The sequence below is a fragment of the Phalacrocorax carbo genome, chromosome 1, assembly GCF_963921805.1.
Source record: "Phalacrocorax carbo chromosome 1, bPhaCar2.1, whole genome shotgun sequence".
NCBI classification, from domain to species: domain Eukaryota; kingdom Metazoa; phylum Chordata; class Aves; order Suliformes; family Phalacrocoracidae; genus Phalacrocorax; species Phalacrocorax carbo.
This window is the reverse complement of record NC_087513.1, coordinates 28,154,508-28,294,891: the sequence shown is the minus strand read 5'-3', so window position 1 is coordinate 28,294,891 and position 140,384 is coordinate 28,154,508. Positions and strand designations below refer to the sequence as shown.

At 41.6% G+C, this 140,384-nt stretch overlaps 1 protein-coding gene and 3 long non-coding RNA genes across 17 annotated transcripts; 1 reads left to right on the top strand and 3 right to left on the bottom strand.

The window, feature by feature from the left end:
• Positions 1-32,532: 32,532 nt before the first annotated feature.
• LOC135312560 (uncharacterized) lies at positions 32,533-40,297 on the bottom strand. 9 transcript variants are annotated; one of them, XR_010372161.1, is made up of 7 exons: positions 39,772-40,297; positions 38,925-39,176; positions 37,334-37,392; positions 36,443-36,587; positions 36,008-36,102; positions 35,013-35,233; positions 32,533-33,522 (listed from the first exon to the last, which is right to left on the bottom strand). It is a non-coding gene; the product is annotated as an uncharacterized LOC135312560 (long non-coding RNA). The 9 variants fall into 9 exon arrangements; XR_010372157.1 differs by having other exon boundaries at positions 32,533-33,519; XR_010372165.1 differs by lacking the exon at positions 35,013-35,233 and having other exon boundaries at positions 32,533-33,519; positions 35,972-36,102; positions 39,772-40,294.
• A 3,779-nt stretch (positions 40,298-44,076) lies between these two features.
• MET (MET proto-oncogene, receptor tyrosine kinase) lies at positions 44,077-136,406 on the top strand. 5 transcript variants are annotated; one of them, XM_064446889.1, is made up of 22 exons: positions 44,089-44,175; positions 58,096-58,182; positions 64,220-65,434; positions 79,567-79,758; positions 91,226-91,360; positions 92,774-92,947; positions 98,439-98,599; positions 99,791-99,893; positions 100,086-100,222; positions 103,020-103,184; positions 104,042-104,141; positions 112,811-113,029; positions 118,840-118,986; positions 120,976-121,132; positions 122,447-122,587; positions 125,021-125,251; positions 127,627-127,707; positions 128,318-128,499; positions 130,076-130,185; positions 132,678-132,843; positions 133,747-133,883; positions 134,024-136,406. In XM_064446889.1, the coding sequence occupies exons 3-22, from the start codon at positions 64,235-64,237 to the stop codon at positions 134,232-134,234; spliced, it is 4,149 nt and encodes a 1,382-aa protein (XP_064302959.1). In that variant the 5' UTR covers positions 44,089-44,175; positions 58,096-58,182; positions 64,220-64,234; the 3' UTR covers positions 134,235-136,406. The 5 variants fall into 5 exon arrangements, with proteins under 5 accessions (XP_064302948.1, XP_064302959.1, XP_064302968.1 ...); XM_064446878.1 differs by lacking the exon at positions 58,096-58,182 and having other exon boundaries at positions 44,077-44,175; XM_064446898.1 differs by lacking the exons at positions 44,089-44,175; positions 58,096-58,182 and adding an exon at positions 44,321-44,405.
• Positions 75,766-89,114, bottom strand: LOC135312555 (uncharacterized). Of its 2 annotated transcripts, XR_010372143.1 has the most exons (5): positions 89,005-89,114; positions 83,210-83,389; positions 79,719-79,777; positions 76,612-76,726; positions 75,766-75,968 (listed from the first exon to the last, which is right to left on the bottom strand). It is a non-coding gene; the product is annotated as an uncharacterized LOC135312555 (long non-coding RNA). The 2 variants fall into 2 exon arrangements; XR_010372139.1 differs by lacking the exon at positions 79,719-79,777.
• Positions 108,986-119,245, bottom strand: LOC135312557 (uncharacterized). Its single transcript, XR_010372150.1, has 3 exons — positions 119,184-119,245; positions 116,524-116,751; positions 108,986-109,091 (listed from the first exon to the last, which is right to left on the bottom strand). It is a non-coding gene; the product is annotated as an uncharacterized LOC135312557 (long non-coding RNA).
• Positions 136,407-140,384: the final 3,978 nt, after the last annotated feature.

Genomic DNA, 140,384 nt, shown 5'->3' with positions numbered 1-140,384 from the left:
CAGGAACCTCAAAATGCCTCTGGCTCACTGATTAACCTCCATGGTGAAATGTAGTATAATTTAGGATGTATTTTTCTGGCTCCCATGACATCAGATCTCTTTTGCTGTTGTATATAATTATAAAAATGTCCCTCTGACTTCTTGTTGCTGAAAATACACGAGCAGTTTTGTTTTCAAAAAAACAACATGTTCTCTCCCTCTTGTTTTTCTATTTTTGGCAGGTTCTACCATGAAAACTGCAGCGATTACTACAGCTGAAAGCTGGAGTAAGGCTTAAGATGACACCCTCTAGCATGGAGCTTTATAAAGGTATCTAGCTTTTAGCTTCCCTCATAGGATTAATACTGGATCTTTTTAATTTATATAGTACTCCCAAGCAGAAGATGAAACACTCTACTTGTTTGCAACTAGTGCTGTCTAAGATCTTACTAGCTTTAACCACAGAGTAAACTATCACTGCAGAGGGAGATGCACAGCGGCAGAAAGGGAGTAGGCACTGAAATACACCATGCAGGAGCCTGAGTAATGGGCAAAAAATGGGAGTGTAACCCTATGACCATATTTAGTTTCCACATGTGAATCTTGGCTGGCTGAAGCCTACCCCGAATGCCAGTGAAGCCTGAGAAGCTGGAAATCTTTCGCTCTGTGCATACAAGCAGAGTCATGACTCACGCAGAAGAGAAACAGTTTTCTTTTGCGAGAGGAACATTTTTCCTTATTGACCAGGAAGACACCCGAAAATAGATTTGCTTTCTGAGTGACTCTGTCAATTCACAGCAATGCTGTGGAGGTATGAAAGCCAAACAAGTATTTACAGCTCCAGGAATTTGCTCATATGAAGCAGAAATCTCTGTTTAAAGACAGCCAGCCAAATTCACTATATATGTCAACTCCTTGAAGACATTGAATTAAACTGAGGGTAACTCAGACTATTCAGTAATTTCCAAATGTCAACCAGAGAAATTAAATGAAGGACCAAATAATATTAATGCAAGATATTTAAAATGCTGTGCAATTTAATCTCTTTGAGTAGGGAGCTCAATGTATAATCTCATTTGCTCTGGGCTTTATTTCTGATGCAATACATTTTCAGCATCAAAAGTGAAGCATTAAACTTCTGTGAAAGATAGAGCTCTCTCCATCACAGAAAGATGATGGTTCTTCGAAAGGAAGTACACTTCCGAGAATCCCAGATTATTGGAATTTGCTTCCACCAAAACTGTTGGAATTTTCCAAGTTGCTTCAATGGAAACTGAAGTAAGCCAAGGAAAATCCCACCCCATAGTGAGGGACATCATCATTAAAAGGTATTAGTAATCAGAGCAAGGCAAACAGGACTTTTTTTAACGGTGGGTTTTTATCTCTCCTGATTTGCTCCCGTGACCATTTCTTCCAACATTTATGGATGACACCAATCTAAACCGGGTGAAAATGAGGCCCTCGCCAACCAGAACGAGCTCACCAGGCCTAACAGCCTCCCATGCCCTTCACCTCGCTGGCACCCCGCTTTCTCCAGGGAGCCGCATTCGGCCCAGGAAAGAGGCCGCAGCGGCAGCTCGGGCAAGGCAAAGCCTCCCCCTGAAACCACCCCTTTGTCCGTTCTTTAAATCCGGGACAACACACGATACGCAATGTTTTATTGCTGATGCTTAAGGAGGCCGGGGGCGGGGGGGGGGGATTCCGTCCGGCGAACGCCCTAGAAAGCCGGGCCTAGCAAAGCGGCCGCGGTGCGCGGCATCGCAATGCCGAGGCTGCCACCTCCCGGCCGCCCCTCGGGCCCGCGGGGCTGCGGCCGGCCGCGCCACCGCCTCCTGGCAGCAGAAGGAGCGAGAAACCGCTCGCTTGGAGCTCGGCAAGGGAATTAACTCGATCCTGCTCAACCCCATCATTTATTTAGCAAAACACCCCAACGTACATCTAGCGACCGGGCTCTGCTGTGCTCCCTGTGACTTGCAGGAGGGTTAAGGATGCGTTTAAAATTATGCATCGTCTTACCTGATGTTTGGGATAAAAATGCTTCGGTGACTAAAGGCAATATTCTAACATGAGAAATCAAGTCTAAATATGAGAAATCAAAATAAACAGACTGTAACACGGCTCCAGGAACCAGCTTTGTAAAAGCACGTTAGTGAAGTTACTTCCACTTACATTTCATCTGGTGAAACAAACGTTTGTCGACCTTATCAGTGGAATTATACCCTCTGCTTTCATTCTGATAGAAGTGTTTTTAAAAGTCATCTATTACTGTAAGTGTGGTGGGGAGAGTAATTGAATAAAACCCTCCCCTGAGGACAGCAAAAACGGATCCAGCAGAATTCTGCTTTGACTGAAATCAGCACCAGGCTTTTCACACCAGGAAAGTGCAGTCAAAAAGAAAGCAGGGAAAGCACAAAATTAGACAAGCAGACCTCCCACCTACTAATCATTGACAGCAAAGGGAACAAGCCAGACCAAGCCTGAAAAGAGATTTTTTCCGCCCCCCCCCCCCCCCCCCCCCCTTCTTCCCTGGAAATTTTGGCTGGGATGGAGCTGAGCTCCAGAAACACCAGGTAGTGCTGCAGTAATGGCAATGCACCAGGTGAACCCGCTTTCATCCTGTGCTGTGCTTACCAGTGCAGCACAAAGCAGCCACCCTTATGAGTCCTATGCAGTGGAAAAAATCCTCCCTAAGGGAGATGATGGTTTTACCTGTAACTGCTACGTTTTTGCAAGAATATGTGATCCTGTAAGGGAACAAGAGTGTTTTGAGAAGCCCAGGCCTCTGCGTCAGAAGCAGCTGTACTGCTGGCAGGCGAGCTTAGGTAGCACCACAGTTGCTCGAGTCTGAGAGGAGTAACGGGCAGGATAACACCGAGCTTGAGTTGTTGCTGGTTAACATCTGGCTGTTCTGTGCTGCTTCCAATATGACGAAGCAGCCCTAGGCCTCAACTCGCTGGCTGTGTTAAATCAAGCAGGCAGATCCTCTGTTTTCAGAGCTGCACTAGGCATCAGGAGCAGATTGGTGACTCTGGCACAATATCTATTAATAAATAAAAGCATCAGGCTTTGCATTTGAATAGGCCCTGTTCTTTGGCAGATTTCAAAGTAATTTCTAAAGAAGGGCAAATGTTATTATCTCCATTATGGGGCTAGGTTATATGACAAGCTCACAGTCAGGGACTGGGCGAGATCTTGGCTCTACAATAAGGAACAGCTGCTCTCCTTGGTTAAATGCCACACAACAGCAGTCCCAAAAGTTGTCATGTCCTGGCCAAGCGCACAAAGCCCCTTAGCCAGATGGGCAAGAGCAAGCGCTGGAAAGCTGGTCCCATTACACAGTCGGTTCTTGAGGTAGCTAAAACTTCACAGAAGACTTGTCCAGGATCGCAAACGAGCAGCAGTAATTTTTAACATGACCTGCCTTTTATTTTGTTTCTCTTGCTTCCCCATAATCAGTTTTGAAATAGTCCTCTCTTTTCCTTAGGCAGGGATCCACACTTACCTGCTGCAAGGAAGACATACTCTTCTTTAGTTGAAAATGTCCAGTTGGGGAAAGTTTTGAAGCTGTTTCCATTTTGTGGATCTGCTACAGGCTTTTGGATACTTCTACAACTCTTGAAAAGCAGAAAGGCTACCCTGCAGGTGGCCTCCTTCACGTGCATGCTTCTTATGTAAACACCATATATAAACATCGTAGCTGATGTTTTAGGTATTGGGTCACGTTATATGTTAAATGAAGGACTTATTACAGTCATTTCTGATTCTTAGTCAAGGTGTCAAGCCTGCATCTCTCCCAGATCCCTTTGAAAAATATAAATAAAATGTATTTTTAGTTAATAGTTCATTAAATTGATTTGACGCATACACATTACCTTGGTCTTTTTACTAGTAAGCCTGAGCAATGCAGACTGTGGTTTGCAAACCACAGCACAGGGTAATATGCACCTTTACGTGAGCTGTTCTGTGCAAAGAGAAGAAAGCTGCTTCCTGGCACAGGGGTGGTTCAGAAGTTACACATGCACAACACAAACACGTACACACAACGAAAACAGGCCCCTGCCGTTGGATACTGGCATTCATTACCATCTGACAGCTGCTCTGAACCAGATGGGAAACAGCCATTCCAGGTCTGCTCTAAGCCACATCCCAACACCAGCATCACCACAGACTCCCAGGCTGGCACCTCAACTGAAAGGCAGCGGGGCAAGTGGGCAAAGGAGCCAAATCCCCCCTGCTGCCGATGCTATCCCTCCAGGAAAGGACTAAGGCATATTTGGTGTGGAGGGGAGAGAAACAGGGAGCAGTGAGCTTTCAGATGCTGTACTTGAAAAGCTGTGACCACATTCATTCTGTACACAGGGAATGTCTGGGTCCAGTGTTGACAATCTGGCAGCGACTGAAAGCTGTCGAGTTAGCTCAGATGTGATAAACGGAAGAAAAAAAAAGTAACAAGTCATCACCAAAAGCAGTAGTTCCCAACCCATGAGTCAAGCCTTCTTAGTGAGGCATGACAGCATTAAAGATAAGATATAGAAAAGAGAGCAGAGGTACTGCTGAGACTGAAGAACAGAAGAGAAAGGACTGTTCATTCTCTTCATTCTCTTTTTCACTCCCAGGTTTAAATCTCAAAGAAAAAGAACATGCTGTTTGGAGGTAAGGAAATATAGTGCTATAGATCTCTGAAGGCAGGGACCCTGAGGAGTCATGGGTTGTGGAGTGATGGAGGAGAGGAGGAAAAGAAAGGATAATGAAAGGCTACAGCTATGAGGCGTGCCTAAGACAGATTGGGTATTACTGCCCTAAAAAAAAAAGTATTAATCCAAACCATTTCCGTATTTAGAATAGTTAAAAGAGCCAAATCCAAAACATTCTTATTAAAACACAGAGCTGGATTCAGCTCCACCCAAAGTCCAGTGAAATTCTCACAAACAAAAAAGAATTCTCAGCCCTTAAAAATAAGTATTGGCAGTTATTTCCCTCAAATTGTATCATTCTGGTACCCTGCACAAGGATAAACTGTAAGTCCGTCATACGTAAAAAATCCAGCTTAAACAGAGAGGTTTAGAACATAGTAAGAGTCCACTACAATAAATGTTTATGTGTATCAGCAACTTGATACTCATAAAGAGCGTTTCTGTTCTATAAGTGTGATTCCCCAGATCCATCAAGTTACTGATTGTCTTAAATGTACTAAAGCCAAAAAAGGGAAAGCTTATCTCCCTCCCTTTTGTGCAAATTTTAGTGTCCTATTAGACTTCCGAGACCCTTTTGGCGAGGGTATCCTTTGGGGATAGCTGCTTTAAATTCCATGTCAGGCTTACCAGCACTGTAGCACTGATGTCCTGTTTGTCTGCCCAGCAGTTGAGCACAATACAAATGTTAGCTGTTGACCTTGCCCCGTACTAAAAATCAGATGATTTCGTCATTTGCAAGATAATCATCATTCACCTGTAGGATCAGATACAATCCCATAAATTCAAGGGAATTGTATTTCATTGGCTTTGGGTTTAGTCTTGTGTCCACAGTTCCTCTATTGAAGCTTTCCTCCAGGATCTGTGCTATTAAATGCCTGTGCTGTTTATAGTTCACATATTCTAGTCCACTCCCTTTAATGCCTTTCATCCAGTGCGGGCCATGTCTAGACTTGAAAAACTTGCTTGCAAGGAAAATTGTGGTTGTGAAACATATAAAAAGAAAGACTGCTAGGTTCAGTTCAGCTGTTTTTGCTTTTCTGGAGTCTCAGGACTCACCTCATCAGATAAAGAGGTGAGTAAAGCTCTCCTCTTGCAAGGAAAGCAAAAGCCAGCAAGCTTCAGTGGCCTACTACAAACCCCTGTCCTTAGACAGCTGTCCTCCCAACTGCTTTAAACATCTATCGTGGGATGGGTTTTCTATGGAGGGAGTCACTAGACCTGTATTTTTTTCACTGACTACAGAAAGAGCCAAGATGACAAGCTTGGGCTAGCCTGACTTTACGATGGCCAACAACAGGTGAGTTGGATCCCACCTACTGGATCCAGAGATGTTCTTCAGTGCACTGGGAGCATGACATTGCTCCCAGTCCGAAAATGTTCTCCACTGGGAAGCAGTGTCGCCTTCCTTACATAATGTAAGATTCAAACGGGAGGCTGCTGAGAAGTATTAACATGCAGATAGAGACATACTGCATGCAGAAGAACAAATCACAACATTAGCTCATCGTCATGTAACAGACAGGAACAGACCACATATATGAAGAGATGAATAAATTAACCTGTTTGCATGCACACAGACACACACATCTCATTTGTACAAAGATAAATGACATTACCCTCAATATGCAAATAAAAACTTAACATGTGGCCCAGACAGGAATGGACAATTAACATAAATGGCCTGAACGCGTACCTAGACACGCAGAACACACATACAAAAATAACAATCTATAATTTTTTCAATTGCTAATAAGTAAAAAACCTGTACTCAGATACAGAAAATAGCCAGTGAATTTTTCTGTGCCCTGGTGACCGATGTGGCAACAGTTTGGGTCCCAGCAGGTGGAATTAGAAAGGCGAAATCAACAAATGGCTTAGGAAAATGCAGCTGTCTAAGGTATCACTTTGATGTGTATCAGGCAAAATGAGACATGACAGCCAGGCACTGACCGAAAACCTTGGGAGGCGTCTTCTGCCTCAGAAGTTGTAAGAGCAAAAAGGGCGCTGGAATAGCAGCCCTGGCAGGGTGGAGGCACCGAGCAAGCTTCCCTGGGCTGCAGCCGGGTCACAGGGCTTGCAACAGGTATGCAAATTATTGCTTATACAGCTGGAACTGGCAGATACAAGGACTAGAGACATCAAGTATCAGGCAGAAAAACAAAACCAAAAAATCATTAGCTGTGATAATACACCCACAACTTCTAGGGCAGGGGCAGGTTTTAGGTCCCTCCGCACCGGTCCCCAATGCTGGGGAGAGTTCGGCTCTCACAGACCCAGGAGGGCAGGGGCGGGGTTGGTAAAATCAGGAGTGAGAAAATCAGAAAGTGAAGCTGTGCACAACAATCTCTGCTGCCAGCTGACTTTCCCCTGGAAAATATGCACATGTGGGGAGGCGCACACAGCGGAGCTGTGGTGCTCTCCAGGAGGATGCCTGCCCTGGGGCGGTGCTGTTGCAGGGAGCGCAGCGGGGTCCCTGAGGTGGGGTTGCCAAAGCTGCAGGAAAACACCACGTTGGTCTGAGAAGGGTGACCACAGTAAGCTGTATATGTGCAAAATTACTGTATTCAAAAGTTACATGTAGAGAAAGTGCTGCGAGCCAGGGCTAATTCAACTCCTTGAGGGTGGTGAAACATGGGAACAGGTTGACCAGAGAGGTGGTAGATGCCCCATCCCTGGAAACATTCAAGGTGAGGTTGGACGGGGCTCTGAGCAGCCTGATCGAGTTGAAGATGTCGCTGCTTACTGCAGGGGGGGGTCCTTTAAAGGACCCTTCCAACCCAAACTATTCTATGATTCTATATGGAAAACCACCTGGATCCCACAAAATAACCATCGATGGGATTCCTAGGCCCAGAACAAGGAATACTTAAGGGCAATTATCATGGAAAAATGACAGATGTTTGTGGACTGAAAAGCAATGGAGAAGTAATATTTTCCACATCAATAATAAAGACCTTTTACTTGGTGCTTTTACCTGAGCAGATCAATAAAGGTTACAAATGTTCCAGATAAAGCAATATATTCTAGCCTAAGTTCACTGTTCAAAATGCCAAGAGTTTAGGCAGAAAGCCAGGTTGAAAGAGAAGCCATGGTTTGCCTAAATCATTCTTCTGGATTTCTAGGCAACATTTTAAAGTATTAGTGGCTACAGTAAAGAGCACGTCGAGGGCATGATTCATGGCTATTTTACTCCAGTTGTACACTGGCTGAACACCCCTGGACTCAATAAACACTGCAGTGAATCAGACATGAAAGCTGTCAAGAGAAAGGAAACACAAAATGCAATGATCTTTATCACTAATCTGACTATTACCGTAGTACACAGATCCTGAAATCGTGATGAAGGATCTTTGTGCCAGGCACATTGCTACCAGCTTTGAGATTTGATTGCGATTTTTGTTTTCCTTGCCATTCTTCCTTAAGCTCCCTGGTCCTCAAGTTGTATGATTAAATAAAAAGTAGTGGTTTTGTGGCGGTGGTGTTTTATAAAAGGGACTCTCTGGCCCTCATAGCGCTGCTGGCAAAACCTGAATAATAAAGTTCAGAACTGCAAGAGACAAATAGAAAGAAATCATGGTTTTATTGCCACTGTTTTCAGATGCTTCTGTCTGTAAGCTACTGTAATCCTGGAAGACCTTGATACATCATTTTGTAAAGCCAGGAGCACTCACTGACCTGACATGTATGTGGTCAATATTTAATACCTCAGAGTTAGGTATCGCCTGTTAGACTCCAAAACAGTTAAAGTTAAGGGAGCATGACTTAAATAAAGGTAGCAGAGGTCAACAAGGAAAATAACAAGACAAACCAGTAGCACAGACCTACCTTGATGATTTAAAACCTCACTTTTCTGGATTTATTGCTGAGGCCATTAACTGCTATGCCCAACTACAAAAAATAATGAGACCATTAAGGGAAAAACTAAGGAAAAACAGAGACAACTTGGCCTTTTTTTTTTTTTTTTTTTTGTAACTTACTGCTTGCAGCTGGATTGTTAAATTGCTAACATTGCCATTTAGTACACATTTACTGGATTTAGGTAACCTCGTTGCCTGGACTTTGGAACTATTAATGCAATGTAATGGAGGGATCTCCTAGTTAACACAACAGCCAGCCCAGTCTACTGGGAAGAAATAAAAGCCTGATTCTCTCGATAAGAATTGTGCTAAAGGCCATGATTCCCATGTTGAAACAAATTATAGGAAATGTTTGGTTAATTAAATTCAGATCAGTGAGCTATCAACAGCCAGTTTTGGAAGTCGCTTGTTGTGAAGTGTAAATCACGTTTGACAAATAGTTGTCATCAGCACTGATTCATGATGTAGTCCACAGCTTGAGACCAGTCCTTTTGCTCATACCATCCTCATCTTCCCAAGGTATAAGATGTTCTGCAATATCCTGGAACAGTTCAGTGCAAATTGTAGTTTCCAGGATGGGTTCATGCTTAGTGGCTTTTCACTGATGTTGTCTGTAAAAGGTCTGCTTGGGACACCAGCAGCCTGGGGCCCTGAAGACTGTATGGAGATTCTGCAGGTGCTCCGAGGGCCTGGTGACCCTAAAAAAACTTGCAAAACAGATACCACAGACGGTAAATCCTGACCTAATGTTGACTCTGATCCTGAAGTTTTTCTTTTAATTGGTGCGTTCAGTTACACAGCCAGAGATTCGTTCAGTGCAAACACTGAACACTCAGTGCACACATTTCTAGGTGAGTGTGAATCAGGGCATCAGTATTCTGAGGCTAGATATCAGTTTTAATGTCTTCTTGTATATTTTTCAGATGAATTTTAAAGCCAATCTTCAGTCCAAAGCTATGCCTGTACATTTCAGATGAGATTCATTTCAGACTTGCTGGCAGTAAGAAGTGACAGTAAGTATTTCTGCACTGGGTTTGCTCTTCTGTTAATTAGTTAGCAGTAAGGTTTGGAAATGTTACAGTGGAGCTTCCAAATCATCAGGTATGCAATGGCTCTTTTTCACTAAGTGAAAATGGGGGCTTGTGCTAGAAAGACATAATCATCACAGAAGAACTTAACACAAAAATGTAGGTGTTAAAGAGTGAAGGAGCAGACATGGACCTGTGGTAAGCCTTCTTTAGCACATCCAAGTGTGCATCCTTGATCAGAAGACTGCAATTGGGGTGGCTACTTACCAGTGTAGCCAGCAGTCTTTGATAGCGCTGGGTGATGCTGAAAGCTGTGCAGTTGTGTTCCTCCATGAAGCTAAATCCATCAGTGCTATTCTGGTTGTTAAGGGAGTACAATGTGTTTAATAAAAACAAAATCTTGCCTGTACAATTTTAACCCCATATGGAACAGGCCTATTGCTTCGGCAGATCAGTTCTGATCTTGCTGGCAGAACTAGCCAGAAAAAACTTCCTCCCTGAGTTTATGGATTGCCAAAGGGAAAGCTGTTAGAAGTAATATCAGTTGGTGACTTTCCATGTTTGAGAAGAACAGATCCCTGCCCTTTTTAAGTATACCAGCAAGAAAGATCTAACACCTTCTAGCAGTGAATGCATCTGTCAGACATATTCACACAATGGCTCCCATTTTTTGAAGAAGTGAGTCCCAAATTCTTGTACCCTCTATGGTCTATAGGGAGAATAGCAATGAAATGGCCAGGCTCTGTCAGACACTGAGAAGACATCCTCCCCTGATCTTCCCTACAGTAAGCTTTTTAGTTTTGGTCCTTGAGCTGCAGAGAAGATAAGAGGTGACAGGAGCGTCTGTCACTTTCGGTTGACAGTGCTTTGCCAGGTCAGTGCCTTCCAGCTCACGGGGGAGTGCTCAGGCTTTGCGGGTGCCGTGGGCAAAGTTGAGGCTCTTCACTGTCTCATTCCATCTCTTCAGCAGAGCAGGATTCAGCTGCTCTGGTGGAGATTTTGCTGCATCTGGATCACCATTAACATACTTTTAAGGGTACTTCCACCTCCAGGTGTCAGTGGGAGCTGTAGACCTCCTGGAGCCAAAGGGAGTATGTTTCATTACAAGTGTGCCATGGCTGTGTTACAAGGGTCAACAATGTGATCATAGTTTCTGGAGCATGCACATCATATTTTTAACTGCTGGTGTACACAACCCAGTGTTGTTTTGCTGTTGATACAGTTGGCAGACCTTCAGAAAGTGTTGTGCAAAATGGAAAGGTTGCAAGAAAAGTTTCTTTCCATATTCACAAGGCTTCCAAATGAACATTCTCCTCCTGTGTTTCATTAAAAGTCAAAGGTCCAGAAAGTTGTCCATATAGCTGGGAAAAGCCTCATGTACTTTAGAGACAAGAGCAGGACATCTGAAAAGAAGGGCCACTCTGTGAGTTACTTACCAGCTGTATCACCATAGCTGACTGGGGAGGAATGAGCTGTTTGATCTTTAATGCCCCACAGTTTGTAAGTCTTATGGGCAGTTACCTTCTTCTGATCATTGTAGTAGAGATTCACAGCCTCCAATTTCTCCAGAAGAAAGGTATTTCTAGGCCAGCTCTGGCCCACATTTTTAAATTTCGTAGCATTCAATAAGTCAATAGCAAAGAAAGTGGCCTCCTTAGGGCCTTAACGCTTTTCAGAAAGCAGTAACGTCAATGTTACTTATTACCTTTAGGATTCTTGAAAGCTATTTCAGGTTAACAGGTAACAGACTTGTACGTTGAGTTAGAAAACCTACAGTTTCTCAGCAGTGCTCCACATATGGACTCCTGGCAAAAGTCGTCATTCTGGACAGGGTAACCTTTGATCAGCTCGCTTTCCATGGATAGCAAGCACCTGTGTTTAAAACCAATTTTTCACCTTTCAAGCACATATACCTTGTGGCTGTATGGCAACCCTGTAAATCTGGGCCTGCTTGCCTTCTTAAAGAGCCAAGATTTTTTTTTTCCAAGCAATTAATGAAGGAAACATCACTCAGCAGTCAAGATGTTCTTTCTGCTACACAATATCCTCTGCTACCTTGCTGATTATCTCCTTCCTACTGCAAAAAATCATTATATGGAGTTGAGAAAAATCCATAGTGAAATGTTACAACTAAACAGGAGCCTTGAAGCTCCTAAATTAGGTGCATGTGTTTGCAGGCGGTCTTTCCTAGGTACTCTGCCAGGGGGAGAAAGGCTCCACTGGAGGACAATGCAATGCACCCAAGCTGAACTTTCCCTCAGACTTGCTGGGTGCATTACCTGCACCCAACACAGCCTCCTCAAAAAAGGTATTTTTAAGAAAGGGCATTCAAAGTCAAATAGCCTCAAGAATCACCAACAGGATTCAGTATTCCAGTTGCCATTGTATTTTTCCATTGGAAGCAGAGTTTCAGATAAATCAAAATATTCTGCTGAAACTTTTTAATTTCATTGGAATTGTAAATTAAAGAGCTAGCTGCAAATTAATTTCTGCAGTGTTGAAACAATTCACAGTTATCATTTGAGCTTTTCTGCTTCATATAACATGCATTCTCAAATGTTTCACTCTGATCAGTTAACTAAAATTATAGGAATTCCTATAGAGCAGGACTTCCCTTTTTCAGCCTGCTTTAGAGCTGGCTCCAAAACTGCATAGGATAGAGAGGAAATCTTTGCACAGATCCCTCTCTCCAGAAGGCACTTCTTCAATTAACCTTGTGTAAAGAAAGCTATCATCTATTAGGCAGAATCACAGAATCACAGAACGGCAGGGTCTGGAAGGGACCTCTGGAGATCACTTTGTCCAACCCCTCTGCTTGAGCAGGGACACCTAGAGCAGGGGGCACAGGAACACATCCAGGTGGGTTTTGAACATCTCCAGGGAAGGAGACTCCACAGCCTCCCTGGGCAGCCTGTTCCACTGCTCTGCCACCCGCACAGGAAATAAGTTTTCTCTCATATTGAGGTGGAACTTGCTGTCTTCCGACTTGTGCCCATTGCCCCTTGTCCTGTCATTGGGCACCACTGAAAAGAGCCCAGTCCCATCGTCCTGACACCCACCCTTTAGATATTTATAAGCATTGATAAGATCCCCCCTCAGTCTTCTCTTCTCCAGGCTGAACAAACCCAAGTCTCTCAGCCTTTCCTCATAAGGCAGTTCCCAGAACTGAAAACAGAGAAAGAAGACTCAGAAGACAGTACATAATAATATGGTTTATGTGTTCATGGAATCTTGGTTGCCATAATTCCACCAACTTTGGCTGGAGCAGGTTTAAACTTTATCCGAGGGTATGCAGTCTGTACCTCACGCCCAGCTTTGGAGAACCGAGCATCCTCCACGAGGTGCCAAGGGCTACCTTCAGAGATCATTTTCAAGAGGAGTTGAGGGCATTCTGGAGAAAACACTTGGATCTGTCCGGAAGGAACTTCACCCTTCAAAGTGCAGGTATTTCTTTGGAAAGCTTTAATGCAGCAAATCTTTTAAAACTCCATGATTCAGAAGACGACAGACTCCAGGTCCTGTCTGTGTCTGTGCATTAGTGATTAGTAATTAGACTGACTTTCACTGCCTTGTGAGGGAGTTATTGTGTATCACAGCACATCTGCCACGCTGCACCCTGCCCTCACGCCTTCGCTGGAGGCACACTGCTGCCTGGTGTCCCATGCTCCCCCATCCCAGCCGAGCCACCCAGAGATGCTATGGGACGTGAGAATAAAGCCTCTGCTAAACTGCTTCAGGTCAACACCTGGCCCATACAGATGCATCTGGCCCATTTCAGAGGTCACTGGAAATAGGCAATAACCTTCTTAACTGAGGCTGAAAAGAGAAGAAAATCCAGGCTTTTTTGTTAGGAAGGGTTTATATGACGGGGGTGAGGAGGGTGGCTTATAAATGAATGGCTGCTCTCTCAGAAATTATTAAATTATTGTGGAAAGCTGCTGGCAGCGCTGTGTACTGAGATGGATAAAAATCAGAGTCAGAGCTGGGATGTGTCATAAAGAATTTAATTACAAAATCTCTGACTATCAGTGTCAGAATTTTGATTGGCTTGTCAATGGAAAAATTAATGTTATTGCTGTTTTAATTAGAAATAATGCTTTAATTAAAAATTATTATAAAATTTCTCATTGTAAAGGTGCCATGATTATTATACTTAATCAAAATATTTGTGTTTGAAAGTGAATAATATTATAATAATACCTGGTTTTTACCTTTTATCAGTAGATCTCATTAGTGTGACCCACTATGAATAGGTTGATCTTACAAAAGCATTTGAAAGTCTATGAAACATTAATGAGTTCTGTCCACAACCCTTGGGGGGGAAAAAGTGTTCTTGTAACAATTTAACGGTTGGATAAAGTAAGGCAGGTGCTTTATGTAAATTATTAGAGGACAACGCAGAAAAATAGCACCTCCTGCATCCAAATGTTCTTGCCCTAAATGAAAAGCTTCTGCACTCTCTGTGTATATTTATTTTATTTAATTACAGTTTAAAAGACTCTTCTAAAAGGCTGCTGCCATAGCTGCAGGCAAGGTAGGCTGTGCAAAAATATACAAAAATACCCTGATTAAATATGAATACATTCAAACAGGCAAAATACGAGGCAGGCATCACAACGCTGTAAGAAGTCCATCTTCAGAGGCACTGGAGGTGGGACGTAGGTTTTAAAGCGGAAAGGTGAATTAGCTGATGATAAACTTCAGTTCCACATCCACCTCCTTATTTTATCCCATATTCCTCCTTTTGTTGTTTGTATAAAAAAAAAATCAACATATTAATGGAAAAGAATAGTCTGTCACCTGAGCTTAGACGGGAGCGGGTTAGTGATAATCTGCTGTCCAATCTATTGCATCTGGAATCTGATTATACATCAGAGCCACGGGCATTTCGCTGTTGTACAACAATACGGGTAGAAAGGCTTTTCAGATTATTATTTTTTTAATAAATAGGAAGAGGCAGAGTGTGTGGATGCCTACGTATTTATCTAACTGGAAGAAACCCTCCCCGAGGAGCAGCTCATCACAGCGCTGTCACTCATGGCAGGGATGTGGAGGGGCTCGGTGGGGGAGTCACACAGGCTCCTCTCCTGAGCGGCACCGCTGCTCCTCCTGGTTTTTCTGAGAGCATCCCTGTGCCTGGTAGCTTTTTTAAATGGCTTGTAAAACCACCCTGACAGAAACATAAAGTCTCTTCTGATCTGTAAATACAGTTATATCTTCGGAACTGCTATTTAAGCTGAGCTAGCAAACCACGTTGCTATCGGCCGGTTTGTAAAAGTGTTGAACAGCTATTTGACAAGCAGGAGTGATGACATTTCTGAAAGATTGTCACAACATTAGTTATTTAATACTGTACTGAAGTCAAAGACACTTGCCTGTGTGGGGATGTGTTTCTATCACAGATCTAGCATACTAAATACTGAGTACTGGCTGGATTACTGGCAGCTGAAACTAAGAATTAATTTATGCTTTGGGCACTTAAGTAGGAGCCTAGTAAGAAAATCTTGCCAATATTTTGTTGAGTATTCCATTGTAGATGCTAAGCCTAGAACATAACCAGCAACCGAATAAAAAGATAAATACTGTTCAATTATAGTTTCAGTAGTTATGTTTTCTGATTATTTTATCTACCTTAGGAATAGAGATTCTTGTCATGATTTTTAAATCACAGTTTAGTTAAACATAAAATGATTCATTTTAATCTTCAAGAAGCTTTAGGTAATTGTTTGGAGAAGATGAAATAAACATGTACAATTCCTAGAGGTTTGCAATCACTGCGGTTGTCTTCTCTGGGAAGCAAGAATCAACATTCGTAGCTATGTTGGACAAAACAGACTAATAAATGAAAACCATCTGAAAGGTTTATTTGTTCTCCAAACTGCGTCTGCACAGCAGATACGGTTTTTATTCAGAAGGTGCCATGGTCCATTTAATAGATGAATACCTGCTTATTTTCTAATCACAGTACTCATTTACCATTCTTTACTCCATGTGGTTCTGCAGAGCCATTACAGGCACCAACAGGGACACCCAACTGCATCTGCTCCTGGTGATGCAGGAGCTGCAGCATTGCCAAGCAGGTTACACAGGCAGAATCCCTGAGCCAGGGAGAAGCAAACTTGACTTGCCCGTGCAGATGACACACCTCTAGGTCTTCAAAAAAAAGCATCTTTGAACCTGAGATTTGGTCATGTCACAAAGAGTTAGCAAATATGGGAGCTAATGCCGCAGTCCGGGTACTCACATTTCAGAGTAGGACTGCCAGTTTGGTTATCTCCCCTCAGCCAATTCAAGCTCTTTGAATCAAAGGTAGATCTTACATGATATACTCATGTATAACAAAGGAATCCAGACTGACTGTGTGATAGGTAAACTAACAGGTTTACCTATCAAATTAGCAATCAAAATGAATATTGTAGAAGAGCAGCCTCTAGAAATACCCTGAAGGCATGGCAGGATTATTTTTTTCCTGGGCACAATATAATTACATAATACCACTATAAGAAAGACAATTAAAATTATCCTGGCAGCTGTAGATTTGCTACAGTAGCTTTATTAAGGCAATCAGAAAATAATACACCAAGTCATCTTGAAAGCCCATAGCCCAATTTGGCTGTGGCTTTCATCCCGTTGACATCAAAGGAGTCAGCCAGTGAATTGTGTCTGCTTCATCGGTCTCACAGGAGCAGAAGGGAGAGACAAAAGACATAACGTATCTTGGAAGACACAATAGTTTGTTTTCCAGATAAAATCAGCCAACATGCCTAAATACCATCCATTTTCTGTTAATTCACCGTTCCTCAGTGCTTGTTACTTTTAAAATAGTACAAAAGTCCTTAATTGGCCTGAAACTCTGAAAATTTTGTGCTTGACTTCCACTAACCAAAGAACACCTTTTTTGCTGCTGTGTGGTTAAAAGGTGTGGGAGGAATGGGCGTAGAAAGAAATTAAGACAGCGAAGCTAGGAAATGAGAATATCTCACCAAGCAGTTTCGTTGACACAAAAAACACAAGTTTAACAGAGATCAGAAATGCATTAAGCATTTCAGACAAAGCCATAAGGCCCAGCAAACAATTTTATTATAGGTGGAAAAATCTTTGATTCTCACAAAGAAAGCAAAGTTTGCACTCAGCATACCATAAGCCAATGGATTTTAAATCCACAGTTTGGATAGAAGGAAACTTCTCCCCACCTTGTTCTTTTTAGCATTGCAAAGCCTGGCTGAGGTAGCCCATTGCAATAAAAAAAAGGAGAAATATCCCCAGAGGCGAACCCAGGCAATTCAGAGACCTGTGACAAAGTGCACAAAAGCATGAGAAAGCCCCACTTGTGCAAACAGCAACATGAGGGACCTGAAGAGACAGCTGAAACGGGGAGAGGAAGGTGTCTGAGAACACAACATGAGGGACCTGCTGCTGCCATAGGGCAGCCAAAACAATACGCCAGGTTCTGAGTTACAAAGGCAATATATTTATTTTTGTAAAAAATTCTGAGACCATATAGCAAGAATGAGAACAGAGGTGGGAAAATGGATGACATTCAAGGGGCAGTCATGTCAAGCCTCAACAAAATAGTACCCAAGCAAGTTAAAAAACAAACTCCCATGCAAGACCTTCCAGTCCCAATACCTTGAAAATCAGCCTGAAATTTTGTCTGAGAGCAGCTGTGGGTAATGTAAAATGCTCAGTATTTTCAGGCAGTAAAGTGCTTATCCTACAGGTTCGTTACACAGCAGGAGAGTTTGAAGACGGAAGTGGAGGCGGGCAGTTCATGTTTCCCAGTTTCCGTCGTGTTCAGTACTTTGTGTCTGTATATCTCAGGTGCAGCCATTTATAATTACATCCAGAGCAAGTCTTATAAACCTTCTTCTAGTGCAGCACAGACCAGCTCTCTGACAGAATTTGCATTATTCCTTAACAAAGAAAACCAGTTAAAGGTATGCAAACTCTTTTTATCACACTGTTTTCTGTCAAGTTTTCAGCTAAATTAGCATCTTGGTGAGAACTAGTCATTTACCAGACAAATTTTTCAAAAAGCAGATTACCAGAAATCTAAATCATGTTCTTATTTTTTTTTCCCTTAAAAACCCAGAACATTTCAGGATTGTCCCTGTGGTGGCTCATGAAAGCTGTAGCTGTCTCCAGTCCCTTCTGTTGCCCAAGTTTTCTAGCTGGCCTAGATATCGTATAACGAGTCCTACAGCCGGGAACTCATACAGCAGGTCAAGGGAGGAGCAGTTAGTTTAAGAAGCCCACACAGCTGAAGGCTTTGGAGTATGAAGCATGCAGACTACTGCTCCCGTGAGATGCTTGAGGTATCAAAACAAAACCATTTTTTAACTGAAAACATAAGCTTCATCTTTCATCAAAAGGCATAATTTTCATTAGGAAAAATAATTTCTGAGCAGCTCCAAAAACAACAGTTCAGTGGCACACACAGTTCGATGGCTTATTAAAACTGAAGTGTGGAATTTGCACGTTATGAAATTGAGGCATGGCCAGGATATTTTCTCGGAATAAAAGAACCAGGGGACCTTTGCTAATCATTAACAGTCACGGATGCCAGTGATAACACCTCATCCAAAACCTGTTACCTCCGAAGTCCTGCACCTCCGTAAGACCCCATGAAAGAGGTAATCAGGAAGGATTCAGGGGAAACTTAGCAACTAATAAATGTCTATTTTTGCCCAAGCTGAGTAAAACCCCTTTCTTTTGCAAACAAGCAAATGATGCAACACGTATACCTCTTTGTCTGTATTAAGATGGAACAGTCTTTCCAACATTTGGTTGCTGGTATTATTAGAAATACTGAATCAACAGACAAGATGCATATCAGCAAGAAAAGCATTGACGTTTTCAGCACAAACTGAAGTAACTTCCCCAAGTGCATGTTTGAAAACCCAGCTGAGTGTGGTACAGCAAGTCAAAGTACTTTAATGTTACTAAAACGCTCTTTTTCCCTCAATATCAGGGAGCTGGGGTTGTTTACCACTGTGGGATTTATTGGCAGCATGGACTTGTAAAGGCTCTCAGAAAGTGGGCACTACCGTAGTCATATTGCAGATTCTTAATTTTTTCCAGCAAAATATTTTCTGCCCAATGGCTCTAACAGTCAGGACCTTTCTTGTTTCTCAATGATTTTTCAGCACTCTCACAGACTATGTGAGAGGCAGGATAAAAAGAAATGGCACATCCCTGACGAGCATCACCAGAAAGTGAACAACTGTCTTGAGAGCAAATACACTGAGTTAGCTCCAGCCCCATGGGCTGGCACCCTGACCAAGGGCTGCCTTCAGCAGAGGGTTGCGAAGGACAGGTGACCAGCACGGACAGGCAGCCACAAAGCAGCCACAGAGACTGTCTGTAATTTCTGCAACAGTCCTAATGTTTCAGCATCCCTGGGATGGAGAAAGGCTGACTGAAGTACATTCAGGAAGGGTTAGATAACAAAGACAGGGGGCTTGCCAAGAGTAGGAGCCCAATCTGAAAAGGAAAGCCTATAAAAGCTGGTCAAATCTATATAATAAGTCAAAAATCCGCAAAGAAAATCCCCCATTAAAGGATTATAGTTGCAGAGCTGTCTAAAAGAGGGGAATATCTGAGCCTTCCTACATTGCTATTCACTACAAACTTCCTATTATTTTTTGTAGGCCCATTCAAACTTTCAAGGCAGATTTTTAATAGAAGTTCTGTACTTACAAAAAACAAAAAAGGCAAAAATCAAATGAGAAAAGTTGCAAAAAAAAAAGGTTAGAAAGATTAATTGTTCATTTCCAAGCTGTCTGGTGTTTGCTGACTAGCATTTTTAAAGCAGAATTTATAAAGAGATTAATATATTTATAGTTCATAGTACTTAGCTCTATCTTTCTATATTCCTTCTGCCTTGGACTCTAGAAGATCTGTTGGAGTCAGGCTCCCTTCCTAAAAATTGTATATCTTCATTGATTTACGTTTCCTGTGTTCCTTCAGGTAAGAGAAAGTCCTAAAATACAACCCTTTCTTCCCCAAAAGCTACATTTGAAAGTATATCTGCACACTATTCCCTAAATCCCACTTGTGAATGTTCAGTCCTTTAATTACTTGCTGATAGATGAGAAAAACATCAAGCCTCACACTGTTTTTGAATTCATAAACTAGTATTTGGCCTCTGCTTACACTGTGAGATTAAGTTGGGCTTGCAGACAAGCCTAAGGACACTGTGGCTCATGTCATGCTCTCCATCCATGCTTGCCATACATATCCCTGACTATTAGTTTCACTCGAAGCACCAGTGCTTAGGGCAACCCATGAATAAGCTCTGGCTGTAGGCTGGTCCAGGAAGCCCAGCCTCCCCCATGCTCATCTGTTCAGGTCACCCAAGAGGGCACAGGTACCAAGATGGTGACCAGACCCAAGCTTTCATTCCCAGGTGTATGCTGAATAACTACCTGAGCCCACAGCAAAGCACATACCTGCTCATAAGGAATGGGGAGGCTGGGCTTGAACTAAAATAGCAGGTTAGACACATCAGTGATGCTGCTTCTACTCATGGCTGCAGCAGTGTATTGCATGTCACTCGTCCATGCCCACAATTATTTCCTCAGGAAAGAGCAGGACTCTGTAAAATTCACTTTATTTGCAAATGTATATAAAGAAGATCAGTCAGGCACAGTAGAGAAAAGTATTACTTGGATGCAAACTGTGCTGCTTGTATCTGCCTATGACAACAATAAAAAATACAACACTTAGGTGAAATTGCTGACTCCCTAGTCTTTTGGTTTTAAAATATAATATTGATATTGACTTTAGATCTTGCCTGATTTACTTTAATTTGAGCCAGACCTCTACAGAAACCTGTTGCCTAGGTAACAAGTGCTGTGCACCATAATAAGGCAAATTGCTGTTGAAATAAATAGTAATTATGGCCCTGGTTTCAAAAGTATTATCTTTCTTTTTATTTTAAACTATCCTTGGGTAAGGCTGTAGCACTGGCTTTGTTCATTTGTATCGTCTCATTGAGCAGCGGCTGGGGGAAGGGAGAGCACACACTCACCTCCGCGTCCTCCCTCTGTTCCCGTAGCAGCTCTAATGCTGTGCATATAGATATTTTCAAACAGTATTTATTTCCTCAAGGGTGCATCAATACAAAGTGTAAAATTCCTGAAAGGAAAGAGCAGGGGTTGACATTATTATTGGTCAGCATCTCTCACAAGAATCGCTTATGGATGATGGCAGTAAGGGGCCTTGGCTTGCCCGAGGGCTCACAGCCTTTGCCATGCACCCTGCAGCATCCTGCCCTGACCCAGGGCCTTGCACACCCGTTCACGTCCATCGGGCACAGGATTTGTTCAGCATAGATAGCTCATCATCTAATAGCTTGGTGATTCACAAACAAGCACAAGCTCAAAAGAGTGAATAACAGTGCCATGCCTAACACTCATCTCTTTGTACTGATAAAGTATTTGCACTGGAAAAACAAATGTGGGAGGGAATTTTCATGGCTGCTTTCACTTCTTCCCTTCTTCATCAGTTTTTGGTGGAGTGTGGTAGTCTCAGCCCTCAGGATGTACCATGACCAGGTGAAGTCTGGCTGCCCCATGGGTGCCCTGGGGTGGCCACAAGGGAGCACTGACTGTGGGCAGCACTTGTTCACATGCCACCTGGGGCTCCTGCCACAGCCTCACCGCAGCACGCAACCGAGCCAAAGTCCCACATCCTCCTTTTCTCCATAGCAATCAGGCCCCAAAGCAAGAAAAAATACTGTGAAGCAGGTATGTAAGGAGTAAACTGTGGTGAGACCACACAAGAGACTTTGTAAGCCCATAACCCGTCAGAGCCATCAGCCAACACATCTGTGGGAAAGGGGTATACAGCCTCCCTGCTTGGACCTATCGCCCACACCATGGGAGAAGGATGCTCAGGTTATCACTCCACATAACGGCTCCTCTGCAATTCGCAGATGGGAACCGATGCTCCCCATGTTTCCCTCTGCAGGGAGCAGGGTGCAGAAGACAAACTTATTTGGCTGTAGAAGATATCTGTCTGGAAAGAGTAACAGCAAGCCCATCCCTAGATACACTTTCTGCTGACACCAGATTTAATGGGTTGTAATGAACTAAAAAAGCTAAGCTGTGGTCCTCCCAGGCTGGTAGACCTCTGGGGTACTGGCACTGTCTTTAAAACATCCTTCACCTTAATGATTTTCTTATGATTTCCCTAGTGTTTCTACCTCTGTCGAATGTTTGCTTCCCAGAGCTTTCAGGTATTCTGCTTGATAAAATACCATAGTTTAATAATATTGATGTGACAGCAGCCAGGGAAGTGAGAGGATATGAATAAAAGAAATGTTCAAAATGCCAGTTTGCTCAGGAAGATGTCTTCTTTCCATTAGGAGGAGCTAAGTCCTGGGGTGAGGGCAGACTTGGCTTCAGACAGAAGGGGTAAGGCGAGTCCTCCTCCAGTCTTGGAAGAGCTGCAGCCCATGGGGGCACCCCTGCATAATCAGATCCTCGCTTCAGTTTTTTTCCAGCATGGCTCAGATTTGGTCAAGGCTCCTTTCAAATGGGGCCAGGAGTACATTGTGGGTACCCTTATATGCCTGTCCCTGGTAAGCTTTGCACAACTCTTTGGAAATTTAATAGGAGTTTTGAAAGTAAACTGAGCTGAAGAACCAGTCGTTGTGTTGTAAACTCAGGGACACTGCCCAGACAATGGGTGCTTAGTCAGGCTTTAAAAGTTCCATGCTGAGAATAAAAGGATCAGCCATGGAAAGTGAATTTTCACCTACTTTGACTACTTTTCGAGACTTCCAAAAAATGTGCAGAGCATGGATTCATTGCCCCATTGAGAAAGAATTACATTTTCTAGAGCTATCAGCCCGGCTTACTTAATGAGCCCTGAAACCACTTCAAAAGTGCATGTGTGTGCGTGCATGCCTGTATGTACTGGAGGGCGGGGAGGCAGAGGGAATCAGAAACACTTTATCGGAAAACATGATCTGTTCTTTACGGAGTTTGACACACACAATCTTATCTAATTATTCAGAACATTTAACATCGCCTAACTCCAGATAAAAATCTCTTTCCTCCTCCCTGCCCCCTCTTTGCTGAAACTTAATACACAGAGACTAATATGGCACAAAACCATCTTATTGAGCTTTAAGATGTAAGTCGACAACTTGTGACCTTTGCCATTGATTGCCAGCCAAGTTACATACATCTCAGAGTCTCAGCGGGCCACCATTTGTCACCACGCTGACAGTGAAATATGGCTCAGCCTATTGTTCTGCAGAAGTAACCTCAGCCCCCGGCCGGTGGCGATGGGGGCAGTGTGCAGGACGTTGTGCTGTGTTCCCTGGGAGACCTTGTTGTGCTGTGTACCCTGGATAATCCGCGGGGTTTGGGAGAGGCCACAGCCATCAGGATGACGAGAGCGCTATCCCTTGGAAGAGCTTTGGAAACCAGGGGCACCAGCATTGCCAGCCCACAAAGGGTGAACAAACATCATGTTTTGGGAAAGATCATTATAGCTTGGATGGATTTAAAAAAAAAAAAAAAAAGAAAAAAAAAAAAAGAAAAAAAGCCTTCCTTACCATCACAGTGTATTTCTGCAGTAAGCTGCTGTTTGTGAATCCTGGGATCTCCAAAATGGGGGTTGCCGACTCCCTCTTATACACACTTCATTTAGCCAAAGGAAATAAGCTCTGAATCAGACTGTTTACTTGGGTGTAGCTGCTCTCCCACTGTGCTGGCCAAATTTGTCTTGTAGCTTTGAAAAATAGCTAAAGGCCAAGCAGGCTGTCAGACAGCTATTCTTTATCATCTGGTGGCTATAACTGAATAGGCGCAATTGCAAGGATGCTTTGCATTATGTGAAACAGGTGTGCACACAGCCCAAGCAACCAGGTGCTTAATCTGACTTCTGCTGTGTGGGAAAGCTCTTTGCCTCCAATTAGTATCTTCACAACAGGGACTGAGTTTCCTAACCAACTCCTGAAGTCCCAAATTAATGTCCTTCAAACCTCCATCTAACACTAGAGATACACACAAAAAACCTCCTGCCTTTCTACATTTCTGCAGATGAGCATACCAGAACGACCTACATTTGGTAACACCAAACTCTTTGAGCACACTTCTTTCATTTAAAACCTAGTGGCACTGCTCCACCCCTAGCACTACAATATTGTGGTCTTTGCCCATCCTTTGAGAACTGACTTGATAAGTAAGAATGCATTTAACCTTGTAGAAACCATGCTGTGATGAAGATGCTGGTATCCTAATTAATGTTCTGATTAAGTACCTATTCGCACCTATTTGGGATGGCAGAAGTGCTTTCCTGCCAACAGAAGTAAAACTGTGAGAAAGCCATATGCAGCCAGATCAATGGTCCAGTGCCACCAGTATTCTCCCCAGCAGCTTCTGACCTTCCCACTCTATCAACTGGACTGCTGGGTCATCTAAATAAAGGCACTTGCAGTTCTTGCCACCTGAGGATGCTTCTGATCAGATGCATAAAATATTCAGAGGAGGCAGAGACTCTCCTACAGTATATCTGAAAGCTCTAATTGCGGCTCTTATAATGCTAAACATTTATGCAAAGCTGAACAGAAGCAAAAGCACAAGATAGAATGGCCAGAAACACCTTGGAAATGGGAGATCTGGAAGCCCATCCCACCAGGCAGTGGAAGGATCTGAGAGCTGATCCCCCTTACCTCAGGTGAGTCCCCAGACTGCCAAGCTACCAAACAGAAAGAGAAGGAAAGCTCTCTGTAATGGTTATGAGAAGTGAGATGGGGGGGCCCCAGCTCCTAACTTGGCCAAGGTTTCCAGGGTCCCAGCCCACACGGTAGTACCCTGGAAGTGGTACCTTCCTATCTTTTAACATCCTAGGCTGCCGAGTTTCTCTCACGTGTGATTCTATATTTAAAAACTTAGAAGTGCATATGCTTTGGTAAAAGAATAAAAGCCTTAATTCTAATTGCAAATATTTGTACTTCTGCTTCTAAGCACTCTGGTATTTGACACTGCTGAAATTAAAGCCCCAAATGTTAATCTGAGGCTCTAGTAGCAGCAGCATGAATACAAGCTTTCTTCTTTGTTTTCCCAGTGACCTTAACCATTCTCTCTAGAAACAAAAATTCTTCCCTAGGATGCCTCCATAATTTCTGGCTCGCCAAAGGAGTATTGCTGTGATAAATCCAGTAGGAACTGTCTTGTCACATGGGAAAAGACTGACCATTTCTCTTTCTTGTGTTTAGCCGTATATCATTGCAGAGTAAGGAGGAAGGGAGTTTGGTCAGTTTTTTTTCTGTTTTGGTCATTGGTCTTTTACTATGGAAAAAACCCATAATTATTAATTATGCTGGGTTTTGTTATCCATGTTAGTATTTTCAAACTCTAAAAAATAGCTTAATTAGATTAGTGTCCCTAAGGGAGGCTTCAAATAATCTAACAGTAGAGTAGCAACCAGAAAACTTAATAAAGGCTGTACCACATTAGAGGGATAGGTCCACCAGCCCAGTTCTCTATCTGACAGTAAGCTAACCTCAGAAGCCTATGAAAGGGTATTAAAACAGGGTCAGCACCCAGTAACACCCCCTCAGCCTCCAACAATTTGCAGATGCTAAACTTCAGTTTTCATATAATAGACCTTGGTGTGTTTTTCTTCCTTTGGTTTTTCAGGAGAGAAAAGTCATGCGTAAGACTGGAAAATACTCTGAGGAAATGAGATAAATATCAGAACTCTGCTAATGTCAATAGATTTACATTTGAATAAAGCTGGTGGTAGAGAAAAAAATAAAGGTACATTTTAAAATAGACTATGGATAGGCAGAAGAAACTATGGATAGGCAGAAGAAATAGTCTTGGATGGAATCAACAGGAATATGTCATGCTATTGTTTTTTCCACCTTCAAGCCCACTCCCAGCTTCAGAATGTAAACTCTAAGTACACTATAGTTTTCCTACATATTATTGAACAGCTACACTCTTCCATTTGATTTCATTTCAGCACATTTGGGGTGTTTTTATTACACAGATAGTAAGTTCTATTGCAGTAGGATTTGCATTTTCATTTTGTTTGAAATCAAGTTAATACCTCTTGAATATAATGCACATCCTACAAGAAATAAATAATACTGCTATTCATGTGTCTTGTAGGCAGAGTTTACAGTAGAACAGGCAAACCATCTCAAAGATGGTAGTCAATTGACTTCTGCCTCCCTACGCGCAGAGATGCACTGGTGGTGCGTAATGCCCCTAAGAGGGTGTGCTGGCCGCTTCTGAAGAGCAGATGTGATGCCCCCACCATCTGCACCCTCCATTCCCTACTCCAGAAAGCAGGGAAGCACTGAATGTGCATGGCTTGTAACTCAGCCTTGGATGCATTGCAGAAGTTCAGAGGAGCAGGCAAGAAGCCTGGTAGCCAGGGATGGTACAATCTGAAAAGTGGCTCTACAGTACTGGCTCAGTCTCTGCCACCTCCTGTGCCAGGAGTCTCTGGAGGATTATCTACAATCCACCTCCTTCTGATGATACAATCGATTATTGTCTTACCCTTCCTCTTGAGAATTATCTAAAGCAGAGCTATACAGGCAAGAACAGAGATCATATTATGGTGGATGTGACACAGAAATGTATATTTTTACTGTCACAGTACAAAACCAAACTGTGCTGTCCTCCTAAAACTCCTTGTATATGCATGTGATAAGCTAGAAAAAAAAATCTTGAGAAAGAAGAATATGTGAATCCTGAATGTCTTGGGGATGCTATAATCACAGAATACATCTCCACTATACTCACTGTGAATGTTTCCAGTCCTGAGAGGTGTTTCCAAGCTAGTTTTAGTTTAGTTATGCTGAGTACCGACAACAACAGAGATGAGGAGTCATGGACTATAATAGGTCAAAATACTTAAGGTTCCTGGCAATTTTTACAGTTCATAACGAAGCTCATTACAAGAAGGGCAGTTCCTTATTGCCAAGAACACTGATCATTAAGTTGTGTTGTGTAAAACATGAAGAAAAGGTTCAGTCCTGGGTATAACCATCCATCAACCGCTGTCTTCTGAAACCATTTCAAGAGCCTTAGCCCAGTTTCAAGTGAACATGTTCAGATCACAGAAACAGTGTCACACCTTGTACCTTCTCACATCTCCCTTGAGAAGTTCCAGTTGGGCAATCCTTTTGCTCTGAGAAAGAGTTCCTCTGTCGGAGCACCGCAGTTCATTGGTGCAACAGCATTAGGGAGAAAATAACTATGTTCTTCAGAAAGAAAGAAAGAAAAATTCATACTTACAGTGACATTGCTTCAGGGAGTAAAATTTTAAAGAACCCCTCCCTGTTTCAAGACTATAAATAAGTCTCTAAACTCTTTATGCTCTGACTGCCTGAAAAATATGTGTTCATGTCCCATATTTCTTAAAGTAACAAGAGCAATGCTTCTATGAAAAGCAAGACAGGATAGCCAGTAGCAGACAAAGTCTTTTCTGTGAACTTAATTGCATCCTTACAGCTGAAATGTAATCAGAACTTCAGCTATACAGAAAGCCAATAAATAATAATGGCAGGGTTAGATTATGTACCTATATAACATAAGAGTTTGTCTAGTCTTCACACTCAAACACAGCCAGATTACATCTACTGAATACCATTCCCTTCATCTGGAAAAAAAAGAAGTGTGTAGAAATATATATATTTATATATTTATACTAAGCATAAAGGTAATTTCACATAAAGAGACGCTGGCATGTAAATATACTGATGACAATCCCTCTAGACCCGAGCTGTGTTTTACATCAGCCTCTGTGAACCTTTTTATGGAATACCTGTGACCAGGTCCTTTGGTGCTGTTTCAGAGGGACTCAGAGAAAAAAAAAAAAAAAAAAATAGCGGTTCTTTTTAAACTGGGATGTCTTTCCTGTGATAAAGAAAAGATTGGATTCAGTGGTGAGTATAATCGTGGCCCTTCATGCAGGTGCCTCGAAAGAGAAGGCCTGCAGGTAGTTCTGTCCCTTGGAACTGTAGATCATAAACCAGTTAAAACTCATACTGTTTTCCTGTGTTTTCTGGAGCACAAGTTAGAATGTATCATGGAAGGCATCAGTTAAAAATGCATAATTATTGCCTGGAACTTCTTTCTAAAAGCGAACATCAAAATGGCAAGATCAGACTTGAGATGACAGTAATCACTGCTGTTCTTAAACTGTAATGCTTATTTCAATTAATAAAAAATCAACTAAATTTTAGGCTAATTAAAAAATGAGCAGTGATAAACTCAAGGTATCCATCATTATAATACTTGCATCTTCCTTGCGGAAAACAATACTCTTTTTAGGAAATCAGGGAAGGTTACCTGGGAGACAGTATATTTTTCTCCAGAAAAGTTATTTCTATACAAAAAGGTAATTCACCAAAAAAAAAAAAAAGCTAAATTTTTCTTCAAAACTCACTTTTAAAAAAGATACTATTTATTCAAATTTACAAACTTTCCTGTCTAAAATGAAGTATTGCAAAGTAAAACAAAAATCATGAAGCTGACTTCCATGAAGCAAGAGGATGAAATCCCTTTCTAATACCTTTCCAAAATGATTTACAGCTCTCGGAATTCTCCAAAATACTGTTCAAATCCCAGTCCTCTATCAGGAAAAAAAATTGTCATCAAACTCTGCACCAAACTAGTTTTATGGTTGTCTAACCACATAAGCATGCTTTTATCAAAAATATTGTGCCTCTTCAAATAGTTAATTACAGCTGTAAGATTCAAAACATTCCCACAGATATTACAGTTTGGTTTGGATTTCACTTTTGCCTGCAGTGTTTTATTTATTTTCTTTGTTTCTTTCTGTATTTTTGCCCTGTAGGGTTCTTTGGAATTTATGGTGTTGCTTTGCCTCCAAACAGACTTTTATAGTATCTTTCCACTCTCTGAAGTATTATGGTAGTTTCTTCAGTTTATGTGAAGGGTTACATTAACCAGTGTGTTGCTGTCCTTTCAGTGCTGGGAGTCAGCCTTGAGACAAGAGCCGCTGCCCTAAGGAGAAGTTAGCCCCTCAAAGACTTTTATTTATCGTGAAGCCTTGCCATGCGGCGCAGCCATGCAGCCTCTAACCGCACTGGACCAAACCTGCTCCTTGACAGGTAAGGTGTACCCTGGGGGGAAGGTAATGAAGGTGAAGAGTTGGAGCCTTCTGAGGACGCTGCTAGCGGCAGCCCATTTCATCCTGCCTCTGAATTCAGCAACGCCAGAGCAGATATCCACACATCCACTCACAGAGCTGCGGGGAAGTAAATACGTACCGGTTCTGAAAAATGCCAAAGGAAAGCTGAAGCTGCAAGGCAGCGATGTACGATGTCTGATATCTGCTCTCTGAGAATCATTGCTGGCTTATCTTTTTAATTTACATCTTTCTGCATTGTACCTTTTTCCAAGACTTTGAGTTACGACCATTGTTCCACTCCTAGACTTTACACTTCCAGTGAGGAAAGCAGTTACAAGCTGACGCCAGCTCCCTAGAGGAGAATAATGTGACCGGCTAGGTTATGTCTCAAGTTTCCACTCAGGTTCCTCATTTGCTCTAGTCTTGTCCTTTTACAAGCAAGTTTGTTTTCCATTTGAGTATTAGTCTGCGATGGCTCTCACGATGGGAATCACCTAGCACCAACACTACCTTTCTAAGAAGTCAGCTCTACAGTTGTCTGGGCTGCTGAGGGCATGCTAAAAGTGAAGCCTAAAGTAGGCAGAATGGTTTCTCTCTGCATGGATGCATCTCTTTTCATGGACTACAGACAGGATTTGACTAGTTTACATTACATACCAGGCTTTCGCACTCTCAAAATTAGGCGCGGTGAATCTCATTTTCAGCAATTACAGGAGCTTGAGCTTTATGTTTTGAATTCTGAAGTGATGAGCTCTGTGAAAAGCAGCTCATCAACAAAATCCAGGGCCCTATGGCAGCTGAACAGCTCTGGTGTGTATCAGCAGGAGGCAGATCTGAGCACTTGGTTTCTTCCAAGCCCCCTGCTCTGTTCAGAGGCGTTGACCAGCACCTTTTGTCTTTACCCCAGGTTTTAATCCAAGTACGCTCTGGGTAATCTTCTTACTATAACCATTTCAAATACCAAGTACAGGAAGGATAATAACAACAGCGTTTTCAAAAGGTTAGTAAAAGTCTTCACCAAAACAGACTATGAAGACGCAGTAGTACAAACCAAAGCTCTTATACAAATTTTAACCCTGAAGTCCACCTACACACACAAACAAGATATTTTACCCTCCTTTGGATGTACCTTGACAGCAAGTAAATTATCCCACTGCAGACTACAGTTAAACCTGTATTTTTTTTAACCTGGTATTTTGCAGCAAGTATGTTGACTAACTCAGTCAAAGGCTGATAGCCTGCCAGTACTTTCCCATAATTTCCCTTGAGGGATAAACAGATTCTCCCCAAATTGACTGAGAAAGCACTAGGAATTACACAGCCAGATACATGCAATAAATTGTAAAAACAATGAAGAAACAATCGTACACATGTGGGTGTGCTGTTCACACCCAGCTTGCATTAATTTGTCTTCCGAGACCTGAGTGACAAACTCACCAGCTAACTTTGAATTAAAACATACTGTAAAAGAAACCTGCATATTCTCAAAGTCTGAAACATTATATTATTATTTAGGAAACTTTATTGAATCAGAAAACATTTATTTGTAGAGGCATCTGGGACTGTCATTAAAACACAGTAGAACTAGAAAAGGTTTGAATACAGTGGCAAGGATAATGTTCAAAAAACAGTCTAAAGTGATTGGGATTTTCCAGTCTGGAAAAAGGACAAGGAGGGGAAAAGGTAAGAAGTACAGAGAAGTGAAAGCATCACAGAGAAGAAAATATCTAAGGAAAAATTATTCAGTATTTCTAAAAAAACAGGAATCGGAAGAAATCAAAGTGACAAGGCAGAAGGGTTAAAACAGACAGGAGGGAGTGCTGGGGTTTTTTTCCCACACAGATTCTAGTTAAATGGTGGAGCTCATTGGCAGAGGACACTGAAGGTCAGAAGTATATACAAGTACAAAACATGATAGGAAAAATGGATGGAAGAAATATCCATCAAGAACAATGAAACAAAAGCCTGAGGAATCAGCAGCTGGCTCAGGAAGTCCTCCAGCCACAGTGCTGGAAACTGGGCGGGAAAGCTAGAGAAAATGTCGCTGTACGGTTGCCTTGCCTTATGCCTCTTCCCTGATCATGTGCTGTGGGTGACTGTCAGAAGTTTGATGGGTTTTTTTGAACGTTTGTCCTAATCCTACAGAGCAATTTTTATATACTTGGGTAGTCAGTGTCTCTCCCTGGACCTCTCTTTCATTGCTATGGTTATAAATACTTCCTGAAGTTTCCCAGTGTAGCCATACCTTCAAAGTGCAGTTTGTCAAAACTGGTGAATTTTGTCATATTTCCCAGGTCCATCCTTCTCAAGTTATCTATTGGGCCTTGTTTCCACAAATTCACTGACTTGGCCATATTGAGGACTCTGATCTATATTTCTTGATACAAGCTTTGGGATATAATAAGACTTCCTCTCCACATGTGTTCTTTCTTAAACCCAATCAAAACAAAATGAATAATTTTTTGTGAAATAGAAAAAAATATATTTAGTTATATTCTTGCCAATATTAAACAATCAAACTGCAGTAATGAGTAAGCATGTTATGAATACCAAGTAAGGTGAAAGCAATGATTAAAATAAATAAACAGAAAACTCCTTTCATTAATTTGAGGACCATATTTGATGCAATGCATGTTTTTAACTAGCCAGCAGAAGTGTGAGTATGAGTAAGATGCAAGAGCTAAAACCAAAACAATAAGCCAGTGTTCAGACTTACAGAAGAAGGAAGTATGAGCAACTTAAAAAGCAACAGAGAACTGGTAAATAGAGAAAATAATAAATGCAAATAAATCACAGCTGCAGAGGGAATTACAGAAAGTTAAATGTTTGATGATGTGAAATCTAAGTAGTTTAATTCTAAGTGTTAATTATTTGAAGTGCCTTTTGCAGCATGCTGAGTCTAGTGAAACAGTATGAATCACTGTCTAGCCCTAAATATGAACCATAATGGAGTTTATTTCAATGATGGTGCCTGTTTTGCCATTTTTGTACTACAGCAGTCTTCAGGCATTGTTTATTTAAGGGTCTAAGGCCCTTCCCCTATCTTCTGCTTTGTCTTTGTACAGCACAACAGCTCTTCTTTCACAAATGTCTTCATAGCTGACTTTTAAATATGCAGAAGTGTTATTTTTTATTCCCCTAAAGGGAAAAGCTGTCTTGATACAAATATTGATATCACTGGTTTATTACAGCTGCCAATAGTTTGGTCTCAGAACAGATTCACACTGCACATCAAGCTGCAGCAATGTTTTACAAGAAGCTTTGCTTCAGATATTGGCTCCCACACACATGGGATTTGGGCATCCTGGTGCTGTTCTTGGTAAACTCATAAAGCAAAAACAGCCCTGAAGTTGCCATAATATGTTTTTTTTCCTCATGCCTTGATTCATTAGGCAGTACGGATGATGTGCTGAAGGAATGGTTCAGATCCTTCAGAAAAAAAGAGATCCCTTCACTTTTTTCCCCTTTTCTTGATCCATTGGGTCCAATAGAACAGAGCACTTCTCAGTCCACATTAATTATACGCAAGAATACCAGAGGTGAAAGGAATCCTCAGATGCACATACCCCAGACTTTCTCAGAGGCAAATTATGAAATTCAGTTTATATTACAATGAACAATTACACATGGACAAGTCTTTTATTCCTTATATTAGCAGCCTTCAACAATTTCAGAATAATTAAATCCCAGGCACAATTTGCAAGAATCACTACATCTCAGTGTAGCCTTAGCTCTTGTGGATGCTACAGAAGAGCTAAGTGACAAGTTTAGGCTAATACTGCTTTTAAAGCACTGCTTATGTGGCAATATGCCTCCTGACTTTCAAACATAAAGGAAGTATTAGGAACTTCACTTAAACAGTTGCTTACATAAATCACAGTATGACACTCGCCTGTATCATTAGAAGATTAAATATTTACGAAAATATGGATTCTATATTTCAAAATTATGTGGGTAAGGAACGAGCTATTATTTGGCTGTGAAATGCGACACACATTTATGCCACTATGTAAATAGTGATGGTAAAGTATGATCTAGATATTATCTCAGAATCCACGAGGTGGCAGTGTCATAGTTTTCTTAGTGTCTCGCACTGAAACATTAATTTTCTTTTAAAATATATAAACGCCACTGTGATATTTATCACCTCAGTTTTGAAAAATCTGGGGAAGTATTTGAGACATCGCCTTCATTTCCAAAACCTGACAATGAAAAATTATTTCCCTAAGAAAAGGCAGAAACTATTATGTAAAGATGAGGAGCCAGCTTCCTGTGAGGCATCTGTCATGTTCCTGGGTGTTCAGTGCTGGGGTGCCTACAGAGGCTTGTGAAGGGTGCTGAATTCAGACTTGGTTATTTAGCAAAAATACTGAATGTTAGGCCTGTGCTAGCTTATGTTAGATCTCTTTAAATAATAAAAAGCCCCTTATTTAGAAAGTAAAATGCAAAATATGTCCCTATGTTCATGAAAATATATCTGCACTGTATTTCTAAAAGCACTACGAATGCAGAATTGCTAAGAATACCAAAAAGGGGAGATACCTTTGTCCTGTTCTAGTCTTCTCCAGGAAACAGAACAGCCTTATTGCAAATGAAGGAAAAGGTCATGCAGAATTTAACAAGTGGTTTCATTTTAATTCCTTGGCTCCTGTTGCCTTCACACCCGCTGTAAGGCTGCTCGCAGGCTGTTTTGCTCTGTCCTGAGGGCTGGGGTTGCGGCCATCGCCCTGGATGCTGGCTCTGTGCCGAGACAGAGCCGGGTGGCCCGCGGAGTTGTCGTCACATTGAGAAGATTAATGCAATTGGATAGATCGCATCCGTCAGGATCTGCTGGATTCCCAGGAGGACAATTAATTAATGTAATCTTATTCAAACACAGTATATCAATTCCAAACTTTTTTACATCCAATGTAAGCTTTCCTCCCTTACTCTAGTAAGTCCTTCAATAAACACCAGGAACGTCAGGCCGTGGATGTGCAAACGGGGTTGGTCTCAGCAGAGCCAGTGCAGGGGTTTCTAGCCACCTCTTGGAGCAAAAGCCACACTGTCAGCTAGCTCGATCTGTCAGCTTCTTCCAAAATGACCAGCTAGGCTTTATGGAAGCTATGGTCCTCTTCTGGAAAACTCACGTCTGTGACTGCACGTCTTCCTTCTCTCCTGACCACTCCTTAGTGTGATCTACTCCTCTTTCCTTTTCCAGCTCGCCACATGGCCCTCTCTCTCAATCCCCTTGTCTGCTCTCTCTCCCGGGGTAATCTCGCCTACACATAACATCTCAGCCATGCTCCCAGATCTATTACCATTCCAGACTAGACCTCAGCTCAGTGATGACGGCACCCACCTGCAGGTGCCTACTTGCAGGTGTCTGCATGTGAGCTGGGTGCTCAGGCCACACTGCATGGAGGGGTCAGCCAGCCCAGGAAACATTCAGATGTCTAAAATGAGACTCATCACCTGCAAGACATTCTTTATCCCTTTCTCCAAGTCAGCCTTTCAGCTTCTCTGTGCACATCTATCTCCAGCAGCTTAGGTTAAACCTGGTTAAGACACAGTGTTCAGCATTCCTCTGTCACCTGTGTCCTGCTGCAAGCCTGATGCATGGCACCACCACATGCCCCGCCCAGGGTCAGCCTCACCTCAGACCTGCCTCCAGATGCTCGCACCTGGGCTGTCTCTAAATTGCAAGTTCAGTCTGAGCGAGAGCCCTGCAGCCTTTCCAACCCATCCATAGGTGTTCAGAGCACTGGTGCTCCGCTCTAAGACTGGGCAGGGGTAGCGGGACAGGTAGAACCCACTCTGAATCCCTGCAAAAGGCAGGGAGGCTGCTTCCCTCCAGGAAGGAGGCATGTGAGGTTTACACTCAAGCTGGTGAAAAAAACATCAACGTTTGATAAGGAAATCCCTTACTGGAAACTTTCAAATTTAAATATGGTAACCTGCTCCACGTAAAGTAAATGTTGATCAGACTATTGGAACTGCCAGTATATGAACAGCAGCAGAGAAACAAGGTGGTCCATGAGCCAAAATCTCTGCCATCTCTTAGTGTCCTTTTAAGAACTATCTCCAAAACTACTGTGGCAGAAGTAGATCAGTAGTTCAAGTGTATCTCATTAGCCAGGCTTTTAATGAAACTTTAATGAAACTGTTGATTATGACAACTAGTGAAATTATCCCTGTATACTTTCCTGCATCTTTAATCCTAAAAAAAGAGAGAACTCTACAGGGAGGTCTAATGTTACTTTTCATAATGAGAAAAACGTCAGCAGCTTTCAGCCAAGAAATTTAGGAGCTGTATAAGGGTTGGGTTTTTATGTTTTCACCTGTAGATTTTGTCTGCTTTCTCCCTCAGAACAAAAATGGCTTGCTTCAAAATCTCTTGAAAAACACTGGAGATAACAAAACTTAGCTGGAATATTTCCATTGAGTCTTGATCTAAATTAATTGGTTTTGAAACTTCCACCTCTTGCATTTGCCTCAGCGCTTCCGTAGTAGTACGAAGGCAAAAAGGCTGGGTTCTTCTTGTCTGTCTGCTGGTTTTTAACTGAGAGCCAGATAAGAAGCATTAGATAACCTGCATCTTGTATGTAGTATATGAAGAAATATAAAGTGATCCACATTTCAGACGTACTGAGTTACATTCTCAGACATTTTCCTCTGTACTGACATCTAGTATAAAAGGAGACCAGGCTGACAAGATCCCTGGCTTGGGCACCTCAGAAGGCATGTGAAGTCAGCTGGGTCTTGCCCTGGTGATGGGAGAGGTTGGGATCAGGGCGAACCCACCCCTAACATAGAGGTCACCCCACGACGGGGTGATGGGGCTGGAGACCTTCCTTTCCTTCCTAAAAAGGAGCAGCCTTTCCTTTTTATGTCCAGCCACACCTCCACCCCAGCCACTCCCTGACATGTTTGGGTTGAGATTAGGCCTCTTCCCTGATTAATGCCAATAGGATGTGTGCAATGAGACACATCGCAGCCTTCTAAGATAATGTTAACAGTTGCTACATCATTATTGTCATTAAAGAGCACTAACACATACCAGCAAAATGTTTGCAATACGTTTTAGCTCTGAGAAAAGCATTAAAAACTGCTTTAAGATGTAAAAGATCTGTCTAGGCTTGCAGATTCAGAGGAAATTGAAAACCCCTGACGAATGGCCAATATGCCTGCATTGTCTTCAGTGTAACTTCTGAGTGTTTCGCAGAACTTGTCCTTTATTTCTCAGGGGAGTGAGAGGACAGGCTGAAGTGACCTGGATGCTTCAAAGTGGCCAACTGACCTCACAAGCTGACTTGACCAAGGTGACCAAAGTTACCTCCTTCATCTGGTGACCAGGATCCTCAAGGCAGATGACCCAAATAACTCTGATTTCTTCCTTGTTTCTCAAGAAATGGTTGCATACAAAAATCCCTGGATTTCACAAACAAGCAGTTATGTGAGCAGCTGGCTATGCAAATAAGTTGCTAATGTACAGATTAAGAGCACAACACTGGCAAAAGGAATATTTTCAGAATTAGCTTCATAACTCAAGGTCCCAATTTCAATTTAAATTTGAAATTTAAATTTTAAAATTCAAGTCTTTTAAATTTCAAGTCTTTTAAATTTTATTTTCACATGAGGCTTATCTCCCTGACCTATTTAGGAGCAAAAAAAATATTTTCTTTAGGAATTTTGGACCTTCAGAAAGATAATTCTATATTAGACCCGCTTTCCTCCCTCTGCTTCTCTAGAGGTTTCCTTCCTGTCTTACCTTAGACAAAAGAGTGGTTTTCTCTGTTCCTCAGTCCCTCATCAGTAAAATGAAGCTAATAGCACTTCTCAGCAGCAGTTTTGGGGGAGGATTAAGACAGGAGGTGTTTCAGATGTTCTTCAGTACATTAAAACGGGAGACAGCTCTAAGGAGGAAGAGTGTATGTTAGAAAGAAGAAAGAAAGGATAAAATCTTTCTTCTCTCTTAGTTAGGAGTCAAACTTTGGGAGCTAACGTGGGAGTCAATCAGAGCTGGATTTGTCCTGATGGTAATTGCAGCTTTTATAGGATCATTTAAATTGTCTGTCAAATGAAAATATTTCTGTATAATGAGCATGCTATTAAAAACACCCCTGCCAAACCAAGGGCAGACACAGTCACCATATCTATGAGGGACTGGCATGGATGTGCAGCTACCACCGAGCCAGGCAAAGAGCAGCGCACGGTGCCTGAGCATTCCCCAGCCCTCCATAACCAGACTGGGCAGGCAGGTAAGTACTGCAATTTAATTTGGAAAAAAGCATCACCTTCCAGTTCCTCCCTTCTGATGTACTCATTATATGGCTAAATCTCCTGAGCTGGAATGGTTTTGCCCCACTGTTCCCCTCTTTCCTGCTGGCCAGCTCTTGGTGGGGTGCTTTTGTTCCTTCTTAGAGATAAAACTAAACATATGAAAGTGACCAAAATCAGGAAGGTGTTCTTGCAAAACCCACATTTTAACTTTGAATTTCACCTTTGTTAAAAACCTCTCAGATAGCTGATAGAAGAAAGTGAAACATGAAATTACAATGCTGAAGTAATCACTTTTGGTTTGGCTCAGTATTACCTAGAAAATCCTTGTTTCATTTGATTTGAAAATGTTCCCAAACTCAAAGTTAAACTTTAAACTCACCTGAGTCCTTGCTGGCATGTTAAACGTGCCTTCTCTCTGGATGCTACGCAGCAGTGTTACTAGCTCCCAAAGGAATACAAGTGGTAAAATTTTAATAACAGTACAAGGACACTCTGATTTTTCTTTTTTTTTTTTTTTTTTTTTGTGAAGAAACATATTGCTATCAGTATAGATGTATTGTTAAGGGCACAAATATTTCCTGGCTACATATTATGGGTGTGCTCCTGGCTAATTTAAAATAATGGGATTTTAGTGTTGACTTCATTCTCCATAGTATTAGATTCATAATCAGCACATGTGTCTAATTAAATTACTAAAGTTATTGAAAGGAATAATCCCCTATCAAGATTCTTATGAGTTGGGCTGTATCCTAAACCAGCCTTATGAAATACAGATTTTGGCAAATACCATATACTTACATCATTACAGAATCAACAATGTTATTCTAAAGTTAACTTAAAAATGCAGATTCTTTAATGATAATGAACCAAATCCAGGCCTGGCTTACAATACCTTGGCTTGGTCACAGAATACACTTCTTTATCTTTAAAAATGTATCAAAACAGGTATTGTACATAAAATGCAACACATTCTAAAACACATCTGGGAAATAGCTCATATGTAATGACATTAAGTAAAAAGCCACTATGAGCTTTTAGAACTGTCTTCTTCATGGCCATGCAGAAGACAAATCTGATACACTCATACGTGCATAAAGGACCGGGTGTTCCAAATTGACAAATAATTCTGTATATAAGCCCTTAGAAGTGGCAGAAAGATGATGACTAAACCTAGACACAGTTCTCCAAAACTAAGTATGCCAGGCAAATTCCCACTATAAACTGCATCAGTGTGAGGTTTTGACGAAGACCTCCACTTTGATAGTTACAGAGAGCTAAGATGCAGGCTCCCAAGTCTGCAAACACTTATGTATGCAATTTATTTCATTACCAAACACGTTCTGTAATGCCTCCCCTTTCTTTCCACTTGACACCTGGTCAACACCATGCCAAGGAAAAATAGGTCAATACAGGATCTCTTTTCTCCTGTATTCCCTAGTGTTTTATGGAAGTTTTGCAATGATAATTTCTGGTTTTAAAGTGCTTTCCTCTCTCTCACATGTTGAAAAATTATTGAGGAAATATCTTTGAGTTTATCTGATAACAAAGTGCTATGAATGCAAGAAAGAAGGATAAATGAAAGGATTTTTTTTCTCAAACCTCTCAGTTTCCCTCTGAGATAGTGCTTACAGCAGCGTTACCTTAGGCAGTAGCATTCTGAGATGCTTTCAGACAAAGGAGAAATCTGAAGGTGACAGTTCTCTTCCAACTTGCAGGAGCTCACCAACGGTAATACTTGTGCAAACAGCACACTGTGGAGCTCTGTCGTGACCTACAATGATGAGCACAACCGCAGAAGCCAGGCTGCAAATGCCCGTGGTGCTCGGCATCAGCAGGCTCAGGTACATGCTTTAGGCATCTGATTATCCCTAGTGAAGCTTATGTCCTTCAAAAGGAGGCTGAATCAGGACTGGGTTTGTTCACGTGTGCTCACATGTGTGTTAGTACAGTCACACCCTTCCCCTACTCACCAGGTGCACACATAGCTGGAGGCAGGATTTGTCCCTGTGCTTTTAAATAGGTAGATTTTCTATTTCCAATGATCTGGCTGCTATGACCTTTGAAAACACAACCAGCAAACTGAAGGGGAAAAAAAAGGGCTGCACCTGGGTCACCGAACTGGTGCTTCTGTGCAGAACACAGAGACTTCTGGAAACTTTTTCTAAGAGTTGGCCCAAAGATAATCTTGCAACACTGGCAATACCATATTCAGAGTGATTCCTCTACAAAACAAATGCAACATGCTTGTAGTCAAAATAAATGTGCAATACCAGTGAACATATGAATATCATACACAGCAAATCCCTCGCTTTGTAAAAATCTGACTTTTGAATATCATCAGGTTTGTTTCCAGTTATACAAATAAATCTACTGTGCCAAGGTGTCACGTATATGATATTGGGGTTGGTTTTTGCCACTGTGCTTTGCCTCAAACAGTTCACAATAAGCTATGCTAGAAAAGTCCTCTACAGCATGTGCTGGAAAGCTTTTGCTTCTGTTGTGTGAGCTCAGTGAATGCACCAAGGGCTACTGCGTTTGTATCCATTTCAGGGACGTGAGCATAAAATCATAAAGACCATTCAGCTTTCCATCCTGCAACAATTTCTTGGTTTTGTACGTTCAGAGATATTAATCCAGGATTTAACATATTTCAATACCATTAGGAAGAGAGGCAAGGCTAAGGTGGGGAGCAGCACTGCAATCCACACCATCTCCTCCCAGTTCCCCTGCTGCTTTCCAGAGTATGAGGTGCCTCCTCAGTTTAAACTAATGTAAATCTTGGCTGCTGCAAGCCCACCCTCCTCCTCAGCCTCTGACCTTGTCCTTTTGCAGGCACTAGCAGATGGATTTGAAGAGCTGATCTGTCGGTAAAGTAATCTTCGTTCTTTTGAGTGATTAATTTTTGCTGAATTCCTGAACTTCATGTACCTGCTTCCTGCGTGGTCAGTGAGGCACTGGCACAAGAGGGCACAGACCCATGGCAATCCAGACTTCAGGTGCCTGAACCCCATCCATATTTTCCCCCATTCTCAAGCAATCCAGTTAGCTGATGCCTGCACTGTTCGGATTTTGGAATCTCTCAGTTGTGGTGTTCAGTTACAACCAGAAAGACAAATAAGGAGAAAAACTCTATCAAGATAAACAAAGGGCTTCCCTTTGCTCAGTCAATAAATAGAGAGAAGAAATCACCTGTGATCCACAGCACAGTGACTAACCTAAACATCTTTGATTATGATCTATGTTTCCATACAAATGGAGAGCTGCCCAGTGCGAGAGCTCAGTGGTTGGAGGTTAGGATTTTTACCTGGCGACTTCTATTTCTGGCTTTGCCAAAGGTTTTTGCAACCTTCAGCCACTGGCTGAAATTTCTTTTAGCACCACTGTTGACCCCCTTAAAACAAACAGAAAGTACCTATTTAGCTTGCAGTCTGCGGGCTTAGTTAATAAATGCCTAGATAACTAATAAATAGCCATAAAGCACAGTGATGATCAAATCTTTGGAGACTACAGTTTTAAGTATCAGTTGTGCTATTTAGCCTGGTTTCCAGAGATGCAGAACAACTGTCACAGGCATGTTTTCTCCAGAGCCCAATCCCCCCGTCAATGCTGTCTGTCCCTGCCCACCATGTGCTTTTAGAGCCCAGGGAAGGCAGAAGTGAAAGACAGATTTTTGTCAGATGACTTCAAGGCACGAAGTAGTCACATGGAACTGTGCCTGAGGCATAACCCCTTCCCTGAGCTGCCCCCGGCATTTGTAGCCAGACTGCCTTCCAGTAAACAAGGGTCCTCAGGAATTACAGTTACATTACCCCAGCAGGCTGGTGCACTGATATTTTACCTTTGGATCACTGGTCTGTAAGGCAGCTGGGTTGGGTGTAGTCATCTAAGGCTCTTTTATTGTACATGGCCCACCAGGGAGACTCAGACTGAGCTACTGTCAGTCCACGTTGCAGGGTACTGTGGCAGAAGGGTACCTAATACCCACCACTGCTAAGCTCAGGTCTAGAGATCTTTGTCTCCCGTGTTGTTAAGTATTGAAATAATTCCTTTGCACTCTCTTCCTCCTTAAGAAATCATTTACTTAGGAGTAAGCCCAGCTAAGTCAGAAGTTTCTGGAGTCTCACAATGACATTTGCGTTTCATATCCACTCCCAAAGGTGCGAAAGACTGCAGCAAACAATGAAGAGCAAATCCACTGATGGCACCAAATACCTGTGGTGCCATAGAGTATAGCGTGGTCCTACAGAAACGCATAGTGGACCCATTTTCGATTCTGCAGGTTTAAAATAGGTGGTTAGATCCAGATTCACAGAGATACCTAAACATCTTCTCCTTATTGAAATTAAATAGGAGTCGGGTACCTAGATGAATCTGATCTTTGGACTCCATTTTGCCTCCTGTAGTTATGATAAACTATTTCTTAGGCTCTGTACAGAAGTCACAATCAAGCCCATAGGACTGAACTGGGCCCCTTAGTGTGTTGGGGGTGCACTACTGCCGATGTATAGAAATATAAATCGGCCTGTGTTTTCATTCCTCATCTTTACGTTTGAAAGTTCAACTTAAACGTAGCCTTGCAACTAATTTTTCTAACTGTACGTTTGTATTCTTGGACAAGTGACAGAGTTTGCTCATCAGCTCCCTATCTCGAAACACGTCAGGGCTGGGAAGCACGTGCCAATACTCTCCCCAGTGCGTTCCAGTTCTCTTGCTGAATGGATCACCCGACAGACTCTCCTTTACACTTTTGAATTGCTTTTTCCAGTGCCGTCAGCTTTCTAAAATGTGCCACACCATCATACTTTTGTCAGACGCCTTAACAGAGTGTAGAGGACCAGCTCCTTTTGGACAGGAGGCACAAAAGAGCAAAAAGATCTAAGAAAAACAGGTTGATAAGTAAGAAGGTTGTAGTTTCTTTTTTACCAGTTCTTGCACCTGAAAGGTGCTTCAAGCCTCTGAGAAGCAGTTCATGGTGCATAGACCTGACTACAAGCACAGTGAAGGGAGTATCCGAGGATTATCAAAGCCCCGCTGCGGTGTAGCTGTCTCATACAGCTAACCTAAAATAACATGGCATCGGCATGGTCAAAATGGAAAGGAAACATCTGTTTCTCCTTTTAATGTTAGTGACAATCCATTTGTTAGCTTTAGAATAGCACAGGCTGTCCCACTGATAACAGCTCGGGAGCTGGCTGTTCAGCCCGGACAGGTGCATGGGGAGCTGAGGAGCTCACTAAGAACAGATAGCACACGGGGCTGTCCTTAAGAGGACGAACATCGGACTGAAATCTTTTATCTTTATCACTTTCTTTCAAAACTAATGAGGCAGATACTTCCAAATCTGGTGTGACTATGGATGCACACTGCTTAACTGAAGCCCAGTGAATAGTACGATCTAACTGTAACCATGCTTTTCCCTCTAGGGGCTGGAGCTGTCTGTGTTGCTTCTCAATCTTCTTTTTCTAACTACTGCCGAGTATTAATTGAAGTAAAGGTAATTGAAGTAAATGGATGGATTTTCAGGGACTTCAAACAAATGAGATCAGATCACTCAGAACATCTGTACTGCTTCTTAGTTTTTAGTTTTTAGCAATTTCGTCTTGCAGGAACCAGAAGGGGCTGGTTTTGTCTTCATTTGGTGTAAATTTTTGTGTGTTGCTAACCTACACGAAACGAGGAGGCAATAAGCATAACCTCACCACTGTACTTTTCTTATTGTAAGAGGCTGTCTTTTTCGCTATCTGTTGTCCATAAAAGATACTGCAGAGTGAGAATTTCACAAGTTAAACACATAAAAGGCTACACGCTGCCTCGATCGCACATTTGTTATTGTGGAGAATTGGTTTATAGCTAGGTTAGATGTCTTTATCACCAGTGCCAAAAAGCCCATAGGAAAGAGGAGACAGATAAACAAATTGTGAAAGTGCTGCTGATGCAGATTAGCGGAAGGCTGGCTAACTGCTGTTTAAAAGCATTTTGTTCTGATGTACGGCTTTGTCTATATACACATCATGGTGACATCCCAGGCCTAAAGCAAATACATACAATACTATATTTAATTTTCCTTTCAAAATGTTTTGATGTAAGGTCTGACGTTTTTCCCATGGTTAATCATGAAACTGGGCAATGTTTCTTACAGTTCCTTGTACTTTACTCATGCAAAACATTCATTGGTTTAAATGGTATGATTAAGGGGAGCAGAGTTGGGGCCAAAAAAGGAAGCATACAAAGGGAAAATAGATGTTTCCAAAAACTTCTATTGGAATACGGAGCCTTTCACTTAAAATCTGGTTTAAATCACTAGTTGCTGAAACTCACTACCACAAAAAAAAGATGGGTCCTCTGGTGCAGGCCTCGGTGTTGAGACTTGCAGCCTCTCAGCAGCTCCACAAGTGCTGGTGGCATTGCTCAGCGACTCAGTTTCTCAGCACCTCTGGAAGATGAAGACACCGCCTGCCTTGCGAACCTTGCGAGGTTGAGACCCCAGCCTGCACCGTTTAGTACCTACAGGAAGCACAAATGGCGGGGAGATAGCTATTTGATGGTCTGTATGAATTGAGGTCATTTACTCTGAATCACGTGTGGACAGACGTTCAGAGCACAGCCAGCACTGACGCTATGCCAGGAGCAATATGAATTTTTTCCCACTACACGGCTTGAGGGGTCTGGAGATGAGCCTGGAGGTGCCCAGGTCTTGGTCTCTCAGGGTACGGCTTTAGCAGCGCTGGGGCGCAGAGAGCCGGGGGTGCCCCGCGGCGGGTGGCTGTGCCTGCGGGCCACCGGTACCCGCTCGGCCTGAAAACGCCCGGCCGTAGGACAAGGGCCACCAAGGGCAGCCGCGGCGGGTCCCCTCGTGCTCTGCCCGTCTGGGGAGCGGCAGCCATCCCTCTTGCCCCCGGGCTGGGGCAGGCTGGCCGTGAGGGATGGGGGGGAAGGAGGGACGGAGGGAGGGAGGGGAGAAGAGGGAGGGAGGGAAGGAGGCGCCCCCTCTCTCCTTCCCCCCGCCGCGCACCCGGGCTCCTGCGATGTGGTGAGTCACAGGCAGGTCAGGACCGCGCCGGAGGGGCGGAGGGAGCCGAGGGGACCGGCTGATTTACCGCTGGGAGCCGCCACCAGCGCGGCGGAGGCGCCGGAGGGAAGGGCGCGCAGAGCCGCCCCGCAGCCCAGGTGCCGGGCGGGAGGGCCCAGCCCGCCGGGGCGCGCAGCCCCCGCCGCCCCCAGGTAGGGACGGCGGCGCGGGGCCGGGGCGGCGGGGGCGCGGGTGGTGGCGGGGGGCGGGCTGCGGGGAGCTGGCAGCGCGGCGCGGGGTCGCGGAGGTGCGCCCGGCTGCGCCCCGCTCCGCCCCGCCCGGGCTGGGCCGGGTGTCTGGGCGAGGGCGGCGGAGCCAGCCCGCCGCCGTGCAGCGCTCGCCCCTCCGGCGGCGGAGCCGGCGCGCAGCCCGCTCCGCTCCGGTAAGGACCGGCAAGGGCGGGGGGGGGGGGGGGACGCGGCGAGCGGGATGAGCTGGGGCGGCGGGGGAGGACGGGGAGCGGCCCGGGTGCTGCGCCGTGCCCCGCCCGGGAACTTCGCGGGAGCGCGGAGCCCGCGGCCGCCGCTGCCCTCCCCGCGGCGGGCAGGCTTCGCGCCGGGCGGGGGCAGGTGAGCCGCGGTGCGGGACCGCCGGCACCGGCTGCCCCTGCGCGGCCGGGCTCCGCAGGGGTACGCCCGCGAAGTGGGAGTGCATGGCCGGGCAGGGCAGGGCAGGGCAGGGCAGGGCAGGGCGGCCGCGCAGGCTGAGCGCGCTGCCCCCCGCCGCCGCCCGCCCCTGCCCGCTCCGCGGGCGCGGAGCAGCGCGGCCGGAGGCGGCGGCGGCCGCCTGTGGCGGGGCTGCCCGCAAGCGCGACGGGGAAGTTCCAACTCGGAAACGGTGGCTCCGAGGTGTGGGTTTGTGGTGGTGGCCGCCGGTCCGGCCGCCCTCCGTGAGGCTGAGGTCTCGGGGTGAGCCTGTCGGGTTCCCCGGGTGGGGGGATTTGTACTTTATGGTTGTACAGCCTTCACAGGCTTCCGTGCGCTCGTATTGCGGTTTGGGCTTTTTTTTTTTTTTTTTTTTCCCTTCTTAAAAAGCAGGATTTGCTTCAAACGGTAAATAATTTGCACCATATCACGGCATTCCACCACTGTTTCTATGTCAGCGTTAAATTAGGTGGCCTTTGGCTTTATAAATACTAAACGCACTCCTTAGAAATTGGAAGTTTCACACATACATCTTAAAATAGGGATTAATAATCGAGTAACAGCGATGTTTAACAAACTGTGCATTTGTAACCCATAGGAGGTTATTCAGGCTGCAGTGCGTGCTTTTTCCAAAGAACCTATGCCATGTGTGGTAGTTCATTTGCTTTTATCCTACAGGTGCTTTTTGCATTGTCCACCAGCAAAAAGAGCATGGTGTCCTTTTCTTTCTTTTTTTTTTGGGGGGGTGGTGTGTGGTGTGTGGAGGGGTGTGAGTGGAGATCCGAGAGGTTTGGATTCATAATCAGGCAAGATAAAGTGTCTCACATGTTTCTCTAAGAGCTGGTTAAATGTTTACAGATCATACACTGCGAGAGCAAAAAGCTAGCCTTTGGCAGGAGCTGCATGTTGAAAACAAAGTAAGTTAGAGAATGACTGTATCGCTTGTTCTTTGTGTGCCCTAATCCTTCTTTAGCACTGTATGATTCTTTTTCCTACTGTCTTCTAATTTAAACTGAATCATTTGGAAAAGGAATATTTTGTAAAACATTCATCTCTCTATTTACAGAAAAGAGACTCAGCTTCTTTGCCTTTTTGGTCGGGAGGGAATGAATTGTCTTTTCTTTATTATCCTATAGGGCTTTTTTTTTTTTCCTTCTCTTTTTTTCTTCTCCAGAGGATAACCACTGCATAGCAGCTCTTTACTGGTAAGCTAAATTGCACATGTTGTGGCTGGAGAGTGGTTTGTGGAGGTGTCGCTTGCTCGGAGGAGATGGCAGTGCAGCCTAGAGATGGACGGGAGCACACTGAGTCAGGGCAAGCTGGCCAGAGAGCCAAAACTCAGCAGAGGTTCAACGAACAGCTCATGAATGCAAAACTGAGTGGCAAATATTGTCCTCCCAGGACTGCCTTTCCCATCCTGATTTTCCCGCGTTTATAGTTTTCTGGTACCTTAGCTGATGACCTGTAACCTCCTCCTGCTGATGCAATGCCAACTGAAGGTGGGCCAACCCACCCACTCTCATTCTTCTATGATCTGCAAGTGACTATTCTGTGTTTTTCAACTGAGAGGAGAAATTCAAAGCCTGCTGCCTCCCAAATCTGGCTTCCAGGACTCCAGAGAGTAGCCGGCACAGCTGGCTGCAGTGCAAGAGCAGCAGCCTTGCCTTCACAGCCGCAAAGGGAACCTGATGCCAGCAACACGCTGTGTTGGGGTGGCCGGAGAGCCTGAGCTGCAGCAGTGGGAGTCCCAGACCTCTGGATGATGTGCTTTGTACTACAATTCCTTTGTGGTGGTGATGTGTCTAGATTTCATTCACTTCAGGCAGAAAGCAAGGAGAGGTTCTGCATCTCCATGTGTGTTTGTGGAATATCTAGTGTAAGGGAAATCCTGCTTAGGCGCTCTCAGCGCTACAGAAACACACATCATCTCTTGAACAAGAAAGCAATACAGCAGCTGAATAGCGTTCCCTGAAACTACGGGAACACAAATCCCAGAAGGGAGTTACAGGATCTGTTTGGTGCAAAAGAGAAGGAATGTGTTGCAGTGTGATACTTCCAACAAACCTTCCTAAGATTTTGTGTGGCAACCACACCTTTGTGGCTGGTTCTTGTTAAACCCTTGTGTCCAGGCTTCCCGCCTGATCTCCCCGTTGCTGCCTCGTTGGCTGGCCTTTGAGCCAGCAACACAATTTCATGTTTCATTAGGCTGCTTCCCTCAGCCGAGCCATCAACCTGTGCCGCTTGTCCGCTGTAGCCACAGCCTGTGATTTTTGCCTCCCACAAAGTACCAGCAAAGTTTGTAGCCGATAGTTAAACCCTTGCAACTCCCCACCAACGGTCACGCCACGTGGTCCTGAACAGCACGCCGTCACCAAGGAGGCAGGACCATGGCTCTGCAGGGGACTCCGCAGATGGCACCTCTTTGCCCGTCCCTCCCCACGCAGCCAAGCGAGGAAGGTTTCTGTTGTTCTCTCCTTGTAAAAATGTTGCGCTTTTCTTGGCAATGGTTTTAACAAATCTATATCTCGTACATAGCGACTGATGCGAGCGCGTTGGCAGAAGCCATTTTTAAATCAGTTTCCTTACCCAGGGGAAATGTAGTATAGACAGGGCCTTCAGGAAACGAATAATTAGGTGACCTTTTTCCCCCCAGAATATCAGGTCTGTTTTATGTAGAGCTGTTTGAAGTCACACAAATTCTCATTACTCTCCAAATCTCTAACCTTGCCTTGTTTAAGATACCTTTTAGGAAATCAAATCAGTGTTTCAATCTAATTTCCAAAGGCATTCAAACACATGGTATGTGTGCTAACTTGTTTCCTCTAGCATTAACAAATCCAGCAAATTGCCAAGCTATTTGCCTTCAGGAAAACTATGATGTTGTACAAGAAGATAAAGTATCTTTTTCCTCCAATTTTAAACATTAGAAAAATAAAGGAGAGGTAAAGTTATCAGACCAAATTGGTCTAGGATGTAACTCCTTTGAAGGAAACAGTGTTCCCAAGTAGGTTGCCTTGTGTTTTTTTTTTTTTAATCTGTTCTGAGGCTTTTTAGTCGCACTGTGATCTTTTTCAGTCACTTGATTTGGCTGGATGGTGACCGAGTCCCCTTAGCTCAGATGGACCTTCCTTGAGTTAGTCGCGACTGACTACGCCAAATATCAAAGTGGGAAATGGAAGTGGAGATGGAGAACTTGAGGGGTTTATAACCCTCAAATTTTAAGGGTTTTGTAACCTTCATATTTTAAGGAGAGGCTGTGTACATGACCCAGGTGCAGGGTGCATGCGGTGCAAACAGGGAGGCAGTGGATGCCCTGAAGCCCCTCTCCTCTGCCTCTCCGCCAGCACACCGGTCTCCAGGGAAGCAAGTGCCTCAAACATTTCATTTTTCAAGCAGGTGTCAATAACAGAAGAGTTTCTGTAATGCTGAAGAGTTTAATAAGCTCAAAATACTTAAACAAAATGCTTTTTTTGTGCATCCTACAGCTCCGTGATAGTCTCTTCTGCTTATTCCAAGAAAAATGAACATGCAATTGTCCTTTTGTAGGGAAGGAAGCGGATGGGATCTCGTTGGAATTAATGATAAATTCCATTGCAAATGCATGCGAAAGGAAAATTGCCGAATGCTTTCAGAAGATTTTCATTTTGCTCAAGTGTTCGCACCACGGCCATCGCCATGGTATTTGATGGCTATCCATTTTGTTGTGTACATTGCAGCTTTAACCTCTCTTTGAAGGGTCACATTGGCATGCCTTTTTTTCTTGTAGTCACAGAGAAATAACAATTTCTATGTAAGTTGCTTTCCTCTACCATAGCTCCTTCATTTTGACGTTTATCCAACTAAACAGTATCAGAATCTTTTTGACATGTCCTAGTGTCATTTCTGTGAAGGATCGGTGACCTAGCTTGATAAATTTTAAAAAATCAGCAATATAACTAAATATGTGACATTTATTGAAATTCATTCTTTGCCATGGAGCTACTTTCTTTCAAAAATATTGAGAATAGTAAGGGATTGCAGCTGCAATTTGATTAAATCTACAGTTGTTACCATTTGCCTTCTGAAAATTGATTCCCTCCCCTCCCCATTCCCCAGCTTGACATGTTTATTGATTAAAAACTGTGCACTGGCCTAAGCTAGCATGTATTTGTCAGTGTTTGTGTGCCTCCCCATGCAAGTTCCAACAGGCTTTCAACCGTGGAAGCTGACTCTACTGTTAGGCTATTGGAAATGGTAAGGTCCCTTAGCAATTGTTTTAAACTATATGATGACACATCTTTGAACCCCATTGTACGAAGGAAAAATACCTTCTGACTGGAGAGAGATTTCCTGTTTATGTGTGTGTTTGCTGGAATTAAGCCTTCCCCTGTGTGTTGGCCGAGTATTTTTTTATTTTTTTTTTGTAATCCAAAATGGCAACATGGCAAGTCACCTCCAGAGTTTTATTTTTTGGACAGGATACAGGTCTTTTATTTTCAAAATAGCATGGCTCTGGGGTTGATGATGAAGCATAGGGGCCTCTCAGTTATACTTCTAAAAGCAGAGCCAGTTAATTGAGGTGGCACAGTTATAAAGACAGCTAGATTTAAGCAATAAGTAATTAACTTTTATTGACAATATTATACAATGTGAGTTGTTCACTTCCCACACAGGAAGATTTTGGCTTCAGGCAGATGTTCCTTCAGCATAAGGATATGAAATTTGCCAAATGTATAATTTATTTTATAAAATGGCTAGGATCATAGCATTGGTTGTGACTGAAGAGAGTCCCGTAAAAGCTTCTGATTCTCTTTGTAGAGCAAAAAGTATCCCAACAGGTGGCCTCCAGGCAAGATCCCAGCTGCAGGAGGATTGCATGCAGTACCTGAAGGGCTTTCAGCTGTCTAGACATGGCAGGTGACCAGAAAATAAAGCATACGTAACACTCCTGCCTCTTGCTTTCTGGGGTGCCTATGCTTGTGACCCTGTAGTGTGCCTCTGCACCCTACATATCATAGCTGAACCCCCTTCAGAGGGGAGAGTTGTAGTTATGGGACTCAAAAAGGCATTTTGCCTGTAACAGTAGTGAGGCTGGACCACCCTGGATTTAGGCAGTAAAGTTACAGTTATTTATTAAATACAGAGTTAAGGTTTCTGGTTTGCTTCAAATGATGCTCATTTTAAACAACTGTCTGGGGCTGGGAGAAACCTGGGCTAATGGACTGATTACACTGAGCATTTGTTAGGGCTGAGAGCCACATGGCCCCAGTGTGGGATGGCAGCATCCCAGCCCCAGCTGTGCCGACTGCTGCCCCTGCCCACATCTGGCAGAACGTTGCCCTCAGCTGAATTCCAGTCCCTCTATCACCCACCACAATGGCTCGGACCTGCAACGTATGTGGGTCTCAAGCAACTTCCTTTTCATACCTCCTCTTGTGGTTGTGCAACTTGCCTGGTAGGAACCGTAAGCAAGACTCTGGCCTCATGGTTGTCCCTGGGAGTTTTGCCACTGACTCTTCATGGACTGTGGGTTTTGCTCTGCCTTTGTGCGTGTTTGCAAAATGTATTTCCTCTTCTTCAGCTTTAATAGAAGATTGAGGTATCTTTTTCCACATGAATTTTTTCTCGTTAATATTTGCAGAAATTGATAGTTCCTGCAGGAACTATTTATTTTTGTCTACGTTTTGTGGAAGCAGAAATCCTTTCTGAGCATGTCTAATGAGCAGATGAAAACAATTACCAGCTACAGTTAGAATTCAGAACTTAGATATTTTCCCCTTATTTTAGGAGATATTATTTCTTTTGTTTTTATGTTCATTTTTTTTAGTTTGTTTCAGCTGGATGCTGAACCTCACCTTTCATTTAGATTGTTTTTCTGTATTGAAACTCTTCTGGCTAGCACGGTTTCAAGCTTGGTAGAGGTCTATTGTGCCGTGTGAGTGCCTAGAGACGTACGTGGGGTTTTTTATTGTTTTGTCTTTAACTTTATCCTGGATAAGAATACTTTTTGGATTGGTTGGCCCAAACTAAACCACCAGAATTTCAGGACCATTAGAGATATTTATTAAGACACTGGGGTTTGTTTCTCGTTCCCTCACACCCACCCCATGGATGATCCTATGAGGATAAAGTAGCAGGTTTCCGAGTAACCCCAGCTTTTTAGAAAATCCCCAAATCTGTGGGTTATCCTAAATGCATGAGTAGAAAAGAAAATCTCTCTTCTATCTATTTAGATCTTAGATCTATCACCTGTCTTCAGATATATGCTGGGGTAACTGTGGCTTGGATTTCTCTCTGTCTTTGAGACTGTGATACAGTCAAAATTGCATTAGGATTTCTGTTATAGGAATTATATATCCTTTTATCTGTTATTATATATCCCCATATCTGTTATGGGTATTATTATATAATTTTCATGTGTCCTCATGGCATGTGTCTACTCATCCAAAAAACCCAGTTCCTATTGGTTAGGTCTGAGAAAGGAGGATAAAGCAGAGAGAGGCAGCTTTACTGAAGACAATGAAAGGTGTTGGTAGTTGAATTCATGTCAAAAGTTGATTAATTTCTCTTTCCTAATGTCATTGAAAATGTTAAATGAATTACTAGAGTTATATTCAGGTTTCCTGTCTACTTCTAGAAAGTGGGCACTAATTTTAAATGTTATATATTACTGTCCTGCAAAACCTTTGCTTAAACACTTTAGGTTTATTGCTTTTGCTCTTTGGATTAGAGGCTAATATTTTTCCTGGGGGAAAAAATGTTTCTTGTTAATACTTGGTATTTGATATTGTTCTTACAAATGGCCAAAGCTGCATTAAAAAAAAATACAATTGCAATATTAATAATGCTTTAAAAAGCAGGCAGAATGCAAATAGTGTTGGACTCCAGTGAAGCACTGAGCCCATGTTTGAAGCTCCATATGTGATTAAGCACTTCTGCATCAGAGAATATAATCCAAATTTCACCCTGAAAAATGTGTTCATCATCCATTCAAATCAGTGGAAAACGTTGTGCATGTGTGAGGATGCAATTTAGCCCACAGTAGCTGATTGAAAACTTTATCTTAACTGTTGTTTAACGCTTCTGATGAAGGAAAACTTCGGCATCTGCCTTGCTTGGCCCTCCCGTACATGTTCAAGGATGGAGTGCTGCATGATAATGAGTTTTACCCTTGTTTGTGTTGCAGCGCTTCCATGTAGTCAGTGTGGGGGTTCCCCCAGCCAGGATGTAGGCACCTTTAGTTAAACTCAGGATGTCTGGATACAAATAAATTCCATCACCTTCAGTGGAAACTGTGCAAGTGCTGAGAACAGGTGGAAGACCCACACTTGCACTATGGCTTTATTTCTGTGCTTTGCCTTGGTTTCCCCATTCCCTAGTATGTAGTGTTTATTAAATGTATTGTAGTCAGAATCTGAAATTCCCAACCATTTGTTTTTCCTGGTGTTGCCGACACCGGCCTTAACGTAGTGAATCACCAGAGAACATGGCATGGTGGCATCACTTCATTATGTCCTTTTGCCTTCTCAGAGGATGAAACAGCTTCTGTCTGGGGATGTCCTCTTGTATGACTTCCTACAGGTCTTGCCAGTTCTCCACCTTGGCTCGTCAGTCGGATTTTCACAATGGGAAAATCCTATTGAATCTACCCAACATGGGAACCTTACTATAAGTTTTTGAACTATCCTATGAAATTTAATATCAGTTCTGTTTGTGCTTCAGAACTGCAATATGTTAAAACCCTGTTACATTTCATCTTCCATTAAATTCCATAGAATTCAGTTACTCTTCTGTTTCACATTCCACTGGATTTTTGTCCTTATTATCCCGACTCTATGTATACAAAAGAGATGAATTGCAAGGCACGTCCATTTGTGAGAAAGGGATGATTCCCTCTCTCTCCTGGTTATACTCAGAAAGACCTGACCAACAAATTCTCTTTTTTTCCTGGATAACTATGGCAGGCTACATGAGAAGAGCATCTTTGAATGCATAGTGTCCTAACAGAAGGTGGGAGATATGAGAGCCAGTCAGGACATAGGTAAAGTCAGCACAGAGTGCATGAAATCACAAAAATCATTAATGACCTTCTAATTGGAGAACTGAATCCCGTGTTTTTTCTGCAGGGCTGAAAAGGAAAATCACCATGCATGGTCATTATCAGTCAGGAGGACTGTTTGCCAGTTCTCTGTAGTTTTCTTTTCTCTGAAAACACATTTACAAAAATAAGTATGTGTTTGTTCTTCTTCACATGTAAGCTGCTATGATAAAATCAGTTTGGGTGAGCTCAGAGACATCTTTGCTGCTTCCTGAACATCACTGTTGTGGTGGTTTTTTTTCTTTGTTTGTTTTCAGATTGAGATGTTTTCATATAACATGCTTTGAAAGAACTCCTTTTATGCAAATAATACCACATTTCTCTTGTAAACTAAACACAGGCTGGGCCAACCCCTGCCTGCAGATAAGCATGCATGGCTTCCAAAGTTCCCCTGTCTGCAGCAGGAGGGCTTCCTGCTTATCTGAGGAGAGTACGGCCTGAAATCCCTGCAGGGCACAAAAATAAGGTAACAACCACTGAATTGTTTTCACAGTACAAAAAGCCTTTCAGGAAGCAGCAAGGAGCAATAGGAGGTGGCTAAAGGATAAGAAGGTACCCTTTTCCCTTCTCAAAAAGGCAAATCTAAAGGTAGTTTGTTTACCGAGACCTCCATTGCATGCTATTAATAGGGGTAAATGCCCATCAGTCAAATATTTGACTAGGCATGGTTTATAGGGATTTCAAAGACATATGAAAAGATAATGCTTGTGTCCATTAGCTAGCTAGTTGGAAATGCAATGTAGGTTAATTCAGTCTTTCTTTAAAGAGTAATGATTATCTTCATTAACAATATATAAGATTTTCAAAGATTTACTCTTCTGCACCTATCATCCCTGTTAAGTTATGCCTTCTACATCTCAGTATTTACCCTGTATCATCTATTGCTCATTTTAAATGAGGTAATATTGAGATTCTGTCATGTCAACAGATCTTCTGCCTTTCAGGCTGTTTTAAGCACCCTGTTTTCTAGTCCTTAGTCAGCTCAACTATCACAAGAATCAATGAGAATATTGTTTGGATAAAGACTGCAGAGTCAAGTCTTGGAAAAAGTGGTGGCTTCGCGGTAAAGGAATGTAGCTTATCCTGACGAACCTTAGGTCTGAACCCAGGCTTTTCTGTGAGAATCCAGATGTGTGGGAATTTAGATCTCTCCCATCATGAACCCCAACAGCTGTATCTTGTTCAAATTTAAATTGCTCAAGTAATTATTAATCACGAGTAGTCCATTTCTTTTATTTGAACATGACATACATGGTGCTAATAAGCAATACAATATAATGTGAATATTTTAAGTAGGTGCAGGGGTGTAAAAGCAAATGTTCTTTTTAAATGACAGTGACCTTTGCTCAGTGCCTGAAGTACTGAATTCAGTGCTATCAACTACTTAACAAAACCTCATGCTCAGGAGCTATTGTTGTAATATAAAGTCCTAAATTAAAAACTTACATTAGCTGGCATTTCCAATTTTACCACTGCCATTTTATTTTCCTTTTGGATAAGCAGACCAAGCTTAAAATTATGATTAAGATCCAGAGAGGCTACTTTGGCATCTAAAATGGGGTTTAGAGTGAGCTCAGGGCATAAGTCCAAGAAAGGGATCCAGAAAGCTAACACTCGCTGGCCACAAAGCTCTCGGGTGCTTAGATCAACCAGTGCCTGCACTTTGTGCTGAATATGCCCTGGATCTCACCTGAGCTTCAGCTCTGCAGGAGAAGAAATCACATGGAGCAATAAGAGGCTCTCCAACCTGGCTGGGTTACAGCTCCCAGCTAAGCTTGCTCGCAGTCCCCAGACAGGATGGAGCCGGGTACTGCAGACGGGTCCTGCTGCTGACAGGCAACCTCCAGTCCCGTGCTAAATCCCTGCTCTTCTTTCTGGCCCACTGGGCTCTGAAGCACGAGGACTGCTTTGCCTAGGAAGATTCACATCCATGCCTTCCACTGTCTGCATCTTCCCACCAGGACAGGAGGAGGAGAGCGAGGCACAGCTGTCGGAGTGGGATGCTGGATCTCTCACAGCAGAAGGGCAGGAGAGCGCAGGCAGGGGCTGCCTGCACCCAGGGGAGGGCAGGTGGCAGAGAGGGGCAGAGCTAAGCCCTAGTCCCAGGTTTAGACCTTTGGCCAACCTGTTCATGTGGGGACAAAGACCATGGTTTTAAATAAACTCCTTTATGGCAGGTACCATCCTAGAGCTCAGCCTTGCTGTGCTGTGTCTGTTGTAAACAGCAGCAATAAGCCCTTCATATTTCTGAAGTGTTTTGTAAGAATGAGCTAATTTATCCTCACGTCACCCCTATGTGAAAGGTAAATACTCTCTGAAGTTTGGAAACAGCCTCTTTACTTATCTCTCAAACGCCTTGAATCTGGCTCCAGGTTTCCAAAAGGAGACACTTTAGTATCTGAACAAGTCCAAAATCTGGTACGAGACCCTGTAGAAACAAGAACCCTGAGAGCAGCAGTTGCACATTTAAGCTCTTCAGGCCTCCCCAAAATGAGGGGAGAGGAAAGGCTGAAAGGAAGTAAATGAAGCAGCTGAAAAATCTGTTCAGACAAAAAAAATGCCTCATTAGCATGAAAAAACTCAGACCGCTCAGCCATCCCTGAACACCTTCTTCAAACTATTGAGCTTTTCAGCATCTTCTGAAGGTCAGCACAATATTTCAGAATAAAAGCTGTGGCTGACAGACCCTCACTGAGGGAGATCTGCCAAAAAAAAAAAACGGGAGCTGAGGCTGCTCCAGATCAGCCACTCTACTGATTGCAGCTGTGACACTCTTGCCTCTGGTGAGAGCCGGGATGTCAGATAGGCTGGTCCCAGGCCATTTCGGGATTTATGAACACCAGTGCCGTAAAGTCCTTGGAAGCAGATCATGAATCACAGGTTCACAGCAAGGCAGCAGTCATGCCAATGAACCATCATTAACTCAGTTTCTAAACTGAGTGAAAGTAGGGCATCAGTTAAAGTGCATTGCAATAACATAAACTTGCAGTGACAAAAACGAGGTCAGCATTAAAAAGAAAAGGTCATAACCTCCTAACCAAACACAGATGGGAAATGAACACTATCCTTGACATTGCTCCTGTTTGATTATCAAAAAGCTGCTATGAAGCTAAGTAGACCATCAGGTTATTAACTTTGGTACCAGATAAAGGATGTGTTCTGCTAAGCTAAGACATAAATGTAGACTTCATTACTTTCACTAGCTGGTTTACAAACACAACCAATTCAGTTTTCTCTGTAGCCGTTCTGAGGGTCTGCACCACATTTTTTCATGGGGCAAAGGGCACTGAGTTAATTTTGCGTAGAGGCAGTTTGTGTTTGGCAGGGCTAGTTATCTCAAATACAATGTTACATGATCATGGTTATACTGCTTATGGAGCCAGCCTGGGCAGAGGAGGAGTGCAGCCTACTTCCCAGCACTACATATAATCCATGTGGACAAATCGGACTTATCAGCCCAACGGGCTGTGCCAGGCCACACTGGTTCAGCAGCCTCACAAAAGCTCCTGGATGCAAGGATTGGCCCTGGAGGCAACCTAAAGGCCTCTGTGCGGTGGCGGCCCAGGTCCACAAGCAGACCTTTTTCTTGGTTTCTCCTGTACCTGGAGAAGCCACCCGCAGCAGGCTGAGTAAAGGGGAGCTGACAGTCTCGTTCCAGCCCTTGGGCGAGCTCTCTGAATCCAGGAGCCCAGCTCACTCTTGCGGATGTGCTGATCTCTCTGGCACCCTGCATGAAGTTTGACCATGATGTCTGGGCTTGACAAGCTATGTATCAAGCAAGGCGTCAGCAACCTATTGGAAATCCTTGACCCTAGGTTTTGTCACTAATTTGCCTTGTGGCCCTCGGAGACACATTGACGGAGAAGGGTGAAGTCATGGCACCCAGTGGCATGCTTTATGTGTGCCTGTGGAGCAGAAAAGCTGCCGCATGACACCGTCCTGCCAGCTCTTTCAGAGAAAAGAACAGAGCCAGCACAATTCCTTTTGCTTGGTATCCTAGGTATTTGCACCACACCTTGGAGGAATTCAGGGACTTGCTGGGTTTTAGTTGCTGTTATTATTATACTTATGACATCAAAAGGAAACTGAATAATTTGGTGTGCTTGTAGTTCCTTTGGTACAGTTTTCATATAATGTACTTTATCATCACTTATCTCTTGATATACAGAATTTTTTTTTTTTTTCTTTGAAGAGATTAATGTTTGGCTGTGAAGGGTTATTGTCTCAGGGACTCTGAAGAACCATTAGCACCAAATGACAATTAAACTGCAGGAAATGCCCCGCATCAAGATCATTCATAATTGCTGTTAGAACATTTAGATCAAATCTGTATGCTGTCTTGGTTATTCATGGCAATTTGCCTTTTAATCTTTTTCATTTTATGACCCATGCCATTCCTTTAATTATCACAGTGTGGAAAGCTGTTAGCTTTACAAGACAGGAAAGGCTTCCAAAATCTGCTCTGCATTTCAATACAAGAATTCAGGTAGATATATGTTAAATCATAAAGCATAAAGTAGAAAATCTAAGTAAGTGCTGAGAGTAGTTAAGGGAATTGAGCTAAAACTGTGCTTGCAGCCAGGTTTGCCAACTTGGCTCTTTAAGAATGGAGGAACTACATTCCAAGGAAATTACACTGTCCCCGTTCTGTACAGGCAACCACAAAATGCTCAGACACATACAAAAAGTTGATCAACTGGATCGACTCAGAAATACAAAAAAACTGCTTCCTCCTGATGTAAGGTGTTTTTATACACATCAAAAGGAACTTGCATCTTTACCTGAGCTTGTATGACTTCCTTGATGAACCAGGGCACATGTCTGCCTTTATCTCAACTGGCTGGAGTCAATAAAGGTCTTTGCTTTGCATATGCAGTGAAAAATACATTAAGAGGTGAATTAGTCTCTCCAAACACGTGAAAAATTGGGAGTGAAACCCAAATATCTCCATATGCACTCACCTGAAACAGAAGACCAACCTTACCCTGTGTTATTGGTCATGGCATATACAATAACAAGCATAGTATGTTACTCAGTCCCCCATATAGCTCCTTTTCTACTTGGATGAGTAAGATGTTCACATGTCAGTTGTCAGGCTGAATCATTTGCTGTAAATACCAAGCTTAAGTCTATGTTAGAAGTGGATTTACTCTACTGCCAGTGTAGTGGTAAAGAGCCACAACAGCATCACAGGTATTTTCTTACCGAAACTCCACAATTGCTGACTTGCATTTCAGGTGAATGGATTGGATCAATAGTGTTGTGTTGTTCAAAGTTTACTTTCTATTTTCCTGCTATTGCCAAGCAGTATAATATATATTTTTTTAATCCTTCCATCCTTATGCATCCAGATGTGGAAAGCTGTCCTGTATTTAAAGATCCAAATCCATCTGGAAATATAAGCATAACCAAATAACGAAGGACCTACTGTATTGCGGGTACTTTCTCCCCATTTTTTCAATTTTAATTTGTATATTTTGAACTTCTTTCCTAGTTCCTGTTCTTTATGGAATTGATTCCTCAGTCCTTAGAATGAGTGCCACGACCTCACATGAGAAGTTTCCCTGAATCCCAACAAACGCTGTATACCACCTTTTAAATTAGTCTTTCTGAGCAATGTATAGCTCTTGATCTGCTCTACTCATTCCTAATATATGAGTGAGTGTTTGCTGCGGTTTGTTACAAAAGAACATGTAGAGCCACTGTAGGCCATTACAACAAAAAATTATCAAAGAAATCAAGTGTGCTACAGACCCAAGACACGAGTTGGCTTTAGGATGTTAAGATCTGAAGCAAGTTTCAAAGAAAACACTCTACGCTTTATTGCGCTGCAGGACACCTACAAAAAATAATGCTAAATGAGTATAAGATTGACATTTTCTCCACTGCGAAGGATAGATTAGTGTTCTTGTGTTTTAGTGCCTGTTAAAAATAAACCTGGCAGACACGGAAAATGCTTCTATTGATAGCTGCTGTGAATTACAATGATATATTGGACCCAGTAATGGATCATGTATATTAAAGAGTATATTTTATGCAGGGAAAATTTAGATTTTTTTTTTTTTAATTTGAATATTGTAAGAAAAGGCTTACAGATCAGTTGAACATGCTAATGAAAGCAATTTCTTCTGACACACATGACTGCACTGGATATGTAGAAGGTTTAGTTAATGGTAGATCCTCCAGCAATTGCTTAGGCTGTGCCCTGCCCGCCAGTTCTTCACCATCAGCCATCTGCATGCACACACACCTCTTGAGAGTACCATAGACACCTCCCAGCTCTGTTATGAATGAATTTATGACCTAAATCAGTGCTACTAAGTCCTGTGACTCTATGCACTGGGAAAATGCACCATGTTAGTGTACATATCACGCTACAGGAAAGTTATGTTCCTATCCTACTCAGAATGAGTATCCTAAACTGGAGTTAAAATAGTGCTGAAGACAAGAGAACGTGGATTTTAACTCGGATTAGCCATTTGAATTAAACTGGGGGATCATTAGTATGTTTGTTGCTGACTTACTTTCTCAAATTTCCTTGTTCTCTCTTGTTATATTAATTCAAGGTAGCTAATGCAGGTTAGCAATTCTGACTTAAGAACATTTTTAATCTATGGACATAGAAAATAGGTTAACCTCAATATGTGTTTTAGATATAACCAGTCTTGTCTACAGATGCAGTCGGTTAATTGAAAAGTCTGATGAACACGTCAGCTGTGAGCTTAGTCTGTTGAAGCTGATGCCAGTGCTGTGACAAATTTGCAACAATACATTAAAGTTGGATGGACGGAGCTGTTATCATCTCCTTTCCTCAGTTGCCCTGTCCTGTTAAACAATGCTGCTCTCTCCATGGTAGGGTGACTGATACACAGGGAATCAGGTCCTGAAGTGGCACAGGTTTTGGTCCAGGATAGTAAAGCAAACTGAACTCTCAGGAGCAGTAATCACTAAATCACTATGGTTATCCTATATAAATTTGCCACCACAAGTCTGTCAGAGCCCATACATGCTATCCCACTGGAAAAAAAAAAACAACAACTATCAAGTGGTTCCTTAAAGAAGGGAAAAGGCTAGCATTTGCTGACAATAGAGTCTGTGAAATATGAATGAACATGGCTCTGCTGTTACCTAACCTGAAATGACCTATCTGAGAGCTAAATGTGTTCTTGTACAAACACAGTCTGTGTGGCATATGCAGGACCCTCATTTCCTTTCATGCAATAAAGCAAGGAAAAATGAGATGCACCAGCCAACTGACAGAACGCTTGCTTTTGTGTCAGCATGTTGTCTTAGCTTGTGCCGATCCATGGAGTTCTTTGTGATCGGAGTTAAATGGGACATGAGTTGTTGAAATGAGGGCTAGGAAAGCAAGCCTGACTGTGTTTTCTGGCTTCCTTGCATATGACAGCTTGAACGTTATTCCACAATAAGGCCAGGCCTGACTTATTAGTACAGTGGCAAACAGTGTGAAGAAGAGACATGATGTTCAATGTTTACAAATTATCACCCAGGCCATAATTAGGGAGAATGAAACTTGTAGGAAAAAGATTGCCATTGGGAAGCTGTTAATGGTACACAAACACTCAAGACCAAGCCTGGTGGGAAGCATCAGCCATAGCGCTTGAGGTTGCCAAGCACACTAATATGACACATCATTACTAGCCACTCACAACGGTTGACCAAAATCCATTTTCTCATCAGTTATACAAGCTAGTGTCTGCTGAGGGATGGAAAAATGAGCACATCATGACACAGGCTTTGAAAATATCTCTTACAAAAGAAATAATCCATACACAGCTAGTGCTTGCTGATAGTTATCACAGGCCAAAGCTTACAAGTCTTCTGTAGACACATGAAAGACACACTGACACACAAGTCACGGGAAGGTCACAAAAGAAGGAACAGCATCCATCATTCATACCAAGCAGAGAAACAAAGGGATTACTTGTTTTCCTTTTGCGACTGATAGGCAGCAACTAGTTCTTTGACCTGTATTCAAAATGTGTATCTATAGCCTAAGTATTTTGGTTCTAATTCAGCAAAACTCTCTTAAGTGCTTCAGTTCAGCTAAAATGACACCTGAGTACGTGCTAAGGAGAACTAGGACTATTGGACCTTGGAAGAGAGGTGGGACTGAATTTTTAATTTTCCAAAGTTTTCCTGCTTCTTCAGGTTGTATTCAAGTGGAGTGTGTTTGCAGTGACCTGGTCTGGAGGCTACAAAAAACCAAATCTGTGCTGCAGGCTGCAGGAATAGAGAAAGACTCTGGGTCAAATACAGATAAAAAGAGGCACCAAATATCATGGGAGTCTCACTGAGGAACAGTGGAGCGTATGTGATGTGAGGACTGTGAAAAAGCAAATGCCTAAAAAAAGGAGTTGCACACTGTACTCTTCACATAACTCCTATGTCCTCCCTAAGCTATAAATGTCTCGCTACTGTGTCACGTGTCTTCTGATTTCAGACACCTTGAGGAAAGATACACAGTGTGCTGGAGACATGCATTGTGAGGAACCGTCTTCCCTAGAGCTGCCCATAAATCTGAGTCTGAGCTTCCCATAGGTGGGGAATCAGCAGATTTCTGTCTGGGAGGATGCTTGAAACACCTCAAAAGCATACAAAGGAAGACACAATGATGGAGCTCAGATGTGAGGGCAAAGATGACTTGGTTTTCATTTATTGCTCATATTTTCCTTCCTGTAGTGGTGAAATACAGTACCTATTATTCCTGGCATCCTTTGCATTGCACTGAATCTTGCCCTTGCTCTCGCTGTTAAGCTCTTTGCTTTGGGTCTCATTTGCTAAAGGAGTTGAAGGAGCAATTTTCTGTCTCCAGAGCACAGTGTCAAACCAGCTACACACCAACTGTGTGTAGGCAGAGTAGCCTATCCAAGGATACTGGCCTCACATCCCAAGATGTGGTTTGAGGGAAAGAATAAGTCAGACAGTATTTGTGGCTCTCAGTCCCTTTGCAGTGCACGCTGGTATTTGAACAGCTAGGGATCCTCTTTTTCAGACACTAGAAGAACGGGGAGGTTTGCAGACTGAAGACTGAGGGGCATACTGGGTGGGCATGTTGGGTGGGAAATCTGTCTGGGAACATTAAAACAAGAACATAGCACAGAATATACTGCAACAAAGTAGGTGTCTGTCAAGTAACCTTGCATCTTTTTTCCTCTATTGGTGGCTGATCAGCCTCATCTTCATCTATCTGTTGTCCTACCTATTGTTTTCTCTCTCTGCTGCAGTGCTACCTCTGTTACGTGGATTTAAACTCATTGCAGTAAACAATGCCTCTGCATTGTGTCAGAAATAGAGCGCTTTTGGAATTTTTTGCTTAATCTAGTATTTGTCAGAACATGTTGACTCGTCAGAAGTGAATCTGCAGGAATGTATCGGTTTTAGCAGTTTCTTGGGTGGAAGTGCTGGCTGAAAGGAGGCAGACAGTCAGACCAGGCTCCCACTCCTCCCGTTGTGGGGACCTTCGCTCGGCACTGGCGAGGCAGGGACGTGAACATAGTTGTTCTTGGATCGGGTGTGACTTCTGGGTGTTTCACACAAACTTTGAAAGCTGTTGGTTTCATCCCAGCACAGGGCAGGAAAAATTCTGTAATAGCAAGAGGATGAGAAAATGGTTTCCTGCTCTATACAATATAGAAGTCAGCACTCCATGTACTGGGGCTATTTTCTAATTATAGCAATATCCCTGCTCGGTTTTCTTTTCTTTTTCTTTTAAACTTAAATCTGTGTTTGGTTTGTTTCCAGGATTCTGTTATCACTAATTAATATCAGAAAATGTTGTTGATTTGAAGGAAGATCTTAATTTCTCAATACCAGAAGTGTGACTTGTTCTTACCAGCTAATACTTGCAAATAGCCTGTGTTTCTGATTTTTATCCCTAGCTCTCGATCATGATTCTTATCAGATAACAAGGAAGAAGAACAATTCTGTGTTTCTAAAACCTATTATTTTGTGTAATTAATGAGGTAAGCCACAGGAAGAGTTCAGTGGATGTCAGAAGGAATGCAGGAGAAATATTGATGGATTGTTTTAATCAATCTAGTGAAAACACTGAATTTATACACAGCTGAAACAGTTCTGGTCTATAGTCATCCTTCCATTTTGCTTAAAGTCTTAATGAAATAAAAAGTCAATACAGATGTCCTGGTTCCTATTATTAGTTTGTAATTTTCAAGGTTGTCTATTTAAAATCCTTTCAGTGGTCATAAGCATTTCTCTATTAGCAACTATTGCTTAACTATAGTTGAACTATAAGTACTTTCCCGAAGTATGTGATCATATTGCTGTTAGAATGCATAATTGTTTTCTCCATGAAGAAGCTAAATTTGGCTTAACAACTGTGTCATGGTATTAACAGAGAATGTCTGGTGTGACAGGGCATAGCGTGGACACTGCACCAAAATGCTCATAACCACAGTTCATTTAATTGATCTTCAGAGGGGGTGAAATATCACACTAGTCATCTGCCTTTGGTTTTTCAAGCCACATCAAACAATTGTGTGGAGAAGTAAAAAAAAAAAAGTGCTAGGTTTTTTGATTTCATCGGTTAATGGCTGTAGGTCATTTGATACCCCTTTGTTTACAGTACAGTGATATGCCTGTATCTTGTGAAGGTTCACCAGAGTGACTTACTGCTGTGGTACAGGGCCTAAAATAAAACTTGCACATGCCAGGCACCACATGATGCATAAAATATTCTAACAATATATTGCAAAACCTTGTCAACACTGGGGAAAATGGCTATTCCAAGAAGTAGAGCTGGCTGAAAAAAGCATTCTTTTTCCAAACTGTGCCCTTAGGAAAGACAGTGATTTGGGGAGCTGGAGGGAGAGGGAGGGTTTCTTCCTTTGGTCTGGTGGAGAGAAGTCTTTTCCTTGGTTAATCAAAAATGTCAACAATAAAAGAGAAGCCCACTTCCAGCTCAAATCTTTGCATTATTTCATGTCTTTCCTATTTCTCATTTTTGAGCAGCTGTGCTAAGAACCAGCTCAGTCCCTTGAGGAACTTGCCAAATATCTTATATCCACACACAAAGCACTACACCCGCTTTGTGTGCAATCGTGTCCTGAGTGTCCTGAGCAGATTTGCTGTCAGCTACCTGTGCATCTTCTTCTTCTAAACCATAATACTCAGCTGGTTTAATGCCAATGTGGAGGTAGTCATCCCTCTTCTGCTGCTGCTGTACAACACACAGAGGGGTCTTTCAAAATCCATCGTAAGAAAATCCTTGTGTGAATTGTTCTGAAAGCAGTGAAACGGGTACCCACAAAAACCAGTAATCGTAGCAGTTTCTAGCACACAACTGTTAATGACACTAAGCAAGATTATGTCACTCCTTAAACTGAAATAGTTCAGCTAATACATGCAGCCTAGAAACAGATTTCTGTTGACTGATAAACTGATGTGCTAGTACATGAAATATAACCTCTCTTTCCTTTAAATATATTTTGACAGATTAAATCTCTGACAATGAAGCCTTTTACTGCATATCCTTCTGGGTTTATCGTATTCCTGTTTGCCTTGCTGCAGCGGAGCCATGGGCAATGCAAAGAAGCAGCTAAGAATTCAGAAATGAATTTGAGTATAAAATATGATCTTCCTAACTTCATCGCAGAAACACCGATTCAGAATGTAGTTTTATACAACCATCATGTTTATATTGGAGCAGTCAACAAGATTTATGTACTAAATGAAACTTTGCAGAAAATTTCTGTGTACAAGACTGGGCCCATTTTGGAGAACCCTGACTGCGCACCATGCGAAGACTGCAAAGATAAAGCCAATTTATCTAACAGCGTATGGAAGGATAACGTCAACATGGCACTGCTCTTAGAAACTTATTATGATGATCAGCTCATCAGCTGTGGTAGCGTGTCCGGAGGCATCTGCCACCGTCACATCATTCACCCTGACAACCCTGCTGATATCGAAAGCGAGGTGCACTGCATGTACTCACCCCAGGTGGACGGAGAAGCTGATAATTGTCCTGACTGTGTTGTAAGCACTTTAGGAACCAAAGTTTTGGTGACCGAAAAAGACAGGTTTGTCAACTTCTTTGTTGGAAATACTGTGACATCTGCATTTCAGCCTCCTCATGTGCTGCATTCAATATCGGTCAGAAGGTTAAAAGAAACACAGGATGGTTTTGAGTTTCTCACAGATCAGTCTTATATAGATATCCTCCCTCAGTTCCGCGACTCATATCCCGTTAAGTATGTCCATGCCTTTGAAAACGATCACTTTGTCTATTTTCTGACTGTCCAGAGAGAATCTCTCGACTCCCAGGCTTTTCACACTAGAATTATACGCTTCTGCACTTTAGACTCAGAGATGCGTTCTTACATGGAAATGCCTCTTGAGTGTATTTTTACGGAAAAGCGGAGGAAGAGGTCCATCCGAAAGGAGGTATTCAACATTTTGCAAGCTGCCTACGTAAGCAAGCCAGGTGCAGCTCTAGCCCACGAAATGGGCCTTGGGCTGAATGATGATATTCTCTACGGCATTTTTGCACAAAGCAAACCAGATTCTTCTGAACCAACCAACAGATCTGCTGTCTGTGCCGTCTCCGTGCGAACCATCAACGAGTTCTTCAACAAGATTGTCGACAAGCAGAACATGAAATGTCTCCAGCACTTCTATGGGAAAGAGAGCAAATACTGCTTGAACAGGGTAAGTAACAATTCCTTTGTTACATTTTGGGACTCTCCTTCTCCCTTTGCCCACTCCATTGCCAGGTTGCCATCCCCTCAGTTTCAGCTACAAAATATAAGTCCCTGATCGTTTCAGATTAATTAGCATTGCTGGTGATTCATCTCTGTAAGGATTAGTTCCTGTAAACTGAGTATGAAAATCACTGAGGTCCTTATGGTTCTAAAAAAATATCAGTGGAATTGGGGAAAAAAATCCTTTCTTTTTTTTAAATTTTTAAGTAATTGTTTTTCTTGAGAGACTGTGATGCAGATAAATGGAACATTTAGGCAGTTATTTTAATATCTCAAAAAAGTATTCATTAACGTTGGTATCCATGTGCACTGAGGAGTCCCTGAAAATATCACTCATATTTTAAACTATATTAATGCTGAATCACTGCCCTCCTTAGAAAAAAATAAAAGAGCTGGTTTGGAACATGCCACGAAGAGCCAGATTGTAATACAATTACTCATGCTTGATACATAAACGGTCCCACTGAAATCAGTTTTCTTAATGAAAGAAGTGTCTGTGAAAAGTGTATCTGAATGAGGATACCGGTAGTCTTGGATGGGAGGGTTGCCTCTCTGTATACCATGTGTTTAGGTGGTTGCTGCTTTCCAAGCATCTGAAATAGTGTATGTGAAGGAAGCATAGTAGTTATTTCTTCCCTTCTGGACAGTGTCTGTGCCAGTGTCAGCTCTTGTAAAGGAAATACAGAATCTGGGTATAGGGTACTTTTAACATTTATTTTGAAACACAAAACATTAGAGCTTTCAGTTGTACCTGCTTATGCAGCAGAGCCTTAAATGTCCTCTCTGGGGAGCTTTCTCTTCTCAAATATGGGAAGATTGGAGCTCAGAGGTGACACTGTCCTCTACCAGAGGGCAGGGCCGGAGCTGTTATGATGGGGCTTAACCGTGTGAGCCAGGGTGAGGCCTGTGTCAGGATGGAGCAACAGCTCAACCTGCATTTGGGGCTGGATGGGATCCATCGTGCCCTGTTGTTGGGATGGCTCCTAGTGAGAGTGGGAACCACAGGCCTTCATCACCTCTATACCACCAGAGTCTTCCTCAGTACAGCTGCCCAACACAGGAACTGGGTGACCTTTGGAGGTCCCTTCCAACCCAGACTGCCCTGTGATTCTGTGACATCAGGATGGGGCAGTGGCACAGGCCCCGTTGCAGCAGGGAGCCTCTTGCTTGAAAGAGAAGGGCTGCTCTTCACTGCCGGGGTGAGATGGGGTGGTCTGGGGAGAAGCATCTGTTACAGAGCTGCTGTGGCCTCTCCCCAGTAGCGGGACCCAGTACTGGTCCGACCCAGTCTGAACATCATCACAACTACCTCGGCGTTCAGGGGACGACTGCTTATCACAGGCTCCAGGTGTTCAACATAGATGTAGGCATTGCTGGTGGATGCTGATACAGCAACCACAACAGACATAGCATTTTATTCCCTTTTTTTGGGGGATTGGGCAATTTTCAGGAACTAAAAGCAAGTTAGCAAACATTCAGCTCAGTAACTTCTTATCTTTCTTCACTGTGTTATTGATGTCCTAATTTTTCATTTCAGGCCTTAATATCTTTTTTTTTTTCTTTCTTTTTTTCAATTCATTTTAACAATGAATGTTGTTCCTCTCTGAAAGTACTTTTTTTTCCTTATTCCTGGGGTATTTTATTTGTGAGTTACTGTCTTTAAACCTCGTGGCCTTTAACTTATCTCATTCTGTACTTGCCTATACACCCACTTCATAAGGTGATCTTTTCATAGCAAAGTATACCATTAAAATATTGACAGAATAATTTGCCACTTTTCACATGCTGGGAAGTACTTTCCTGTTTCAAAAGCTTTTCCAGAGTCTGCTGCTGCTTTGCATATCAGAACTGAATGTCTTATACTGCAGACAGTTTATTATAGTTGCCCATTTTCAAGAAATGTCATCAGAGCTCTGATTTCTGCTACACTAAATTGATAAAGGGAAAATGTTCCTGTGATTTCTTGTGGTACCTTTAAATGGCATAAAGGCAGTCAGAACTTTTTGTCCTGATTGTTTGCTTACCACTGAAATATCAAGACTTTCAAGCTTTGCCATTCCATTTCCTTTGCCTTATTCAAGAGGACTCATTAGGGCTCCAATAAAAAGTGCCCTGTGAGTTTTCTCAGATTTCAGTTGGCCAAAAAGATTGGCAAGAATTTGCCAAGCATCCTTTATACACCTGTTTTTCTCAGGTGTGTGAAACAGACCTGCAAGGTTGGAAGGTGAAGGAAAAGAAGGAGCAGGCAAAGGAAGGAAAGCACATTATTTCTTATGCTTGTGTCAGAAATGTCAAATCTGGTCTTCCTTGATTTTGCTGGAGATAAAATAATAATTTAAAAAAAGAGTCCCAAACCTCTCAACTCTTCTTAAGCCCTTTTTTGTACACTATAAAAATGTACATGAGGGCATAACCCATTTTTTGCCTTTTGTAAGTCACCTTCAACTTAAAAGAAAGCTTTTATAAACTGTGTGAGTATGTCACAGTTTATTTTGGCAAAATTCAGAACTTGCTTTTTGCAATGTAGCCAAGACGTTCTTTCTCTTTGATGTTGAGAGAATGAAACCACAGACCACTGATGCAAGTGAAAGGCACTGACCACTGTAAGATTAAGTCATAGGACAGTGAAAAGAGTACAGCAGTAAATATGGTATACCACTAACTTCAACATAAAAAAGAAAAATGAGCCTTTAGCAATGTTTGCAAGGGAGTGCTATCTGATAATTTACAGTTACAGTCTGATTGATGAAGGCCATTTCATGTTATCAAAAAAAGTCCCACAAGACAATTGTACATAATTTTGTTGGACTTTGGGTAGTCCATCTTTTTAAGTGGCTGTCCCTCAGGACTGTTTAGTCTGAGGCTGCTAGAATTAGACCAAAATAAACCAGAATAAAACATCCAAAACACTTCCTCAACTCATTCTTTTCAGATTTTCAGCATTTAAAAAAAATACTTCCAACTCATCTTGATACAGTTGACAAAATTTGTTAGTTTTTAGCCTTGTTTCCTAAAAGAATGAAGTTTATGTGGTCATGCTATTGTATACTTGTTTTTCTGTTAGTTGTCCTGACAACCTTAACAATAAGAAGTCTTGAAGATGTGAATCCAGGTGTGAATCCAGAGAGATATCCAATATATGCTTAGGCTATGGAAACTGATGCAGTTTAAGGAGCCCCTTTATAAACATCAGAAGGACTCACAGGGACCAAAGCAGGTATTGCTCACACATGGGAAAAGCCTCTGTCATAGCTTAGTTGGACAGCAAAGTCAACCAGCCACAAGATTTCAATCCAGACACAACTGTGCTTCACTCATTCCAGTGCTCACGGAAAACTTTATAAAATCAAAATAAAACATTTCCAGTTGTGTTTGAGTGGAATACATAAGAAGCCAAAACCTGGACTCACTGAAGTCAGGGCTAGGAAAAGTGAATCTGATGGTGCATCTGATTGGTATCAGATGCACCTCAGCAGAACTGTGACCGGTTAGCACTTCCTAGTAATTTCCTTCAATGAAGAGCTGGCTGTCACTTCAGTGACAGCAAGGAGGAAACCAAACTGGCTTTGAATTAAAAGAAGAATTTGGAGTCGTAGTAAAGGGGTTTTATTGCCCAAGTCAGGACAATGATATCTGAGAGGTAGCTGCTGTGGAGGGTTTTGAATCACTGTTCAGGAATCTCCTCACCCACAATGAAGAGAAAACTGGATGTAGGCTTTTAGAAGATTTTGTTTGGTTACAGTTAGTCACTGTCAGCCCTGGTGTGGTACTCCTCAAAGCAGAAGAGTACTTAGATGAGGAAACAAATGCTGCTTACTTCATCTGCAGACATAGTCCAGTAGTGTGCACCTCTGTCATGGATTAAATGTGATTCTTCGAGTAAGGAAGATGGGTTGAGTTTAGCCTCGACAACCTCAACTATACATTTCAATTGTCATTAGTTAGATCATGATCTTACAGGCTTTTTTTTAAGCCTCTCTGCACTTCTTATGTGCTAAACAACTGTGAGCTCAGTTCTCCCCTGATACCCAACTGCAATCACTATTGACTTACACGGAGAAGCACCCCTAAAAGTGAAATCCAAATTCAGCTCTGTAAAGTTCCTGTGGTTTTATTTCTTCTACAGGTAAGTACGGGTGAAAGCCTAAAGTACTTCATTCACCTTTTAGGAGAAGAGAAGCCACAGACAGGCTTTTGGCACCATGTTCCCAACAAGTGTCCTAAAGCAAGACAAACTGGCCACTCCCTTCAAAGGAAAGACACAAACAGTTGGAAGAACATGAAATGAAAACAGAAGATCACCAAAACAAAAGATGAAGTGATAGTAAAATAAGCACATGATGATGCTTCTTTATTACCATTACACACATGATAGATGAGTAAAATTGGGTTATGCTTATATTGTAATGGAAGAAAATAATTGCTGCCTTCTATCAGGAAACCACAAAGGCACTTATTGATCTGTCATCCTAAGGGTATGCCTAGGAATATTTAATAAAATAAATGGAGACAGACAATTCTTTTGAGACCCTCTGACCACAATATCCCACACCATTTGGCTTAAAATTTTTTGGCAGGTTTAAAAATAATACCATGTCTCACTGACTAGGGGGGAGTTGATATGGCTTATTTAGATAACCTCACAGCATGGAGAAAATATTTTTTATATTGCAAGTAGAATGTGCCTGAATATTTTCCCTAAAAGTCAGGCACCAGAATCCATTGGGTTGGTTCAGTCATTTATTCCACTGGAAATGCTATATCAAATGGCATACAGCACTCTGCCTGGCACAAAGCCTGCTCCCATCCATATGGATTTTGTGTGAGTTTCATGGTGCTGACATCTCAGAAGAATAAACAAAGAGGGTCTGGGTGATGGGCAATGTGCGCTGACACCCTTTAAAACAGACTTAAACCATAGTAGTAAGGTGATGGGCTGCATCCATGTTCCTGCTCTGCACTCACTGCCTCTCTGCTGAAAGCCCAGGTGGTACCCCGAGGATCCCTGCTGTGCCCTGTACGACACAGTGTGAGGGGGGGTGTGCTCACCACCCAGCTCCCCTCCACCCTTAGGTACATGGCCATCTTACCCACAGGCCATGCAAGACCTGCCCGGGGCAAATAGCGTGGCCCATGGGATTGCAGGAGAGCCTGAACTCCAGTTAAGCTGCATGGGAGGGAGGCATGGGTATGGGTATGGGTACAGGTACAGATATGGCTATGAGTGTGTAGGGGGTATGGTTATCTCAGGCTGGGTCGGATTCAGCAGAGGTGTAACTATAGACGTAAGGGCTGTTCTGTCCCTAGGACTGGCCATGTGGACGCCGTCACAAGGAAGTTCCCAAGAAAAATGCAAGACACAGAAAAAGGCGGGTCAGGGAGTTTCTTTGGAAAGTACCACACTGCCCTGAGTGGCAGATACCTTTGCAGACTTTTCCAAGCCCCAGGAGCTATGGGATCTGGGGGCTGACTTGTTAGTCCCCGAGTGTTGCAAAAACTAGTTTCCTTCTCCTGATCTCCTGTTAGAGGCCTGTCTCTGCCTCCCAATGCTGCTGCTTCGTGTTTTATCATCCTGATGAAAGCTGGATTTCTCTGTGAAAAAGTGATACCCGTTAAACTGCCATTTTCTGCAAAGGGCAATGCTTTATCAGCCAGAGTTACTAATAACGTTCCATTTCTAGACTTTTTAATCAAATTCTTCCACTGAAGGCAGGGTTCCCTATTCTTTACTAGTGTGGAAGAGTGACTCTGCTGCTTTTCTCTGGAATTGCACAGAAGTAATTTCAGGCAGAAAGTAATTTTTTTTTTTTAACATGGATATCTAGATTCTCTGGTCATTTGTCTTTGATGTCGCAGAGTTTCAGAAGGCCCTTAAATCATACTAAAGACTAGAACTGGACACAAAATAATTTTTCTATCCTAGGTAGCTGCAAATTCGAAAACCTTTACAATCCCACAAGAAGAGATGTCTCCAGTGTAGACTAGCAGGTATGCAGCATTAAGGACACTCAGAAGAGATGTGTAATATTCAGATCTAAGACTCTTTTCCTGGGTTCAGACCAAATTCTAAGGCTTGTTGCCCCAGATTAAGTTCCTGTCCAGTCTGCTGATGGCTGTTCTGCAATGGGACCATGTCAGCCCCTCCAGTAAAGAGCTGCTTGGATTTCTTTATAAACAATTCCATGTACCAGAGAAAGAGAAGCTTATTCTGCAGTGCACTGCATGCAGATCTAAGTCCTGGATTCATCCCACTGGGCTTTGGTAGGTAGTTGAGACATCTAAGTAAGCAATGAATTTTCCTCAGGTTCTGCTGCCAAACGATGAAGAGAGACATAAATCCTGACAAAGCAGACATCTGCCTTTCAGCTCACTCAGCACCAGCCTTACCTCAGCAGTTTCTCTACTTACTCTCCTTGATCTGACTCAGGACCACATATTGCCGTCATTATTGCTCACTAAAGCAACAGTAGGTAATTATTATCCGGGAGAGTGTTGTGTTACTCGAACTTTCTAGGTGGCATGTGGGTTTCTGATCTCAGACAGCTTTTGCATCAGAGTGGAATTACTCCTGATTTCCAAACATGCAAGTAAAACCAGAGTCAAATCCCATAGTAAATTAAAAAAAAAACACTGCTAAGGAGGAAGATCCATGGCATAAATGGTTCAGAAAGCAAGTGTAGGTCACAAAGAAATATTACTTGCACTGTCTGGAGTGGGTGAAAACAATGAAATGTTAAAGGAGAAATGACCTTGGGGGAAGTGATAATGAGAGCTTCATTTTCTTAAGGCAGATGTTACCCTGCTTTTATACACAGCATGTGGAAATTAGGGCAAATTGCATTATTTTCTCCTACTTTCTGGACTCCTTTCTATCCCACACATCTCTTGCACCACTGTTTTGGCTAGACATGCAATTATTGTGCAATGTTATCTTGGAATAAGAGTCTCCACACTCAGCATTATTTTAGGATAACTGGTCTGCTTGGAATTCGCAGCGCTCTTATTTCATCGGAGCTTCCATGTAAATAAGGACTTCTATGAAAAATGCACCTGATGTACACTACAAATGTGCAGCAAAACTGCTTTTATCAACACAACATCTCCAATGCATTATTTTAGTTCTTCAAAATGTGTAATTAGTCAACACCTCTCCTTCGATAATCTGTATACTGAGTTAAATGTTAAATTAATGTAAGGGAAATCAGCAAAATACAAAGATTACTTAGGTCCATTTTATCTGCTGAATCAATAGGATATACTTAGTACTAATGCACTAACCAGATTATGAGAACTAATGCAGCACTGTTCAATGACAAAAGCAAATAACTCTTTGAATGATCTTGACAATAGAACATGTAATCATCTTAATTTGTATTAACTAATTACATTTAACATGGATGTCTTTTTACCTATTACCTTAAGTGGAGCATCAGTACAGTAACCTCCTTCCCCCTCTCATTTTAGCAGTGAAGTAGATCAAAGCAACAAGTATTAAGAGTCAGTGGGATGGTACTATGTAAAAATTTACATCAATGGAGTTCTTTAAAAAATTTCTCTTTCTCTAGGCATCATAAAAAGTTGTGTAATCTTTCCATTGATTCAGTGAGTTCTGGATCAAGTCCTTGGAGTTGAAAGTGTAGCTTAAAGGTAACTAATCTTTCAGTAATTCCCTCTAAATTGTTCCTTATTTTGCAACAAGTAGTATTTTGAAGGGTTGGTTTCATGTGTAACTCAGACCATCTCCAGGCAACAGCAACACATAGCAGTGACCACTGCGTAGTTAGGATTGCTTGATATTTCCATCTTAAAGGACTGTTTCCAGTTGCCTGCTTTTTCTTAATCTCCTACTTCACAGTTGAGATTTGAAAAGTTTATTCTCAGAAAGGGAACATACTTCTGTATTTTATTTTTAAAAAATCTTTGATTTGCTTTCAAATACATGAGGAATATTGGGAAGAGGAGGAAGGAAGAAGAGGGAAACAATTCTTTGTTTAAAACAAAATGAGGAAAAAAACTCTTCTACCTTTTAGAGTAAAGCTTCGGTGCCTCAGCAGAAGTTCTTAGAAACAGGACAACCCAGTCCCCTGCCCCAGGCTTGTTCAGTTCTCTGTGAACACTGGACTGTGTTCATAGCACCTACACCCTTGAGGTGTCTTTCACTGGTCGAGAAGAAACCAGAAGCACGGTGGATCTGCTTCTATGGGAATTGTTTAGCACATAAATTTGTGTCCACTGGCAAAATTGAGCTGTTCCATTTATTCTTTTTTCCCCTTCCTTAGGATTACAAGACATGCTTGGTAATGGTGTCTGGTGCTACTGTGCAGAAATCTGTTTTACAAAGCACAAAGCATTTCGAATATTGCGTTTTCAAATACTTTTCTCTTGTAATGTGACTTCCGGGTGATTTCTGTTCGACTTCCCAAGAACACAGAGTTCTTGGAAAGAACAAGTTAGTTGTTTGACAAAATAGGGCTTGAAGAAGAAAGAGAAATTCAGCATACCTAGTACCTATCACAGCCACATTAACATGGCAATTAGCTGTCTTTCTGTGCTGCGAGAGCAGCAGGTGGGGTACACACTGTGTACCCCCAGCAGACTAGTCTAGCTTCCGGGTGGTCTCTATGGCAGATAATAGCTGATTGATCCATTTGGGATACCTCCTTCTGAGGACTTACTGCCCCTATCAGTTGAATGTGTGCAATAGTTCAATACGAAAGACCCAATCTCTTGATTGGTAATATTTGATAATGGAAGTGAAATGGGAGAATATGAATGTAAAGCGATCTTGGTGCCAATAAGGAACACTATTCATGTACATTTGGCCTGCTATTGAACAGTACCTATGACTAGTATGGTCATCATACATCATACCTATACCATCATGCCCTAAGATGTATGGGCACCCCTGTTTTAGTTTCCCACAATTGCTTCTCTTGGAAGTGCAGCAGCAACTTTTGGGAACTCACATTGCACTTACGCTGACCCAGTGAGTGAGGAGTCTTGCTGTGGACTTGCAGTTGATCACGTTGGCTAAAGCCAACACGCTACAACTAAAGAATTTCTGTTTCTCATGTTCCTCAGTCCTGGCTGGCTTCTCTTTTGCCTCTTGTACAGTGCTGGAGTTTGTTCACAAGAGATTGTTTTCTGGTCAATTACTTCCAAAAAATAAGTGTGTCCATATTTTTTCCATGTATCATCATTAAATGTGCTCATAACCGTAAAGAATTGAGACAACCTGTGACACTTATGGACAGTGAGAACAATAAATATGACTATGACTTTTTAGAATTGCTAGTAGTAAGATTTTGCCCATTTCACAAACTTTCTGTCTTGCAAATTGCAGAGGAAAAAATATTCCTTTGTGATAGCGTAGTAGAAAGCTGTTTACAGATTTCCTCTTCTCCATTACACTTGACTGACTCTGACCAGCTATGGCATGAAACCACTCAGGAAAGGAGAAAGGAGATAGTCCTTTTGCCAAGGGAACTGACAGAAGAAGGCATGAAGTGAACAGAGTCTGTAAACGTGCCAGAAGCCAGTAAGTTTGTCCTTTATTGTTCTTCTCTCCCTATTTTGTCAAAGAGCTATAAGCACAAGGATCTTAGCAGTCATCTCTGAGTCAAGAATTAAAAAGACCGGTATGTGACGGCTGGGAAGATTTATGAGGTTTATGAAATTTAAGGAGTAATTCCTTTTAAAGATAACAATGATAGGCTAAATTTATAATGTCGTTCACTTTTATTTATGTGGGACTGGAAAACAAACAATACAGGTTCTAACTCCAGCCCTCTAACAGACCTTCAACATGATGCTGATCAGGTCACTCATCCTCTTCAGGCAACACCCTGGCTTCACTGAGTTTTGGGGGCCAGAATTTCACATTTTGTATTTACATGGACAGAAGCAGTGATCAGATGCATTTATCACCTGAAGAGAAATACAGCGAACTACCCAGAAAATTCAAATGGATTACAGAACAGCAAAACTGTATTGGCTAAAAATACACAAGAAAATTTAGAGAGGAAAATCTGATAAGGTTCTTTTGTGTTCCTCACAGTTACTCTTCCTGTTCAGAGTCTGCTGTTCATGTAACTTCTTCACCATTATGTGCTCGATTCCAGTAGGACACGCTCCTGAAAACTGTAGTTCTATTATTCGTCTGAATTCACCAACCTCCACAACAGAAGAGATAAGCAGCTTATACACCATATCTGTTTTTTAATTGGCTTGGGAATCAATTTGTTATGTTGAATCGTCAATTTATTCACTCTACTGCAGTTTCTTTGAAAAAAGATTTTTATTGTTTGCAGATACCAGGATCCAGCTCATTTAGCAGTAGCTTGTTTCCCCTTGCTCCATGTTATGCCATAGAAGTGCTCAAAGGAGAAACACTGGCAGCACTTGTGGGTGCCCAGTTCTCTTGAGGGAGACTCCCAGGATCCAGAGCAGAAAGCAAAAGTTGATACTTATTAATTTGATTCCTAACAGCAAACAAGTTAAAAGTTGTATAAACAAACCGGCAGGAAATAAGACTCCCGCTTATTCCTGCTTTCACATGAGTTCTCCGTCATAACTTCAGTATTTTACAATTGACACTAGGAAATTTTACCTAGTTACTTTCAGACCATTTCTCCCATTTGTCAAATTGAATTTTAATTTTAATTATTTCCTCCAAATCACTTGCAAGACAGTATTAGATGTTCTGCAGTGATTAAGTTATTACTTTCTAGTTTATTCAAGACATTAAACATAATATCAAGACATTACACATAATATGACATTCTAATTGAGCACTGTACTTAACTAAGAACAGGTTTTGGCCAGCTCTGGAAGGATGAGCCTGGAGGAGTGTTTCCCCAAACTGCAGCTGCTGCAAATAATAGAAAAGCTCCCCGAAAGTCTTTGGTTAAAATTTTGATTTTTTTTTCCCCCTGAGTCTAGCTATTCAGTCTAGAGATGAGACTCTATGATCAGTTCTGACACTGACCTGAGTATTTTTTTGAGATTTTCATTAGTGGCTTTAAAATTTCGTCCTCACTTTGCACTTTTGGCTTCAGAGGTTCAACTCTGTCCGAAATACTATTTTTATGCAAAGTGAATATGATCTATAAATCGTCACTTAACTGCCAAACAGCAACAGCTCTTGATAGCCCAGCGCAACGATGTCTAGAGACTTTTTTGGCACATTTGTCTTCAGTGGACCGAATCCAGGGTAAATTCTGAAACACCACAACTTCCCCTATGAACAAACAAGATAGCATTGGTTATCTCCCACCCTTCTGGACACGGCTAAAAGTCAGGACTTGCCCACACCTCATTGCATTCCAGTGGCACACCTACACCAGCTTCAGAAGGCCCTCGCTATGAATCACATGCACAATTGGCACCTCTCATCCTACAAGAGAAGCCATGTAGCCCAACCCAAGCACTTACCCGCTCTCTAATCGTCCATTTCAATAGTTCTGTGATTTGTCACTGGAACTTGGCACAATATCCAAAGTGCATCATCTGACATCAGTTATTTTTCCACATTGACAGCCAAATGGATACTTACGTGTATACTGAGAGGGAGGGAGGGGGAGATTCAGGCTTCAAAGAGTTAATTTAAAGCAGCTTCTTTGCTGAAGTTTTTCACGTTATCAATCTTCCTTTAGTTTTCTAAGTAGCCTTTTAATCTCTGCATTTCTACTCAAAGATCAAAGCCTTCCTATTTCTTTAACAGCTAACCTTACATTATGGTAAATCCATGAAGTGCCAGGTTTTGAAAGAGCCATATGTGGAACAGTCTGCAGGTTCTTGGGCAGATACCCAAAATTATGACATCTCTGAGGAAGGCTGAGCTGACTTTGTGGCTGAACTGACTTCGGGGAAGCTAGGAAAGGTGTTGGGACAAGCAGGAAAATCTAGCCACTTGTTGAAAGGAGCTTGAACAGGGTTTCGTGAGGCGTGTCAGGATGTTCAAATTGTGTTAAGATGACTACATAGGAGGATGTACTTTTTTAAGGTTAGCACAGAAACATCTCTCCCCAAAGTTGTTTGCTCATGGAGAAAAAGAAGTTACAGCAAAGAGCAGAGATCCCAAGTTGGGAGAGGGTAAATTCAGAAATCTGCCTTATTTCAAAAAGCATGAAAACTGTACATCTTTCTGCACTTGAACTATTCATACTCATTGTATGAGTAATCTTTGCACAGATGTTTCAGAAATACTTTTAGACTGGATAGGATACAATTGCAAAAGAATAAAGCTTTTTGCTTATTTTGTGGCCAAAGCAAAGAAAAGCTAAATTTGTCCCTTGTTTATCAGTCAAAATTATTTAATGTGTATTCAATGAACGTTCAGTGTGTCTTGTGCAAAGTATTCGTTCAGTTCCTGCTGAGCAAAACACACCATACTTTAACAGTTAATACCAAAACTAATGCAGCAAACACTTTAGCGTGTGGATAACCAAACTGTTAAGTCACTGCTGTATCAGATCTAATCTGGAAGCCTCCTTTCTGTATCATTAGGCAGTGCACAGGGATTTCAACTGCTCTTGTTTGGTCTTACACAAGTTTTTACCTAAATGATACAGTAAATGGACAGTGCACCCAGAGAAAAGCTAGCATCACAGCTGGCTGCAACTCCTAGGGATCATGGAAAACTTCACCCACCAGTGCTGTTGCTGTGCACAGTTCAGAAATGTTACAATTCAACAGCAAAGGACTGAGCTATTGGGTTGAACATTTTAATAGCATTTTCAATGCATTGGTTTTTTTCCAGAATTCACCAGAGCTAAGCCAGCAAGAAAGTCTTAGTTCATTGCTTACTTTCTCATAGTACTTTGATTCTAGGTAGTAGAAGGAAAACCATCTGAATCAAGAAAAAAAGAAAATAAAATTTTAGTTCTTCTTTTTCTTTAAGGGTGTGATCCAGATATATTGAATTGAGTGGAGAGACTCTGACTCTCTTTAAAAGGTTTAATTCAAGCTTTTAATTTTTTTTTAAACATGTTTGTAACAGCAACAAATCAATAAAAAAATTAGGAAGAATTAAGCTCTCGATTGATTTCAACAGAGGGAACCACCATAAGAGCCTTTATAATCTCCCTACACATTTATTCATAAAGTATGTCACAGTGGGAACATGCTAGATGTCTTCCAAATTTAAACTGGTTAGAGATCCTTCAGGGGGTTCCTGCTTATTATCTGTACGATCTCACCAAAACAGATGATGTAGTATCAATAGTAATGGAATTATCAGTTAATAGATTACTATTGAATTGTCAGGACAGCAGGTTATATTCTTCTCTGGAGATAAAGTGTATTGGTCAAGAATTTTTCCAATGAAAATTAAAAACATATAATCTCTATTTCCAAACTGAAAGAGAAAATCCTGCAAATGCAGCAACTATTGTAGTACACTCAAGTCATATGAGATTGGACAAAGTAGCGCATGAGCCATAGATGATCAATACAATAGTTTAAGTAATTATAAAAAGCTGGCTTCCCCATAGTTTCATTTAAATACACAATCAGAAACATATTTTTCCTGGCTTATGTCGCTTTTTTCTCTCTCCATCTTTTTCTCCCCTTTTCTGTCTTATCACTGACAAAGGTGTTGAAAGGCGAACAGGAAGAGAAGAATACTTGAAATTGTTATTTTAATGCAAAAAAAAGGTTAAACAAATTGCAACGTGTTTAGACAATAATTTTCCAGGAATCTCTGTTTTAGAAGCAGGTGTGTCACTGGGCAAGGTCTGCAGTCAAAGAATTCTGAGACCCTTTGAGAAGCAGCATTGCAGAAGTCACTAAGGGAAAGGATACCTCGATACATGTGCTTATACACATATCATCTGGTTAAATAAAGACCCTGTGTCTTATTCGCAACAGACAGGATAAAAAAAAAGTTAAAAGAAACATTCCCATAACATCAAGAAGTTGTTGCCTTCCTCATGGAACATCATAACTGATGAAGCAATTAAGTTTGAAACATTTTAAAATACTTTTGGTCAAATGCATTTGTGCTAAATGACTTCACTCTGACAAAGATCTATTCCTACTCGTAAAGACAGTACTCATCTGTACTTCATTTTCTAACAGGCTTTTTCAAGAAATGCATCGTACTGCAGAGCACAAGATGATGAATATCGCTTAGAAGTTACAACTCCTTTGCAAAGGGTTGACTTGTTCATGGGCCAGTTCAACAGTGTCCTGCTAACTTCGATATCTGTCTTCACCAAAGGGAACCTTACTGTTGCTAATCTGGGAACTTCAGAGGGCCGCTTCATGCAGGTAAATATTACTACAACACCTTCACAATAAAAAAAAAAAAAATGGGAATTTAGCAGGAGGGTGAAAAGTGAGGAACAGTATTATACCAGTTTAACAAGGCATTAGAAAATTGAAATTGCTGACTTAAATAGAGCCTCTGGAATAGAAACAAAGTGCCTAATAGAGCATTCAGCAGTGTAAGTATTTGCATGGGCTTTCTGGTTGGGAGCAATGGTTCTGGAGCAAACTCCACCATGATCTCCACTTAGTCCGTCTGGTTCAGTTCACAGAGCAGTTTTGGGCCATACAAACTAGATTTCTTTCAAAGGAAACTAAAGTGAAAGCTCTGTCTTGTATACACATCAGATATGCTCTAACCCCAGCTGGGGCAGAAAGGTCCGAAACAGTGACTGATTCTTCAGCCAGCTTCAGATATACGCTTCATATGGTCATTTGGTCTAGAGGATCAGATTAAACCTAGTTCAAAGTAAAATGCCAAGACAGTTTATAGTGTAAAAGCAGAAGCCTTGGCATTAGTTGTTTCTATATACTGATGCACTCCTCTGTCACCAAATTACTTGCTTATGTACCCGTAGTCTAGGACTCTCAGCTCTAGAATTGAGATTAGCTCCTCCTCTGCCTACTTTCAAGTCTCTCTGAGTGCATTTTAGATTTTCAGGCTCTTGCTCATTCTCTCCTCACTCTGTTCTTTTGGACAGCTATTCTTCCTGTGCTAAAGCAGGTGTTCATAGTAAGTAGTCAGGCACCCTCCTGAGAAGCCTGTCTCCCTCCATCAAGTATATAACTAATCTAGACAGATAAATTACACTACATTTAGTCACCCACTGTAGGTGACTAATGAAATAAATCTAACCCATAGGGACAACAATCTTTTAAAAACTTGGCAGTCAAAATCAAATGTCAGAAGACAAAATACTTTGAAAGCACCAAGGGCTTCCTTTATTCACCTATCCTATTTCAAGCACTGTCATCCTGTAGTGAACACCTTGGAGAGCTTGGCTTCTACAGCCGCTACAGGGTCCAGCCTGGATGTGCATCTCAGCCTGGATCCCTCTTGCACCCAAGGACCTGTGTCCTTTTACTCTGCCAGTAGTATTTGTCTTCTAGTGGGCTTCCTGAAGTATTGGCTGTCTTTGGCTGTTCTTGCTCTCTAGGCTGCAGAGAGTCAACAAAGTTAGTATCATTGTCCCCCAACCATTATAACTGAAACCTGATGAGATTTGCCATCATGAGTTCCTGTGCTCTTCCAGCTTTCCCATTTCCCAAAACCTTCCATTAGAAAACACTTGAGCACTTGCACCTTTTCATAAAACTCTTTGTTTGGTGGTGTAGGTCGTCAGATAAAATTAACTAACATGATTTCCCTTTCTCCTCTCCCTTCTCATTCTCTATCCTTGCCACACATATTAAGTAGGGTTACACAGTGTCCCCAGTATTTGGTATCCCACTGTTGGCATGCTTTTTGGTCAAAGGGCATCCTATACCTCCTCTTCTGTCTTCTGCATAGGCCAGATGCAGAACCTGCCCCATAATGCAAAATCCGTAATGCTCCTACAGGGAGGGAGGTCAGAGTGATTTACTACAAAGGATGGATGAAAAACTGGAGAAAAACATGTTTCTCTTTCTCCCTAAAAGATAAGAATTCAACAAAATGTTCAATGACAAACCTGCCAGTTTTGCCTAAACTTCCCATGATGACCTTGGAAACTTTAAGCTGCATTTTGTTTTCAGCGCAGGAAAGGCAAATGCTAAGAGCAACACACTGAGCACAGGAGCAACCCACGTTCTGTTCTTTCTTAAATGTAGATACTGGTTCACACAGCGAACATGAGTAATTTGTTTAACCTTTCTGAAGCCATTTCCTTATCTACAAAATACTGTTAATAACAACTACTATCTTACTCGCTGCATATCTTCTGGGCTGTCACAAAGCTTTTAGGGAGCTTCAGCGGAAAGCACAAGGCAGCATTATTTTTATTTGTAACATTCTTTAAATTATTCATTCAAGTCCTGCACCATACACTTCATTCAGACGTTTGCCCAACTCAAGGAACAATTAAAATATTTACAGAATACATTTCCCATTCCAGGTTCAGTTATGGATCAAAAGAAAGGCTATTGTGTAAACTGCACATTGCCATTAGCAGAAATATTCTCATCATTGAATTAGATTGGCCTGAGCTACAGGGGGAAGTCAGCGTTGGGCTCATATTGTAATAAGCAAGAGCTCTTTCTTTGAGGGTTTGGTGCAACCAGCAGGAGAACAAGCATACTGACTATCTTTAATGATGCTACCTCCAAATAAAAAGGTTAGTATTTGTTTTGCCTTTTAATGATCTTGAAAATATTACTAGATCTGTAGGATACAAAAGACACCACTTTTTGCACAATTCAATGTTCACTCACATTAAATCTTCTTTTTTTTCACTAATAGTTATCTAGGAAGTGCTTTCAAACATGTTCATTAGCAAATGCCCAGCGAAAGCAGATTTGCAGTGTTTCTATGGAAATATAGCTATTAACTGCAATGAGAAGATCATTAAAAATTGAGCTATTAAATGACCATTACTGAAGTAAAATGGGTTAAAAAGAAATCAGGATAATCTAACAATGACTGAATTTATCAAAAAGATAGCCCCAAACACTTCCTTACATTTTTTAGCAAAGCAACGTAATGATGTTCTTTTTTGTTTCATTCACAAATTACTGGAACATATTGCAAAGAATCTTCAGTTTTTCTCTTATTACTCACCTCGCTTTTGCAGTCATTCGCTCTCATATTTTTAGCTCTTTTTACATGCAAATATTGAATTTTCCTGTGCAGTCCCCTTGTAACTTTTAGCTGTTCAGAGTTTACTATCCCTTCAGAGGCAGGTATGCTTTCAGAGAAAATTAGTTGCAAAATTCTATCTATCAGGGAACCTGTTTTAAAATGGTTATATTGTATTAGTATCTTGTGACCATATTTTCATGCCAACTATGTAAAAGAAAAAGTAATCATATATAGGTTTCTAAAATTAGAAAATCAGCTCAGCCCTTCCAGTGAACCCAGTTCATCTTGTATCCTCTTTGAAATACCAAACCTTACCATATTTAGACAATTTAGTTTGTGACAAATTTCAGCATTAGCAGTCATCCATGAGATTAAAAGAAATAGTAGTACAGTACCTCTGTCTCGAACAACTGCACCCTGAAGTGCCCAAATGTGAAACAGCTTAGTGAAAGTAATGAACATTTAATTCACATCTTTGCTATATTAATTTAGGGTTTCCTTTAATTGTTATGAAACAATTTGTGGGGAAAAAAAGGCATGTTTAAAACATAGTGATCATGCCACCTAAATTGAATTGAAGCTCCAAGCCTGCACGGTGGAAGCCAGTAGGTGTAACAGCAAGCTACTGATACTCAACCTGAGAGAAATTTGTTTCTCATATTCTCCCATTATACTTGCCTTATACTTGATCAGCGGCCATCCACTTGATTCTCCTTTTCTTTCCTTTTTCTTGCTGTCTTTCGTCTCCTTTTGCACTTTCTTCTGCTCGTCACTTTCTGCTTCCCTACTGATGCCTCATTTCTGTTTCCATTTCCATCCATTCTTCTCTCTTTACCACATGACTATAGCACAGCATTGCTGCAAAAGTCAACACAAGGTTTAACATATAGTTTCTGAGAACAAAGTTTTTCCTTCCGTAGATGATGACTAGCTGATTCTGAAGTTTTGATGTATTCAGAGACGTATCACAGTGAATGGTTCCTATCTTTCCAAATGATTCCACTGAAACTTCTGGTATTACCTATCAAAACTGTGCTAATGATCCATCTCAGAATATAGCCTGTATTTTGCTTATTTTAAAAAGTCATCTGAGGAGCCACTCATATTCAGAATGCAAAAGCAGGTATGTTTTATTCAACCAAGGAATAGTCACCTGTTGTTTTCTGCTTGTGCTTTTAGTTCAATTAAATAGAATTATTCACTTAAACAGCTCTGGGAAGCACTAATAGTGGAAAGGAAATACAGCCTTCTTCACTAAATGTTTATTGTTTTCAGCCAAAATCTAAAACTAAAATCACATTGATGTGGATGGTCCAAATATAGAAGATTCATGAGTTCTTTTAAGGAGGATAATTGGGGCCAGGAGGTGAATTCCAAAGCTCTCCTGGAGAGTAATTGCAGCCCATTGACATACTGAGCATGTTTTGGCTGCATCAGAGATGTTAAATCTGTATTTGGCCATGAATACATTGGAGTTTGTAGTTTACCAAATATTGTGGAGTTTCTGTTACAAAACAGAACAGTAATAATTTTTCTAAGACAGCTGACATGCATGAGACGGAAAAGAAAAATGGTTTTACTTCCTTCCTAAGCTGAAGCCTGACAAGCTTTTTTCCCCCCTTCTTTTTTTTCCTCTTGAGAAGTTGCAGCTGTTTCAGCCTTTCTTATTGTGCTTGTTTTCAGAGTGTGACTGGGAACACAGGCTGAAAGTACAGCTGTTGGGTGCAAAGTGAATCAGGTATTTCACAGTGGTTATTTGATTAGAAAACAGCACCCAGTCATACTACTGTAGTTGGGGAATCAGATTTTCAGCTGGTGTAAAGCAGCCTTGCTCTGCTCAAGCCAAAGAAGCTACACTGAGAATAAGACTCACAACTGGAAGAGACACTTTCATTACCAGCCAGTATTTTGGGAAATTAGAGCGTGTTTAAAAAAAAAAAAAAAACACAGGAAAAAAAAAACATGATATATTGCGATAAAATATCTTCTAGTTTTGCTCAGTTCCAAGGTGATTTTGGTTGGGTTTTTTTTTTGCCTGGAGCTTGGTGTTATTTCAGAGAGTGACTTTTGAGTGATGAAGAAAAGAGCAAAGTTCTTCAGGATGGGGAAATCTTTCTGATAGCTCTGGGGAGAGTGGGGTATGGGAAAGTTTTACAAGATTTATTCTGAAAAGCTCACGTTTGGTCTGGCCTTAACAATGAACAAGAGACTGATGTCCTGGACATATGCAGAGGCTGATTTTCAGCATAACACTATGTTTGGAAGCAGATTACTGCATATGCTCCCTGTGCTTGAAGCTGGCCTCACAGAGGTAAAACCCAAGCAAATGCACTGCTTGTTGGTGACTTTCTTGAGGAAGAGAGGGATAGAGAAGTTTTCACTGTATGTTTTAGAATTACTATGGGCAACTGCTCTCTTTAGAAGCAATTTTGGCAGCAGGGCCATCTCATCCTTCTGACTATACCAGTGAAACTCACTGCACAGAGGGGCAGCGCTGGGCTGCGTGTGGAGTGAGGAGCTCCCCCATGCACCCTCTAATCTTCATGGGGCAGTAGGACATCCATCCTCTTGCTCATGGAGGTAAGGAAAGGGTCTTCCCATGGGTATACGTACACCCTGAGATGCAGTCAGGCACATGCTGGCTGCAGTCCTGTCCAATCTAGCTGGATGTGAGCCAGCTCTAGCTGAGAAGCCAAGTGTTAGCAAAACATGGTCATGCACTGTCTTGTCTGAACAGATTCTGGACTGAAAATGGCTTAGGGCACGAGAACCAAAGTGTGATGGCACAGATAGGCCTTGTCGGACTAGAGCACATCACATAACAGGCCGCTCACCCTCCTCAGGGCCTCTCTGCACTTGTTAGGCACAAAACAATACAGAATAATAGTAAGCCTTATTCTAGGGACCCATTATATCCCAGTATCTTTAACCATATTTTTATCTCAGAAAGGAAGTATGGGGTCAGAATAAAGATTCAAGGAGCACAGTCTCCTATCTCTGGCAGGGGCTAGATGGATAAGAGAGAGGTATGAGGCAAGTAAAAGCACACAGTGATACTCCTCCCAGTACTCTCCTGCTTCTGGCACTCAGTGGCCCAGAGATTCCCTGAGCTGGAAATTGCACCCATATCTGGTGTTTAATAGTCCTTGATGGACTTCTTTTCCATCAATTTTGCTTACTGTTTTTTGAAATTATTTGTTATTTTGTCCTCTAACAGTATGCTGTGACAATGACTTCCATAATTTCATTCTGCTTTGAATGATGAAGAGCTTCCTTTGAGTTTTCCGTAACCTGCTGCCTTATCATTTCATTTGGTGCCCCTGATTCTGTCTGGTGAGGAATAGGGACTGGGCTTGCACAGATCAATGGTCTGCGAAATTTTCACATGCTGAGCACAAACCTGTTGTCTTTCACATCCAAGTAGACAGAACACTTGGTAGTCACACTCATTTCCCAGGAATACTTATGATTAAAAACAAACACCATCACCACCACCAAACTTCTCATGAAAAGAGAGAAATTAGCATGTGTCATAGTTGCTTTCATAGATTACATGCCAGGGAACATAATGCATGCCACAGAAATTAGTATAGACAAAAATAATCACATCTGCTTTTTATTTGTAACTGCAGTCAAGGCTTGGAAAAATTTGTCCCAGAATTCAGCAAGAGAGCCAAGCCTTCAGCATTGCTCTCCTCTTGGAGACAGCAAAGTGGCAAGGCCTCGCCTCTCCAGGAATTGAGGCTCAAAGCCATGGTGCCTATCAGCAAAATGAGTTGGTGCAGAGCAAGGAAGTACAGAGCAAGGAAAGAGTAATGGGATACCCATGGAATCATTGCCAGGGCTGTCCTCATTGCCTGCTGCTGTCTTGCCTCTGTGGTCCAGCCATTCACCTGGCTTTTCAATACTGACAGTCTGATGTATTTAAAGCTAAATGCAAACTATGCACATGTGCATTTGTAGGAATGTGAATAGTTGCAATCTTTCCCACTTTATCATTTTTAAACCAACAGAAGACTGTGGCAAACTCTAGATAAGTAACATTTTCATGACTATAGCTCGACTTTTAACAGTTTTATAATAGCAGTTCTTTCTGTGGTAAAGAATGTACCTTGGTGCTCCCAGAAAAAATACCAAATATTGTATAATGCAAAGTCCATATAGTCAAATGAAAATTAACACCTAGCGCCAAATAGCTGTTTTGAAAGCACACATGTTTTAATATTCAGTTTGAGTAGAAAAGCTTACACCCTTCAGAGGAGATCCATTATACTCTCCATGGATTAAAATGATATACAGCATTTAGAGAACTACATATGTGCCCTTTGCAAGGCTACGCTGCATATCCCAGGGCATTTGAGGCATTACACAATAAAGTTAACCCTGAGCCTATCTCTGCTGGGTAATGGCCTACACCTGCCAGACATCTAGGGAAAAAATAACAATATGATACTTAGATGGGATTGCTTTCAGAAGGCCTCTCATTTTTGCAGAAGATATTTCAACATGCAGACAGTAACATTTGTAATTCAATCCTGCTGACTAGCAGAACTGAGCATCAGAATTATTTTTAAAAGAAGCTGTTGCATGCTGTTTTTCAACTGAATTTATTACAGTCTTAATTTGTCATATTATGCACAAACAAACCTAGAGTCAGGTCTTCTTAATACTAGCTGATGGCAATGAAAGAATATTTAAATGATGTATTTAAAAGTTCATGGACCTAAGTGATCACTGACTTCCAGTATAAAGGATATAGTAATTAATATGTTAATTAATTCATTCATTAACTGTTGGCTGTTATCTTCACGGAAGTACTTTGAGCTATGCTGAAACACCACATACTTTTTCGTTTTTCTCTTAAACAGAGTAATGTAAGTATTGTGTTTGTTTTGAGAAGGATGTCTGGGGTTGTAGTTACTGATAATGAATGTGATTCTCAGAAGGGTTATTTGTAAGAACATCAGAAGAGCCACATGGGCTTAAACAAAGGGTCCATCTAGGTCAGTGCTCTGTCTCCAGCAGTGGTGACAAGTGGATGCCTGGGGACCCAGGTAACACATGTAATACCTTCTGCTTTAAGCCTCTGACTGTTTTCCATTCTGGGGTTTTCCTAAGCTATTGGGTTTTGTCTGTTCAGTTCTTTCCATGTACATGCGGAGTTCCGTTGAATGTGTATTCCTCTTACATTCACATCCTTCGTCAAGGAGTCCCATAGGTCGTTGCATATTGCTAGGAGGTTTTACTCTTTTGTTTGCTTTGAACCCGACTCTCACTTTTGTCTTTTGATGGTGTTTTTAGCACTTTTATCAGAAGAGATTAAATGGTCAGTCTCTACCCACTCATGATTCTGAATGTCTTTTTCATAGCATTTTCACGCCTACCCTACTCAGTCGTTGTTCATTACAGCCTTTTGATCATCTTTGTTACCCTTCTCTGAATCTTTCCCAATTTTAACATGCTGGTTTTGTCATGAAGCAACCAGAACTGCATAGAGAATTCAAGGTGCGTGCAAGCCGTGAATTTGTATGACATAAGGATGTTTTCTGATTTGTTTTCTGATTTGTTCTCTAATCTTTTTCTAATAATTCCTAAGTTTTTATTTGGGTTTTTTTGACTGCTGCTGAGCAGTGAGGTGATGTTTTCATGGAACTATCAATCATATACAGCTTTAAATTCATCACCTTTGTTGTATTTCACCTACCATTTTATTGCCTTGACATGCTGTCTTGTAAAGTCTTTCTGCCATCCTTCATAGTCTGTCCTTATTCTTATCACCTTGAATACCTTCAGATCATCAGAAAACTTTGCCACTGGACTGTTAAACCACATTTCCAACTCATTTGTGGGTATGTTGAACAGTATGGATCCCAGCACAGACACCTTGCAGAACACCTCTGGTGACTTCTCACTATTGCAAGGACTGACCATTTACTGATAACATCTGTTTGTTCTCTTTTAGTCAATTATTTATCTGTGCAAGACCTTCCCTCTCTCCTAAGCGCTTGAGTGCAGGCACATAGATATACTTTCAGTTCTCTTATGCTCTGGAGAAATGTTTAGTTATTAAATGAATTATTAAAATGCAAAGAAAAACCCCAACACCACCCCACAAAAAAAAAAAAAACCAACCCCCCCAAAAAAACCCCGGCACTTTACAGTCTTTGTAAAGAGAAATCCTTCTGTAGTACTGAACCATTTCCATGGTAGAAGTAACCCCTGTATGGTGGTGTGTCCATGGTAGATTAAAGCCACACTGTATGCATACCAGCCCAGTCCCAAGCAATAAAAATCAGAGGTTTCGGAGAATGACACTGAAGTCCTAAATAGCCTCTTCTTCCTGCTGTAGAAGCTGTCTTCAAATTGCCTTTTTCTTCAGGATTATGTTGGATAAGGGTAAGATAGAATTTCAAGGACTGGGCTGATGCGTGCACAAACTGCACAGTTATATAGACCAAAAAGAGCATTTTTACCTCTAGTGTCTGTTACAGCAGCACTCTAGGGTGGTAGATTACTTCCAAGCAAAATCCAAACTTTTATTGTGTAGTCCCAAATGAGTTAGGAAGTGTAATTTGACCTCCCTATATGTCATGAGGTCAAAGTCTATTCTCTTGGGCTTTGAGCAGGTGACTTGACTATCAGCCTCAGTAAAATAAAGGTCGGTCAGTGTTTAAAGTACCGGATAATTTTTCCAAGATTGTAAAGATGGGATCCAAATTTACATGTATTGCTCTGAAGTTGCAATGCAGATGTGTTTAAAGGGTTAACACTGTGGCTCAATCAGAAAGAATGCTTGGCAATAAGAGGAAGCCTGGATTAATGATAGAAAAGAATTCTTAGCATTTTATAGCAGTGGGTATTCGAGATGAGACATGGCTAATGATCAACTAAAAAGGTATTTGCAGCTGTGGTGCTACCTCTCCCCATAATGCCAACATTAATCAAGCTTTTTCATGCAGCTTTGCAGTCCATTCTATTTTTCATTGTCCTGAATATAAAAACAGAGCTCATGCCCTAATACACTGAGTCAGAGACCATACTTCTGTGTCAGTGAAAATGATCAGACCTTATTGATTTCTAAAAGCTGCACTTTCTGTACTGTGAAACAAACCCATAGCAGTCTTTAACAAAGCCAGTTTCATTTTGAAGAAAAAAAAGCCTCTTGTAACCCCAAACTGTAAATACCTCTGGGATGTGAAGCACTTATCGCCATGAATTACCTGCTTATATATTTTATTTAAGTCTTGAATTACAACAAAACATCAGCTGTAATTACAGCACCTCTAAGTCTAGTTTTGGAGTCAGCCATCTTGTTGAAAGACCTTGGCAGTGAGAAAAGCCAGTGAAATCGTGTAAATCAATGTCCTAGCTGTTCTGATGCTGCCTTCAGGGTCAGAAGAAAACCTTCCTTCTGGCAAAAAATTAAACATTTGACATACAAGCTATTTCCAGAATGGCTTCAACCTTTTAAAATAATGAATGCCATTGAATCTCAACTTCTCAGCAAAGGTTGATTATCTCAGTTCCTTAAGTAAACTACATGTGATGCAGCTTTTGAAACATGAACATGGTGTTTCCTCATGTAAACAATCCCCTGCCTTTGTTGCCTGATACTATCACATTTGGGCGCACATCCTTCTGGATTGCAGGCCCAAGCCTATAAAATCTCACTATCGAATATCCACCCCAATCTGCAGATGCTTTATGCCTGTGCTTAACAGCCATGACTCATCCCATTAAAGTCAACAAAGTTAGAGTAGTAAAGTGAAGTGTGTGTTTGCAGGAATAGGCCCAAATTCTCAGAAGTATTTAGGTAACTCAAGATGAAGAGAGATGACTAGTAGGGGAATTCATACTGCTGTGACTAATCGCCCTAAGGTCTCCTAAAATCAATATATAGAAAGGGGGCTCTTCCAAAGGGTCTTCAGGACAACTAAATTAGGCTCCTGTTTTGGAACATCTTCCAGAGAAACCTCCAGCTCTCACTGTCATTTAAGTGCTCTGAGTGCTCTGTCCTGGACACCCGGCTCGTGCAGAAATCAGCAGGAGCCGGGTCTTGAGACATGGCCCAGCCATGTCTTGCAAAGAGCCTGTCTGTAGCAAGAGCCACCTGGCCAGCTCTGGGAATCAAAGTCCATGTACCTGTAGCTCTGTAGAGCTGCTCACAGGGCAACCTGCACCTGCCATGGCTTTGCTCTCTAATGGCCCCATGTGCATCAATACTGTTTACACAGGGTGAAGTTTACTTTTCAAACCGAAGGACCAGAATGAAAATAAATGGAAGTATCTTTGACTTTTGAAGACCTGGAGTTTTAAGATTCTTTTAAAAAGACATTGTAGATAAAATTCTTTCTTAAATGTACAGGGCTGACTAAATGATCCATCTTCATTTTTTACTGTTGATTTATAAATACCTGAAAATAAAGGACTAGAAAACATGCAGAGACTGCTTCATATCTTGATAAATACCATGTATTTTGAGGATCCTCCAACAGTCATGATTTTACTATGTTAAATAAAGCAGATTTTATAGCGCTTTAATCAGATCATGATGGAACATTATGCAAAATATTATGCAATGTAATGCAAAGTAATTAATGCAAGCAGAGAAGTAGTAGGAACGTGAGACTGCTGAGCTGCATGCATTTATGTCACACGCTGCCTGCTGGTTTTCCCAATTTCTTTCTTTCTTAGATAGTGGTTTCCCGTTCAGAACCCACAGCTCCACATGTCAGCTTTCAGCTAGACTCCCACCCTGTCTCTCCCCAAGTTGTTGTCGAGAATTCATTAGCAGATGATGGCTACACCCTGGTAGTGACTGGGAGAAAGGTGAGTGGTCCATAATCTAATCCTTCTGTGCACTGTATAAACCTGTTGTCAGAGCAGCAACTTTCAGTAACAGCAACTATTCACGCCGCTGCTTTATGGTCTGCATCCTTGCAGCCTTGCCATTCCCCTGGGAACATTGGAGGGGCAAGTTTCCTCCAGGAGTTTTTTTTTCCCCCTACTTAACAAACTGACAGCCTAGTATTGAGAAATGTTTAAATATAAGAGCTGTAAGAGCTGTGATATAAACCAACAAAAGCCAGGAAATGCAAATTTTAAGGCTGAAACCCTGTCCTTAATTCAAGTGCTTGCAGAGAAAAAACACACAATGGCTTAAGGAAAGAACGGTGCTGACAGTTTCCTGGCTTTTGTTGGTTTGTGTCATAACATTATAACTTTTTAAGGAGGGGTGTGTGTGCAAGAGTTACATGGGTGTGTTTAAAATTGGGAGCCAGTGTTCACAGTAAGGTTTGAAGATTGCTTTAGCATGTGGTCTACAAAGGGTTAATAAAAGATGAAGAGCTGTCATAAATATGCTGTTGTCATAAGTAGATGCGCATTGTAGAATGGGTTTAAAACATCAGCAGATAATATTACAGATAATCCTAAACCATAATCGTAAGCAATAATTTGACCCCTTGAGTTCTATAAGAATTTACAGAAATACATCAGCCATCAGTAAAGATGGTTATTAATCATTTACTAGAAATGTATGAGATATTTATAAGAGTGATCTTCAAGAAAATGTCCAAAATAAGTTTAAGGAAGGTACTGAAGTGTAAAGACGTATGATGTACTTATATAGTAATGTAATTATACATTAATTTTAATATATTGACTAAAAATAATTCTTATCTATTTAGAGTTACTATTATCATAACTATCCTGATATTTTAAATAATATAAATTTTAATTCATATTTTAGGTATAGTAAAGTGTTTTTTTAATAATAGTGTTAAAAAACAAATACATGGGCAATCACGTGATGTGTGTCATGGATATTAACACAGCCTTGCCAAAGTTGAAATAGCCATCATGCCTATTTTTATAAATGTATGAACTACGACATACTGAGATGCACTGTTTTTTTCCAAGAACTAGTGCAGAATTGGGAAGAGCATGCTGCTGTTTTCTTTTTCCATCAGCAAAAAATGCAATCTCGCTGTAAACACCAGATGCTGGTAGTAACTGTATATAACATTAAGATGCCTTTAGGGTTTCTCCCAAGTGAATTTAAAATCATGTCAATTAAATTACTTATAAGATCCTATAATTACTGAGCTAAAGAGAAGTCGAACCGTAGCTTGTGCATCTGAAATCTGAGTAGCATCACAGTGCATTGCATAAATAGAGACTCTCCTTGCCGCTTAGTGTTTGTATTAAAAGGATCTGTGCATCATGTCTTTCCATTGACAGATAACAAAGATCCCGCTGAAGGGGCCGGGCTGCCATCACTTCAGGTCCTGCAGCCAGTGCCTGCTGGCACCTCCCTTCATGCAGTGTGGCTGGTGCAGTCAGCAGTGCCTCAGGTCTCCCGAGTGCCCTGGCAGCACCTGGACCCAGGAGACCTGCTTGCCTAGGGTTTATGAGGTAAAACGGTGGGATTCTCATGTTTATCTCTGAGGGAAGAACGTGGCCTGTGCTCTGCAAACATATTCTCTTTATTTTTATGCAATTATGATAAATGAAGTGTCTGCTCTCCTCGACTTCCCCTCAGCCTCAGTGTCCATAACACCTCTGGCTGGATGCACGTACTCTCCCTGAATGCTGTGGGCTCAGGTGCTCACAGTGGACAGGTCTGTCTGACCATCCTGGCTTGCCACAGGAGAGCCTTGGCCCTGCACAGCACTCATGGTGGGGAAACAAGATGGCTCTGAGCCAGCCTGGCAGGGGTCTGACAGGAAAGGCCAGTCTCAGGAAGGAGCACCCTTCCTCTCAGACCCCTCTCGAAGGGAGGAGATGGAGGAAAGCACTTCCCACTGCAGCTGCCACAGCCTGGCCCAACGCAGGAGGTCTCCAGCCCCCACTCTTCGTCCATCCCCATGCTGGCTCTAACACGGAGGAAAGGGTGGTGTTTCCCTGTGGGGAAAAGTCCCGCTGTCCTCTACCTAAGCTCTGTGACAGAGCTGTCGACCAAACGCCACCCCAGGGGAGATGTTTTTTCCTAATGTCCTTCCCTGGCTCCTTGTTCCAATGGGTCCACTGGCTGCTGAGGGGATGGGCCTGTAGCTGCGCCCCTCCCTAGGACAGGGACAGCCAGAAGTTGCTGCCAGCCAGCCAAAGCCCGTCAGGGGTGTGTGAGAACGAAATCACATGGATGAGCAGAGAGCTGCACCAGCGCGTTCCTGTTTTAATTTAGCTATGGTTAACACAGGATTCGTACTGGCTGGCTGTACATGTAACCAAATCATCCCGTGTGAATTGTGACATAGCTGTGAAGGCAGAGGTTTATAGAGCAGTTAAGGGACTAGAAAACTGAGGGAAGGACAAGCATAAAACTTTCTGATAGCACTTATTTACTTTTGTTGGTGCATCTAAACTACACTGTATAGTTAAAAATACATTTTCCTTTATGGGCACACAGCTTATAAAACGGAGATGAAAATTTGACATGCTAAACTCTCAGAGAGAAAGGGAGACAGGATTTTTTAAAATAAGTAATGTATTTCTTTCAACCAGGCAGATGATTTCATGTACAACAACTTTTTTTAAAGAGTAGACAGGCAAAACTGCTAATAATCTAGAAACAAATCTAGAAACACATGTTTACAGGGGTATTTTTCTTTTCCATGTTCACCTTTCAGATACAAAATTTAGGACTAACACTGGCAAAATTCAATGAAAAAACAACGAAGCATTATAGGAATCAAACCCAAAATGGATGGAAAGGCGGTGGTGGGGGGCAGCGTTTGCCTTGCCTTCTATTGCCATTTACATTTGGGCAAAGGAGATATAAAAAAATTGCTGATGCAGAATGTGAATAGTTTACTTTGCCTTTATACAAGAACACATTCATTTCAGAAAGGTTTCCAAAAGTATTAGATGATCCTTTCTGGCCTTAGTTTGTATGAGACTATGAATCACCAATTCAAAAGGATACACTGAGAAATAGTCCTGATGATACATTTTTATATATCTCTGGAGGGCCAGGCTACTCACACCTGTGCTGCACAGCTTGTTTTGTCTTTCCTAGAGCTCAAGAACAAGCAGTATCTCTTAATATTTTTTTCTTGGCAAAACTTTCCAGCGATTGCTGTATATTGATGTGCCTCCAGAAAGATTTCTAAGGCTCTGGACTGCTTAGTTTCTGATTTTCAGAGGTGCTGAGCTCATGTAGCCCTCTTTAATTTCAGTTATGAGTGTATGCACTCAGCAGCGTTAAGAAGCAAGCACCTGGAGCCCATGCAGAGATGCTTAGACCAAGAGGTGCATTGCCAAGGCCACCTTTGCAGTCCCTGTGAAGTTGCGGGAAGGACTCATCCAGGGGAGCGGGCCTTGGACGTGGGGCAGTGGGAGCAGCCATGGGGCCGGCCGGGTGCTCCCCTTCCCCATGTGGCTCAGCCTGCCTGATCAGCACAAGCCCAGTCTACCCCTGTAATGAATATGGATCTGTGGCACTGATGGATCTTAAAGTGAATCTCGAATTACAGTGTGCCCACGTTGGTAGATGTTGCTTCTAGAAAGCTTGTAAGGAAAAAAATGCAGCTGAGTACTTAAATCCCATTGGATTGCTAGCTGTTAAGACAGATTTCATGCTCTACTGGACCATGACATTTAACATTATTAGTGAAAAAAATATAAAACAGATTATTCATCATCTTCTGATCTGTCTTTAAACCCATACTCACAAAATATGAGAAACAAGCTTGTTTTGTTCCTAACAAAGGATGACCTGCTTTGCGTAGTATCTGAAATTCAGTCCAAACCCCCCCTAATATTTTGCAGCTTTCAGAGGGGCAGATTGCTTGAGATATGTCATATGATCGCTTTAACCTGAGGGGAACACAGAGCTGCTCCAAGGGTCTGGTGCAGCGGATGATAGCTAAGTCTTCAACTAAGTTTTCTCAGGTTTTTATTACAGAGTGGTGCACAATGGGGCAGGGGGGGAAGCGGGGGAAGAGATTTTCCCCTCATGAGGGATGGCAGAGAGGAAACCCAGCATTTTCCTGCAGAGTCCTGCAGATCCTTTGCCTCTCTGCCCTGCTTCAAGCACTTCTCATTGGAGCTGTGGGTGGTAGGGAACAGCCTCGCACCCCAGCCCTGCGGGGAGCGCAGAGCTCCAGCTCTGCCCAGGCATCCCCCCTGCTACAGACAGAGCAGCAAGGCTGGCGCCGGGACACGTCCCCACCGCAGCCTGGCTCCTACCCCGCACCTCAGCACCGTACCCCGCTCCCATCCACCTCCCCTGCCAGCATAAGGCGAGTTTGGTCAGCCTGGACAAGCAGTGCTGGAGGAAAGCCGGGGGACTTGAGGGAGTCTCCTTGGAGATCACTTGGTGCTGGAACAAATTGCAGGCATCTGCATGTGGCGTTCAGGTTGCGCTGAAAGGTGAATGGCGTAAAAGAAGAAATAAATTGGTCTCGCTTTTCATTCTTTGTTGTGGTTAAAAACCTGATATGGTTTACTGTTGTCTTTAAAGTGAGTTATTTTAGCTGGCTTTTGACTTGGACATATCAAGAACATCAGGCCTTCTGCTGCCTGTTTAGCTTGGAGGTTTTGCTGGAAATTTCACGTGTCCTGTACATGTTCTTGCCTCCTAATTAAAATGAACAGGGTGTTGAAACTTTAACAAATAGATACTTTCTTCCACCAATTTATAAAGTATGTGAGTGGATATTAGCATAATGGCTGTCAACATAAACAAAAGGAAAACAGAATGCTTTAAATTTTTCCAAAAAGAAGAAGAAAAGTACACTTTCTCTCCCTTAATCCAAAGCCCAGAGAGCAGCAGGGACAAGCAGAATGGCAGGCCTTGCAGCAGGACTTGCTCTGTGTTATCAGTGGAGTTTCCCTGCTATAGAGAAATTTTGAATCCTGAATTTCATGGCATTTATAACTGATTTGGGTTTTAATTACTTTTCTGTTACTACCTGTCTGATGTAAGCACACAGAAGATGACTAGGTAGACCTCAGTTCAAAGTCTAGGAAGGTTCACTATTCATTCCTGTCGCGTCTCCCAGGAACAAGTCTGGGAAACCACATTTGAGGTTTCGTCGTACAAAACAAATGGAACCAAACTAAAGACATGAATAAAAACACTCTGGGGGAATTTCTGCAGAACTTTAACAGAAAAGTTTTAAGATTTGGTTTATTTTTTGGTATCTACTTAGAGGTATTGCCTCCTAAATTTGCTGGCAGAATGTAGTAAATACTTTTACTCTCCCTGAATTGAGGTACATGGACTGCTATCACAAGTTTCCTTTGGCAGATAAGATCACTCAAAACCAGTTAAGTGCCTTAGGTTTTTATTCTGTATGTCTTTGTGAAGCCTGATTTTAACGTCCTTATTTTGCTAATTTATAGATTACATTTCAAACTCTTTGAATGCCACACGTCTGTACGTTATTGTACAAAACATCAAGACATCCTGTACCCCCACAGAGCAATTTCTGTTTCTGCTAGGGTTTTGTTATTCCAGAAATAGATAGGGTGCTGAGATATTAAGTAGAGTGGAAAACTAGGATCTGAAGTCAGTCCAGGTTTCGAAGGAAAAAAACACAGAAATAAGGAAAAGTTAAACTTGGGAATAGCACAGAGTCCACGGGACACAGTACTGCTCCATGCTCTTAGCTGCAGTGTTGTGTGTCAGTGGCTGTGTGAGCATCACTCCCTTTTTATGGGATTTGTGCAAAAGTATTGTTCCTGCATAGGTTCCCTCTTCTTTGCTCATTGAGAGCTGATTCAAAGCTCATTAAACTAGGAAAGATTCCTACTGACTTCAGTGCATTTTAGATCAGACTCTTTGTCTGCTTTCTAATGGGGGCAGTAAATTTCCCCATATAGAATATATGGTATAATTCTTTTGAAGTATTCTTCAGCTGCCTTTCTATCTACAATAGTTCATTTGTGAGAGTCTTGAAGTATAGCTACAAGAGAGTTGAAAAGAAATGTGCTGTCTTACTGGATTTCCAGATGAAATAATAGCCAAGTATCTCTCAAACACTTTCCTTTCAGCTTGAAAATGAAGTCGGGTCCTTTGAAAGGCACAGCTGTATTGCATTTTAGGGGCAAAATTACTGTCACTAAAGCATTAAGTCTAAGACATTTAGGCACTATGACCACAGTCTGTTGTTGTTGTTTGTCCAGTGGTACTGGTATGTTTGAAGAATTATGCAGTATTGTTAAAAGTCCCCATAAACCCTGAACCAATGTCGTCTTTATTATTTTTTTAACTGGCAGTACTGACCAGTACTTTTACTGAGTTTTGTAAGACTTCTATAGTGTTCCTACATTTTTCCCACCATTGTTATATTTTACAGGACAATTTACAATATACAGAAAAAAAAAAAAACATTTCCTTTGTAGATTGTCTGTGTTTCTGAGGGGTAGTTTATTTTTAACTTGGAATTAGAGGTGACCAAATGTAAAAGATTTAAGGAAAGAACAGCAGAAGTCACGTTAACTTTATCACAGTCACCGCGATATCGGATTTTGGTGTCTTTGAAGCTACTTCACTCTGAACCTGACTTTCATCAAGCTGACAAAAAATGGTCATTTTGGGGATCTTTTGTGTTCAGCATTCAGCTTCTAACAAAATAAGTACATTGTATGTTTAACATGCCAGAAATAAGATGTGAAAGACAAGAACGGCAGGATTTAAAAAACTATTACAATGCACAGCTTGTTCAGTGCCCCTAAACACTATCCTTCAAAGCTTTCTAGTATAGGTTTTGTTATTTATTGCTTCTGTCAGAGAAAGCTCATAATGTGACAAATGAAAGGTGAAGAACAATTAAGATGAATGGTAGGACAAAGTCTACCAGAAGACATGCTTTTCTAAAATTATTCCTTTGCGCATTCTTTAACTCCATTTGAAGTTCAAGAAAACCTGATGTAACTAGCACAGGATTTTTTTCAACAGATTCTCCCAAGCAGCGCTCCTTTAGAAGGCGGGACAAAACTGACACTGTGTGGATGGGACTTTGGATTCAGCAAAAATAATAGATTTGAATTAAAAAATACAGTAGTCCATATCGGAGGACAAATTTGTGCTCTGGAAGCAAAATCTAGCAACAAAAACAAGTAAGAAACCTAAAATATGGATTTCCTCTTACACATATGTTCTTTATGCGGTACGGATTTTTTTATGATATAAACATTCAGTCTAGAAGTGTCATCTCTGATTCTGAATTTTCAAACAGGAAACAATCACTTGGTTTGATAAGCTCCCCAAGAAAAAAGTGCTCAAAATAGAGATCAAATAAATCTAGTTAATGCTGATAGCTCCTGCAGCAGCTTTTTTCTGGTTTGTCTGAGAAATACTGTTCAACATCTGTGGGAGCTGGCAAGAACAAAACTATTCAAAGGTTTGAAAAGGGGGCAGGTTCCTTTGGCCAGGATCCTGCTGAGCTCAGTTATGTCACCTCCGCCTTCCTGATCTGTGAAGCTGCTGGAGAGAAATGTGAGAAGATGCAGGTATTTTGTCATCCAGAGGCTTATGACCCTCAGCTGCACCCTTCCTCCTCCTCCTCAGAAATAAGTATTTGAGACAGTGGGATAATGGCTTAAGTTTAAGGCAGAGGTTATTCCAGCTGTTATCTTGAAGAAATAGGAAGCTCAATGAATATCCTCTCTCAGTTCAAAGCATATGACTATCTACTAGCAAAGCAATGGCATGGCTTCCCTATTCATATATACAGCAGCAAAAAGATCACCCTCCAGAAGTACTGAGCACTCTCCTAACTGCTCTTCTGAACAGTCTTAATGCAAACAAAATGATTTAAGGAAGCTAGCTCATATATGATATGGTATAAATGTGATGGCACATTGACACATGCTGCCAAAAAAGTTCAAGTTTAGTTTTTGGTAATATTTAAATTTATACAACAAACTTGTGTATGTGATGTATTTTTTCTAATCCTGTTGTCTGCCAAAATTTGGCACTAAAGGAAAATTCCAAAAAACAACTCAGCCATTGAATGGGAGGTATTTGTTTTCTCTAGCATGCTTCTTTTTTCTATAATTTATCTGATATTCTAAAATTATTTTCTCTGGCCAAGTATAAACACCACAGTGTTTATATTTAGTATTAAAGAAGATGACCACAGATCTTTTAGTTGTTATTTCTGAAATGTCCCTGACGCACATAGATTAATGATTTGTTTAGTATGGATCCTCCATTATTATGAGTCTGAAGTGGTTATATTTTAATACAAAAAAAATCAAGCCAGTAAAAAAATGTAACTCCTTTTTTTTTTTCCTTGTTTTCAAAAGGCTGGAATGCACAGTTCCTGCTGCAAAAATTCCAAGTTTTAATATATCCAGTAGTGTTTCTGTTGGACACGGCAAAACACTATTCAATACATTTTCGTACGTGGTAAGCACTGTGATTAAAACTTTACTGTCAAAATTAGCTTTAATATTAACTGGAAGGAGATTCCTTGTGAGTCCAATCCAGTATGGTAATTCTATATTCCTGTTTTCTTCATGGAAATGTTTTAAGATTCTTCCTCTTGAGATTTTGAAAATAATTGAACAATCCACTGTTCTTATTTTTACCTTCCCTCAGAATCCTGTAATAACAAGTATCTCTCCCACCTATGGCCCCAAATCTGGAGGAACATTGCTAACTGTAGCTGGAAAATACCTAAACAGTGGAAAATACAGAAGGATTTTTGTTGGTGAGAAACCATGCACCCTGAAAAGGTAATGTATTTACTAAAAAGTGTTGTCTTTAATATTGAAATGGCTTGATTAAAATGTCTTGGTGTTAAAAAAACCCAAACCACAAATGTGCATTGGGGATCTCATTACCATGTACCAGTACTTAAGGGGTAGCTACAAAGAAGATGGAGACTCCCTTTTTACAAGTCACATGGAGAGGACGAGGGGGAATGGACACAAATTGCTCTTGGGGAGATTCCGATTGGACAGGAGAGGGAAATTTTTCACACTGAGGACAGTCAACCATAGGAATAATCTCCCCAGGGAAGTGGTTGACTCGCCCACATTGGACACTTTTTAAGATTTGGCTGGATGGTGTGCTGGGCCATCTTGTCTAGACTGTGCTGTTCCTAGAAAGGCTGGACTAGATGTTCCCTGAGGTCCCTTCCAACCTGTGATTCTGTGATTGCCCTCCTCTCCTTGTGTTACATATCAGAGAATTGATACTGCAATAACCATTCAGTTCTGGACAACATCCTGAGTTGAGGATGTCTGAAAGGGTCCTAGAAGGGACTGTGGTTCCCTAGAAGACTTGTTTATTCTGTAATGCCTTCATTAACCTCATTAAAAGGTTGCATAGAGAAGTAGCAAATCGGCTTCTAATGGACTAGAAACTGCCTGTTTCCCATCATTTTTGTCACCCCAACTCCCACACACTCAGCCCTCTCTCATTACTAACTAGCAAGAGCTGCTGTTCACGCAGCAGCAACCAGCAAGTGTCCAGTGGGTGCAGGTGGTTTGTTCGGTGGAAACCTGGCCAGTGTGGGAAAGTGTGTCCCGTGCAGAGGAGAAGCTATTTCTGCAGTACAATCAGTGAACAGCCTCCAAACCAGAGGCAGCATCAGTCTGGGACTCTTCCTGGTATATATCAACTTGTTTTGAGGATTAAGCCAGAATTTCTTGTGGCTCTGTACCAGATCCAGTAGGAGCTCAGTCAGGAATCTTTGACATGCTCTGTGTAGAAATGCCTTCAATCCCAGCTGAATATAAATGTTAAATACCAAGCACAGAATCTCTGCTATGGGGATATTAGTGTTCTGAATTTGGTAGCCATTCTACCATGGCACAAATCCTGCTTTGTCCTGTTTTCAGGTACAGCAGGCTGGCTCCAGAATTTTCACCTCTGTGGCCAAGGGCAGAATCTGGCCCACTGTGTCCCAGGAACAGGATGTCCAGTAACTCTTCTAAATTTTGAGTCTCTCCTAACGATTATGGAAAGTTGTAGTGGTGAAACACATGGGGAATACGTGGGGAAGCAATAGCTTATAGGTTAACGTCAGACTCAAAGTCAGGAGAGCTAAATTTTAGTCTTTGCTGCTAAATGATTTATTGTATGCTCTTGATCAAATCAGCTTACTAAATCAAGAAAGGGATTTAGGTATTCAAGTCCAATACTTAATCACTAACAAGATCTTCAGCACGTCTGTTCAGTAGCTACTTAATAGTTTAGGGTGGCATTTATTGATGTCATCATCTCACCTGGTCAACTAATGGATAAATATATAAACGTTTTGGGAATGATTCATCTGATCCATTTGAGACATCGACTCTGGGGGTGAGATAACAGCCAGCTCAGAGGCAGACATCTTCTTTGGTCAGTTGGACTTCTAGGTATCAAACCATAGTTGGGGCTTATCCAGTAAGCATCCCCAGCACGCTGCTTTCTCACCAGCCAAGTTGTCTGGAGACTTCTACACAGGTCTTAGCCAGTTTCTCAAGGCAGGTATTTCTCTATCTAAACTGGCAGCTTTCCCTGGTTCTGAGGGCAACTAGATCAAGGGTTTATTTATTCCTTTAAAAGATGGTATAAAGCTTCCAGATACATAGGAAAAAAATCACTAACCCCTACAGCACACGGTGAAACCCACCTTCCTGGAAAGCTTCAGAAGTGGCAGCAAATGCCCCTTTTGCCTAATTTGGAGGCGGTCTCTCACATCCTTTGAGATCGGCCTCACTTGGAGGGCTCCTGGATGTGGTTGGGCCCAAATCAATGAAACCAGATGGTAGAGTTACATTTGCTTCTCCAATCCGTTGTTACTGTTGCCTCTGATGTGCCCTGCTCCCTGCCGCTGCACTTCATGTGCTTCAAGCTTCAGGATCCTTCACCCATCCGCTGCCCACTCATCCACTGAGTTCAGTGTAGGAGGAGGACTTCCAGGGCCAAGCATGAGAGAACATGGGAAAGGTGAATATCCCAGAGACTCTTCTGCTGTGCTGAATGCAGCCACCTCTTCCTGAATTTTCATCTTCTCCTCCCTCTCCTTGCCCTCTGCCTGCCCCTCACCGGCACCTGGAGTCAGCAGGTGCCCCCGGGCAGGACATCTCTGACATGCTGGTACATTCCCCACCAGCACCTTTTCTTGATGTTTTTAACACCGGGTAAATCCTGTGGATCAGAAAGAGAAAGATGTTATCCCTTGGTTACAACAGAACAAGTAATTCTTCTTAGACCTGGAGCGTGCTGTTGTTTTCCAGGCTGGAAGCTGCCTTCGCAGAGTGCAGGGCCTGACATGGCTGTCACCAGCACTGGGGAGACACCTACCAGCAGGCAAAGTGCAAGCCAAACACATTAAGATGAATCCTGAGCCTAAGCAGTGGTGTTCCTGTTTCTTCCTCACGCCATGCTTATTTGTTGTATTATGATCATCCCATGTGGGAATCAATGACGTTTTTTTACAAGCACATCAGTAGGGAGGGTTGGGGCTCACTGAAGGACAGCGTTTTGAACCAAGTACATGTTTTACAATGCTGACAAGCAAGCCTTTTTCTGTCCTTCCAGCATATCAGTGAGCACTGTGGAGTGCTATACTCCGGCACAGCGAATTCCCCAGGAATACCACGTGAGGGTCGGAATCGACGAAGCTATTCGAGATGCAAGCAGTCATTTCACATACAGAGAAGACCCCGTTGTTTTAAAAATTCATCCGGCCAAATCTTTTCTTAGGTAAGTAAAAGTTTCTTATAGAAATAAGAAAAGTAATGAATGAAAGAAGAATGGCTACGCTGCGCAGCAATCTATCGAAAGAAATTGCATTTTTATCTCTATCTGCCATGCCAATTGCTTCTATTATGGTACAGTTGCAGAGGGCAGATCATTTCCTTTCAGAGGTGAAGGAGAAGGGGGAAGGGCACCTCTTTTCTTTATGTGATTTAACTCTTAGCTGCTGCTGAGCGTACCTGTGATGTCCTGCTGAGATACCTACTGTACAGCTAAGTGTGTCTCCTGTACTGCATCTGGACATTACACTGATTAGTGAGGAAAATCATTTAATGTGACAAGTCAGCAGTACTCAGGAGAGCAAATGGATTTTAAAATAGTCTAAATCCAGCGCTACATAAATATTATGAATATATATGTATGGTAGTATGTGTATGTTTTTAAGTGACATATTTATGGTCTCAGTAGCTCTAATCCAAGCCATCTCCCTTTGCCAAAAAAATGTCAGCGGTAAAAGAGGCACCTTTTTCAGCACCACTGAAAGCAATAAGTTAAATAAGTTAGCAAATGCTAAGTACAAGTATACACCCGCCTTTAAAATGTACGCATTTGTTTTATATCCTGGCATTCCACGATTTAAAAATTATTTTTCTTTTCTTGTATTTGATTAGTTGTTATAGCAAGTATAAAATTTGTTTCCCAGAAAAATAATCTTACTGCTCAGAGCTAGGTATTTGCATTCACCCCATATATCCCTAATTCTGGTTTTATGTTGTCATTTACTCTAAAATATAATTTGTGATTAAGGTTATCATAGCAGATATATCATAACCTACTCATATTTTTTTTAAAATTTTTCTTAGTGGTGGAAGTACAATCACAGCTCAGGGAATCAACTTGAACTCAGTGTGCTTTCCTCAGATGGTGATTACTGTACCTAAACTGGGAATGAACTTCTCTGTGGTGAGTCAGTCTTGGAGAAGACAATCTGTTATCGTGTCATCTTTGTGTGGTGAATGGCACAGATTTTTTAGTCAAAATACTTTGATTTTTGCCTTGAAACTTCAGGGCTTCCACTGGCATTTTGGTGTTTTCTGCACAGACCTTTCCACTGCATAGGCAAAACTCAATAACAAATTTGAAATTAAGCTGGGGGTAGAATAACAGTTTCCAAGGAACCTCTTCCAAAGAAATAAGGCTTTTACAGTATCTGATAACAAGATTTTTATATTGCAATTGAACAATGCAAACTCAGTGACTAAACACGGAACAATGCAATACAGGAATGCCAGATTACATGGCAAGTTCCAGTGCTACTGTGGTAGGTAGGAAATATATTCAAATGGTGACTGTTGATATAAAATGAAAATGAACAAGCATCAAAAAAAGAGGAAAAGTAAATATGTAAAAGCAAAAGTAAGTATTATTTTGAAGAATTTCTGATCGCAAAATTACCTGTTGGGCAAATCTTTCCTAACTTATCAAAGCTGAGCAACTATGTTTTAAGAGAGGTTTGGGCTTTTACAGTTGGGTACCTCTGCATGAACAGAAGGTCAGTCAGGGCTCTGAGCCTTCTTTTGTTACCTGAGTTGATAATACACAGTATCTAAATCTAAATAAGGTGTTCAGATATGACCATGTGATCTACTTTAATTTTTATAAGACAAAGATGACATTTATTGGCTAAGTAAGCTTTTGCCTACACATTTGTCTTTCACCTCCAACATTTTCTTGTCCTGTAAGGTCTGTTTAGCCTAACTGAAGCTAAATTGACCTACACTCTTTACTACATGCTACGTTACTGCTCAAATTCTCAGCTTATTTCTAATGATCATCATACACTGTTTCCTGTATTGAATTCTAAGTATTAGGCCTATGTTTGCTCAAAGCATTTTAAACGGTATGTCTGCAAATTTGCAGTCTTTTCTAGCCTCAAGGTCATAATATTCTTCATGATCCTCATTTGTATAATATTATGAGTATCAGGACCTGAATTTTAGCTGGATGTAATCGTGGCTTGTAATCTAATGGGTTCAGATTTTAATCTGAAAATCAGTGGCCCTGCAATGAAACACAGCATTCAACATTACCGAAAAGACACTTTACCCATGAGTCGGAAAGCAAAACATTTCAGTGAAATCAACCCAACTCACAACTTACTAAGTTTTGAGTAATGTGGGCACAATTATTTGTAAGTACAAAAGATTTCCAAAGAAAAGATCATTGCTGAAATCAGCTCTTTAGCTTTTGCTTTGCGTGGATTTGAGCAACCTTTCTTTCCAAATAAAGATCGTTCACTTGCTTTCTCTGTTCCCCCATGAGAATATGCAATATTGCTTCTCTTTAGGCCCTGATTCTGCATACCTGGCTTATCAAATATTTGGGACTTCCTTAGAATTCGAACAGATTTTAAAGAACTGGAAGTTTTAAATAACTAAATCCACTGTCCAAAAGTGACTGGCAACTCCAGGCAATGAACACTGTAGAGTTTACTCTCTCCCCCCAAATACGGGGAAGCAACCTTTCCTTTGAGCAGTGCTATTGAAAAAAGACATGGACATAGACAGTCAGAATTATCTCCCTTGTTCTTTTTCTTTTCATACCTTGCAGTGTGCATGGTATCTGCCAACACATAAGAAGAGGCAGGTCTGACCCTCCTTTTCCATATGGTTATCTGTCCTCCACCACTGCTGATCTCTAAGAACCTGCCCCAGTGTAAAAGCAGCTGTACACAAATTCATTCTCCCTGCACAGAGGGTGGAATATAGCCTTAAACAGATCATAATCCAGAGTGGTTTATACTTTGACACTGCCCAAGTAATATATTTTGCTCTATTGAAATTAAAGGCTTCTGGCACTTGGTGGCTTTCCCTGCCTTTGTGGCAGGCCAACTCTGCTTGCCATTTGTTCTGCCACTAGTCTTTACCTTGAGCTTATTTCTCAAGGGACAATATTAGTTCTCAGGGAGAAGGGGAAGATTTATAAGTGGCAAAACAAGATTGCACTGTGTAACTGAGGAAATTACTTGGCAGAGGATGCCTATGGCTACAGCCTGCCCCATCCTGCTCTGGAGATTCTGGGTCCTATGCATGAGTGATATGCCAAAAAAACAAACTTTCACCCAGTCAGTCATTACAAAAATAAACAATGATGAGGAACTATTTCCAGCAGGGATCCAGAGTACTGCAATGACCAGCTATCCCATTTACAAAGGAGAAAACAGGTTGTGGTCCTGAATAGACCAAACCCAGACAAACAGTACAATACAAACCAAAATGATCAAGAAGCCCAGTATCTGAGGTTATATATCTTTTTGCTTCCTTAGTTTGGGAGAGGAGAGCTGAGTCATTTTCTTAAATTGTTATTTAAGACCTTTTTTTCATTTCAGTTTTCTCTCACCAGCTTCCTCCAAGAAGCTGCTTTTGTCAGCACTCAGAAACTCTGGCTCTTGGGAAAACCAAAGCCAGCACTGAAACACATCCCAAAGCATCAAAGGAAAGTGCAGCTGGGAGGGACCACAAAGACCTAGCCTGGCCTGCTTCCCTGCGGCAGGAGCAAATGTACGCAGACCACTGCCTGACAGATATTTGTCTAGGCTGTTATTAAAGCTTCTTGTAAAAGAAATTTCACAACCTTGCTTAAACAAGCTTTGGAGAGAGCTGCTCTACCTGCTTACCTAGTGGTTTGGAAAGACTTCTTTCTAATAATTAACCCAAATCCTAGCTGCTAATTAGCTATCTTCTTGTTTAACCCTCAGTGGACACAAACAACAGATTACCAGTCTCTCTTGCTAATTTTACATATTTGCACTACATTATGATTCAGCCTTTCTCTTTTACAGTTAAAATAAACCAAACCACTCCAAATTCTCCTGGTAAGTGTTGTTTCCTAGAGCTCTGCTCCTCCTTTCTGCCACCTCACAGACCCTCTCCCATTGGTCTAAAACTGGTGGTGCCCGATTTAAAAAACGTCTCGCTTATTCCTGTCAGCTATCTGTCCCCAGACCCTTAATTCACTCCCTCAGGCTTAATTGTGGCCTAGAGCCCTGATGGAGTCACAGTGTGAGTGGAGGGTCACTTTTGTAAGCAGCAGGAGCTGTTGGGGATGCTCTACATGCCAAAGCCTCAGGGTGCAGAGCCAGCTGACACACCTTGGGGCATTTGCTCTTCTCTGCCTGTTTCTATCCATCCCAGTGGAAGAGATGAGTGGTACAACTGGTAAAAAAGTTCATCTGGAACAACTCCCCATAAGAAACGCAGTTTGACTGAGACTGAAAAGTTTTGGGGGTGATATGTCAGCCCCCTGTAGAAGAAATATTTAACTTGAGCTTTTCAGCTTTCATGTTTGAAGTTCAATATTTCTGAAACTTTTTCTTCTATAAGGCAAAAATGCCTTCCTTCAACTTCATCATTTTCATTTCATATTTATTTAAATTTCCTTTAAATTATTCAATACTGTGTTTATATTACATTCTATATTAACACTATCAAAATAATACATTTTTCCTTCTTCAAATTTGGCGTTTCAACAAGTGGAAAAAAAGTTTGAGAGTTATTGAACCATATGTTCCAATACTTGTGATGTGTTTCTTTTTAATTTCTATTTCATGAGTTCTTTTGACCATTTTTTCTGACTAGGAACAAAAGATATTAATTTAGGCAGTGCTGCATAAATTCCCGACAGCTCTAGGTAATGCATAAGGATACAGAAGCCCTCTCATTTCTGCTAACATATCCAGTTCCTGTGTGAGGTGTACAAGGAGGGAAGCAGCTCATTCCTTCCTTTCACTTTTCATTGTGCCTGTAAAAAAGCTTCGCACAGTTTGGAATAGCATTTGATCAGGAGCCTGTTTACAAAATATGTGTCTTCTAACCTCTGCTATAAGTCATGCTAGACGATTCTTCTGCTTCAGAAGCATTTGAGGCCAATATTTTCTCTTTGAAAACCTGTACTTTGCATTGATTCCCCAATGGTGAACAAGTAGTTGTTCAGGGATCCTTTGCTGTAGGACTTTTAATATTCCATCCATTAACTAATTTGGATTCCCACTGTTTAATCTCTTCTAACCATGAACGTCCCAAGATATGCAAGGTTGCAAAATTAGGGAGAAGCACCTTTTAATGCATGACCTTCAACAACTGACCCTGTTGCTATGCAAGGTCATCTCTTGCCACAGACTTTTAATTATCTCTTCAGTAATTGGTCTCTTGAATGATCTTTAGTAATTCTTAATTGCTTCCTGCTAGATGCCATTTCCTGCTGTATTACAGGAAAATTTTAAAATACCCTAAACTTCCTTCAATGTTTACAAGTCCATGGGCAATCCATACTCATAATGCTCATCAAAATGCCTAGAATTCACCTGCGAGTGTCTACCTTAGATTTATTAAATAACAATAGAAGGAACTCCCTAGGAACTGTGATTATTGAGTGTGTGATTACTGAGATATTCCTGACTACCTATCTGAAGACACTCAGGGTTGGTGCCTCTATTGGTGTTGACTCTGTGGCGTAAAGCTGCCACAGAAACCCAGCAGAGTTTCCCTCACAGAGGGGAACCCTTGGCCTTTCTTTCTGTGCTGAATCTACAGCTCATGCACATCTCCTAGCAAGGAAAGAGTGCATCAGGGGGTGTCAGGGAAAAGCCCACGCCGTGAAATCTCCAGGGTGCCAGGGACATGGTGCTAGCAGGTACATTGACCATCCCAAGCCCAGGGAGGAATTTAGACTCCCAGTCAGTATTGGTTGTGCTGTGTGAAGAGCTGGCTGTCAGACCCAGAAGCAAGAGAGGTTTTACTCTACCTTCTGGTCCAATGATCTGATAGACTGGAAGCATCACCTCCCATGGCTTCATCGAAGAACACAACTAGAATAAAAACGCTACCAATCCATTAAGTCCATTCATTGCACTACCTGAAACAGCAACAAAAGCGAATGAGTTCTCTGAAGAATCTTCAAGATACCCTGCTTGAGTGTCACTGCTGAGTTTCTCACCTACATAAAAAGCCTTCTGAATAAGCTTTCCTCAGGTCAGACCTGAATTCTCAACTCTTTCTATTAAGAAATCGTCCCTTGGCAAAGATGGTTGGAGAGCCTCCTGGTCTGTCTTTAACCTCATTCAACTTTCATTCTTCTCTGGAACTCCAAAAGTTTACTTTTTATGAAAGGACAAATTGGCCTTTTTCTCCCTTCTGACTGCTACAGATCCTCTAATACACATCCAACTGCCCCTCTCTTATCTGGGTCAGCTGCTGGGAGACCTCTGGAGCTCAGAGATCCTCCCTCATACTCTTCCTGTTTTTCTATCAGATGAAAAAAAATTGAATTGGGCACCGAAGTTCAGATTCTGTAGGTCAGGTTTGAATTAATTGCCTCAAGGGTCATATTTTACAAATGAAACAAGAATACCTACCTTTAAGTGATGAGTCATATGCATTATGCAATGGATTATTATTCCCTTTGGGGTATAGTATTTACTTATCCTTGTGAAATGCTCCATATATTTTACATCTTTTCTTCCTTATTGTCTTCAGATGTAGATTATAGTCACAAGAATAATGTAAGCTTAGCTTTTAAAGTGAATGTGCTTTAAAGCCTAATTAAATAAAAGTTAAAGGTGCTGGGTGATAGGCAGTATCTTAATTGAGAAGGCAATAGATTGAATTAGAGGGTTTTTTTCTTATAGATCCTCAATCCAATATTTCTTGAAAACTAAACCGTCATATTCTTCAATTGCTAAAACCAATTTCAAGGTAAAAATGTCATGTCAAATCATGTACCAATAAGGGCATTGCAAATAAGATTTTTCTTGACCTTACCAATCAGTCACATTGCATCCCCTCCAAAGAGTATTATTAGATTTTTATCATTTTCTGAAAGCTTCTTCTTCAGAGACCAGCCTGATAAAGTAAAGTCTCTGATTCTAATAGATAGCCACAAACAAAGTTATGAATACCACTGCTATTCATTTAAAGGACATCACTACTCTACAGTAGATAAGTCGTCTAATGAATTTACATTAATCAAATAAATATAATGATTACCTGGGACATATTTGGTTTTATAATTACATATATTTTTGTAATCCCTTTTTAGAATCGACACAATATGATAGATAACTTTACAAATATTCATATATCATGGAAAAGTATGGCTTAATCATACATTATACTAATGATGCATCTTATTATTACCATACTGATTCAAATGAATTTCTAGATCTATGTGATATAACAAAGCCTGAGATATGGTAAACAGTGTATAACAAGGTATTCAAAAGAGGAACAAACAGTCTAATATGGTAAGCAATTGGAGCGAAATTCTGCCTTGTCTCACGTCCCACAGATTACCTTGTTGTTATGAGGGATACACAAGTATTTCTGAATTTGTGCTAAACGGACTGTTAGTTACACAGGTGCAAGTCCCATTAGCACCACTGAGAGCTGCACCTAATTATTTAACTGGGTGCCAAACTCACAACTCACAGACATGTAACCCTTGTAGTAAAGCTCAAAAACTCTAGTGCTCAGTTTCAGAGCCTTGAAAATGTTTCCCTTGGCAGATTTGAGATTTCACAATATTATGCACAGAAACATGAATTGCTGTGGTGATAAGAAAAAGTGCTGATTTGTAGGTAGCTCATTTAATCCCACTTTTCAAGCTAATGTGAGTATATAACTGATATAGCTTGAACAGTTATGTCACTGATTTGAAACAGCAAAATTACATTGCATTAATTTAGCCTATTAGAGACAAATGTAAACTAATTTCACAGCTCCTTCAGGCAGCATTTTATAATGAGAGCCAATTTGAAAAACCAAACAGAAAAATTTATATTTTTTGGCCTTCTCTGGATGTGCAAAGGTATTCAACAGCACCATTGGTTTTCCAGGGAAATTTCTTATAGAACAGATAAAAGAATTATCACGCCTAGGAGCTAAGCCGCATTCCTACCAGGCTGCACGTCAGCCATTCTGTTTTTTTGAAAAAAAGAGTTTAATCTCTGCTGTCAGGGCACAGTGTACAGGGAACTACTTACAGAAGGTATATACAGCTGGAAAAGAAATACTTCTGTGGAGCTGAGCAACTCTGTGCCAGAAGTCCTTCAACCATATCCATGGGAGGCAGCATGAAAGGGAGGCACAGTGAAGGGAGTACACGATGCAGTCACAAATAAGCCACTCTGCGGTTTGCGTGATGCTGCCCAGCACTGACCGTGCCTCCCATCAATGACTGTAGATGTGCTGTTGACATTATAATCAAATTAGTCATATAGAAACCTTCAAGTCAAGAGAGAGAAGTTGACCCTTCTAGAGCACCGTTAATCTAATTAAAGCTGTTGTCTAAAATGGATCAGATGGACCCCATTCTAGGTGAGCATTTTTCCCTCTTTTGACTATAGTCAAAACAGTGTAGACAACTAACTCCAGTGCAGGCGTCTGGGCAGGCTAGATGAATCCCATCTGCAAGGATTCATATTATCCCTGCAAACTGCCTAAACTCAGCTTCAGAGCAGGATGCCTTCAAATCCCTGCTGTCCTTGCTTGCAAGAGAGCAATCCTTTTAGGAAGGACCTGGGTCCATCTTGTCTGTCTCAAGTCCTGTGTCAAGGCGGTATGGGACAGAGGGAAGCACCCTGGCCAGACATTTCAGGCTAGATCACAGCCCCACAGCACAAAGCATGCTCTGGCAGGTCTGCTGGAGTGTAGGGTGCACCAGCAGCTTTCCCCCAGGAAGCACCTCCAGAGCAGGCCCTCACGAGGAATAATGGCATAGTGAGGGGCAAACGTGGCTTCATGTCAATTGTCAGGCAGCTCCTGCACTGCAGTGAGGGGCAAACATTTCATCCTGGCTGGTCCAAGGAGACACAGCGTGAAGCACATCCCTCAGTCAGCACTCCCAGGAGGGACTTGCATGACACCTGTGTACCTAAGCACCAAATGCTGCACGTTTGGGGCTTTACACATTCCTTTTTAGAAAGAAGATACACTTTGCTGAGCTTTCGTGGCCCAGAATCCCACAATGGCTTTGGCTTTAAAGCACTTTCTCACAGCATCCATAGTGCCTTTCTGGAAACATAGCAGCTTAGCTATGCTGTGGGTAAGGGGTGCTTTACTTCTGTTCTCCACTATTTCAGTCAGGTTAATTGGCCCTATTTTTTACCTTCGTCTCTGGTCCCTTGCTATTGCTATGGTTGTGTAAAAGGAAGAGAAATCCATGTGGCAGTAACTCTGGCATAGGCTGGATAAACTGAATTGTGGCTGCTTTGTGTCCAGTACAGCTCAGTATATCAGGATAGCCTCCTGATGTTCCTTGGCTTTGGAAATAATTTTCCATTAATTATCTGCAAAATATTTACTTTAGAAGTGCTGTGAACAATCAGGCCAGGAAGCTTGTTTACTTGAACATTTCCTTAACAAGAGTGCAAACACCATTGACATGAAGTTTTTATACTTTTCTCCCAGCTCTAAATAAACGCTGTGTAGCACTGATCAGGATTTTGCTTTCGTTAAAGAAGAACAAGACCTCTGGTGTTTATTTTTTCAATATATGTGTATTGTTAAAGAACAGTTACGTTCATCAGTGACTTCCTATGCACGTACTTACCCCAATTACCTCCTTTTTTCTTATAGGCATGTAGCCACCGCTCTAGCTCAGAGATAATCTGCTGTACAACTCCTTCACTGAAAGCCTTCAATCTTCAACCACCCTTCGTAACCAAAGTGTTCTTTATTTTTGATGGTGTCAGCTCTTTCTACTTTGATTTTGATTATGTAAATAATCCTGTATTTAAGCATTTTGAAAAGCCAGTGTTCATCTCAAGAGGCAACCAAAACATTCTGGAGATTAAGGTAAGAAACACTGAAATACATTTTTCAATTATTGGCAAGCGCACATCAGCAGCGTGGCATGGAACAGACATTTTGATGAAATAAAGGAAGCCCCAAGGAAGCAAGGACAGAGAGAGCTGTGTGTTCAGTACTGTATTCACCCCAGTCCCCAGCTCTCACAATTTAAGAGATGCAGAACTGAAAACAAAGATATACCAGGGTGGTTCTTGGCATCAGTTGGGGTGGGAGAGGGGCTTTCCTCATCCTCATGGGAGGACCACACTGCGTCAGCTTCCAATTGCAATGAGCTGTGTCACCAGTTCAGGATTAAACATGGCCAGCAGCCCAGAACCTGAAGTGTCTGGTCTGTACACGAGTCCCAGCTCTTACTATCACATGGTTTTGTGTCCTTCCGCACAAAAGATGTGGAGTTGCCTTCAGAACATGGCCTAGTGGCTTTGGCTCTCTAGAGCTGAAGAAAAATCTGGCCTATGCACGAAGTCACCCATGAGGATCAGTCACCACTGTAGCCTAAATATTTACGGATCCATGAAAAATGCAAAATTAATGCTGAGTGCCTGTTAAAAGAGCACTGAGAATAGCCTACACAGCACTGAGAAACATCTCTTAGGAATTCGGGGCCATCGCAGGCACAGGCTTTTCTCTCCTAGAGTGCTTCAGAGAAAGTTAAATCCATTTTGCAAGAGCCCAATCTCTTGAAATCTAGTGCTTTTCTGAGCTAGAGTCAAATAGAAACAGTATGAATACATGTATTTTTAATTTACAATTAATATTTCTGAAAATTTATTATTATGTACATGTAATTTAGATAGGCTTTTATTTATATAGAATATAATCTGTAAAAAACTGCTTTACAGGAGAGAATCAGCCTTAATCCTGGGGTAATCTCTTTGTGTAGCTGCTCTGTACCCCTGTAAGAAAAAACTCCTTTCCCTTATGACAGCCATGAAATCTAGAAGCCCTTAGGTCTTTGACCCAAGATGGTCCAGCCGGCCAGCTCCTGAAATGCAGGAAATCAGAGGGAGTTACCTTAGAGCCTCTGTCAGCCATGGTGCGTTCCAGTCAAACTCTCTGAATATTGATCCGTCTCCACAAAGTGTGTTGGGAAAATTTCAAAAAATAATCAGTCTGATTTTTATTTTTTTGTTTAGTTTTTCTACTTGGAACTTGTGGCCGTGTAATGACCCTTCCTCAATGCAGAGCAATTCTCCCGTTCAGTTATGGAGAAACGCTAGAAAGAGTTCTAGTGTGCGGGTCAACAGAGAGCTGGGAATATATAGCTGTTGCATGGCTCAGTGCCTCTGTGCAGTGACAGCAGTGTTTTCCAGTATTTTCCAGGTCATGCATATCAACCAATTGGAAAGAAGACTAATTTGGGAAGAATCATAGAATAACTTAAATTGCAAGGAACCTCTGGAGGTCTTCGTAGTCTAACCCCCTTGCTCAAAACAGGGCTAAGTTAAAAATTAGGTCAGGTTGCCTATGTCCTTGTCTAGAAAAGTTTTGAAAATCTCCAAGAACGGAGATTTTACATCTTGAAAAACCCCAGCTCCACTAGCCCTGCATTGTGCATCCTGTGCTTCAGCTCCCATTCTATCTCAGTGGCCCTCTGCTGTACTTCATCCAGTTTGTCAGTATCTGTCTTGTTCCGTGGGCTTCAAAACTCAACACAGTTCTCCAGGTGTGGCCTCACTAGTGCTGAGCAGAGGAGAACAATCACCTTCAATCTACTGGCTTTGCTGCTAGTAAAGTATGTGCTGAGCCTTCATCACTACAATGGCACACTGCTATCTCATTTACCCTTGTGGACCAGTGTATCAGTAATTTTCCTAAATTTTATGTCATCTGAAAGCACAAGGACAGTGTATCCTGTCCCTTTGTCCAGGTTGTCGATAAAAATTTTAAGCAGCATTGGTCCCAGTATTAGCCATTGGCAAATACCACTTGTAAGACTTCTAAGATTTGCGCTGATGGCCAGTCAGTTTTTCACCCACCTTTCCATCCATCCAGTCCATATCATCCCAATTGGTTTTCATTGCTAGGAGAGATTGTGCTGTAAAACCTTGCTAAAATCAAGTTAAACATTGTCCAGTGCTCTCCCTTCATCTACAGAGCCAGTCATCTCTGCATAGAAGGCAATCAGGCTGCTCAGGCAAAATCCACCCTTGGGAAACCTGTGCTGGCACATTCTTGTTCTTCCTTTGTGTGGAAAGGCTTCCATGAGGACTTGCTCCATAATCTTCCCAGAGACTGAGGGTTAAAAATTGTTTTTTTAAAAAAACTCTTCTTCTTTTACTCTTGAACCTTTTATTCTCCCTAAAGAAGTCCCTAGTGCTGTTTATTGCTGGGAAGGAGCCACTGAGATGAGAAGGGCTGGCTGAGGACTGTCCCACTGACCACTGACCACAATAACAATTTTGTAGTATTGATGTCACCTGTCGTCATGGCACCCAAGGCAAATGTCTACCTGAGCCTAATGCTCTGGTTATTTCCCAGCAACCAACTGGAGAATAACATCAGTGAAAGCTGGTCTCCTAGAACAAAGCATGAACAAGCACCAGTTTAACATCTTCCTCTAAACAGAATTAGTTATAGTGGGATGCTTCTATCAAAACAGAGGCGACTTTCAGAAATTATAGTCAGGAGCCAAAAGGTCATCACAAGCCATATTGGCAACGCTTCTCCCTTGCCCCTTACCCACATTCAAAAATATACACACACAAGTTTACATGCCTCATGATCATATTTTGTGCAGTAATTAAGCAAGCTCAGCATGAAATTAAATGGCAGCTTGCTTCAGTGAACAGTCTGTTCTACCGAACCAAAGTTCTTTTATCTTTTTCTTAATTAGTTTCAGAGGGGCGGAGGGAGCTTTTATTACAAGTTTTTCAATCAAACTAATCTAGTGTGACATATTTGGCTTTCATCAGATGATGGTGGGTACCGATTGAAAGGTTCTGTTCAGTTTCCCCTGCTGACCATAAGATGTTTTGTAAGAAAATGTTACACACAAGAAAACATTAAGTCTTCTATGTAAAACACAGTTGGGGCACTGTGTGCCATGAATGCCAGCCCTTCTCATCTTCAGTGCCAGCCCTTTTGTCTTCCACACTACCAAGCCTCTCAAGGTCCCACATTATCACTGTCTTCCTCTGCCAATTATGTGGCTCCTTGAAGTCCCTCTGCCCACCGTGCTCTAGTCAGAGGGGTCATGGCAGAGTGGCTTGAGGCCCTTCTGTCTTCAACACCGTGAAGACACCACTTCAGAAGTGCTCCTGTTTGCCGCCAACACGGGCAGCTCTCAGGGCAGGAGAAATTCTGGTGTTTCACTGTTGGGGATGACCAAAGCCTGAGTTTGCTCAAGAGGACAGAGTCTACTTGCTGCCTCCTGCAGGAGCCACTGACCCAGACCTGCAAGCTGGCCTGCTGACGGCCCAGTGTGTCCTAGCTGTGAGAAAAAAACCAAATAAATAAGTAAAGAAACAGCTTCTTACCTGAGTCTGCCCAGGGGCCTGGCCTGGTCTGGGGTTGTGCTTGTGCACCACACTGGTGCGGGGGCTCTGTGCATGCTTCCAGAGGAGGCCTAGCAATGGGTCGCTAGGTTACTAAGTTGTTGTTATAAATATAAATCTTCCTCCAGAGAAATAAGTAGCACAACTGTCATTTCATGTTACACATCACGTCCGAGATCTTGGTTCTCCTCTGGCACATCTGCCCTAAAACTGAGCACAAGACTTACTAAATTGTCTATTTCTAAGCCAGTACAGCACATTCTTTATGAGAAAATCTTAAAGAACTCTTCTTATCTATATATAGGTCACTCTATTTTCAACCTTCTTCCACATCGCGTAGAAAATTACATTTTTCTCAGTGTCTGGTCCAAGAGAGTGCAATATGGAAACCCTGGTATTTCTGAGCAAGCTGAAATGGAAGTTCTGCCCCTGCAGTAACTCTTCATTCTTCCCAGGTCAACTCTCTCTGCTTAGGAACCTCAAGAATTCTTCTGACACCAATCTCAAAATTTCCATGCCTTGGTTTGTGGCCCCTCTACTGCTTCTAGACCTTCACCCAAATTATTCCCATCTCTCTAAAGTTGTGAGGTAGTTGGTCTATCAGATTGGTTTGAAACAGCTACTCAGTCCAGTAACTAGCTTCTCCAGCTTGCGTGCAAGGGCATTGCTCAGTAAGAAGGGGGTAACACACATTTTAAAATAGAAAATATTGTTTCCCAGTTCTCAGAGGAGTCAGTTTCCTCCTTTTCTTAAAATCATAGGCAAAATCTGTGGTCCTTAGAAGAGCAAAACCGCTGCTGAAAGAGTTTAGAAACTCTTAATATATTGAGATATTATGCTGAATATATTTGAAACTATAATATATTAAAGGTAATATAAAGGTAATGGTTATAAGTAATAACTACTGTCTTCATTATAACTGGCTAAGGACCACCTTAGGAAATGTCAGTATGATTTTTTTTTCCTTTGGATAAGTGTCATTTTTGGTGGAAAAAAATTCTGAGATTTGGTATAGAAGGAAAACAGAGGTGAGTGGCCCCCATTAATACATTTACCCTGGATGTGGAAGACCCACACTCAAGTCTTTTGAGGTACGTCATTCAAAGGCAAGATCTGAATATGAATGGCTCACAATCTGCAGTAAGCCTCCATACTAATATGCAATAAACATTGAATATTTACTTAATTAACACCAAACAGAATGGCTCCAAGTAGACAGAAGATAGAGTGCAAAATGGCCTTTTTTGGCCAGCAATTAAAAAGCACTCACCTGAAGTGTGGCATTGCCAGTCAAAAGAGGATGTTAAACTGGCTCTCCTATATTTTTATTAACATCTTCCCAGGACTCAGTCTGATTCTGCAGCACACCCAAAACATATTCCAAAGTAAGATTTTTGTTTTCCCCTCAGAATGGGATTCTTGTTTTCTTTCCAGTGTATGAGGCCTCATAGCAGTGTCAGCCATGACGTCTTCCTCCCTTCTCATGAGAAACTCCCAGATCCAGCCCACATAAATAGCTTGTATTAGTGTTACTCCCCATCCTCCCTTCTCCCCTTTTACTCCCACTGAATATGCCTGTTCTTTCATCTTATCTTAAGCTGGGCTGTACATGGGGCACAGCGGCTTCTTAAATACTGATACCCTCCTGAGCACAAAAGATCCTGAACTTGGCCTTTGGACACTACTATCACAATACCAGAAGGAATAATATTTCATCCAAGTCTGAGATGTGAAAACAGGTTTTCTGAACAGGGAATGTACTTTTCATGCTGTCATCTTTACTAGGGTTTGTTCCTCTTTGGTCCATGGAATATGGTTTTAACAGATTTGTGCATTTTTGTGATTATAATTAATTAGTTCTTTTTGAAAGTTTCACTCCTGCTACCATAACCACTTGCAAAACAAAATGTTTGAGATGCCTTTAGTTTGTGGACAATATAATGCCAGTTTTGTATAAACAACAGCGTCACATAATGCTTCCTTTCTTGTGTGAATCATGCAAAAATCTAAACAGGACCCTTGGAATTTACAATTTTAGAAGTCTGTATGCACTGTATGAGTATTAGTGACAGCAGATTTTATCCGTAAACTTTATCATCCCCTCTGGCTTGTCTGTCAAACTCCCATTTACATGAAAAAGCCTGATACATGCATATTGACAGGGCAATGTAAATTTGCATTAGTCTTTTATTTCACCATTGTTTTTCCATTAAAAACATTTTCCAAGGTAATAAAAGGACTTCTCCATAACATATATGAGATGGTTATGTAATATGAAATTGATTTTTTTTTTCCAAGGGAAATTATATTGATTCAGAAGCTGTAAAAGGAGAGGTGCTAAAAGTTGGAAATAAAAGCTGCGAAAACCTCCTCCTGCAGTCAGAATCAATTCTGTGTACAGTTCCCAGCGATCTCCTGAAATCCAACAGCGAGCTAAATATAGAGGTGAGGCAGCCACATCACACGTGAGATATTAATGCCATTTTTATTATCATTCCCAGTGTCACTATTGAACCTATAAACTTTAAATTTAAGCCTAAGCCTGTGTTCACACAGATATCTCTATCCCTGTTTGTTTGGGATGGAAATTCAAATCATATCAACTATTTTAAAAGAAATATTATAATCATTATTGTTATTACCTGTTTGCACAGAGACTTTCTGGAGCCTTAGGCACAAAGCAGGACCTAAACTAAGCACAGAAATAAAATGATAGTTATTAATGCAAACACAAGAGGAAATCTGTGGGGAAGAATGGGAAGCTATTAATGGAGTAGGTTTACTTTGGAGCTCACAAGTCCTTTTTTGAGCAAAAAATTCTGCTGCAGTCAGTCTTCTGAAATAATTTTTTGTCTGCTTTTTAGAATTTCCTTTTGATTCTTTTTGTAAGATACAGACACTTAGGACAAATGTTTGAGTTCTAAAATTGTTCTAAAGGTGGTCTCACTAGAGTCACTCTGAATGAGTGCTACTGCAAATTTAAATTGTAGATAGTTTTGACCTACTGGTTCGTAGAATAAGACACAAATCTTTCAGTATCTTTGTATTGTTTTTAAATAAGAAAAAGAAAAATCACAGCAGAAGGGAATTACCTTTAAACTATGAAACTTGATGGTCATGAACTCTGATTCACTGAAAACAGTGGAAACTTTGCCAGTGATGTAAGTGTGACTAGGATCAAAGTCTATGCAAGCTCTTTGGAGCAGAGACCATCTATTTTTTTCTCTCTCTTTATGGCATTCATCTCAATAGGATCCTGGGACATGAATGCTATTTCTGCAACCTAAGTAAATCGTAGTAACTAATTTGCTTTATCAATACAGAAAATATTAATTTATTTTAATATTAATTTACTTTGAAATGTACAAATTAAATTTCTTGGCTGTATCAGGCAAACTATAAAATTAATTGCATTTCTCCTTTCGGCAAATCTGTTTCCCAGACCTGTGAATGCCTAGTTATATATAATACCTGTGCATATGTTGCATTCCGTACCTGTTTGTATTTTTACATATGCAACCGGGACTGGCACTACATTCAATCAGTTCTGCGATGTGATATTTCCTTAACCTCTAAGAAACAGATATACGTGACCTGTATTTCCTACATAGAAAAGAACACAACATAAAGGGGTTAAATAAGGTTTCTCCTTGTTTACTGACAAGGAGCCTCAGAAATTGCAGTCTGCCCAGTGAAGAAGAAAATTTGCTCTTTTGACGGGCAAATCCATCATTACAGTACCCAGAGGAATGAATTCCACAGGAGGAGAAAGGATGGCCAAATGCATTCCAACTGACTGAGCTAGTGCTGTGTGACCTAAAACAGTTTTGCCCTGTTAGCTGCTTGGTGTTTGTTTGGTTGTTGATTTTGGGGGTTGTTTTTTTTGTTTTGTTTTGTTATTTTAAACTGTCGACAAGATAGAAGCTGGCAAAGGACAGGCTCACGTGACCTTGGGAACTAAAATGCAGGCATGCTGTCAACAGAGAGAGAGTTTGATGTTACAGCACATTTATGCCAGAAGGACACATATTAAAGACATTTGGGCTATTTTTTTTTAACACACATCTCAGCCCATATATCCATAGGCCCATACAGTTCCCTTCCCCCTCTGAGTAAAAGTGTGAATTTAGTATTTTGAATTAACATCTGGTAGCAGTGAAACTCTTATCCAGAGCGCATGTGTGAGTGCGTGCTGTGTGTATGGTGTAGCACATACATAGATGTGTCACTAGCAGAGCTCTTGAAGGCATGTAATGTATCATAAAAATGTAGACCTGCTTTAGCACACACGAATATAATAATTTCTCCACTCCCAGTGTCTTATCACAGTACTGCATCACAAAATCAGGATTCAATACATATGGGATACATCAGCTCATACTTTAGTATTAATAATCTACTACTTATTTGTCTTTTTTCTTTGTTTTTTTCCAGTGGAAGCAAGAAGTTTTGTCAACAGTTATCGGAAAAGTGCTGATCCGGCAAGATCAGAATTTCACAGGACTAATTGCTGGAGTCATTTCAACATCAGTTTTAATTTTTATCTTTTTGTTGTTTTTCCTCTGGAGAAGGAAGAAGAAACAAATTAAAGGTCTGTCGTAGTCAATTCCATCAAATAATTCTGGGTTTATATCTTAGATTTTAAAAACTGACATCAATTTATGCTTTGCTTAACTGCCATTCAATGCCCTGTTGTAACCTGTCAGCAGAGGTTTCACAATCAAGTCCAATGTTTAGATGCATTTCAGCCCTTGGCTCTTGCCTGAGCTGGGTGAAGGGCCACACTATGCCTAAAGGAGAAGGATTTTGGAGGAACTCTGAGCTATTACGAATACTTAGTAACTTCTCTTCCCCAATCAGCCTTGGAAGAGGGGTTGAGTAAGTGGAAACACAAGTACTGCAGCATCATCTGGTTGCCTTGTAGTCCTCCAGGCTGCACTCTTTAATGTCTGTACTCTTCAATGTCTTCATAAATGACTCAGATGCAGGACTGGAAGGAATACTAATTAAGTTTGCTGATGACACAAAATTGGGAGGAGCTGTTGACACTCTCGAGGGCAGAGAGGCCCTGCAGAGAGACCTAGACAAATTAGAGAGCTGGGCTGTCACCATATGAAGTTTAACAAGGGTAAGTGCCAGATTTTGCACCTGGGCCATGGCAGCCCTGGATGTACATACAGACTGGGGAATGAGAGGCTGGAGAGCAGCTCTGCAGAGAGGGACCTGGGGGTTCTGGTTGATGGCAAGTTGAACATAAGCCAACAGTGTGCCCAGGCAGCCAAGAGGGCCAACTGAGTCCTGGGGTGCATCAAGCCCTGCATTGCAGCCAGTTGAGGAAGGTGATTGTCCCACTCTACTCTGTGCTGGTGCAGCTTCACCTCAAGTACTGTGTGCAGTTTTGGGTGCCACAGTACATTAAGGATATAAAGCTACTAGAGAGTGTCCAGAGAAGGGCCACGCAGTGAGGGAAGGGTTTAGAGAAACCGTATGAGAAGCAGGTAAAGTCACTTGGTTTGTTCAGCCTGGAGAAGAGGAGGCCGAGGGCAGACCTCACAGCGCTCTGCAGCTTCCTCACAAGGGGAGGAGGAAGGGCAGGCGCTGATCTGTGACCAACAATAGGACCCGAAGGAATGGCAGGAAGATGTACCAGGGGAGGTTTAGGTTGGGTATTAGGAAAAGGTTCTTCACCCAGAGGGTGGTGGAGCACTGGAACAGGCTCCCCAGGGAGGCAGTCACAGCACCAAGCCTGACGATATTCAAGAAGCACTTGGACAACACACTCAGGCATGGCGTGAATTTTGGGTTGTCCTATGCAGGGACAGGAGTTGGACTTGATGATCCTTGTGGGTCCCTTCCAGCTCAGGATGTTCTATGATTCTATTATTTCTTTCTCCTCCCCCTTCAGATCTGGGAAGCGACCTAGTGCGCTATGATGGCAGAGTGCATACTCCTCACCTGGACAGGCTGGTGAGCGCGAGGAGTGTAAGTCCAACGACAGAAATGGTTTCAAGCGAATCTGTAGACTACAGATCAACTTTTCTAGAAGGTACACCTCTATTATGAATCTGTATGGATGATATTTTATACATCTTGCTTTTCATATATCTTCAGATGATAGCTATTTTGGTCAATATCTTAATTTCATTTTCTCATCTGGTTTGTCTGTGTCCATTATTTGGGACTTTCATGTGCTCACAGGCTTACTATTTGAACTGAGCTTCTCAGGTGCTTCCCAAGATTAAGGTGCAAAGGATTTTTACTCAGGTTGGAGGAATATATAAAATACTATTAGTAAAAACTCTCTGCAAGTATGCTCCACAATTTATTAGGAGCTAGTGGATATAACCGTTTTGTGTTATCATAACACCCATCACATCATGTGCAAATCCACTCTGAAAAAAGTGATTTTTAAGGATAGCATCGAGTGGCTCTAAGTTTAGTGTGTCTCAGTGACTTCGCACAGTCATTATAAAGCAGTTCTGTCAGCCCAACATGGGACATGGAGTTTTGTAAACTGATATTCATCTGTTCATGCCCCTCTTATAAAATGGCACATTGTATGACACAGAAACGTTGATTTGGAAAATGAAGCTAAAGGGATGTGAAAACTGTGACAAATTGAGTGGAGGTCCATGTGTGCTGAGATGCCAGTCTTGGAAAACACGCTGTTCATTTTCAGGCCTGTATGCATGAGGGAAGCATAACCATGCTGAATACATTTTTGTGCCTTATAACACTATTTTGGAATGGGTATTCTCCAGAAGAGCACTCTGCTGCACTTATACCACTTCAGGCTGAACGTGTCCTTTAAGACGTGTGGAGACCATATTCTGTGATTACTATTAAAGAGTCTTTAACTAATAGGAGTTACCATATTATGATATTTGAGATATCACAGATATTTGTTAGTCTTGGTATAGACATAGTCTTGTATTATTTCAGGTGCTGCCAAATACAGCCCAATAGAAATCACTCCAAATCCTTATTCCACCTTTGTAATCCCCAGTCACAGAGCTGTTTGAGAGCCAGGCCCATTCTCAGCTTCCTTTATGATTCTTTAATTGCTGCCACAAGCTTGCACAGGAAATTTCTTGACTGAAAGATGCCCAAAGGAAAAAGCCTGTGCCACTGGTTAGAAGGGAAAGTGGTACACAAGACAAAACTGTGCAAAGATCCTTGATGGAAGGTAAATCTGCAGTTTTCTGCAGATTGGGTAAATCTGGGACCACTGTGCACTGGTAAAGCACAGCAGAGAGCACACCCAAGAAGGAGGTGCATTTACTTCATGTTCCTGTAGGAATGCTCATGTCAATTACTGTCAAAGAATAAAACTACAGGAACATTAGAAAACATGCAGATTTACATGTAGCAGCTGTAAAAACTATTTTGCAGCCATGGCTAGAGTATTTTACTGTGATTATTAAATAGATAATTGCCCTTGGTGACATAAACGTGGCTTTGTTCATATAAGAGTTTGTATTTTTGCTTCTAGGTAGAGCAGCACTGAGTTTTTCTCAGCACCCAGAGTAATAACAGCCCTATATGAAAACTTCCCAGCTTTTATATATAAATATATTAGGCATGTCTGTACAATACCTTTTACTCTTTGTGATAAAATAGCTGATAATTTCTGTAGTTAAATGTATTGCCTTTTTTTCTCTTTAACCATGGGCTAAATTCTGCTCATTCACTCTGCTGGAATCATTCCAGACTGAAATGGGTGTAAATTAAACATAGTTCCTTGATTCTGTTACACAAAATGCTAGAAAAAAATCTTCTAAACAAAAGCGATTTAATATACCTGAACAACATGCTGTGACAAAAATAATTTTCTCAAATAAATACTCTTTGCTTGACAGAAACATTTTAATTTCTGCTATTTTAAATCAGCTGGCTCATGTTATTTTCATGAGCAGCACCAACTGTATTATCTCAGCAGTTGCAGGATATGAATCACCTCTAGGCATTTCCCTGGTTGAATATTTACCATTGGATAAATATAGCTAGTCACCAACAGTTTGGAAACCTTCATGAAATGTGAAGTTCCCTACCAAATTAGAATATGTCAATAATAAAAGGTTTCATGTTTTTAATTGTTCACTACTTCCTCCTCCCATTTCGCTGTCATTTTTCCATTTTACTCTTGTTACTCCCAATTACTAGAAATGCTATAATCTGCACTTGGCAAGAAGTGACAAGGCTTCATTCCATCCCCTCAGAAAAGTGGAAGTTTTGCCATTTACTTTCATAAAAGTAGAGCTGAGACAAGCATAAGTTTCTAGTGACATGGTTTTCCTGGAGTTTGGCAGATTAGCAATGCATATTTTCATTTTCCCTTTGTGACCAAAACTACTGCAAAGCCAAGCCACTTCCAGACTGATAAACTCAAACCTCACCAATGAAAGCTCACCAATGAAAGCAAGCTCTTAATTTTCCAAGAAATCTGAAAGGATTATAACAGTTTCTGTTCATCTTGCAGATCAGTTTCCAAGCATGTCTCAGAATGGATCGTGTAGACCTGCCCAGTATCCTCACTCTGACCTCTCCCCAATTCTGTCCAGCGGGGACTCAGATTTAGCCAGTCCGCTTCTCCAAACTAATGTCCACATTGACATCAGTGCCTTAAACCCCGACCTGGTCAAAGAAGTGCAGCATGTGGTTATTGGTGCTGACAGCCTGATTGTGCACTTCAGCGAAGTAATAGGAAGAGGTGGGTACCGCGACTCTTACCTTGCAAACTGCTGTTCTTTTTGCACACCTGTTCATTATAAACCATTCCAAATAGGGTGCCTACATGAAGCTTTTTCAAGCTTTTTACCTCTTACTGCACTGCATTCCATGCACCAAATCAAGGGGAGAACCAATGGACTCTCCTCTGAAGTCTGATGAAGGGTTGTGCATTTGATCAATCAGAGAAGACACCGGAGGGAGAGAGGAGTCTGCCAATAAATGGGCTCTTTTGAACTCAGCAACTTGCTGGTCCCCCCTCAGCTGCCTCACTCTCACCCTCTTCCAGGCTATGGAAAAGCTCAGCCAGGGCTTCTGACCCATGAGCCTGCGGTGCAGGAGTGAGGCTGCTGGAGAACATGTCACAAGCCTAAGGCACACACATCCCCCTTGGCAGGGGATGCCAAGGCAGGGGCACCAACAACCTTAAACTCAGAGCATGAGAGCTGGCAAGATGCCTACACCACACTAAAAACTGCTGCAGTCACTAGTGCATTCAGTAAAAGTCTCCGCAGGCCAGGTGAAATGCATACACCCCTTTTTCCTCCACAAGTTTCCCCCAGCTCTGAGGAATTTGCTGTTTGTTTCCTCCTGACAAAGGCTCTCCATTCCCCCTCATCCTTCTGTCATCCCAGCTGCAATAATGCATAGCTCCTGATTCACTTCCCCTTATTTTTGTCGCTGATATAGCAAGTCCTGTATTCTCCTGAATTTTTCCCATCACTCCTATTCCTCCACATCTCCGAAAGCAGGTTCCCTCCTTCTTTCACAGCCCAAGCCAGTATTTCTGTTACGGGCATTTATTAAACTCTGTACTGTTGAGTATCTGTTAGTAACCCAGGTAGAAACTGGATTTTCAGTACTTCGGCAGATCATGCACAAGAGGTCTCTTGTTGAGTATCAGAATGCTGATAAAAATTTGGCTATAAATTATATTACTAATGCGTCTTCTGCAGGAAAATAGCCACAAATCAAACAAACAGTCAGTGTGTTTCCCTTCCATGTATTACAATTCATCATCCCCAAAGCAAGGGTGGGCCTTTTTCTTTTCTTTCTTGTTTCAGAAAAGGCCAAGTAAATTTCCATTTTTTAAATGTTGAAAAATATCAGGAATGACACCGATATAATTAACCTTTTTCAATTTTCTCCTCCGTAACTAGAAATGGGCCAAACCCAAATATATTTTAGACACACCCGATCCAAGCTTTAGGATTTGTGCCCAGGCTCCAAACAATCTGTGGTCTGATGGGATTTTTAGTTGCTTTTGTAAAACAAACTTTGTATTAATTTTACCCCAAGCCAAAATCAAAGCCAGCTGGGCTTTCACCAGCGCTTATGACTGGAACCTAGTAGAATTAATCAGATAGTCTTGTTCTCTGCAGAACTCACACTTGACAAAAGAATCTCTTTTGCTTTCTAGCTGCAAGTATTAATATTTTTAAAGTGTCCAGTAAATAGTACACCGTTACATGTACATAATTTGATTTGGATAAATTAACACACGTGCCTGGAGCTCAAAGTTCTCTGTGTGTCCCAAACAGGTCAATCCAGCTTCTCATAGTAGGCTTCCCCACTCTGCAGACTACCCTATTTGCTTCACAGGAAAGCACAGATCAGGAAGGATTTCTGTGTCGCTGGCAGTTTATTTTACTGCTTAGACCATCAGCAAGAAGGCAAATTTCACTCATCACCTTTTAGTGATATTTTGGACTAGGAACTAGGCAACAGCAGAGACTGTAGACTGCTGCCTAGTAATGTGGTCAGGCTCTGATTGGTGGAGTGTCTCCCAAACCTCTCATGGCCAATACACCACTTTTAACACTCAACATTTTCCATGGCATAGCAAAACCTGAGAGACTGTAAGCCTACAGTGACACGCCTCATGCAACTTTCTACAGAAGATGCATCAAGGCTGTACAGCCCTGTGGACCACTTAGCAGGGCTTGCAGACCGCTGGGAACCACCAATCTAGTGGTCACGTCAGCTCCTTCTAATTGCTTCCCTGGGCCTTCCAGTGCCCTCCTTTGACATATATCTAACAGGAGAGCATGGTGGGAATGGGATGACATGGGTTTTGTGTGCATAGTCATTACAAGAATACGAAGAAGTTGTGGCACCAGCCTTGCCATTATTTATACTCTCCATCTAGGTCAAGAAAAATCAATTATACTGCAAATAGAGTTTTCATCTTATGTAATGATTGTTCTATGTGTTAGTTATGAAGTATACATTACAGGTGTTGGGAATTGGACAAAAATGGAGTGTGATTATTTTCTTAAATCATAATTGTGACCCAGTGGAAAATACCAGAAAGCTAATTTTACTTATTAAAGCTAATCTTGCTCATTTTTCACACAGGACATTTTGGGTGTGTGTACCATGGGACATTGCTGGATAACGATGGCAGGAAAATTCATTGTGCTGTGAAGTCACTGAATAGTAAGTTGCATGTTTAATAGTGAGAAATAGCCATAATTCCAAAGATAACTGGGGTGAACTAATTAATTACAGTGAAGTGTACTTTCACAAATAAAGATGCTTAGTTGCAGCTGGATCAGATTTATCTCTGGAGCAATTCCAATGACTTTACCACAAGGCATTGGTATATACTTGTGCATCAAATGAAATGCCCATGTGTTTCCTCTACAAAGAAAAGGACAGAGGAAAATGAGGGAAAGGCAGTGTAATTTTTTATTCTACTGACTACTGAAGATTTGTTTTTGGAAGTTAAATTGCTAAAGAGCAGGCAAAGCTGCTGGAAAAACAGGAAGAAACTGTAACATTTATTAAAGGCTTTACTCATGTGTTGTTATTCAGTTCTAAATAATTCATAATAAGAAAAGGAAAAATGGAATTAAAGTCAGAAACAAACTGTGTTTAGTCATTGTAAGTAAACGGATGCACATAACCTAGTTGTAATGTGGGAGGTGGGGATCGTGTTTATAGCTTCGCATTATCACTTTGTTGTGCAATGAAATGCTATACAGAAATGAACTGTAGTTTGGTTGGGGCTTTTTAAATTATTTCATTTTATTACCGGATTTCTCAGGGATTACAGACCTGGAAGAAGTATCTCAGTTTCTGAAAGAAGGAATAATCATGAAAGATTTCACTCATCCCAATGTTCTGTCGCTCCTGGGAATCTGTTTGCCTAATGAAGGCTCCCCCCTAGTCGTTCTTCCATATATGAAACACGGAGATCTTCGAAACTTCATTAGGAATGAGACTCATGTAAGTACATGGTGAGGTCTACAAAATGGTAACGCAAGTCTAGCCACGCCCTGCTCCAACACCACAGGTTATAAGCTCTGATAATTACATTATGTCTATAACTTGCTGCTGTTACTACACCTCAACCTTTAGCACTTGCTTAGGCTGGCACCGAGCCTGACCACAGCGCTGCCACTCCTTCCCTTCCCCCTCAAATTCCTCTCTAGAATGTTTCCCAGAAATTATCAGCAATAAGTATTTCTCATTTCCCATCCATAAGCCTCTTTATAAACAAACGTGTTTATGAGATCTAAGTCAAGGGGCCCAACCATCTGCTGGTTTGAACTGGCATATCTCTGTTGACTTCAGCGCAGCTGTGCCAGTCGTCACCATCTGCTCTTCCAGCTTCTAGGTAAGGGATCTTCATGTCCAGCTAGAGAGCGTCACAGTCCCTTTATCAATATTTTTTCTTCTTATCTTAAGAGAGAAAAACAGCAATTGTTACACAAGCTGTGAGCACTCCCTTATCAGATTTTCCCAATTTTCTTTGAAAGACTGCAGTTTGCTCAAATGTGCCTCACTGCTTTCTCTCAAGTGTGAGACCACAGGTCTTGCCTCAGGTAGCATAAGCCCACTTTAAACTGTAGAACATCACCCATTTCACAGCGCTAGGACAATATAAAGTGACTTCTGAGCCAATGGGATTTTATCCCTGCCTCGATGGCAATCAACAGTAGCCAGTAAAATTTGGAAAAAACCCCAATGCATCTTGAAAAATTGTTGGGCGAGTTGAGCTTTCTAAGGTAGGGACCTCTTGCCTTTTGAGCTTCTTTCATTCTACAGGCAGCAGGGACCTTGTCTGTGAATACTGCCATAGTCCTTCCTGAAATAAATAGACTAACGCCATAGTTGAACAGGATTGCTCCACAGAAGAAAATTATATGGAGCAACGGCAACAACACAAAAATCTATCAGACCGTACTGTTACTTAACAAGTCATGATGTTGGATAATAGAATTACAGGTTTCTGTTCATATTTATTTCTATATTTAACATTTTTAATAAGACCAGCAGAAAGAGTTACCAATCTCACAGAAAATCTTCCTCTGGTAACTGCTAAGGTCTCATTAGCCTTTTCCGTGGCATGATATGGATGATAGCTTGCACGTATTTTGCCCCAAACAGGACTCCCTCCTTTCTTGGTCATTTCTGGCTGATTTGCTCCAAGTTCATAGTTAGCACCTTTTACAGAGTTACGTGCTATTACTTTAAGTTCACAAATGTGCATTTTGTGTATCAGCTGTGATGCTGAGGTTTCAGCATGCTGTTCTACTTCTCAGGCCATGTCATGCTGCTTATGCTGCAAACTCCACTCTTCTGGAGTCTGTCAGGTTTTTTGATTTCTTACGGTGTATTTCCTCAGTGGAGGTAAGAACTTGACCTAGAGTTACACTAGTTTTACCACAGGCACCAACCTGTCTTGATTATTCTGGTGGCAAGATAGGCGTGTCAAAAACTGAGAGTCACAGCAAAAAACAGTCTGCTACTTGGCACATTCTTCTGCATTCACTGTATCACAAATATTTGTATTTTACAGAACCCAACAGTAAAAGATTTAATTGGATTTGGCCTTCAGGTCGCAAAAGGGATGAAATACCTTGCAAGTAAAAAGTTTGTCCATAGAGACTTGGCAGCAAGAAACTGTATGTAAGTACAAACATCTAATTCCAGCCATGCTACCACACTCTTCTGTGTAAGACAGTGAGATGAGGTAAATGACAGTTTCCAGGATTCTTCTTTTTTTTAGTCAAAATCGGGTGTTTTTTCACTGTTGCGTAATTATACTGATGTTTGCCTTGCATACTGATGAGCTACTCGGCTTGCTAAGGGCTCACTTCTTACACATAAGCTTTTTTTTGAGTGTGGGAAGTAAGAAAAGCTGAGGTGAAAGTGTAGTCTCTCAAAATCATTGGTTGGAGCGTTTAAAAGGCATCTCCTAAGGGAAGTTAAACTGCTGTTGTCTCAACTTGCTGTGCTTCTACCCAACCTCTTCAGAAGCAGCCCGTCTCTGCTGCCGCGCCTAGCAGGAGGGCGAGGAACACAGGGGAACTTTATGAGAAAAACAGGAACACAAAGAAACTTATTGACAGTAATCTTTCATTACATGAATATGAACTTACTTTGGCTCAATTGCACACAGAAATTAACATGAAAAAATAAATCAGACCATACCAAGCATCTTACTAGTGTCTGAGTAGCCAGGCAGTTCAGTTCACACAAAGACTGATACAGGAGTTGCCGATACTGTTATGCTGATTCATCACCTATGTTGTGAATTAATGAGGTACAGAATTAAACGATAGAGTTTATTTTTAGCACATCATAATCTGGAACTCTGGCTGCAAAAAGGTTATCACCTGTGACATCAGATTTCTTATTCTTTTTCAAAGGGTACACACTCGTGCAGCTGCACAGGCTCTGAAAAAGAATGTTTCCTGACAGCTGCGTGTTTTTTTAAGGGAGGAAAAAAGCCACGAGCAACATGATTTTCAGGTTTCCTAAGAAGAAAGGAATTGGGTTACTGAAGTTCTGATTCATCTAATCAAAGTCCACATAGTGGCAACAGGACATTCCCTCTAGCCTACTGTCTCTTCCTTGGGTGAGGAGGGAACAGCTATCAGGATGAGTTGCTGCTTTTGTAGTTCAATATGGCTCAGCACTTCAGAGCCTGGAGAGCCACTGCCACGTGAGAGGAAGCTGTAGGGCTGAAGACCCACATTCCCCAGTGGCCATGTGCAGTCCAGCACTCAGAAGCACAGCCCCTGCCACAATGGGGATATCCATCAGAAAGGAAACCAGTATGCAGATACAGTCCCTGTGGACTCTTGACTCTATTCCATTATCCTGGAAGAGGTGCAGGAAGCTGCTGTGGCTTAAATTGTCCCCGTTGACTCATCAAAGTTCCCTCCTACTCCTGTCATCGGTATTGATTTAGTTACTACATCAGTAAATGCAGCAGATGGTTGCGTGCCATTCAGAGACCAGAGAGTTGTCCAGACAAAAACCTCATAAATTCAAGACAGGGAAATGCCACGTGTAGAGGCCAAGAGAGAGGGGATTATTTAGCATGGAGAAGGCTCCGGAGGATCTTATCCATGTGTATAATAAATACCTGATATAGTGGAGTAAAGAAGATGAAGCCAGGTTCTTCTTAATGGTGGCCAGGGACAGGCACAAACTGAAATAGAGAAAATTGCATTTAAACATGGGAAGAAATGCTTTTATTGTAAGGGTGACTGAACACTGGCACAGGTTCCACAGAGAGGCTGTGGAGTCTCCACCCTTGCACATATTTAAAACCCAACTGGTCATGGTCCTGGGCAAGGCAACCTGCAGTACCTGACCCTGCTTTGAGCAGGGAAGGTGGTGGTGAACTAGACAATCGTTAGAGGTCCCTTCCAACCTCACCCATTCTGTGACTTTGTGATTCTGTAAAGGAGCCCAGAAGCATGTGTTTGCCGTGGCTAGGTCTGCACATATAATGAAGAATGGGCTTAAGCATGCCAATGCCCATGCTCTGTTTTCTGACAACAATACCACTTATCAGGGTAAACACCAAGCTTTGGAGGAGCAAAGCTAGGGAGATCTTTGGGTATGGCAGAGCTGTAACCCCAGCCGAACTTCCCTTATGCTACCATTCTTTCCCAGTACTGACACCAAATACATCCTTAGATGCAGGACTACATTATTCTATATGGGCAGTCACTGAGATAATGATGGGTCCTTATCAAAATTGAGAGTGAATAGGAAAGGTGATGCCTCGACTTGGAAATAAAAATCAGAGGTTTCTAAGGATACAGTAGAAGAAACAGCAGTGGAAGAGATGATGTATTACTCAGTCAGGATGTATAGGCTATTAGCAAAAATCTTTTTATACAGAGCAATTGTTTTAAAAGAACTGTAATTCAAATTATATTATCAAAACAACATCAATAACGTCATGAGTTCATTCACTGTGTTAAATGGGTGTCAAATATACTTTGCTGTACTTTTTTTCCATTACATTGGTTAATAGATCCAAGATAAAGTACTGCCTTCCAAAGTCACGGTCTCAAAAATGCAAGCCACTCATTATAATCCACCATCACTGTAAATCTCACCTGCTCAGTTGCAGATAATACTTTTTGTCATCTCTCTAGGCTGGATGAAAAATTCACTGTCAAGGTTGCTGATTTTGGTCTTGCTAGAGATGTCTATGATAAAGAATACTACAGTGTGCACAATAAAACAGGAGCTAAACTGCCAGTGAAATGGATGGCTTTAGAAAGTTTACAAACTCAGAAGTTCACAACAAAGTCAGATGTGGTAATGTACAAACATATTTGTTCACCTCTTAATTTCTCTTATATTGCCTGAGGCATCTCTCTAGTATTTAATAAATGGACCAACTCCAAACCAAAACTTATATTTGAAACTAACTTCAGTTCACATAAGAATATGAGACTGTTTCTAAATCCAGAAAGGGTATTTATCTGAATCAGAAAGCAACAAGATATAGACCTGATTATGTGTTACTGCTCAGGAAAGAGTTAAGAGTTTAATCCCACTCCAAGGCAAACTAAGGACATTCCAAGAAGCCAAGCTGGAGCTGAACCCTGCTATAGGAGGGGCTCTGGAGAGCTTGACAAAACAGGTTAATTTTGACACTAGTAAAATGTACTAGTTCTCAAAAGACTTTATTTGCTTTATAAAGACTTACTGACTGCCTACAGCAATCTCAAGTATTACCTGGCCATTAATGAAGAAAAAATTATAAGATGAAGTCATGAGTTGGCTGGATCACTTTGTATTTTAGCTCTCATTTCAATCCAGATCCAAATTAGCCTGTGATGCATAGAATTTGCACCGCGTATATACTCTTCAGTATGTATTTACACAGGGTTAGTCAGGTGATCAGCTCATGTAAATTGGCAGAGCTCCATTAACCTCCAAAGAGGTCTGCCAATTTATACCAGCTAAGTAGCAGGCCTATAGGCTTTTATTTTCTTTCATTTACTTAGCTGAGTTTCTCTCGCTCTAATTTAAGTGGCTCCTCAAGTCCCTACAGCATTTATTAGCCCACTTAAAAGAAAGACGAATGCAATAAAATAACTTTTCAAAGGGAAAATCCATGCATTTGAACGCTTGAATTTGTCAAACCATCTTTTAAAACTACAATGTAAAGCCCTCCAACCCTATCACTTATTATTTATGTCTTTGTTTTCTTAGTGGTCCTTTGGTGTACTGTTATGGGAACTTATGACAAGAGGGGCACCGCCTTATCCTGATGTAAATTCTTTTGATATAACTGTTTACTTATTACAAGGACGAAGGCTGCTACAACCTGAATACTGCCCCGATCCACTGTAAGTAAATAGTTTGCAAAGCCTTCTGCAAATGCTGCTCATTCTGATATTATAGTAAGTGAGACTGTGGGAGGAAGGGGGGGTTGGGTTTCATTTTTACATTATTTCATAATTGGACACTTCGTTTATCTGGATGGCAGGTATGAAGTCATGCTGAAGTGCTGGCATCCAAAACCGGAGATGCGTCCAGCATTTTCTGAACTTGTTTCCAAAATATCAACAATCTTCTCCACTTTTATTGGGGAACACTACGTTCACGTCAATGCTACTTATGTCAACGTGAAGTGCATTGCTCCCTATCCTTCTCTTTTATCATCACAAGACAACACAGACATGGATGTTGACACATGACGGGTATGTCTGAAATAGAGGAAAATTCATTCTTAGTTGTATGAACAAAAGGCAAAACATTTTGTCCACTGGTTTTTACTGCCCGGTCTTCGTGAGAACACTGTTGCACATGTTTATGTTGTTGCCCAAGTTGCACTAGTACAAGGACACAATATCACACTGTTTAAGGCTATGGGGTTCTATAAACCATCATAGTCATTTCCAAGTATTTGGACAACGGCATCACTTTACCAAATGGAAATGTTGTGTGCTACCATACAGAGCTAGCTCCCACTAGCTCTCATTAAGGTGTGCTCAGACCCAAGAACAAAGATTCATCATTAGTGCCGTGAAGGAGAAAGTAGAATACCAATCAGTACGGCTGGAAGGACTGTTACCGTTGCATGTACTTTAGGATAACAAGCAGTGCAGAAATGGTTTTCACACAGAACGCTAAGACAAACAATGAGAGTTACAAGAGTTTAAAATGTCTCTTCCTCCCGCACAGCCCAAACTTTGGATTTTTGCACTATATCAACAAGGTTTCCTAGAACACAGCCAGCCAGGAGAGCCAGCCTCGTGGTAAATGTCTTCACAGAAATCGACATCAAAAAACAGTGTGCAGTAAAATAAGTATGTCAGCCTTGCCAGTCCTCTGGTGTAGTCAGACGGTACATAAATGAAGGGAAAACCATCTAGTTTAAAGCATTCCTAGTGCCAACTTTATTTGGACGTTCAACCACTTCTTTGAGTAACAGGCTGTATCGACAGAGCTCTTGCTGAAAAATGCAAAGCCTCCATTTCTTTCAGTAAAGAATTAACCACTCTCTGAGAATAAAAACCTGAAGGCATCCATATTAAATGCCAGGCTAATCCCTGGAATGTAGTAATACAGGCTGCATTATTCTGGAGGAAGAGGAGACAGGCAGGCTGGCAACCTTACGGAGCTGCTGCCTAGTGAGTCACACAGCGAGTAGCTGAGGCTCTGCCACCTACCCTTGGGTGGAGCTGCCGCCAAAGGTGAGTAAAGAGCAGAGGCATTGCAGCCAGCCCTGACCCAAAAAGACACTGCCATAGCAGGAATGTTGATAACTTCTTCGTGCCAGCCCTAAAGAGCTGAGACGACCAATCAAAAAAAGAAACAGCTTTAGGCCCCTTAACCTCTTCTTGGATCACACAGCCCAATGAAGTACAATACCTGCTTCTATTTCTAAATTATGACCAGAAAAGCAATTTTGAAAAGAGAGTCAATAAAACTTTCATTGATTAGAGAAGAGTACTATAGCTTTAGGGCAAGCATCACATGTCATTTCTGTTCCTGTGGAATTCTGTGCATACTACTGTATAGCTTGTTTAGCATAGGATAGAACTGGGTTTGTTGGTGTAAACACATAAAGTATTCTATTTTTATATTAAAAAAAAAAGTTTATTTTTAATGACATTTACAAAGTTTGGTTAGGCCACAAAATACTGCACTGTGAACATTTCAGAAAATGTATGTCAACGTACATGATTCATAAATTGTAGCAACCGTAAAAACATAGTGTAAATATTAAGAAGGAAAAGGACTGACTGTAAACACACTCCACCCTAAATAAAATATCTCTGTTGCTGCAAGCCAACCATTTTAAGATCCTCAAAGAGAAGTAGTGCAGATAAAGAACTGATATAAGGGAGACACATTGTTCTTGGGAGACAGTGTTATAACTGAAAGATTTATAATGAGGGCAGAGTGTGTAGGCAAACTATGAGCAGATAATTTTGTATTGTGTTTCATCACCACTTTAATTTCAGAAACGAACTTTCATGTCTGCTGAGAGCAATACTAATTGCAGATTGCTCAAGGACAAAAGGCTTTGCCGCAGGCAAAAAAAAAAAAAAATCATCTCTATGGTTGTTAAAACAGCTAAGGAAGTTTATGACACACAGATTTGGAGAGATACTCCAAAACTTGTACATACATGCTTGAGGAACGCTGCAATGTGAAAGAGAGGACATTTTTACTATTTATGAACTTTTGCTTAATAAAGTTAATGTTGTGTCTGGGACACCTGTAAGAATACGTGATTCTGATAAAGATTAAAGATTTGATGTTAGTAAGTTCACATATCTGCAAAAGAACTGAATGGTACTTATGTTTATAGTTGTTGTTATGACCTAATAAACATGTTATTAAAATGAATTATTGCAATACGTTATGCTCTGAGTGCCATAATTACTGTTAACATTTGACTGTTAAGCTGATAGAAGTCTGTATGCTTTTTCTGAGTAACATGGGAAGAGCAACCTGTGGAACTGCACGAGAGAGAGGAATCAACTCAGAGACGTAAAAATATGGAGAGTGCACCAATAAATCAAACACGCAGTTCATCAGCCTCTGACCCATTAACAGATCAGAGAAAGGTGCGGAATATCTGTTGTGACCAACTATGGCATAGTCTGAGCAGGAAGTCTCTTGCCTAACCACAGGCTGCACCCATGCAGAGCCCTAAAATTCTTCCTGTGCTTAAAGCTTGGGTTGAAATCTGAAACTCAAGAATTTGGGCATCGTAAAGAGTAGCTGCTTGGCCCAACAAGGATGCCAGCGCTTGCGTTTAGCATCCAAGCTCCCTAATCTGTCACGATCCACAAGAAACTTCCAGCACCTGAACCTACGTCCCTCATGGTCATCCATCACATGTTTCACCTCTGCAAGGTGCTTTGTATTTGTGACACCTGAAGAGAGAAAGTGACGTGGTCCCCAGGGGGTCTTGGTTCTTCTGGGGACCATGAGCCAGCCCCGCTCCTCTCCCATGCATTTCCTCCCAGTTACATTAGACGCCTTCCCCTGAATTCACAAGTTCACCTCATGGAAGTGTATTTTAAGCGGGTACCCCACAAATGCTGCAACATGCACTGCCCTGTGCCACTCGGAAGCCGCTGCAGAACCGAGCCTGTAGCGTCGCCTGGCTTACCTCAGGGGGCCATTTTATACTTGACTCACTCAGAAATATTTTAATGCACAAAGTCTCAGCTGATTAAAAACAGTATTTGTATGCTATTTTAATTTCAAAATATCAGGCAAACCAGCAACAAAACGCTTGTCTCTCCAGACATGTTTGCTTCTTCACAGAAAAGGCACATGCTCAGCTTCAACTCAAAAGTGTAATTTGGGGAAAAAAGGCATTGAAAATAGCAGCAAAGGATGAAAACATTCTTCTGTTGTGTCACAAGCCCAATCCAGCTGAAAGGTCTGATGTTTTTTATTCTAATTATTTACAGAGAATTTATTTTCCAATACATTTTCAGGATTTCCCTGAAAAGTCAGTAAAATATCTCCAAGGTTTTACCACAGGCCGCTATTAATACCAGGATCTTCAATCTAAACACAGCATAACACACGGTCAAATGACGGTCTGAACTTAAAATACCAGATTTGTAACACATTCCTCTGATTACTTCTCATGATTTCTAAGGGATGCTATATATTGCCTTTTTGAAAGGGTCAACAGAATCACAAGCTTCCCATGCTGACTTTTTCATCCTGGTAACTTTGTTTATACCAGGTACACACTGCAGCAGTCCTTCAGCTGACTTACACTGGCAGCCTTCCCCCTGCGTGGATATTAACAGTGGATGTGGCCCGTAGTCAAAAAAAAATTGCATAACAGATAATGCTACACAAAAGCCAAGAGAGTAAAAAAATAGGGAGCGATGTCCTCACCCCACAGAAATTTTCCTGTTGATTTCACACAAACTTTTTTTAATGCACAATTAACCATTTTAAATAATTTGCCTACATTAAGGAAGATTTTTAATACATCCAACTATATTAAGGGTTTCTAAAAATCAAGGAAAATGGTACACTGTACCCTTGGGTGGATAAGGCGTTGCATATTGCTAGTTTTCTGTTTCTGGTGGTCAATTTAATCATGAATGGACCTACACACCTTATGTAAATAAATGAACAGGAAAGGTACGTTGCAACTTCTGTTACAGTGGCAGAAGTAGTACAGGTAAGCAGTGGCAAAAAGGCATCAAAATAATTTTAAGCCTAAACATGAAACGCTCCCTTCAGAAATTTCATTTCTGAAATTCAGCCATAACATTATATCACAGGAAAAGGTCATAGCAGATAAATGATGTACAGATGGGATTTTTTTTTACTCACTAAACAAAACATCAATTCATGAGAAATTCCAATTTCCATTATTTTTAACAAATAGGTCATGAACCATGTATTCCGAGCATCGAAGAAAGACACAAGAAATCTTAAGATTTTTGCCAGACCTATTAGTAAAAACATTTACAAGAAATTGTGATCTCACAGACAGCAGGGAGAGTTCAGAGCAACTTGATTGACTCAGCAGACACCAGCCCAGAGGAGATCAGTCTCTCACCCTGGAACTAGAACTGTGTGTTCTGATGTTAAACCTGAATTTGCCTTTTAAAATCCTCATCCACCTGCTAACGCTCAAGGTGTAACCACTTCCAATCAGGATGCGGAAAGACTCTTTCTGATTAAGGTCAAGCACTTGTAGCCACTCCATGACCTCCTGGGGGACAGAGAGAAAGGTTTGTTCTGTAAGGAACACTGCTTCCCTGGCTGGTGGTGCTATTTGCTTTGGTGCTTTCCTTTCCAGTGCCAGCAGCCTCCTCACAACACACCATACCTGGAGAGAGACCCTCAGCTGAGGGTGAATAAATCCCTGCTGGCGTCAGCCCAGGGAGACCCTCCCAGGTGAAAGGCAATCAGGTGCAGTCCAGCCAGATCAGGATTAGAAGGGAGTCTCTGACACACAGGCCACACTGGGCTTTTAGTTTTTCAGTTGTTGGGGCTTATTTGAGGTTAGAGGAGTGAAAGGCACATTCAGATTTCTCTTCCCCCTGCCGTCACATCATCCTTTCCTCCCCAGGCCTGGAGTCGGCGCAGGAAGTCTCGGGGCAGCAGACTGACCTTCTGGGTCTGCAGCCTTACAAGGGTCCCCAGTTCAACAAAGGAACATGATTGTAGTTAGGGATTTAAGAAAATATGACAAGAAGCTGTAGGTCAGGCTCAATAGGATTTCATTTGCACAAGCAAAGGTAGAACACCAAAGAAGGGCCATTTATTTAATCTGGTTTCCACGCGCTTTTCTCTTTCAGTAGTAAGTACTTTGCAAGAGCCGAGCGCATTAGTATCTGCTGAATGTCTTCCCACATTCATTATGGCAATTTAACAGGGAAGTCATCCTTGCTCCGGCCTCTATGGCCCTGTGCGTTTCTACAAACACTAACATTTGCCAGAGCTCTAATTACCGAGCACACATCGAGCCCCTCTCTGGTATAAATGACAACTGAATATCCTCCTTTAGGATGTGAAAAGAGCTATTGCCAAAAACTTCAGGATGCATGACCAAACATGGACACCTCAGCTGCCATGAGGTTGGAGCTCACTGGGGCTGTTGGCATAACTTTACAAGTGCGACAAAACCAAACACATCACTAAAAATTCAGTTTGAGCTCTCATTAGCAAGGAAAAAAGCACTTCAGACAATGGTGGTACATTCTCTCTTTTGTGCGCCTCAGAAAAAAATAAAGGCAATTTAAGAAAGACAGTGGAGCTGCTGCCTGTTGGAGATCATGGTGGAGAACTCATAGCAAACACGTGCAATGATGTGACAACTTGTATACCACAGTCAGCAAGTGAGGCATAACAGGCAATGAGTCATATCCAACCCCAATTGTATGCTAACAGTTTTCTTAAGAAAAGCTCTTCCTTAGAAGAGGTTAATGCTGCAGGAAGGACAACCCGGTTCAGAAGTTAAAAACACTGTCACCAGGTAACTTTTGCATTTTGTAGAGAAATGTAATTATCTGAATAGCTTCTTAATTAATTTTCAGTTACAGAAAACATATCTATTGAAACCAGCTTATCTATTAGATTACCAGCCATGCCTAGGTAACACACCTGCCACCTGGCCACAAGAGCCATAACAGCATTTGAAGCATTTCCCTCTAAGGTCAACGGCTCAATAATTGTAAAAACGCTCCAGCATTGCCCGTGTCCTCCGTAAACCTCCGAAGCACCACATTGTTGCAGCTATTCGCAGAACTTTTGAACAGCAGCTCTGAATCAGATGGGAAGAAGGTAAAAGTCTTGTCAGGCCCATGCTGGTCCCCACGAATGCTGAATCGTGTCACTGAAGTGAT

Excerpts from the sequence above, each read along its gene's own strand:
- MET (XM_064446878.1), top strand. The coding sequence starts at position 64,235 with ATGAAGCCTTTTACTGCATATCCTTCTGGGTTTATCGTATTCCTGTTT. Across the intron at positions 65,435-79,566 it reads GCAAATACTGCTTGAACAGG|GCTTTTTCAAGAAATGCATC; the intron begins GTAAGTAACAAT and ends ATTTTCTAACAG. Across the intron at positions 113,030-118,839 it reads AAAACATTCTGGAGATTAAG|GGAAATTATATTGATTCAGA; the intron begins GTAAGAAACACT and ends TTTTTTTCCAAG.